At 43.8% G+C, this 144,179-nt stretch overlaps 2 protein-coding genes across 2 annotated transcripts; both read left to right on the forward strand.

Annotated features, from left to right (window-relative positions):
* The first annotated feature begins 39,477 nt into the window (after positions 1-39,477).
* OBI1 (ORC ubiquitin ligase 1) lies at positions 39,478-82,234 on the forward strand. Its single transcript, XM_029073941.2, has 6 exons — positions 39,478-39,741; positions 46,265-46,400; positions 50,104-50,195; positions 54,164-54,412; positions 59,954-60,042; positions 79,526-82,234. Exons 1-6 carry the CDS (start codon positions 39,670-39,672, stop codon positions 81,090-81,092), a joined length of 2,205 nt encoding a protein of 734 aa, XP_028929774.1. The 5' UTR covers positions 39,478-39,669; the 3' UTR covers positions 81,093-82,234.
* A 12,096-nt stretch (positions 82,235-94,330) lies between these two features.
* Positions 94,331-97,225, forward strand: POU4F1 (POU class 4 homeobox 1). The gene is made up of 3 exons (XM_029074045.2): positions 94,331-94,563; positions 95,858-96,266; positions 96,392-97,225. The coding sequence occupies exons 1-3, from the start codon at positions 94,441-94,443 to the stop codon at positions 97,219-97,221; spliced, it is 1,362 nt and encodes a 453-aa protein (XP_028929878.1). The 5' UTR covers positions 94,331-94,440; the 3' UTR covers positions 97,222-97,225.
* The last annotated feature ends 46,954 nt before the right edge of the window (positions 97,226-144,179 follow it).

Below are 144,179 nucleotides of genomic sequence, written 5' to 3' on the forward strand. Positions count from 1 at the left end.
CTCTGAGAGGGAGCGAGATACATGCACCAAAAATGTCTCCCATCCTCCTTGTTTTTTGGATCTAGCAATACGCCAAAAAAAAAAAGGTATCAACTCAAGTGGTGGTGGAGAGGAGAGGAGATGGGAAGGAAAAATTGAAAGGGATAAGAAGCAGCCTAAGAAGCGCTAAGACATGGTGACATTTAGACAAGTAGAGGGGAGGGGTGTGCCTACTCCACTTAACAACAGGTTAAGGCAAACAGGAAATATTTTACCAGTTGGCACTTAATTGCTTTCCCAATCTCCACTCTCCACCCCCAAACTTCATCAGGAAACCAACCCAAAGATCTTCTTCCAGTCGTAAGCTTTTATTTCTGAAACCTTTAGGAAAGATCATGGGCCTGGGAGTCAGAAGGTCATGGGATCTAATCCTGGTTCTGCCACATGTCTGCTGTGCGATCTTGGGCAAGTCACTTTACTTCTCTGTGCCTCAGTTACCTCATCTGTAAAATGGGAATTAAAACTGTAAACCTCATGTAGGACAGGGACTGTGTCCAACCCGATTTGCTTGTATCCACCCCATCGCTTAGTTCAGTGCTTGGCACATGGTGAGCACTTGACAACTATCACAATTATTATTATTATTATATTACTAAAGCTCATTGTAGGCAAGGATTGTTACTGTTTATTGTTGTACTTTCCCAAGCACTTAGTATATTGCTCTGCAAAGAGTAAGGGCTCAATGAATATGATTGAATGAGGAAACGAATGAATTATTACCTTTGCAAAGTGGAAAATCTCCCCTTTAAGTTAAGAAATTGTTTTCTCTCTTTGCTTTGGGGTTGCTTTCCATGACCAGCCTGGTGGCATTGAGTAACTTGTATCTATCCCAGAGCTTAGTAGAGCGCCTAGCACATATTAAGCACTTAACAAAACAAACAAAAAAAGAATACAATGTAGTACTGAGTAGCCGAGTTAGCGTTCTATATAAACATCAGTCAGCATATGAGCAAAGATAGTGATTAGCAGTAATTCACTTGTTGTGGGAAGGGATCATGTCTACCAACTGGTCTTATTCTATACTCTCCCATGTACTGGGTACTGTGCTCTGCACACAGTAAGCACTCAGTAAATACGACTGATCGACTGATAGATTGATTGATATACCAGACAGCCAACCATGTGCTGTCTCCCTTGTGGGTAAAGCAAGATGTAGATTAGCATCAACAATGTTATTCAGACAACAGTTCATGAATTTTTCTAATTACACCAAATTTCAGCAGGTCTTGATGTAATAAGACCCCCATGATATTTTTTTCTGCTCAAAAAGCAGAGAATGCAGCTGGAGGATGTTGATTTTATTTATTTACTAAGTAGGGTAAACATGCCCCCACAGGCCTCTGAAAACAAACACTAGAATAAACATCAGCATTAATAAACCAAACCCAGCACTCAAAAGATAGTAAAGCACCCAGCTAAATAGGAACTCTACCAAAAGAGGTATGCCTTCCACTGTGCCCTGATTATACAAAGCTTGACAATTCTTAAGCCCCAAAGAGCGATGAGAAGCCCAAACAACTAGGTCCATCTGAGGCAGAGGTGGGCAATAAACTCAGCCCAGAAGCCAGGCTGCTACATTTCTGCCAACCTTAAAGCCGCTGCCTTAGCACTGTGAAGCAGCATGGCCTAGTGGAAAAAGTACAGGCCTGGGAGTCAGAGGACCTGGATTCTTCCCCAGCTTCACCACTTTGTGGCTGTGTGATCTTGGGCAAATGGCTTCATTTCCTGTGCTTCAGCTTCCTCATCTGTAAAATGGGGATTAAATCCTACAGCCTACTGCTTAGACTGTGAGCCATATATGGGACAGGGATTAATTATCTTGCAACTACCTCGGTGTTTGGTACATAGTAAGCACTTTATAAATATCACAATTATTATCATGCTTCCCCACTCAGCACCTTCAGACAGGGAAGGAAAAGTTCAAGACAAATAAATAGCCCATTACCTCTGACCTGAAATCAATTTTTGCCTTCTGTTTGCCATATGCTTTCCAATTCATCATTCAAAAACTGAGGAAAAAAAAAAGAAAACAGAAAATGGTGTATTAGTCAATTATGGTGGGTCAGAAAGCTAAGGAACTGAGACAAATATCAATAAATCAGTCATTTATTGAATGCTTACTGTATGCACAGCACTGTCCTAATAAGATAAATTATTTTATGTCTACTCTAGCTCTTAATACAGTGTTTGTCACATAGTGAGCGTTTAACAAATACCACTATTACCTCTAGTTTGTAAGCTCGTTGTGGTCATGGGCATGGAACGTATCTACCAACTCTGTTATATTTTACTCTTCCAAGTGCTTAGTCCAGTGATCTGCTCACAGTAAGAGCACAATAGGTACCATTGATTACCTCCTCACCGTCCCTCGGTTTCACCTATCTCGCCGCCGACCCCTGGGCCACGTCCTCCCGCGGTCCTGGAATGCCCTCCCTCCTCACCTCCGCCAAACTAATTCTCTTCCCCTCTTCAAAACCCTATTTAAAACTCATCTCCTCCAAGAGGCCTTCCCAGACTGAGCTCCCCTTCTCCCTCTTCTCCCTCTACCACGCCCCTTCACCTCTCCGCAGCTAAACCCTCTTTTCCCCCCATTTCCCTCTGCTCCTCCCCCTCTCCCTTCCCATCCCCTCAGCACTGTACTCATCTGCTCAACTGCATATATTTTCATTACCCTTTTTTTTGTAAATGAAATGTACATCGCCTTGATTCTATTTAGTTGCCATTGTTTTTACGAGATGTTCTTCCCCTTTACTCTATTTATTGCCATTATTCTTGTCTGTCTGTCTCCCCCGATTAGACTGTAAGCCCATCAAACGGCAGGGACTGTCTCTATCTGTTGCCGACTTGTTCATTCCAAGCACTTAGTACAGTGCTCTGCACATAGTAAGCGCTCAATAAATACTATTGAATGAATGAATGAATGAATTGATTGACTGATGGATGAGAAGAGGTGGTGACACTTTTCATGGGCTAAGTCTTCCTCACCTAAGCAAGATATGAGGAGAAAACCAATGTTGGGACAAAGAGTGGGCAAGGAACATACTCTCCCAAGTGCTTAGTACAGTGCTCTGTACAAAGTAAATGCTCAATAAGTACCACTAAATAATTGAGAGGCTAAATTAGCAGTCAGGAAGCGAGTAAATTTGGTTTTAAGCACAAAAAGTAACCCCACTGCAATATTAAATAGATATTATTTCTTAACAATGGTGGATATCAAATGAGGGCAAAGCAGTGTCAGCTGCAGAGAACAGATATTTTTTCCTATGCTAAAGGACTAGACCCCATAGAAGCAATGAGGCCTAGGGGATAGAGCACCGACCTGAGAGTCAAAAGGACCTTGGTTCGAATTCTGGCAATGCCATCTGCTAGCTACATGACCTCGGGCAAGTCACTTCACTTCTCTGGGCCTTAGTTACCTTATCTGTAAAATGAGGATTAAGACTGTGAGCCCCTGGTGAAATAAGGACTGTGTCCAACCTGACTTGCTTAGTACAGTGTCTGGTACATAGTAAGCGCTTAACAAATAACACTATTATTATCATTATTATTATCCCAATCCACTGTCTTGCAGGCTATGATGTTGGCTCTGGAAGGGAGAGGATGAGTGGGTGTGGAAGACTCAACACAAACTGTCACCACCAGTGAAAAACAACTTGAGTGCATGTCCTCCTGGTGGTAGAAAGAAAGATAGCCTATTTGTATGTATGTGTGTTGGCGGGGGATGGGGAGGAATGAATTTGCACACTCCTGAGTTTGGGTACACTAAAAGAAGATGATCTTAGAAGACCGAGGACCTGGGTTCTACTTCCAGCTCCACCACTAGCCTGCTGTGTGACGTTGGGCAAGTCTCTTAACGCTGAGGCAGTGAATGTGTCTACCAACTCTGTTATATTGTACTTTTCCCAGGGTTTAGAACAATGTTCAGCACACAATAGCCCTCAGTGAATATGATTGATTGATTGATTGATCTTCGAGCCTTGATTTCCTCATCTGTAAAATCTGGATTCAATTTTTGTTCTCCCTCCTACTTAGATTATGGCCCCCATGTGGGGTAGGGACCATATCCAACCTGATTATCTTTGATCTACACCAGTGCTTAGTGGTATGACTGGCACATAGTAAGTACTTAACAAATACCAGATATAAATTAGAAAGCACCCTCATTTAGATATCTGAACCTGGAATTGAAGGTGAGGGAAATAATAAGGCTACTACCTAGAACTTCCTAAGCCCAAAATTTCCCAGAGTGTTGCAATAGTCTTTTGGGTGCCAAAAAGTTGAAGGAGACAGCCTCTTGGATGAAGTCCAAGAAGCAGGGTCGCCTAGTGGATAGACCACAGGTCTGGAAGTCAAAAGGACTTGGGTTCTAATCCTGGCTCTGCCACTTATCTGCTGTCTGACCTTGGGAAGTCACATAATTCTCTATGCCTCAATTAACTCATCTGTAAAATGGGGATTAAGACTGTGAGCCCCATGTGGAACCTGGACTGTGTCCAATTTGATTATCTTGTATCTACTCCACACTTAGTACAGTGCCTGGCACATACTGAGCACTTAATAAATACCATCATCATCATTATTGTTATTGTCATTATTAATAACAAATACCATTAAAAATCATTTACTACACTCCTCTATTCTCTTTTCCTTGCTGGATCTCACCTATCTCTGGTTTCTTCTGCCACATCTTTAAAGAATAGTTGCTCTTTCTTAAAAGTTTAAATTATGTGTCAAGTATTTTAGGAAAATGGTGTGCTTTAAATAGACAATAGGGTGGGCTATAGTAAGTATACACTGTAGAGAAAGTTCAAACAAAAAGAACTTAATGAGTACAAAATTGGGGTAATAAAAGTATATTTTCCAAGAGGTGGGGCAGATTAATTAACAAAAATAAAAACAAAGAAACAGTGAGCTTCCTCAACAAATGTAAATCTGAAGGCAGGTAACAATGACCTTGGTAGTCAGTTAGGAACAATATCCAGGATGGGGAGTTTAGGTGAGAAAGAGAAAACTGAATCTCTTGAAACAAAAGATTCCACTCACGTTAATATGGGGGGTAATAGAAAAAAGAGCCTGGAGTGGGTACAGAATTGATACCACCAGAAATATAGGATGGTGAATAAGTAATCCTTCTCCTTCAAATGCTCTAAGGAAAAAGGGAGGAAGCTTGCCCTAATTCTATAATAACTGTTTGTGTTGGAGTAATAGATCCTGATTACTTCCCTGTGAGAAGGAGGAGGACTGGAAGGAAGTATTAAGTATTAAGGACTGGGGAAGCAGTGTGCCCTATTGGAAAGAGCATGAGTCTGGAAGTTAGAGGACCTAGGTTGCAATCCCAGCACTGCCACTTATCTGCTGTGTGACCTTGGACAAGTCACTTCACTTCTCTTTAACCTTCTGCTACCTCATTTTTAAAATGAACATTAAGACTGCGAGCCCCATGTGGGACATGGACTGTGTCCAATCTGATTAACATGTCTCTACTCCAGTGCCTGGCACCTACTAAGCACTTATCAAATATCGTCACTGGAGAGAGAACAGATGAATCTGGCAGTTAGGGAGAGAAAGAAAGGAAGGGGCAAGTGCTTTGATAATGTGAAAGGATAGGGTCAGGTGCACAGGTGGAGGGGGTAAATTTTGAGAGAAGGTGGGAGAGCTCCTCTTGAGATACTGCAGGGAAGGATGGGAGAGTTGAAGAAGGGGCAGGAAGAGGGAGGGACTTGAGAGAAGCAGTGGAAATTTTAGGGAGATCGCACCTGATGGTTTCAATTTTCTCAGTAAAGTAGGTGGCCAGGTTATCAAGGGCAAGAGACTGGGGAGGCACAGGGAGGGGAGCAGGGGATTTGAGAAGGGAGTTAAATATCTGGAACAACTGATGAGGGCACTAAGCATGAGATTCAATAAAGGATGGAGAAATAGTTTCACCAGAAAGAGGAGAGAGCAGAGAACATACAAGGATGTACTTGAGTTAGACGAGGTTGACCTGATATCTGGATTTCTATCAGAAGTGCTTTGTGGCTCATGCACAGGAGGAAAGGAAGTGGACAGAGGAGGTGATCCAGGGCTGTGGGTTAGTGGTTCGAGATCAACAAAGAGAAGCAGTGTGGCGCGGTGGAAAGAGCAGGGGCTTTGGAGTCAGGGCTCATGAGTTTGAATCCCAGCTCTGCCACTTGTCAGCTGTGTGACTGTGGGCAAGTCACTTTACTTCTCTGTGCCTCAGTTCCCTCATCTGTAAAAAATGGGGATTAAGACTGTGAGCCCCACGTGGGACAACCTGATTCCCCTGTGTCTACCCCAGTGCTTAGAACAGTGCTCTGCACATAGTAAGCGCTTAACAAATACCAACATTATTATAAGGGAGTGATTTGAGTTCAGTAGAGAGGGTGGTATTGATGGTGTTAATTTGGTCATCAAGGGAAGGTAGTTTGGGTAGGGAGCCTAACTGGGGCATGATGACTTGAGAATATTGGTTGGGGTCAAAAGATCAGAGATCTCTGTGGGGGAACAGGACAGGTTTGCAGGGAGGAAGTGTTGGGAGTGTAGACAGGTGAGGAGGTTGTGGTCGGATAGAGGGTTTTCCATGTGGGTAAGGGTAGAGATTGTACAGTGACTAAAGAGGATGAGATCAGGTTGTGTGTCCAAGTTAGTGAGTGGGCAAACTAGGATGGAGCAGGAGGTCAGTGGAGTTGAAGAGTGATAGAAAGTGGGCAGCGGAAGGGTCTCCAGGAACGTATATGTGAATATTGAAGTCCCCAAGGATCAATGTAGTGATGGAAAAAGATAGAAGGAATGTGAGAAAGGAATAAAAAGAGTTCAAAAAGCTGAACCAGTTAACTCCAGCTCGAGCACTTGCCTGCTGTGTGATCTTGGGCAGCTCACTTAACTTCTCTGTGCCTCAGTTTCTTTATCTGTAAAATAGGGATTAAATCCTGCTCTCTCCAATTTAGTGGGACAGGAACTGGGTCCGACCTGATTATCTTGTATCTACCCAGTGCGTAGTAGAGTGCTTGGCACATAGGAAGTGTTTCATAATAGTAATTATAATAATAGTTATTATTATAATTATAATTATATAGTTATAATAATAGTTATTCTTATCATTATTGTTTTCATATTAAGATTGCCTGCATGCAAACATTTATTTCAAAAAGCTTCTATTCAAAGATCATTTTGCTTATTATATTTTATTTATTTTCATTCTACAGTTTAGATCCTTGAGATCCTGCCATGAAACCTGAATCTTTAAGAGTTCACATCTTCCTGCTGCTTTTTCCTCACCTCAAGGCAGCCTCCCATGTTGCAAAGGGCAAACCTTAATGAACAGAGCTACAACTGAGCATAAAAAAGGAGAGATGAAAAGACTTTAATGGAATGAACAAGAGGAATTTTAGGCAGAAGGTCAAGCAGCTTTGAAAGCCAAGATGCTGTCTGTAGCTCTGTTGTAATTACCCTCTCCTCTGCCTACTTGCTGAAATACCTGAGCTTCCTTCATCTACCAGCATGGCCTAGTACAACAAGCCTGTAGAAACCACTGAAATGAGATATCTAACTCTCACAGAGGAATTGTCATTCGGTCACTCTGTGTTGCAGCTATGCTTCTATCTGAGGGCAGGTCTTTGCCTGAAGCTGGGTCATTGACATCCATGCAAATTAGGTAGTTCCCCAGGAGCCAAGATTAACTTGTGGAAACTCTGTAGGCCTGGGTCTTTTTTCAGGCTAAAACAAAATCCCTAGCTCCTCCAGACCATGAGTTTGGGCCTCGGAACACAAGACTATGTGTTTAGTAAAGAGGATTTCCAACCAACCATTCTTTCTACTACAATTAACTTTCTTCGATTCTGAAAATGAAGGGAGGAAAAATAATACTAATGGCATCTAAGAAGCACTGACTGTGTTCCAAGAACTCAGTTAAATACTGAGATAGATAAAAGACGAACACAATTCTTCTCCCACATGGGGGTCCCAGTTTAAGGAAAGGCTCACTGTGGGCAGGGAATGTGTTTACCAACTCTGTTATATTGTGCTCTGCTCATAGCAAGTGCTCAATAAATATGATTCAATCAATCAATCAATTGTATTTATTGAGAGCTTACTAAAGAGAAATGGCTTCCTCTAACAGTCTAGAATAATGGCATCAGTAAGATAGTCACTCATGGTCTTCTCTTCATGTGCCCCACTATTGTGGGCAAGGAATGAGTCTGTTATATTGTTCTACTGTCCTCTCCCAAGTGCTTAGTACAGAGCTCTGCATGCAATGAATGCTCAATAAATACAATTGACTAACAATCAGTATCAATTTAATTGCTACTTCTGATGGTCTCTTGTTTTTAATCTTAAAAATAGGGTGCTCTCAACAGAGGGTACCTGCTGTAGAATCTCTTTTCTTGCATATTTTGACAAAGATATATTCTCTTGACCTTCGAGAGACAGTATAATAATACACTAAGGCCTTGTTCATTTGATAGTCGAGAGTCCAATACAGCTACACTAATTGGATTGGCCCAGAGGCTTTGTGCATTTTAAAAAATGAACCCCTGTGGACAAACAAAATTGAAAATATGATCCACAGCACTTATACTGTGTTTATTCAGACTCCTGATATTTGCTTATATCCGATGCATCTTTTCCATGACATTTTCAAATATGGGCTAGGGGCTATGATTGAGTGTGTGGACCTTGTGGTTTTTTAACCTACCTGGGAGACTGATTCAACATATAAGTTTGCATCATCAATAAGCTTCATATTCTTCAGCAGACAGCATTTATTTTAACACGGCTAATTCAAGATAACTGCAGTACTTCATATCTTAAACAAACCTGATACCATGAATGCAGAAAAAGATGTTTGATTACTTTGAGGTGACTTGAACCTCTACAAACCTGCTCTGAGTTACTTTGCTTTCTTGCTTACTCTTAGTACTAAGTCTAATCAAGCTAGATGTGGGTGGATTTACATTACAGCCAGTCTTTGGTGAGAGCTGATGAAAAACATCCAAATGACCATGTTGGCAAGGGAATTGCAAGGAAAGAAAGGAGGGGGCAAAAGGTGTTGACTTAGGATTTTTTGCAATACATAAGGGTAGGGTCCTGGGTGGAGCTTAGTCCAAATTCTCTTGGTAAACTAGAGAAAGGGCCATAGTGTCCTGTCGTTGCAGAGAAACATCATGGCCATGTGGCAAGAGCACGGGCTTGGGAGTCAGAGGACATGGGTTCTCATCCTGGCTCCATACTTTTCTGCTCTGTGTCCTTGGGCAAGTCACTTCACTTCTCTGTGCCTCAGTTACCTCATCTGTAAAATGGGGATTAAGACTGTGAGCCCCTCGAGGGACAACCTGATAACCTTGTATCAGCACTTAGAACAGTGCTTGGCACATAGTAAGCACTTAACAAATACCATAATTACTATTTATTATTATTATTCTGATTATTATTTGTTTTCCAGAGGCTGATCAATCTGGAGTCTTTTCTATCTATGCAGAACTGGTTTCAGGGGTAAGCCATATCATTCAATCAATCAGTCAATCATATTTACTGTGTACAGAGCACTGTACTAAGCACTTGGGAGAGTACACTATAACAGAGTTGGTAGGCACGTTCCCTGCCCCCTGTGAGCTTACAGTCTAGAGGTAAGCTCTAGACTGTATCTCGTAATAAGCTGATGGGAAAGTAGGCCAGAGAAGTGGGAGTTAATGATCAATTTTGGAGGTTTTCCATTGTAAATCTTAGTTTGTTGTTTTTGTCGATCCTTATTTGAATTTACTCTCTTACATTCTTCTTCATTGTATCGTCCATTAAAATATGATTTGTTCTCAGACATGATTAACTGGAGTTTTATAGTTTTTCAAAGTACTCATGCAGTGTCCCCCTTTGAGATTCTGAGCAGATTCCACATATCTTCTATTCCTGTTGAATGCCTGTTCTGAAGAAGGGCTGCTAAAGCCTCTCACTCTAGGCATTTTAGAATGGTGCTTCTTACTGAACATTAACTTTCAAAACACTATTGTTAAGAGTGGTAACAATGCTTTGTTACAGTGCCTGACCTCTTAGTTAATAGTCAATTTTGAGTGATGTCTTAAATGACAAATGAAAAATAGGATGACATTATGCATTTGTTTCAAAGGTTACATTTTTAGACACACCCAAATTTCAAATAGAAGGGATTTTACTGAAGTTGCAGTAGTAATAGTATCTAAAATTTGAATAAAACTTTTCTCCCTGGAAAGCATTTTGCAGTTTCTTCTTTAGTCTCACTACCACCCTTACAAATAGGAAACAGGAAAATGAAAGACTCGAGGTAAAGATAAGTGACTTGCCCAAAACTGGTACAACAGGAATCCAAACATTCTCCTGCTAGTGAAACCTTTCCCCATGTCATTCGACTTTACTGTCTCCAGAGTGTACAGCTTTAATTTTATTCCTGAACTGCTTCCTGGACAGGTTACAATTCAGGAACAGATGGGGCTATACATTGTAGGAATTACTAGAAGTCAAATTTAGATTTAAAAAGCCCATTTAGGTGTAACCATGATTCTTTACTCCGATGGCCCTGATTTCAGTTAGAAGCATACATTTGTTGTCTTAAAAGTAGTCTTAAATTTTTATTAGACTTCCGATTATGTATCTGTAATAGTAGTGATAGTATTTTTTGATTATCTACTGGGTATAAAGCATGGTTCCAAGCTCTGTGCAAAAAATACACTGATAAAAACAGAAGTTGCAAGTCCCAAGGGGCTCACAATCTAAGATTAAGGTGGAAAGAGGGAATTGGTGACAAAAGTGTAAGAAAAAAATAAACCACATAAATGATATGTACAAAAAATAAATCCCAAAAGAGCATTTGTATTCATAAGAGCTTTGTAAATTTGTAAATGTTAAAACTGGGAAGGCCTCTTGAATGAGCACCAGCTCTGAGTCATAGATGTGGTTTCAAAGTAAAGGGACTCTCCATAAAGATTTATCAAAATCACTTAAGAAGCCAAATGAAGAGGAAAAATTAAGATTGCGCTTCAAATTCATGACTCAAAATCTCAAAATTCTACGGTCAGAAATGTTTTTATAGCTAATCTAAATCCCTACTGTGACAATTTTAGCCCATGTCCTCCTATTCAGTTCTCAGTGGAAAAAGGGAACGGGTATATAACCTGAAGACATTTCTTTCCACCACAGTTACCTTTTCATCTCCAGGCTTATTGTATTTCACTTTAAGTATCTACTATTTGCCCTATTCCATTCATTCTAAAATGCAAAAAACATTGCTAAACCCTTACTTCTTGATATGCAAAAATAAGCTTATGTATGTATCTGTAGCTTTATCTACACTAGATAAAAATAGATAGACAAATATCTGTAATGTTCAAAGATCATCTACCCATGGTTGAAGTCCTATCCATATTGAAAAAGTGACTAAACAGCCTGATTCAGGACAGACAGTCCCTCTTACATTATTTTGCGTATAATCAATCAGTCCATTGGTCATACGAATTGAGCATTTATTGTTTGCAGAACACTGTACTAAACACTTGGGAGAGTACAACATAACAGAGTTGGTAGTCACAATCCCTACCCACAGTGAGCTTGCAGTCTATAAAACAGTCCATGTTCTTTTTAATACAGGGTCTGAAAGATAACCCCTTATTACAAGCTTTAGGTTCCCCTCCACCAAGTTAAAATCGTTTACTTTAGTTTTCGACATTGAGGAAGAGAATACATTTAGCTAGCACCATTAGTCCGTGGATTTTCCCCTACAATTTCTATCCTGAGAAACTCAAGGAAATATAATACGACCTTGCTCAGCAACCCCAGGGAAAAGCCACCCGGTCTTCTGTTTGAATGTATGCCTTGCCAGGCTGGACCCAGCAATCATCAATCAATGGTATTTATTGAGTACCTCCTTTGGACTGTAACCTCACTGTGGACAGGGAATGTATCTGTTTTTGTTATATTGTACTCTCCCAACTGCTTAGTACAGTGCTCTGCACAAGGTAAGCACTCAGTAAATATGATTGAGTAAATACTATGGGCAGTACTATGTATTAAGCACTCGAGAGAATGCAGTAGAATTAGTAGATGTGCTCCCTGCCTTCATGAAGCTTTCAATCTAGTATGGTAGACAGACACTAAAACAAATTAGAGTTAGAAGTAATACAGTATAACATCCAGCAGGCCACTGTTTTCCCCAACTTCAAAGTCCTTCTTAAATCATATTTCCTCCAGGATTCCTTCCTGGATTAATCTCCCATGTCACCACCTTGGATAAAGCCCGGGCCTGAAAGTCAGAAGGACCTGGGCTCTAATCCTGGTTCTGCCACTTGTCTGCTATGCGACCTTGGGTGAGTCACCTACCTTCTCTGTGACTCAGTTACCTCATCTCTTGAGACAGTGAGCCTCACCTGGAACAATCTGATTACCTTGCATCTACTCCAGTGCTTAGAATAGTGTTTGGCACATAGTAAGCGCTTATCAAATACTATAATTATTAAATACCATAATAATAATCATTTTTAAAAAGCCAACATTCAGAAGACATGTAACTACAGGACAAGGATAAAGTTTAACCCAATGCCTCCCACCCCCACCTTCCCAGAAAAATTTCAAGTTTCATCCTCCTTTGGATGAGCATTTTTCATATATTTTACAATATCTCTTTGGGGGAGACGATACTTAATAATGGGGCCAAATGGAGGCAAAGCATGTCTATTTTGCTTACAAGAAAAGTGAGTCGTTGATGTGGATTTTGGTGGAGTTTTTCTTAGCAGGTTCTTTCTACCTTGCAACCCATCTTGGAAAGGTCTTCTTATCATAGGAAAAAAAAATCTCCACTCCTGAGCATCATTCTTTCCACTAAATACCAGGATCTTTAAGGATGGATCCTTATAGCACAGCACTAGAATGCTTTGAATTCTCTCCTCTATCGATTCGTCCTGTACTGCAATCAGAAATGCCTGCTGAGAGACCCCAATAAAAAAAAAGTCTGGCATTCCCTTCATTTATAACTGAGGCTGAATCTGTCAATAAAGCTTTGAATGGAATGTGAATGTATTCACCACAATGCATTTTTACAAGTATTTACATGCTTTTCTCCTCCCCCACCAAAGGCCAATACCACCTTTGTTTGTTCAAAAATGAATAGGGGTGGGATGTGATTGGAAGGAAACAGGTTCAAAAAGGTACCTGCTCTTATAGGAATGCATCGTACACAATGGCAGCTTGACCCACTTCCTCTTCTACTGCAGCTCTTGTGATGTCCTCTAAAGGGATTTCTAAAATACAAACCTGGACCCCTTTCACTCCCCTACTTCTCCTGCTGTGTTTATTCTATCAGGCACTTTCATGTCTTCTTTTTTTTTAAACAAAGCCTGTGTATTGAGAAATTCTTGAGCTGAACCGCAGCAAAAAAATAAGAAATAAAAATCCATTGGGTTCCTGATTCTTCTGTTCCCATTCTTTAAACAAACCTGCACATATTCCCCTTTGCAGGATGGCAAACCAAAGAACCATCTAAGTGTCATTCCTATATTATTAGTCAGTCATTTTGTTTAAGTCATTGTTTTTCTATACACATATAACAACCTCATACTGAAAATGGAACATTTCTTCATTTGGAATGTTTACTCAATTCCACCTCAAAATTCAAGCAAATAAAGATTAATTGTAACTAGAGTAGGTAGATCATTTTTTAATTAACAGAGTCCACAGTGCTTTGAGAAACCCCTGATTAAATAGGACAACAAAATGGCTGATCTGTCACCAAATTTATATGTCCTCCCCCCCCCCCCCCAAAATTCAACCTAAAATGCCTTATTTTATTCATGTGAATAGTTCAGCTTTCTAATAAAAGACAAGAGGACTACTAATGTGACACAAAGCCCTATATCTTCAGTAGCATTAGCCAAAAGGAAGAAAAACATATCCTATTTTTAATTACATTCAAGCTGTCTACAAATTATACCTACACAAAAACATTCCATTTTTTGAAATATTTTTCATGCATTATAGTGAAATGAAGATCCCAATGACCATAAAGAAAAATCTACTGTAAGATTTTGGCAACTATCATATGTGGTAGTTTCCCAGGAAACAAGAGACCTGCAGATGTACAAACTGGAAAACAGAGGTGTATGTTTAGAAGACCACACTCGCGAATTTCATTACAGTATTTACCTGCCGTATGATCAGACACCCTGCAGTTATCAGTAAGGTTTGGCCAGAGATTCAGGGGATGATTTCATTTTTTCAGGTATTTTAGTTTTAAATTGATATCAGGATTTGGTTGGTCCCAGCATTCAATGCAAAATGCAAAGTACAGTGCTCTGCACACAGTAAACACTTGGTAAACACCATCAATTGACTGATCACCAACTAACTTCCTTCTTGGAACCTTTTATTTCTGGTCACTTAGTGACTTTTCTGCTGCATTGCACACTCCCAAGTCCTTAATACAGTGCTCTGCAGATAGGAAATGTTCAATAAATATGATTGATTGATGGACTGATTTTCTGAACAGCGCCAATCTCGACATGTTCAGCTGGCCAGTACTTGAACCAACTTCCCCCGAAAACACTAGTAACACTATGGTTTTATCAGAGGCAGTTCAAAATGTGTCATTTCTGTATCTTCAAGCACCAGGGTCAATCGGTGGCACTTATTGAGCTCTTACATGTACAGCACAGTACTCAGGACTTGGGAGAATACAACAGAGTTGGTAGGTACATTCCCTGCCCAAAGTAGCTTACAGTCTACACTGGGAGGCAGACACTAAAATAAAATACAGATATTTATGTAGGTGCTGTGGGGCTGAGGATGGGGTGAATATACATTGCTTAAAGGATACTTATCCAAATGCTAAGGCCACAGACGCAGAAGGGAGAGAGGATGGGAAATGAGGGCTTAGTCAGGGAAGGTCTCTTGGAGGAGATATAATTTTAGTAAGCCTTTAAAAACGGGGAGAGTGGTGATCTGTCCTAAATGTCGGAAAAGGGGAGGGAGTTCCAGGCCAGAGGGTGGACATGGGCAAGGGGTGGCAAGAGAGATGAAATCGAGGTTGAGTGAGTAACTTAGCATTAGAGGAGAGAAGAATGTAGGCTGGGTTGTAGTAGGAAATCTGGTTCACTTCTGTCCATCCATTTCTCCAGTTCAAGTTTATTAAGATGGGGAAAAAGATAAAGTCAGGTGTCATTCAAAAAAATTACAGTCCTACAGAGGATAGTTTAGAAGTTGCCATCCTGAGTCTCTCGCAGCTGCTCTCGGGACTTGTCATTAATAATCAGTAAATAAGATCTGCAGGTGGGCAGATGGGGCACCCTGAGCCAGGAAGCCGCATCAAGGGCGTCTGCTTGGAAGACTGGTGGCCGGGCTCATCTGTGCGACTCTGCTTCTGTCCCCCTCCGAGCCTGCCACCCCACTTAGCATAGCTTCAGGGAAGCTGCCTCAATTCAGGGAATGCTAATTACTGTAGCCAACTGGCAATGATGTATCCCAAATTAAATGGCCCGTGACTGAGCAGTGGAACAATTTTTATGGCCCTAAGATTGGGAAACCGGTGTGTTTCGTTAAATCATCTGACAGTCTCCCCGGTTGAGATGGGTGAGCTAAAGCCACTGAAAATAGGTTCAGGACCCTCTGCAGTCCTGGGAAGGAGGCAGACTGTATTTGCTACTTTCTGAACAGTGCCTCGGATTCTGTTTTGTGATTTTTATGGAATGGATATTTCACTTTTCAGGGCATCAGAAATGAATGAGATTAGATTTAAAAGTAAACCTTTAAAGCTCAGTGTGATAGAAAAGCTTTAGTCCTTTGATCAGCATTGATCAACTTCCAAAGTCAGCTTGCTTCATTCCTCCAGCACAGCAGAAATTACAAATGCACCCAATTCCTCAGATGAGTTCCTTGTTTCCTAATGAATACCGGAAAAAAACTGGAACCCCAAATTATCATCTCTAGATTCTTAACATGCTGCTACATTGTCAATTGCTCACCTTTTAATGTTTATTTTCCTTTCTAGCTTACTATTTACTGATTTTTCTCCCCATAGGTCAAATTAACTAGTGTACCCCAAAAATAATTAGTCACCAAAACCTTGAACGGCTTTTCCAAGAGTTACTGAGGACCAAAGCATCTAGAAAAGGATCAGTAGTGAGGGGGGTCATTTTCAATTTTGCCTAAAAGCTATCCAGGGTACCTGCATTCCTTTCAGAACTCTTGTTTTATCCCTGTGCCCTTTGGCCTGATTTTTATGGTATTTGTTTAATGTTTACTGAGTGCGAGGCACTGTAAGTGCTGGAGTAGATACAAGCTAATGAGAGTGGACACAGTCCACCTCCTACACGAGGTTCACAGTCTTAATCCCCATTTTACAGTTGAGGTAACTGAGGCACAGAGAAGTTAAGTGCCTTGCCCAAGGTCACACAGCAGACAAATGGCAGAGCAGGATTAGAACCCAGGTTTTCTGACTGCCAGGCCATGCTCATTCCACTAGGCCATACTGCTTTATGCTTATAGGTAGTCAAAGTAAGAAATTTGATAAACCTCCATAAGAAAATTTGGAAATGACCTCATCCTCCATCAAAACTTCACTTCAATCTCTTTGGCAGTTTGGGTAGGGTCAGGACCCGTGACCAATGGAGTCGCTAGAACTGCACATGTTTTTGAGGAGAGGAAACATCCCTGCTTAGGTTATCATGGATGGTAAATTCACTACAATTGTCCTATCCATTTAAAGACTCAGGAAATGACTTGTCGCAGACAAACCACAGAGATTCAGGAAGTGGCTTTGGCTCAATCAAATATTACTTCAGTAACTTACTGCAACTACCAGATAATAATAATGTTGGTATTTGTTAAGCACTTACTATGTGCCGAGCACTGTTCTAAGCGCTGGGGTAGACATAGGGGAATCAGGTTGTCCCACGTGGGGCTCACAGTCTTAATCCCCATTTTACAGATGAGGGAACTGAGGCACAGAGAAGTTAAGTGACTCGCCCACAGTCACACAACCGACAAGTGGCAGAGCTGGGATTCGAACTCATGAGCCCTGACTCCAAAGCCCATGCTCTTTCCACTGAGCCACGCTGCTTCTCCAAACCCTGGATACCACACCCATCTTGGGCTTTCTGTGCCCTATCCCTTTTAAGGATAATGTTGTTGGCAGCCAGTGGATATTGTGGGCAGGGAATGTAACTGTTTATTGTTGTATTGTACTCTCCCAAGTGCTTAGTACAGTGGTCTGCACACAGTGAACACTTAATAAATACTATTGAATGAATGAAAAGAACTCCTGACCAGAGTCTTTGCTCATCACCCTAGTTAGTTAACATTCTGCAACCCAATTCCTGCTAGGTCCAGTTTATGACTTGGGATTGTCAGACATTAACATAAAATAATAATAATAATAATAATAATATTTGTTAAGCACTTATGATGTGCCAAGCACTGGACTAAACACTGGAATAGATAGAAGATAATTGGGTTGGATACAGTCCCTGTCCCTCACAGGACTCACAGTCTTAATTCCCATTTTACAGATGAGGTAACTGAGGCAAAAAGATGTGAAGTGATTTGTCCAGGGTCACACCGCAGACAAGTGGCAGAGCCAGGAATAGAAACTATGTCCTTCTGACTCCCAGGCCTATGCTCTTCCCTCTAGGCCACACTGCTTCTCTAGGACTCAGCTGTGGACAAGGTATCTGGCAAAACTTGACGAGCCTTCCAACAACTTGGATTTCAAATCTCACCCAGCCTGACAATATTAATTGTGTGAAGGTGACTTACCATCCCAAAGCTTTCTGAATGAAAACTGTTTTGAGTTGCTTCCAAATCAATACTCAAGCTATTGAACAGATTTAGAGGTGCAGGGTGGCCTAGTGGAAAGATCACGGGCCTGGGAGTCAGAGGACCCAGGTTCTGATTCTGCCTCTGCCCCTTCCCCACTGCGTGTGATCTTGGGCAAGTCTCAACTTCTCTGGGCCTCAGTTTTCTCATCTGTAATATGGGGATTCAATAGCTGTTCTCCCTCCTACCTGGACTGTGAGCCCTCTCTGGGACAGGGACTGCATCAGACCTAATTAACTTAATGCTTAGAACAGTGCTTATCCCATAGTTAGTTCTTAACAAAAAACATCATCATTATTGTTATTAGAAATAGAAAAATGGAAATGGGGATTTGTATTGTTAAGCCAATGGCCTACCTAGCTAAGGCACCAGAAGGAGAGTGTTTTAAAACTCTGCATAGAAGCTACAAATTATGGGCAAGGGAGATGAGGAAAAGTAGCAACCCAAGTGTTGAAACACATTGAAAAAAGATATTTCAGATCACAACAGGACTTTGAGAGACACTTTAATATTGAATAAATGTAACCTTCTCATGAAATACAATCTGCACCTCAAGCAGGTATTCACTGAATGAATAAAGTTCATTCTCGTCCCCTTCCTCCATATCCTTGCTTCTTTCGCCCTAACCTCCCTTTCTTTCTCTTCTACATTGCCGTCATTTTCCCCCACAACCACAACATATTCTAAATAAAACATTTACAGTGGGAAAAAAAAGCTCTAGGCAGTAATTTTAAAATGTTCTATTTCACACGTGCTTTGAATCCCAGTCATTTTTACCTTAAAAAAGTTTACTTTACAAACTAAAGTGCTAAGCTTTTTGTAATCCATTCAAGGAAAAGAAGCTTACAGGGATAAATGAATGAGTAACTTTAACAGCATCAATGAATCCAAACTTTATTTTAAATGTTTCCTGACGTCTTTTAATATAATTGCATTTTGCGGTGACTTCTTAGGCATTATTTCCTTTTCCCCTATGCCTGCCTAATCATTATGACAGAGATTGATTTGTAATATCTTTTGAATAATGGAATGAGTGTGTCATCTAAAACCTACCATCTATTGATCATCACTGGATTTTAGGTATTTAAATGGCCTTCACCACCTCTGCCTCCAGACTCTTCCCCCTATAGTCTATACCTACACACTGCCCAAGGGATTATCTTTTTGAAGGGTCGCTCTGCACCCCTCTCTTCTCATCTCATTGCCCTTCAAAAGTTTGGTGTTTTTTTTCTCATTTCCCTCTGCATCAACTAAAAACTTCTCAGGAGATATTCTTTAAAGGTCAGCAACAACTCTCCCCATTTTAGAAGTCTGCCATCTTCACCCACTTCTCTTCTTCAGCTCTCTTTCTTTGTTCTTCCTAAGCCATCCTTCCAGCTGTACTTCCCCCTCAAATCTGCTGCCTCAATTCCCTCATTCACGCTGTTCTACCAACTTGGAATTCCTTCCTCACCCTAATCCAACAATCCATAACTACCCCCTCACCCCTACATTCAGAGCCCTTCTAAAATTCACCTCCTCCAACAAGCTCTGCCTGATTAACTCCTCACAGCCCAAGTCTTATTAACCTGTCAGCCACCACTAAAATGTATATAGTTATTATGTATATATGTATAATTACTTTTTCAGTTGATTTTTTCATTCTGATCACTCCGTTGGTAAATATTTTTGTTCCTGTTTCCCACCATTAGTATGTAAGCACAATGTGGGCAGGAAACGTGTCTGGACTTCTATTGTACTTTCTGAAACTCTTCATGCACTTAGCATTCAACAAAGACCTTTATTACTACTTCTATCATTACTATCTAAAGACAGTGTGGCTCAGTGGAAAGAGCTCGGGCTCGGGAGTCAGAGGTCATGGATTCGAATCCTAGATCTGCCACTTGTCAGCTGTGTGACTGTGGGCAAGTCACTTAACTTCTCTGTGCCTCAGTTACCTCATCTGTAAAATGGGGATTAAGACTGTGAGCCCCAACTGGGACCACCTGATGACCCTGTATCTCCCCCAGCGCTTAGAACAGTGCTCTGCATATAGTAAGTGCTTAACAAATACTAACATAATCATTATTATTATTATTATATAATCAATTGTACAATCAATTATTTCTTCTGATTAATTCTACTTGTAAACATTTTCATTTATATCTCCCCTGATAGAGTATAAGATCCCTGTAGGCAGGGAGCTAGTCCAGTGCTTCTTGTTAGAATTTGCCAATTGTTTAGTAAAGTGATTTGCATCCAGTGGTTGCTCAATGAATACCGTTCATTCATTCATTCATTCAATCATTCAATCATATTTATTTAATGTTTACTGTGTGCAGAGGACTGTACTAAGCACTTGGGAGAGTATAATACAACAATAAACAGTCACGTTCCCTGCCCACAGTGAGTACAATTATAACTACCTCCATCACCTAGAAATCAAATCTTGAGATTTTTCTGCAGACATCTGGAGTTTTCATTCTGTACTTCTATAAACATACAAATAATAATGTTGGTATTTGTTAAGCGCTTACTATGTGCCGAGCACTGTTCTAAGCGCTGGGGTAGACACAGGGGAATCAGGTTGTCCCACCTGGGGCTCACAGTTTTAATCCTCATTTTACAGATGAGGTAACTGAGGCACCGAGAAGTGAAGTGACTTGCCCAAAGTCACACAGCTGACAAGTGGCTGAGCCGGGAATCGAACTCATGACCTCTGACTCCAAACCCCGTGCTCTTTCCACTGAGCCACGCTGCTTCTCTAAAGGAAATTCATACTTTAGACCCAGTAAATGATAATAGACTGTGAGACTGTACTAGACCATAAGCTCGCTGTGGGCAAGGAACTGTCATATTGTACTCTCTCAAGTGCTTAGTACAGTGTGCTGTAATCCATAATTACCACTGGTTGATTAATTGATACTAATAACAAATGTTTAGGTAGCATGGTAAGTCTGAAGTGGCTGTTGTGAATATAAAATGGGGAGATTAGAGTTTAATCGGGGTTGGCCTCCTGAAGGAGAGGTGATTACTAGAGAAGCAGCATGGCTCAGTGGAAAGAGCCCGGGCTTAGAGGTCATGGGTTCGAATCCCACCTCTGCCACTTGTCAGCTGTGTGACTGTGGGCAAGTCACTTAACTTCTCTGTGCCTCAGTTACATCATCTGTAAAATGGGGATTAACTGTGAGCCTCACATGGGACAACCTGATTACCCTGTATCTACCCCAGCGCTTAGAACAGTGGTCTGCACATACTAAGCACTCAACAAATACCAACATTATTATTATTATTACAGAAGAGCTTAAAAGATGAGAGTTGTGGTCTTTTAGCTATAAAATGGGGAAAGAGTTGAAGGCAAGTGGGAGGGGGTAAGCAAGAAGTCTGCAATGGGAAAGAAAAGAATGAGAAGTAAGATTATCTTGAAAGGAAAGAAGAGAGTGAGCTGGAGTAGAGTGGGAGAAAACAGAGGATAGGAAGGAGAGAGAGAGCCAATGGCCAGGAGTTTCTTCTTGATGGGGAGAAAAATAAGCAATTTTGGAGGTTTCTGAGGAAAGGTAAAATGTGTGCAGAGTGACATTTTAGAAAAATGATCCAGGCAGCTGAGTGAAGTATTAACTGAGAAGAGAGAGGTTGGAGGCAGGGAGATCAGCAACATGACTGATGTGGTATTTAAGCCAGGTTATAACAAATGCCTTGATGAATATGGTAGCCATTTGGATGAAAGGGAAGAGGTGGATCTTGGAAAGGTTGTGAAGGAAGAACTGACAGGATTCGAAAACAGCATATGAGAGCTGAAAGAGAGGGAAGAGGAAAGGAAATGGCAAGACTAAGGGAATGAGAGAGGGGAGATTGGAATTGAACTCCCTCATTCCCTTGTCCCTCCATCCATCTCCTCAACCCACTGCTCTGGATCACATCCCCAGAACACTTTTTTCTAAAAACAGATCATTTTTTCTGAAAACACACTCAGTCCCCATCTCCCCACTCCTCAAGAACCTCCAGTGGATGCCCACCCACCTCTTCATCAAACAGAAAATTCTTACCATCAGCTTTAAGACACTCTATCAGCTCTCTCCATCCTGATCTTATTTTGAGGCTCTACTACTACAATCAAATCCACCCACTTTCCTCCTCATATGAATCTTTATAAAAGGGCACATCCAAAGATGAGCAAACCTGCCAGGAGCTTTGGAACTGCAGATAGGCTTGCCTATAAGGGAATACCACTGGAGCTGAGAGATCTCTGGCAGAGAGATAACTAGAATGGCAGTCTCTGATGATTCTGCTTTTGAATGTGGCACAGGCCAGATGTGAGGCAGCTTCCGTGGACAGGCAGAGAAGCAATTTAGGAAGTCTGAATTTCTCTCCATTTTTCTGGGTAGAGGACACACATGTGCTCCCAAGAAAGAATTAGGCTCATTAGAATTACTATAATTCAAGATAGATTTTCAATCAATCAATCAATCAGTGGTATTTACTGAGTCTTCACTGTAAACAGACCACCGTATTGAACCCTTGGGAGAGTACAATATAACAGAGTTAGTGGACACGATCCCTGTCCACAAGAAGCTGACAGTCTAAAGGGAGAAACAGACATAAAAATAAATGATAGAATCTTGAAGTACAGAAAAACATCCTTGAGGGATGTCATTTGCCTATTCATTAAGTGGTAACAGTCGTCCAATCTGCCAGCTGATCTCAGAATGCTTCAGTGTTCAGAACACCGTAGGTGTGACCTGACTCTGAGAAAGGAAGTCAAGGAGGGCAAACTTCAAGCTTTCTTTGCTGATTTTGTCAGTCTCCTGAAGCCAAACAACTCCACTTGTCTAAGAATAAACTGGATCCAGGGAAGGCTCTAGTCTGCAAAAAATCCCAGTTCCTGGAGATTGTTAATTCAATTTATTTGGGGCTAGAGTTCCCACTCCAATTTCTGAATTGCAAAACGTGTCTGTTTATTGGGATGTTGTACTCTTCCAAGAACTTAGTTCAGTACTTTGCACACAGTAAGTCCTCGATAAATACGACTGAATGAATGAAAAACGTGGCATCGGGCATGGTGACCACACTGGGCTGGCTCTTCCAATTAATTTTTAATCAGACTTTTATGAGAATTTTGTGTTAACCACAATGTAGGTGGGTGAGTGTAAATTAAACAAAATAGACGGTCCTTCAGGAATGAAAAATAAATGCAATCGGAGATCAATATTTATGAAGTTGTGATTAATTGACTGATGACCGAACGATTACAAAACGTCTGTCTGAAACATCTACTCAAATTTATTAGCTTTGACCAAAAAATTAAAAAACAATCTGGAATGGGTCAATGAAAGAATAATGCATTTCTAATCAATTTTTAATAGCACTTAAGATTTTAAATTTTTTTAACTTGCTTTTAAATTATTCAACATAAAAATGAATCTGATTTAAACAAAGGGGTAAAAGGTCTTCTATAACTGAATGATGATTTTCTTAGCAAAGAAATTCAACTAGGATGGGCTTTCTATTAGCAATCTTTTATTACCAATTTATTTATTCATATTTATTAACAAAACTACATCTGGTCTCCACACAAAGAATTTTGGTCAAGGATGTCAAAGCACTTAAGATAGTATATATGAAGCCTATTTCCCCTTGGGCTCATAACCTTACTTTTTAGTTCATCTGATCATGAATACCCTGTGAAGCCATGTGGAAGTTCCAAGAATTTAGGGATCAGATGAGAAATGAGCCCACTTATCCCTTTTATTGTTGGGAGAGACTGAAACATCACTCACTTTGATCAAATTCAGTTTAAAGAGCCTCATGAATCTCCCATACTGTGGGACCAGTGCGTGACTGAATGTATATAGCCACAGTGTCATGGATCAAGATTGGCCCCAAAGAGGCCATTTATCTGCTCTATGACTTTTGGCAAGTTGCTTCACTTCTCTGTGCCTCAGTTCCCTCATCTGTAAAATGGGGATTAAGATTATGAGCCCAATGGGGGTCAAGCCTGATTAGCTTGTATCTGCCCCAGGGCTTGGCACATAATAAAAGCTTAATAAATACCATTTTAAAAAATCTTTCTGACTCCAAAAGATCGTGATCCAACTCCGGGAATAAGCTGTAAACACCTGCTAACCTTCACTTTCTCTACTCAAATTGCCTGTTTCGATCCAGTACAATATGGCTTCCACCCCTTTCCTTTCACGGAAGCTACACTCTCCGGTATCACTAATGACTTCTTCCTTGTCATATCTAAAAATCTCTTTTCTATCCTAATCCTCAGCATCTTGGCCATTATCAATACTGTTGAATATTCCCTTTCTCAGGAAATGCTATCCAATTTTGGTTTTACTATTATAGTTCTTTCCTAGTTCTCCTACTACTTCTCTGACTGCTTCTTCTCAGTCTCACAGACACCTCTTCTGCCTTTCACACTTCTTCCTGTCAAAGGCTCTGTTCTCTTTTCACTTTATACTCACTCTGTTGGGGGGCTCTTCTGCTCATGTGGCTTCAGGTATGACCATTGTGAGGCTCTCCCTGATCTCTCTCCTCCTCTGAAATATGGCAATTCCCCTTGCCTCCAGGATATCTCGTCATGGATATCCTGCCAGAATCTCAAGTTCAATATGGCTAAAACTCAACTTCTCATCTTCTCTTCTAAATCCTCTCCTCCACCTACCTTTCTCATTAGGGTCAACCAAACCTGCCCCAAAAGCTGGCCCCCTTGATAACATCCTCAGTTCTTCACTCTCTTTCTCACATTTAGTCTGTCACTAAATTCTGCCAATTTTCCCTCATTTTGCCCCAAAAGCTGGCCCCCTTGATAACATCCTCAGTTCTTCACTCTCTTTCTCACATTTAGTCTGTCACTAAATTCTGCCAATTTTCCAATCACACCCCAAATCTATTTCTTCCTGTCTAGGCAAAGAGTGACTCTATTCTCATCACCTAGTGGGTTAGGTTTCTCTGTCAGCCTCTTCACTGATTTACCTGTTTCTCTCCTTTCCTTTATGGAAGGAGTATGGGTCTTGGAGTCAGAGGACCTGAGTGCTAATCCCAGCTTTGCCACTTGTCTGCTCTGTGACTTCGAGCAAGTCACTTAATTTCTGTGTTTCAGTTTCCTCAACTGTAAAATGGGGTGTTCCCCCTCCCTCCTTCTTAAACTGTGAGCCCCATGTGGGACAGGGACTGTGTCCAACCTGATTAACTTGTCTTTACCCCAGTGCCTAATAAATATTGTGTTTGGCACAGAGTAAACACTTAACAAATAATGTAATTATTATTATTATTATCATTATTCTCCTTTCCGCAATTGACTGTGCTGCCCAGCTCATTTTACTAGGATGTCTTTCTGCCCCTAACTCCCCACACCTCAAAAACCTTCAGGGATTACCCATTCCTCTGAGCACCAAGGAGGAACCACTGACCATTAATTTTAAGGCACTCCTTCACCTCTTTCCCCTCTTATTTATCAGCTCTCTTTTCCCACTACACCCCAGCTTGCACTTTTCACTATTTCTAAGCAAACCTTGTCACTAGGCCTCACTCTCGACTCCCTCCTACCTTCAACCCCTCATTCTCACCCCACCATCTGTTCTTCAAATCCACAAGATCATAGTTCTTTTTTTATGGTATTTATTAAGCAGTTACTATGTGCCAAGCACTGTGCTAAGTTCTGTGGTAGATACATGCTAATCAAGTTGAACACAATCCATGTCCCACGTGGGACTCTCAGTCTGATCTCCATTTTACAGATGAGGTAATTTAGGAATGGAGAAGTTAAGTGACGTGCCCAAGGTCACACAGAAGACAAGTGTAGGAGCTGGAATTAGAACCCAGGTCCTCTGACACCCAGGCCCATGCTCTTTCCATTAGGCCATGCTGCTCTTCTCATCTCCAAAGCCCTTCTGAATCAAACAATCCATCTATAGCATTTATTGAGCATATGATGAACGTTAGGCACTGTACTAAACTCTTGGATGCCTACAAGTCACAACATCGCCAAAATCTGCTCTTTCCTCTCCATCCAAACTGCTACCATGTTAATACAGTCATTCATCCTAACCCGCCTGGAGTACGGCATTTCTGACTCCCGGCCTCCTGTCTCTCCCTTCTCCAGTCCATACTTCACTCTGCTGCCCTGATCATTTTTCTACAAAAACGCTCAGAACATGTTTCCCCACTCCTCAAGAAACTCCAGTCGTTGCCCATCCACCTCCGCATCAAACAAAAACTCCTCATCCTTGGCTTCATAGCACTCGATTACCTTGCCCCCTCTTTCCTCACCTCAATACTCTCCTACTTCGACCCAGCCCACACACTTCGCTCCTCTAATGCTAACTTTCTCACTGTACCTTGATCTCATTTATCTCACTGCCGACCCCTCGCCCACATCCTGCCTCTGGCCTGAAACGCCTTCTCTCCTCAAATCTAAGACAACAACTCTCCCCCACTTCAAAGCCTTATTGAGGGCACATCTCCTCCAGGAGGTCTTCCCTGGCTAAACTCCTCTTTCATCTTCTCCCACTTCCTTCTATATCACCCTGATTTGCTCCTCTGTTCATCCCCACTCCCAGTCCCAGAGCACTTAAGAATATATCTGTGATTTATTTGTTTATATTAATGTCTGCCTCCCACCTCTAGATGGTAAGCTCACTGTGGGTAGGGAATGTGTCAGTTTATTGTTGTACTATACTCTCCCAAGTGCTTAGTACAATACTCTGCAGAAAGAACTCAATAAATACAATTGAATTAATTAATGAATACAGCAGTAGCAAAATACTCTGCCCTCAAGTGTTCATAATGTCACGGAGGGACAGTAAACAGCAGAGTATGAAGCTGGAAGTAGCATAAATGCATCAGGATGAAGCAGCTGAACTAATATTACATATATAAAATCATAATAAAAATACATAAATGAAAATATACATCTGGGCTAAGAATAGGATTAAAGTTTGCAAGTGCTAAAGAGAATAATAATAATAATGTTGGTATTTGTTAAGCACTTACTATGTGCTGAGCTCTGTTCTAAGCGCTGGGGTAGACACAGGGGAATCAGGATGTCCCACATTGGGCTCACAGTCTTAATCCCTATTTTACAGATGAGGTAACTGAGGCACAGAGAAGTTAAGTGATTTGCCCACAGTCACACAGCTGACAAGTGGCAGAGCTGGGATTCAAACTCATGACCTCTGACTCCAAAGCCCGGGCTCTTCCCACTGAGCCATGCTGCTTCTCCAAAGATGGGTACTGGGTCATCGTGAATCGTTTGGCGAAGGTGGAATTTTAGTAGGCTTTGAAGGTGGGAAGATCTACTGTCTGATGGACTGGGGAGTAAAGTAGTTACTGGCTGGGAGAACAGCATGAGCTATTAAATTCCATCCTCCCAGGCCACATCCAACCAAAGGTTACCCAATAAGAGAAGTAGTGTGGCTTAGTGGAAAAGAGAACGGGCTTGGGAGTCAGAGGTCTTGGATTCTAATTCCAGCTCCTCCACTTGTCACTGTGTGATTTTGAGCTAGTCACTTCACTTCTCAGTGCCTCAGTTACCTCATATGTAAAATGGGGATTAAGACTGTGAGCCCTACCTGGGACAACGTGATAACCTTGTATCTCCCCCAGTGCTTAGAACAGTGCTTAGCACATAGTGAGCGCTTAACAAATATCATTATTACTATTATTATTATTATTCTCACTTATTCACATTCTCAACTTACATTAACTCAGACATCTGGATTTATCAATTCAACCTTCCAGAATTTTTCTATCAATAACTGAAGCATTTTGAGAATGGCTTGTGTCTGTGAATCTCTCCCGTTAGATTGCAAACTCCTGTCTCAGTTATAAACTCACTGTGACCAGTGAATGCATCTATCTACTCTGTTATAGTGTACTCTCCCAAATGCTTAGTATGGTTCTCTGCACACATAAGCACTCAATAAATATGATTGATTGATTGTATATTCTCCCAAGTGCTTAGTTCAGTGTTCTGCACCCAGCAGGCACTTAAAAAATTATTACTGTCAATATTATCATTATTATTAATATTATAGTTATTATGGCTATGGGTCACACTTTTATGTGCTGGACACTTAAAAATTATTGCTATGAATATTATTATTATTATTATTACTGTTATGTATCACACACTGTTTTACATGCTGGAGTAGATATGTTACTCAGTTCGGACATAGTGCTTGTCCTACAGGGGACTCACAGTCTAATCAGGTGGGAGATCAGGCATTATACAGATGAGAAAATTGAGGCACAGAGAAGTTAAGTGACTTGCCCAAAATCACATAGTAGAACACTGACAAAGCCAATTTTAGAACACAGGTCCTCTGACTCCCAGACCCATGCTCTTTTCCACTAGGGCACACTGCTCCACAACTAAACACTACTGATTGATTGATTGATTGATTAATTCAGGTCAAGATTTTGAAGACCATTTTCTCATTTCCCTTTCTCTCTATCTGAGAATCTAAGGGATTTCAAAATAGCCTTGGTCAAGCAGCATTAATGAAGGGAAAATGATGCTGGACAAAATGAACATGAGTGGACAAAATTTGCCTTGGAAAGGATGGTTCCCATTCTTTTTTTTGAGGGTATTAGTTAAGCACTTACTATGTGCCAGGCACTGAACTAAGCAGTGAGGTAGATACAAGGCAATCATGTGGGATACAGCCCCTGTCCTACATGGGGCTCGCAGCTTAATCCCCATTTTTCTGACCAGGTAACTGAGGCACAGAGAAGTTTAGTGACTTACCTAAGATCACACACCAGATATGTGGCAGAGGTGGGATTAGAACCCACATCCTCTGACACCCAGATCTGTGCTCTTTCCACTAAGCAACACTACTTTCTCTGCTCTGGGCTCATCAAAAGCTAAGGTGGCTCTGTCCTTCTCTCCTCTTAGCAAAAGAATATGAATTATTTATTAGCGACAAAGAAAATTAGACAAAATTGGTCTGTGCCTTCCTATTTCTTCCCCAAATTTCCTCACAGGCTGGTACACTTTTAATTAATATTCTGTATTTATTTCATTTAAAGATAATGATTATTTAAGCTCTAAGTGCCTTGCTAAAATAGGCTGACAAATATGCGCAGCACATGTGAATTAAAAGGTGTTGAAAAATTTAACAATATTTAATGGAAAGAATATTTGTCCATACAATTATTTAGCATGTATGTATTGTCTTTTCATTAGAAGATACTTTCTTTAACAGCTTTGTTTGAAATAGACTTTCCATAGTCCTCGATTACCATACATAAAGCCTTACAATGCTCTCATCCATCACTGCTGCTATTTCTTCCTTCCTGGAAATAGATGCATGTTAATTCACTCTATCCCAATTTCAAATGAAAGGTGTTTAGTCAGTAAGTTATGGTAATTCTGTGCCAAGCACTATGTTAAACGCTGGGGAAATGCAGGATAATGAAATTAGATCAAGCCCTGTCCCACATGGGGCACAACATGTAAGTGGAATTAGACAGATGTATAGAAAAGTAAGAGTGAAATTATGAACAACAATAATTACAAATTCAAACAAACAAAGCAATTCTAAATTAAATAGTAAAACAATACAGTGTAGGCCTTGCTGCCAGAAAGTGACATTTTGGAGTGCAATTTGAATAAAATATGATGGAAAGAAACAGGAACGCTGTGCTATAATGTGGGTGTGAATTGGTTATAACATGATCTGCTAACGGAAATGTTTGTTTCAAAAGTTGTTTCAGGTGAAGGATTACTCAGCAGTGTGCTTACAGTATCTCACTAGTATTGCACAGGGAACCGATTGTGATGTTTTAACCACTTTGAAACTGAACCTTCTAAGCTGTTGCAAATTGGTTTGTGGGGCTGAGCTAATGAAATAGATAAAACACCTACTTGTACTAAATTAATTTCTGCACCAACAGTACGTTGCCAGAACTCACCGCTCAGACAGCAGTGAGACTTATGGCCAGCCAGTCTGTCAGTCAGATGAATTTTTTGAGCCCATACTGTGTGCAGAGCACTGTACTAAGCACTTGGGAGAGTACAATATAACAATACAGCAGACACATTACCTGCTCACTACAAGCTTACAGTCTAGAGGGGGAGACAGTCATTAATATAAATAAAATTACAGAGATGTGCAGAAGTGCTGTGGGTCTGGGGAAGGAGATGACTAAAGGGAAGTCAAGGTGATAGAGAAAATTGGGAGAAGAGGAAAGGAGGACTTCATCAGGGAAGGACTCTTGGAGGAGATGTGCTTCAATAATGCTTTAAAGGAGGGGAGAGTAATTGTCTGTCGAACATGAAGAGGAAGGGAGCTCCGGGCCAGAGGCAGGATGTGGGTGAGAGGCTGGTGAGATAGAAGACATCGAGATATAGTGAGAAGGTTCACATTAGAGGAGCGAGGTGTACGGGCTGGGTTTTAGTAGGAGAGTAGCAAGATTAAGGAGGAGGGGGCAAGGTGATTGAGTGCTTTAAAGCCCATGGTAAGGAGTTTCTGTTTGATGCAGAAGTGGATGGGGGTTCTTGAGGAGTGGGGAAATGTGGCCTGAACATTTGTGAAGAAAAATGATCCAGGCAGCAGAGCAATGTACCGACTGGAGTGGGAAGAGACAAGAGGCAGGGAGGTCAGCAAGAAGGCTGGTACAGTCTGGTACTGGTACAGTGAGAAGCAGCATAGCTTAGTGGAAAGAGCACGGGCTTGGGAGTAGGAGGTCGTGGGTTCTAACCCCAGCTCCACCACTTATCTGCTGTGTACCATGGGCAAGTCACTTCACTTCTCTGTGCCTCAGTTACCTCGTCTGTAAAATGAGGATTGGAATGGTGAACCCCACATGGGACAGGGACAGTGTCCAACCCAATTGTCTTGTATCCTCCCCAGCACTTAGTACAGTGCCTTGCACATAGTAAGCACTTAATAAATACCATAATCATCATCATTATTATTACAGTAATCAAAGAAGGATTAACATAGTTACAATTTGGATGGATAGGAAAGGATGGATTTTAGCGATGTTCTGAAGGTCGAACCGACAGGATTTTCTGATGGATTGAATATGTGGAAACTCTCATTGTGATACACAAATCAAAGCAAGCTTCGTTCCACATCTCTCCTCTCCTCAAAACCCTCCATTGGCTCCCTGAGCTTCTTTGCATTAAAAACTCCTCACGTGGTTTTGTCTCTCTAAGGCTCAAGACTCTGTACTATTTGGGCCCACTTCAGCTATCTCCTCTCTTCACCTGCTATTCTCAGCAGTGAAGAAGCATGGTAGTCTAGTGGAAAGAGCACGGGTCTGGGAGTCTAAGGACCTGGGTTCTTGTCCCGGCTCTGCCATGCAGCTCCTGTATGGCCTTGGACAAGTCATTTACCTGCTCTGTGCTTCAGTTACCTCATTCGTAAAATGGGGATTCAATCATACTCCCTCCTATTTAGACTGTTAGCCCCATGTGGAACAGGGACTGTGTCCAACCTGATTGACATATCTACCCCATTGCTTAGAACAGTGCTTGGCACATAGTAAGCTCTTAACAAGTACCATAATTATTCCCCAGTTAGTGGTCTTCATTCCTTCCAATCCAACCTCCTAGCTGTTCCTTGCTCTTAACTCTCCCATCTCCATACCCTCAGAGATGCACACAGTAAGCACTCAATAAATCCTTGATTGATTGATCTGTTAATTTGCCAATCAATCCACCAATCATCGGTATATAATGAGCACTTACTGTTTACTGAGTACACTTGGGAGACTACAACAGAGTTGGTAGACATGTTGTCTGCCCATAAGAACCTTACAGTCTAGAGGAAGAGAAGGATAATAAAATAAAGAATATGTACATATGTGTTGTGGGCTGAAGGTGGAAAGAAAATCAAGTGCTTAAAGGACAGAGATCAAAGTCCATAGATGACAGCAAAAGGAGAAAGAGCTGGGGAAATGAGGGTTTAATCAGGGAAGGCCTCTTGGAGGAGATGCCATTTTAATAAGTCTATGAAGATGGGAAGGGGTGGTCCACCATATATGAAGGGAGAGGGAGTTCCAGGCCAGAGGCAGGATGCAAATGAGATGTCAATGTCAAGATAGACGAGGTCGAGGTACAGTAAGTAGGTTGGCTTTAGGAGGAGTAAAGTGTGTGGGCTGGGTTGCAATGGGAAATCAGTGAGGTAAAACAGGAGAATGTGAACTGATTGAGAGCTTTAAAGCTGATGGTGAGGGGTTTCTATTCGATGAGGAGATGGATGGGCTGTCACTGGAAGCATTGTACTACTCTCTGAGATAGTTATAAATTAACCCCTGAGATAGTTATAAATTAATCAGGTCAGACGTGAGGCACTAGGCCAGATGTTCTGAACTGGGAGGGATGATCACGCCTAGTGACCCCCCCGGTTCAACACCCAGCAGATGTTTGGGAGGCAGGCACACACACCCTCTTTTCCTTTTCCTGAGATGTCAGTGATGAGGTAGATGAGATAGAGGTACAGTGAGTAGATTGGCGTTAAAGGAGTGAAGTGTGTGGGCTGGGTTGTAGTAGAAGAGAATTGAGGTGAGGTAGGAAGTGGCAAGGTGATTGAGTGTTTTAAAGTGTTTTAACACCGTAAGGCATTTCTGTTTGATGCGGAGGTGGATGGGTAACCACTGGATGTTCTTGAGGAGTGAAGAAACATAAACTGTGTGGCAGGAACTAGGGTAGGTACAAGATAATCATATTGGCACTTGACAACAATAATAATAATAATAGTAAACTAAAGGACAGCAATTAGCTTAGTATTTTTGATTAACAAAATGATAAAATCTGCTCCTATGTATGTCAGGTGTATCTTTCATTCTCTCTCATTTTTCTGGCTTCTTCCTGCCTCTTCCTCCTCTATTCTCCCATGATTCCTCCCTGCAACCATCCCTCAACCCAAGTTTGGGTATTGACATTGACTCCAGCACTTCTTCATTTGGTCAAGAATCACTTTGGGAGTGAATGAATGCTCTTGTTTTGGAAGCCTCTCCTACACTAGTAGCCATATCTGTCCTCAGAACTAGAACTATTCCCCACATTATTTTCTAGCAGAAAATTTCATGAGCTGGATTCCAAGCTCAAACAAAACAACAGCGGCAATAATAATGGTAATAATAAATTGTGGTACTTTTTAAGTGCTTACTATGTGCCAGAAGCAGTACTAAGCACTGGGGTTTGGACAGGGAATGTGTCTGTTTACTGTTGTATTGTACCCTCCCAAGCACTTAGTACAGTGCTCTGCACACAGTAAGTGCTCAATAAATACAACTGAATGAACGATGAATGGGAAGATACAAGATATCCAGGTACCATATTTACCACATAGGGCTCACAATCTAAGTAGGAAGGAGAACAGGTATCGAATCCCCATTTTGCAGATGAGGGAACTGAAGCCAGAGAAGTTAAATGACTTGTCTGAGGTCGAGCCAGAATTAGAACACTGGTCCTTTTACTTCCAGGCCCGTAGTCTTTCCACTAGTCCATGCTGATAAGAGTATTTGTTAAGCACTGTGCCAAGCACTGAACTAAATACTGGAATATACACCAGATAATCTTATTGGACACAGTCCCTCTCCCACGTGAGGATCACATTCTATGGGGCAGGGAGAAAGGTATTAGAATCCCCATTTTACAGATGAGGAAACAGGAACAGAGAAGTTAAGTGACTTGCCCAAGATCACACAGCATGCAAGTGGCAGAGCTGGTATTAAAACCCAGCCATATTACTTTTGAAAGCTTGGACCCTCTCTCTGATTGTGAAAACACCTTAACCAGTCAGGGGAATGCCTGAAGATACATGCACCACAGACTTTCTGTCTTGTCTTCTCAAACTCAGAGTGTCATTAACAAGACAGCACTTAGTACAGTGCTCTGCACACAGTGAGCGCTTAATAAATACTATTACTTCTATTACTGCTCCTAGCTGATGAGTTCTGTTTGCAAGACATTCCATGCCAATTCCTTGTGCTTTGGGTTGAAAACAAGTCTGGAATTACAGTGACTGTTAAGCAACAGGAGCTACTTTTTTTTTTTTTTTTTTGATAACTGCCTGCTGTTCACCTGGTGTTCCCAAGACTATTCCTCTGCTTTTGCACATCTGGGCATATATTGCTACTATACCAGAGGCTTCTGGCAGTCTGGCTTCCAAGACCCATGCAGTCAAGGGCCACCGAGGAAATGGGAAGGAAGGCACAAAATGCCAAATCTAGTCTCCAAGGCACAACTGCTTTGAGAAAGTGTTATCACCAGTTCACCAGCAAGGAGCTGGACCTGGTTGCTGTTTGATTCGGTCAAGAAATTGACCAGAAGAAACAAAGCGCCCTCTAAAAATGATTATATCGGCATGCCAAATATCAAATCTTAAAAAAAATATATCAAAAGTGAGGTGGCGAAATCGTAGTGGCTATACAGAGTAGCAAAAAGGAGTAATTTAAGGTGGGTTTAATCTGACCGTTCTGTATTTTCCTCAGTGCTTGGTACATAGCATGGGCTTAGTAATAAATACATGAATGAAAGCATATACTCGGCACATTCTGAACAATGCAAAGGGTTATTGTGAACTCCTTGTGGGCGAAGGACCAGGTGTAATTCCAATCCATGTATTTATTGCCCATTTTCTACTTCGGTATTTGGTTGAAAAGAGGTGTTTAAGCAAATATTAATTCTACTACTACTTCTGCTACTGATATGTTACTCTTACCACTGCTACTATCAATCAGTCGATCGATTAATGACATTTATTGAGCAATTACTGTGTGTAGAGCATCATACAAAGAGGTTGGGAGAGCATAATGTAACATAACGAGCTTACAGTCTAGAGGGGACTTTGCTACCTCTGCTATTTCATTCATTCATTCAACTGTATTTATTGAGCTCTTACTGTGTGCAGAGTGCTGTACTAATCTCTTGGAAAGTACAATGCAGCAATAAAGAGAGACAATCGCTGCCCACCACGGGCTTACAGTCTGGGGGGGGGGGGGGGGTGGAGACAGACATCAAAATAAGTAAACAGGCATCGGTATAAATAGAATTATAGATATATACATATATACGTAAGTGCAGTGGGGCGGGGAGAGTGGGGAAGAGCAAAGGGTTTGAGTCAAGGTGACGCGGAAGGGAGGAGGAGCTGAGGAAAAGGGGTCTTAGTCTGGGCCTCTTGGAGGAGGTGCACTTTCAGTAAATAAATGAATTGTGGTATCTGCTAAGCGCTTATCCTATGTGCAAAGCACTGTTCTAAGCGCTGGGGGATACAAGGTGATCAGGTTGTTCCACTTGGGGCTCACAGTTTTTTTAATCCCCATTTGACAGATGAGGTAACTGAGGCACAGAGAAGTTAAGTGACTTGCCCAAGGTCACACAGCTGACTAGCGGCGGAGTCAGGATTAGAACCCGTGACCTCTGACTCCCAAGCCTGCGCTCTTTCCACTTAGCCACGCTGCTTCTCAAGGGGGAAAGAGTGATAGTTTGGCAGATTTGAGGTGGGAGGGCTTTTCAGGCCAGAGGTAGGAAGTGGGCCAGGGGTTGGCAGCTGGACAGGTGAGAACGAGGCGCAGGGAGAAGGTTAGCACCAGAGGGACAGAGTGTGCGGGATGGGATGTAGAGGAGAGAAGGGAGGTGAGGTAGGAAGGGGCAAGGTGATGGAGAGTTTTAAAACCAATAGTGAGGAGTTTTTATGTGATGCAGAGGTAGAAAGGCAGCCCCTGGAGATTTTTGAGGAGGGGGGTGACATGTCCTGAACGTTTCTGTAAAGATAATCGGGGCAGCGGAGAGAAATATGGACTGAAGTGGGGAGAGGCAAGAGGTTGTGAGGTCAGAAAGGAGGCTGATGCAGTAATCCAGTCGGGATAGGATGAGTGACTGTACTAAAGTGGTGGCGATCTGGATGGAGAGGAAAGGGTGGATCATGGCGACGTTGTGAGCAGTAGTTGTGAGCAGTAGTTGTGAGCAGTACTGCTATTAGTACTATTATTACTTAATTCTGGTATTTGTTAAGCGCTTACTATGTTGATGATGTTGGCATTTGTTAAGCGCTTACTATGTGCAGAGCACTGTTCTAAACGCTGGGGGATACAAGGTGATCAGGTTGTCACACGTGGGGCTCACAGTTTTAATCCCCATTTCACAGATGAGGTAACTGAGGCACTGAGAAGCGAAGTGACTTGCCCAAAGTCACAGAGCTGGCAAGCAGCAGAACCAGAATTAGAACCCATGACCTCTGACTCCCAAGCCCGGGCTTCTTCCACTGAGCCATGCTGCTTCTACTACTATCAATCCATCATATTTATTAAGTGCTTACAGTGTGCAGAGCACTGTACTAAGAACTTGGGAGAGTACCACAGAATTAGTAGAAATGCCCCCTGCCCATAATGAGCTTACAGTCTAGAGGGGACTGTGATACTGCTATTACTATCAATCGATCAATTTTATTGAGTGTTTACTGCATGCTGAGCACTATACTAAGAACTTGGGAGAGTACAATATAACAGAATTAGTAGACACGTTCCCTGCCCACAAGGAGTTTGTTTATTCATTCATTCAGTTGCATTTATTGAGTGCTTACAGGAGGCAGAGCACTTACTAAGCGCTTGGGAGGATACAATATTACAATAAACAGATATTCAGCCTGCCCACAACAAGCTTACAGTCTAGAGAGGGAGAAAGACATAAATCAATGAATTACAGATATGTACAGAAGTGCTGTGGGGGTGGGAGGGGAATGGATACAGAAAGTACAGAGAGGAGTCATTACCCTATTTATTTTGTCATTACCCTATTTATTTTGTTAATGAGATGTACATCACCCTGATTCTATTTATTTGCTATTGTTTTAATGAGATGTTCTTCCCCTTGATTCTATTTATTGCCATTGTTCTTGTCTGTCTGTCTCCCCTGATTAGACTGTAAGCCCGTCAAACGGCAGGGACTGTCTCTGTTACCGATTTGTCCATTCCAAGCGCTTAGTACAGTGCTCTGCACATAGTAAGCGCTCAATAAATACTATTGATTGAATGAAAGGAGTGGAAGAAAAGGAAAAGAGGGGTGAGTCAGGGAAGGCCTCTTGGAGGAGAGGTGCCTTCATTAAGGTTCTGAAGCTGCGGAGAGCAATTGACAGCTGGATTTGAGGAGGGAGGGAGCTCCAGGCCAGAGGAAGGACGTGGGTGAGGTGTCGGCGGCGAAACAGCCCAAATGGAGGTAGGGTGAGAAGGATGGTGTTAGAGAAACGAAGTGTGAGGGCTGGGCTGTAGTAGAAGACTGGAGAGATGAAGTAGGAGGGGGCAAGGTGATTGAGCGCTTTAAAGCCAAGGGTGAGATTTTGTTTGATGTGGAGGTGGGTGGGCAACCACTGGAGTTTCTTGAGGAGTGGGGAAACATGGCTTGAGCGTTTCTGTAGAAAAATGATTCGAGCAGCAGAGTGCAGTATGGACTGAAGTGGGGAGAGACAGGAGGCTGGGAGGTCAGCTAGGAGGTTGATAGAGTCTACAGGGGACTGTGCTACCTCTACTAGTATTACTACTACTAATAATAATAATAATGTTAGTATTTGTTAAGCGCTCACTATGTGCCGAGCACTGTTCTAAGCGCTGGGGTAGACACAGGGGAATCAGGTTGTCCCATGTGGGGCTCACAGTCTTAATCCCCATTTTACAGATGAGGTAACTGAGGCACCGAGAAGTTAAGTGACTTGCCCAGAGTCACACAACTGACAAGTGGCCGAGCCCGGAATCGAACCCATGACCTCTGACTCCAAAGCCCATGCTCTTTCCACTGAGCCACGCTACTACTACCAATCAATCATATTTATTGAGCGCTTACAGTATGTCGAGCGTTTGGGAGAGTGCCACATGGCAATTCATTCATTCAATCGTATTTATTGAGCGCTTAGTGTGTGCAGAGCAGTGAACTAAGCGCTTGGGAAGTACAATTCGGCAACAGATAGTGGCCATCCCTGCCCGACAATGGGCTCACAGTCTAGAATAAAACTTCTCACTCTAGGCTTCAAGGCTCTCCATCACCTCGCCCCTTCCTACCTCTCCTCCCTTCTCTCTTTCTACCGCCCACCCCGCAGGCTCCGCTCCTCCGCCGCCCACCTCCTCACCGTCCCTCGGTCTCGCCCATCCCGCCGTCGACCCCTGGGCCACGTCCTCCCGCGGTCCTGGAACGCCCTCCCTCCCCACCTCCGCCAAACTCATTCTCTTCCCCTCTGAAAACCCTACTTAAAGCTCACCTCCTCCAAGAGGCCTTCCCAGACTGAGCCCCCCTTCTCCCTCTACTCCCTCTACCGCCCCCCCTTCACCTCTTCGGGGCTTAACCCTCTTTTCCCCCCATTTCCCTCTGCTCCTCCCCCTCTCCCTTCCCATCCTCTCAGCACTGTACTCGTCCGCTCAACTGTATATATCTTCATTACCCTATTTATTTTGTTAATGAGATGTACAGCACCTTGATTCTATTTATTTGCTATTTTTTTTAATGAGATGTTCTTCCCCTTGATTCTATTTATTGCCATTGTTCTTGTCTGTCTGTCTCCCCCGATTAGACTGTCAGCCCGTCAAAGGGCAGGGACTGTATCTGTTACCGATTTGTATACTCCAAGCGCTTGGTACAGTGCTCTGCACATAGTAGGCGCTCAATAAATACTATTGAATGAATAATAATAATAATAATAATAATAATGTTGGTATTTGTTAAGCGCTTACTATGTGCAGAGCACTGTTCTGAGTGCCGGGGTAGATACAGGGTAATCAGGTTGTCCCACGTGAGGCTCACAGTTAATCCCATTTTACAGATGAGGTAACTGAGGCATAGGGAAGTGAAGTGACTTGCCCACCGTCACACAGCTGACAAGTGGCAGAGTCGGGATTCGAACCCATGACCTCTGAGTCTCGAGCCCGGGCTCTTTCCACTGAGCCACGTAGAATACAACTGGATAGATAGATAGATAGATAGATAGATAGATAGATATAGATGTAGATATAGATATATAACTATATACAATATAACTAACCAGCTTGGCACATAGTAAGCGCTCAACGACTTCCATCATTATTATTATTATTATTACTACTACTATTACTACTACAGAAAGCAGCGTGGCTCATTGGAAAGAGCCAGGGCTTTGGAGTCAGAGGTCATGGGTTCGAATCCCAACTCGGCCACTGTCAGCTGTGTGACTGTGGGCCAGTCACTTCACTTCTCTGTGCCTCAGTTCCCTCATCTGTAAAATGGGGGTGAAGACTGTGAGCCCCAACTGGGACCACCCGATGACCCTGTATCTCCCCCCAGCGCTTAGAACAGTGCTCTGCACAGAGTAAGCGCTTAACAAATACCAACATTATTATTATTCCTAAGAAATGCTGCGCAATGACTATTTTTCAATGAAAGGCAGGCCCCCGCCCGCTGATTGGCTGATGGGCTGATTGACAGGTCCCACAGCCATTCACCCTTCAGACAGGCGGCGCTCGCTGTCCCACCGCCCTCCCGGCCCTCCCCGACCTCCCCCCTCTAGAGTCCCACGCTTTTTCCTCCTTTTCGCCCCTCAAGGGTCGCCGACCCGCCCGCCCGCCATCCCCGTGTTTTGGGCGGGCCGGGGGCGGCTGCCGATTTCGGCGGGGAAGGCTCCGTTTCGCCCGCCGCCGCCTTTCCGGGGCGCGTTTTCGGCCTCGGGGAGGTTCTTGGCCCCTTCGGCTCGCCGTAGCCCCGGACCTGCCGCCTCCCCCCCCTCCTCGTCATTGGAACGGTCGGCCCGGCCGGGCGTCCCCGTCGCCGCCGCTACCACTGCGCCGCCGGCGGGGGGGGCCGCGCGAGCGCGCGCTTCCGTGTTGGCGGGATTCGAAAACGCTACAATGGCTCAGAACGTTCAGAACGTTACGTTGTCGCTCACTCTGCCCATCACGTGCCACATTTGCCTGGGGAAGGTAAGGGGCCGGGCGGGGCCGGCCACCGCGCTCTCCCCCACCCTCCGCAAGGCGCTCTGCACGCCGGAGCCGCCCGCTCGGTGCCCTGTGTGCAGCGCTGGCCGTGGGCCGGACGCTGCGCTAAACGCTCGGCCCAGGCGGTGCAAAGGCGGGCGGCCCCGAGGGGGGCTGGAGGAGGAGGAGGAGGAGGAGGAGGTTGCGGTGGGGGGATGTGAGCCCGTCAAAGGGCAGGGGCTGTCTCTATCTGTGGCCCATTTGTCCATTCCAAGCGCTTAGTACAGGGCTCTGCACAGAGTAAGCGCTCAATAAATACTATTGAATGAATGAATGAATGTCCCTGCTAGGAGGGGGAGCCCAGCCTGGGTTGCACAGGTTGCGTGGCTCTGAATCATTTATTTGTGCCCGTTAATGCCCGCCTCCCCCTCGGGTCTGGGAGCTCGTTGGGGGCAGGGAATGTGTCCGTTCAGTGTTCATAGCCTACTCTCCCGAGGGCTCAGCACAGTGCTGCGCACACAGTGAGCGCCCGCGCGATCCCGAGTGGTGGTATGGAGAGGATGCCTGCCTGGAGAGCAGTTGCAACATTTTTGAGCCTCCCCTCCCCCCCCCCCCCGTGCAGCCCCGTCTGGCTCCAGGTGATGATGGTGTTTGTGAAGCGCTTACTACGTGCCAAGCGCTGTACGAAGCGCTGGGCTGGATGCAAGCAAATCGGGTCGGACCCAACCCCTGGCCCACCTAGGTCTCACAGTCCCAGTCTCCATTTCAATAATAACGATGGCATTTGTTAAGCGCTTACTATGTGCAAAGCACTGTTCCAAGCGTTGTCCCACATGGGGCTCACAGTCGTAATCCCCGTTTTACAGATGAGGTAACCGAGGCCCGGAGAAGGTAAGTGACTTGCCCAAGGTCACACAGCTGACAAGTGGCGGAGCTGGGATTAATAATGGTGATATTTAAGCGCTTACTATGTGCGAAGCACTGTTCTAAGCGCAGGGGGAGATACAAGGTGATCAGGTTGTCCTACGTGGGGCTCACAGTCTTAATCCCCATTTTACAGATGAGGTAACAGAGGCCCGGAGAAGTTAAGGGACTTGCCCAAGGTCACACAGCTGACAAGTGGCGGAGCTGGGATTAATAATGGTGATATTTAAGCACTTACTATGTGCAAAGCACTGTTCTGAGCGCTGGGGGAGATACAAGGTGATCAGGTTGTCCTATGTGGGGCGCTCAGTCTTAATCCCCATTTTACAGATGAGGTAACAGAGGCCCGGAGAAGTTAAGGGACTTGCCCAGGGTCACACAGCTAAGTGGTGGAGCTGGGATCAGAACCCATGACCTCTGACTCCCAAGCCTTGAGTCTTTTCACCGAGCCACGTATTATACAGATGAGTTAACTGAGGCCCAAAGAAGCGAAATGACTTACCCAAGGTCACACAGCAGACAAGTGGCGGAGCTGGGATTAATAATGGTGGTATTTGTTAAGCGCTTACTATTGTGCAAAGCATTGTTGGAAGCGCTGGAGGAGATACAAGGTGATCAGGTTGTCCCACGTGGGGCTCACAGTCTTAATCCCCATTTTACAGATGAGGGAACTGAGGCTCAGAGAAGTTAAGTGACCTGCCCAAAGTCACACAGCTGACAAGTGGGAGAGCTGGAATTAGAACCCATGACCTCTGACTCCCAAGTCCGGGTTCTTTCCACCGAGCCACGCATTTTACAGATGAGTTAACTGAGGCCCAGAGAAGCGAAATGACTTGCCCAAGGTCACACAGCAGACAAGTGGTGGAGCCTGGATTAGAGTAGATCAGACATGTGAAGAGGGCAGGAGAGCCAAGATAGCAGACTCTCTCCCTGGGTGTGGGGAAGATTTAAAGCCCGGCCCTCTCTATGTATGGGCCACTGCATATTCTTGGTGGGTTAACGGAGTTGTTCTTATGCCAAATCTAGGAGTGGAGTGGTGGTTGGCTCTGGCCCTCTATGCCCCCCCTTAATGTGGGGGGGACTTCTTCAAAGAAGCCTTTGGCTGAGGACTTTGGTCCAAATCATGAACGGTTAGCGCCTGCCCCTCAAGAGGGATTTGGGGTTGTCTTCAATGGATTGTGTCTTTTTGCATCGTATTCCATTTGATTCATTCCATCAATCGCATTTATTGAGCGCTTACTGTGGGCAAAGCACTGTACTAAGAAAGGAGTAGGCAAATAGGGAGGAATTTAGATGCCTTTGCCCCTTCCGTTTTAGCCCCGTGAAAGCAAGGTCTCTCAGTAGCAGCATTTAAGCCGTTACTCTGTGCCAGGCACTGTTCTGAGCACTGGGGTACGTACAAGGTAATCAGGTTGGACACAGTCCAGGTCCCTTATGGGGCCTCAGTCTCCATCCCCATTTTACAGATGAGGTAAGTATCCATAAAAATGTATATTAACAGAACACGTTCTGCAGTGTGACTCTGTTATATTGTACTCTTCCACATGCTTATTAGTACAATGCTCTGCAGAGCAGTGTGTGCTTAATAAAAGTGATTTATTAATCCAGTTTGACTTAAAATTGAGAGTGTTGTGTTTTCTCAATCAATCGATGGTTTTTGAGTGCTTACTGCTATTACTAATAGTGATGATAATGGTATTGGTGATGTACTTACTATGTGTCAAACACTGTTCTAAGCGCCGGGGCAGATACAAGATAATCAGGTGAGACACAGTCGCTGTCCCACACAGGGTTCACAGTCTAAGTAGGATGGAAAACAGGTATTGGATCCCCATTTTACAAATGAGGTAACTGAGGCTCGGAGAAGTGACGTGATTTGCCCAAGGTCACACAACAGGGACATGGCAGAGCTGGGATTAAAAGTCAGGTCCTCTGACTCCCAAGTCGTTGATCTTTCCTCTAGGCCACGCCGCTCCTCCTTACTCCGTGCAGTAAGCGCTCAATAAATACGGTCGACCGACTGATTGGGTATATGAGACTGTGGCCTTTGGGACACTTGGCTACAATGCTGGGCAAACGTTTTTCATGAAGCTCACTGTGGGCAGGAAATGTGTCTATTATAATGTACTCTTCCAAGCGCTTAGTACAATGCTGTCCGCAAAGTAATCGCTCAGTAGGATTGATTGATCAGTCAACTTTTCTCTCCCTTTCTCTCCTTCCCTCCTCTCTTTCCTCCGTCCTCTCTGTGCCCTCAGTGACACACCTCCCTGCCCTTCTGTAAATGTATTCCAGTCCTCTGGGTAGGTGGGGAAATCAGTCATATTTAGTGAGCCCGTACTATGTGCGGAGCACTGTACTAAACACTTGGGAGAGTGCAATAGAAGAGAGTTGGTAGACACATTCCCCATGCCCACAGTGAGCTTACAGCCTGGAGGTGGAGGTGGACATTAAGTTTTACGGATATGTTCAAAAGTGCTGTGGGGCAGAGGGAGGGGTGAATAGAAAGAGCAAATCCAAGTGCAAGAGAAGGGAGTGGGAGAAGAAGAAATGAGGGCTTAGGCAAGGAAGGCCTCTTGAAGGAAATCACCCAGTGATATTTGTTAGGCACTTACTGTATCCAGAGCAAGTGCTTAGAAGACATCAGCCCTAGGAATGTGAGTTGTTCTTTTTTTTCCATGCCTATTCAGCCCTTTAGAAACCTAACCAGAATCATGAATATAGTGGCAGAGCACTATGTAATGTCATTCTTGATAAAGTTTTATTTTGCAGCATTCCAAGGGAATATAAGAAAATTCCTTATCAGGGCTACTAGTTTGTTTTAACATTGGTCGACACAACCCTTATGCTAGGAACTTTTGCTGATGCTTTTTATGTCTCTTTTTTCTCTTCCAAAATTGAAGACCAGTTTAAGTAGTCGCCTGGGAAATATCTTCTCCCTTATAATCAACAATACTTGAATGTTTGCTCTGTCCAGCCCTCAGTGCGGAATCAGGGGCATTACAGAATGGTTTGTTCGATGACTCTGAGGCTACTTTTTAATGCCACTTCCTCTTATAATGCCTGCTTTGGGCATATAAATGTCAGAGATTGGAGATTCTGAATGTTTCTCTCATTGAGAAGTGGTGTGGCCTAATGGAAAAAGCCTGGATCCGGGAGTCAGAGGACTTGGGTTCTAACCCCAACTTCCACCACTTGTGACCTTGGATAAGTCACTCAACTTCTCTGGGCCTCAATTTCCTCATCTGTAAAATGGGGATTAACTGTGAGCCCCACGTGGGACAACCTGATTCCCCTATGTCTACCCCAGTGCTTAGAACAGTGCTCTGCACATAGTAAGCGCTTAACAAATACCAACATTATTATTATTAAAATGGGGATTCCTCATTCATTCGGTCATATTTAGTGAGCACTTAACTATGCGCAGAGCACTGTACTAAGCACTTGAAAGGGTACAGTTCAACAATAAACGGACACATTCCCTACCCACAACAAGCTTAGTGTCTAGAGGGAGGGAGTCGGACATTAATATAAATAAAATTAGATATATATGTAAGTGCTGTGGAGCCAGGAAGGGGGAAGAACAAAGGGAGTCACGCAGAAGGGAGTGGGAGAAGAGGCAAAGGGGGTCCAAACTGATTATCTTGTATCTATCCGAGGCTTAGTTCATTACTTGGTGCATGCTAAATGTTTAAGTATCACAGTTATAACAGTAATAATTATTATTATTCTTATTCCCGGGTCTGTGACTGTGATGAACAGCTGTTTCCCTTGGGGCAGTGGGCCCTCGTTCAGAGTTTGGAGCTAAATTACTAAACTTGCTCATCCCCAGCCTCTGCCAGTCAATCAGTGGCGTTTATAGAGCGCTTTATGTGTGCAGAACACCTTACTGAACGTTTGGGAGAGAACGACTGTAAACTCCCCTCTACTCTGTAAGCTCGTTGTGGGCTGGGAATGTATCTCCTATATTGTTATATTGTACTCTCCCAAATGTTTAGAATAGTGCTCCGCACATAGTGCTCAACAGATACGATTGACTGAATAATGCAAGAGTAAGACTATAAGCTTGGAAGGGAGCGTGTCTGCTAATTGTACTCTCCCAAGTGCTTAGTACGATGCTCTGCACATTGTAAGTGTTCAGTAAATACAAGTGATTGATTCAACAGAGTCGGTAGGGCACATTCCCTGCCCTCAACGAACTCACAGCCTGACAATGTTAAGCATTTACTGTAAGCTCCCCGTCTAAACTGTAAACTTGTCGTGGGCGGGGAAAGTTTTTACCAACTCTACCAGAGAAGAAGCCTGGCCTAGTCGATAGAGCATGGGCCTGGGGATCAAAGGGTAATAGGTTCTAATTCCGGCTCTGCCACTTGTCTGCTGGGTGACCTTGGGCAAGTCACTCCATTCCTTTATGCCTCAGTTTCCTCTTCTGTAAAATGGGGATTAAGCCTGGAAGCCCCATGTGGGACAGGGACTGTGTCCAGCCTAATTTGCTTGTATTCCCCCCAGCACTAATTCAGTGTCTGGCACATAGTGAGCACTTAACAAATGTCACAATATTATTATTATTAACTCCATTATAAAATACTCTCCCAAGCACTCAGTACAGTGCTCTGCACATGGTAAGCTCTCAATAAATGCTACTGATTGATTGCCAAGAACTGAACTAAGCTCTAGGGTAGATAGAAGAGAAGCAGACTGGGCACAGTCCTTGTCCCACCTAGGGCTCAAAGTCTAAATCAGAAAGAGGAGGATTTAGTCCCCATTTTACAGATAAGGGAAATGAGGCACAGAGAAGTTATGTGATTTGCCCAGACTCACACAGCAAACAAGTGTCAGAGCTGGGATAAGAACACAGGACCTCTGACTCCTAGGCTTATCCTCTTTATGGTAGGACACAGTTTATCAAAACACTCCTGCCTACATCCAGCTGAAACCCCTCCTGCCATACTCACCTCCCCTCCCCTCATTTTCCTAGACCTGGAAAACAATTAAATTCGCTATATCATAACACCACATTTAATTTGCATACCCTTCAGCAACTGGGGTTCTTTTTCACCCACCCATCATCATCCCCAACTCAGCCCCAGTGGCTCTAGAAAAACAGGGTGGGGGAAGAGGACTGGATGGGAGGGTCTTTGATTTCCCGAGTGTGGAACAAGGCTGGTGTTCCCTACAACCCAGCCCTCACATTTCGCTCCTCTAATGCTGATCTTCTCACTGTGCCTCGATCTTGTCTATCTCGCCGTCGACCTCTCGCCCACGTCCCACCTCTGGCATGGAACGCCCTCCCTCCTCAAATCTGACAGACAATTATTGTCCTCCCTTCAAAGCCTTATTGAAGGCACATCTTAGGCCTTCCCTAAGCCCTCTTTTCCTGTTCTTACTGGGCAAATCTCTTAACTTTTCTCTTCCTCAGTTTTCTCCTACCTGCTCTCGCAACGTTTTAGACCATGAGTCCAGTGTGGGCGGGGTCTGTGTCTTGCAAGCCGGTTTTCTTGAATCGTCCAGAGTGCCTGGTGCAATGTTTGCCCCAGTGTTAGCACTTAATAAATGGCATAGGAAGTATTTTCGGAGAAAGTAAAGTAGCGTTTCTGATTTTCACAAGGTTCGTCAGCCTGTTATCTGCATCAACAACCACGTGTTCTGCTCCGTGTGCATTGATGTGTGGTTGAAGAACAACAACCAATGTCCAGCTTGCCGCGTGGCCATCACCCCTGAAAATCCCTGCAAAGAGATTATTGGTAAGGATGTGTTTTTCTCTTTATCACTGGCACAACAGCATGTTATTCAAGGACCACCCTATTGGAGAAGTAATACCATTCTAGTAAGACTGTGGTGCTGTCATAACTAGCATTTAGAGTCTATCCAAAGGGGCCATAATGCGTGGCCCCTTACCACATACGTGTCTCCGTTATTTCTGTTAATGTCTGTCTCCCCTTCTAGGTTTTAAATTCTATCCAAAGGGGTCACAACACTTGTGTACATATAATAATAATAATGTTGGTATTTGTTAAGCGCTTACTATGTGCCGAGCACTGTTCTAAGCGCTGGGGTAGACACAGGGGAATCAGGTTGTCCCACGTGGGGCTCACAGTCTTAATCCCCATTTTACAGATGAGGTAACTGAGGCACTGAGAAGTTAAGTGACTTGCCCAAAGTCCCACAGCTGACAGTGGCCGAGTTGGGATTCGAACCCATGACCTCTGACTCCAAAGCCTGGGCTCTTTCCACTGAGCCACGCTGCTTCTCTGTATATTATATTGATGTCTGTCTCCCCTTTTAGACTATAAACTCGCAGTGGGCAGAAAACGTGTCTACCAACTCTACCAACTCTATTGTATTGTACTCTCCCGAGCACTTAGCTCAGAGCTCTGCACACCATAAGCACTCAGTAAATACCAGTGATTGATTGGTTGGGTGATCTGTTTGATTGAGATTCCCCACTTAGTTTGTAAAGTCCTTGAGGACAGGGATCCTGCCTTTGTAAACTCATTGTGCACAGAGAACATGTCTACCAACTCTGTTGCATTGTACTCTTCCAAGGTCATTCATTCAATCATATTTATTAAACGCTTACTGTGTGGAAAGCACAGTACTACACTCTTGGAAGGGTGCAATATAACAAAAAAAACCAGGCACATTCTGCCCACAACGAGCTTACAGTCCAGAATTGTACTCTCCCAAGCGCGTAGTACAGTGCTCTGCACTCAATAAATATTGGTTGGATGTTCTGTTTGATTGAGGCCCCCTACTAGATCATAAACTCTTTGAGGACAGGGATCCTGTCTTTGTAAGCTTGTTGTGGGCAGGGAATGTGTCTACCAACTCTGTTATATTGTACTCCTCCAAGCTCCTAATATAGTGCTCTGCACATAGTTAAGTGCTCAATAAATATGATTAATTACCAACTGTATTGCATTGTAATCTCTCAAGCTCTCTGTACAGTGATTCCCTTGTGGGACCTGATTACCTTAAATCTACCCCAGTATTTAGTAAGCGCTTAAATACCACAGTCTTTACAACAGTGTTCTGCACACAAAGTAAGAGCTCAATAAATCCCACTGATTGGTCAAGAAACAGAGTCATTACTTTACCTAGATCAATAAACTGCCCATTGCTTCTTGCAGAGAATTCCTCAGTGGCAAGGGTTTCACTTTCCAAACAAATCAGGATGCTACCTCAACAGAGCGTGAGAACCAGTGTGGTCTAGTGGATAGAGCATGGACCTGGGAATCAAAGACTGCTCTATCCACTACTCCATTCTGCTTCCCACTACTCCATGCACTTGAGTTTATCGAGCACTTACTATGTGCCGAGCACTGTGCTAAGCACTTGAGAAAGTGCAGTACCATCGAGTTGGTAAATTCGATCCCTGCCCTTGAGGAGGTTACTCTCTAGGGATCTGTAATTTTTTGTGACTGTGTATCCAGAAGTAATCAATCCTGTTGGATAGACAAGGAATCGTTCCTTAGTAACTAGAACCTGGGTTCTAATCCTGACCCTGCCAATTGCCTGCAGTGTGACCTTAGGCAAGTCCCTTCACTACTCTGTGCTTCAGTTATCTCATCTGTAAAATAAGGATTAAGTCTTCGAGCCCCATGTGGGACAGGGACTGTGTCCAACCTAATTAGCTTGCATCTATCCCAGTGCTTAGTACAGTGTATGGTACATAATAGGTGCTTAGCGAATACCATAAAAACAAAAACTAAGGGAGCCAAGGCCAGAGTTCTTCTCTTTTTATATCCAGAGAGTAGGGCTCTAGGTGCTACTAAGAAACAGCTCCAGAAAATCTTGCTCTTATATCCTCCTGATCAAACAATCAGTGATATTTACGAAGCGCTTACTGTGTGCAGAGCTCTGTACTAAGCGCTTGGGAAAGTACAATGCAACAGAGCTGTTAGACACATTTCCTTACCACTAAGCGCTGCCTGCTGTGTGACCTTGGGCAAGCCTCTTAACTTCACTGTGCCTCAGTTATCTCCTCTGTAAAATGTGGGTAAAGACTCTGAGCCCCATGTGGAACAGGGACTGCGTCCAACCTGATTAGCTTGTATCTACCCCAGTGCTTAATAAAATGCCTGACTTATAGTGAGCACTTAGCAAATACCTTGAAAACAAATATCCAAAAATAAACAAGCTTATGATCTGTCTTTGGGAGCTTTCTGATAGCCTGCTGCTGAAATAGCAGGACCTTATAAAAAAGCAGACAGGTAAATCAGTCAGTCATTCGTATTTACTGAACACTTACTGTGTGTGAACACTATACTAAGTGCTGGGGAGAGTACACTACAGCAATAAACAGACACATTCCTTGTCCTCACACAGTTATATTTATAGTAAAAATCAAAGTAGACCTCTGAGTCAGTGCTCTGACTTTCAATCCATTGCTATAGGTTGGATAACAACCTGAATGGAAAAGAGAGCTCATCAGCTGAAATACAAATAGCCAAGTAAGGTTAAGCGATGACTTTGATTAGTAATATTATATTTAATAAAAGCCCACAGTGGGTCATGTACTCTATTTTTAATGAAGGCACGGTTAAGTTCTAAATAAAGGATGCATGTGAAGGTGTTTTGCTGGGTATTTTTACTGTTGATTTCAGTTATCTGTCTTTCCTATGCCTCCACCCTAGTATAGTAATGAGAGGAGAGACATTATGGAGAGGGATGAGAGTGTTCCAGGAGTTGGGGAAACATATAAAAGAGGAAACCAAGACTAGCTGGTTCTTTGTTTTCATTGTAAACACGTCAGCTGTTTCCACTGAGGTAAAAAAATATTAGGAAGAGGCTAGTGGTCCCTAGAACTCTATCTCTAGGATGTTCCAGCCTTGGTCCTGAGTGACAGCGAAGATCTCCTTCATCTCTCGCCTGTTCCAACAGTCCCTGTGGCTACCAAAGTGGACGTGGCTACCAAAGTAGACTCAGGTCTGACTAGGGTTGAGCATCTGAACTTGTCACGTCTTTCCCCCTCCCCACCCCCTTGCCTCTACCAAAGGTCTGTTTTGGGTTTTCCTTTTCCCCCCACTAGCCAGAGGTAACTGAGAGTTTCAAAATGGATATGAGTAAGGACAGGAAGGACTCAGCAAGGTCATTCCCCTCCCCTCCCACCCCAGGCATCCAGGATGGTCAAGACTTCAGGGTAAGGAGTCTGGAATTGGGGTGGGTGATCCCAAGATTGTGGAGCAAGTGCTCAAGACTGTAAGATCGTCCTCTCATTGTGGGCAGGGACTGTGTCTGTTCATTGTTATATTGTACTCTCCAAAGCACTTAGTACAATGCTGTGGACTCAGTAAGCGCTCACTAAATACAATTGATTGATTGATTGGCATGAGAGCCGGACCTGATGACTTCTAGCAACATGGTCACTCAGAGCAATCACGGGGGACATGGGAGCCCCAACTTCTTAAGTGTTGTACCTTGACATCTTCTTCGTCTCTGTTGCAGGAGGAACAAGTGAAAGCGAACCCATGCTTAACCACACAGTCAGGAAACACCTCCGGAAAACTAGACTTGAACTGCTCCACAAAGAATATGAGGTAACCGAGACCACAAGCAGGGCTCCACCGAAGTGCTCCTCAGTGATGAATGAAAACACCGAGGTTGACGTCCAGGCTGGTCCCATATTGAGATGGATAACTAGCTCATCCAGTAGTGGAACAAACATATGAGCCAAACAAAAGCGAGCTTCCGGAGTGGTGGTCATATTTTCTTAGCTGAACCAATGTATGTTGAGCCTGGCGTGACAGGCTGAGGTATAATCAGCCGTTTAACCACTTTTTCCTTTGAGCTGCAAATAATTTTGTGTCTTTCTCCCCCATTTAAGTGTAAGCAGCTCCAGGGCCAGGATCAAGTCTTCTGCTTCTACTGTATTCTTCCCCAGCTACAGTATAGTTCTCTGCACAAAATTGATGCTCAGTAAACACTCCGGGTGAATAAACTGTTCGCACCAGTTGTGTTTAGGGCACCACGGATCTGAAACTTACAGTGGAGTAGACCTAATGTCCTAACGCCCATCTCACATGATCAATGACTTCTTTCCTCTCTGATTGCTCTAGATGAGTCCTTGCTTTTTTAAAAAAATAGTTTCTCACTTGAAGTGCAAATTAAAACCAATTTTCCTCAAATGGGGCCTTCCCGATTATTTCCCTTTACCCCTTTCAACTCATTCGTCGTAAAGTGAAAAGATGGATGTGAGGGATCTGCCCCAGTCAGTCAGAGAGCCCAAACAAGACCAGCCCTTCGAATCTTACCAATCACGTTCTTTCCCCTCCCTGTCTCAAACCGATGAGATCCTTTCCTCTCCCCTCCAGCACTCTGTACCTTTCCAGGCAATCATTCATTTGTATTTATGGAACGCCCACTCTGTGCAGAGTGCTCTGGAGACTACAATGGTGTTAATAAGACATGATCCCTGCCCTTGAGGAACTTACGGTCTTTTGGGGAAAGACACTCTGGATCTGCGACCTTTGGACATTTGATAATCACCTCACCCTCAGCCCCACAACAATTATGTACATGTTATAAATCATTTATATTAATGGCCGTCTTCCCCTCTGTTGTAGGCAGGGAATGTATCTGCCAACTCTGTTGTATTGTACCTTTCCAAGGTCTGCACACAGTAAGCGCATAATAAATACCGTTAATGATGATAATGATGATGATGCTTAAAATAAATTACTGATAAAGGGAACTAACAACTGTGGTTTTGTTAGTAATATTCTACTTAACTAATCTAATCTGTGAGGAGCAGCATGGTCTAGTGGAAAGGGCATGGGCCTGGGAACCAGAGGACCTGGGTTCTCATCCTGGCTCCGCCACTTGCCTGCTGTGTGACCTTGGGCAAGACAGTTGAATTCTTTGAGTCTCCGTTTCCTCATCTGAAAAATGGGGCTAGCTGTTCTCCATTTTACTGAGACTGTGACCACCCCCATATGGGACCTGATTATCTTGTATCTACCCCAGCAGTTAGTACACATTACAGATACTGCAGTTATTTATTATTACTGAAGGCAGAGGGAAAGGAACCATCAGAGAGAGAGGGGTTGAAGATGGCGGTCAGGGAGTGAGATGAGTGGATACAAGGGTTTTCCACCTCCCCCTCCCCCCACACACCTAGCCAATGAGATTGCTACCCTTTCCATCACCTACCAGCTCCCTCTCCCTAGCAAGTGAAATCCGTTACTCACCTAGCCATTTGTTCTTAGCCAGTGAGATGATGATAATGATAATAATAATTGTGGTTTGTGTTAAGCCAAGCACTTTGGTAGATACTGGATAGGTTAGACAAAGCCCCGGTCCCACATGAGGCTCACAGTTGGAGAGAAGGAGAGCAGGAATTGAATCCCCATTTTACTGATGAGGAAACTGAGGCCCAGAGAAATGAAGTGGTGGTCCAAGGTCATGCACCAGGCAAGTATCAAGGCCGGGATTAAAACCCATGTCCTCTGACTCTCGGGCCCATACTCCTTCCAAAAGGCTACCCTGCCAGCTCAAAATGGGGGAGGGTGGTCCATACATCACCAGCCATCCCAGGTGGCATCTCCTCCAGAGCATGTTCTCGTGGGGGAATATGTTTCTTACCTATGGAATGTCTGTGATGTCCCCTCATGATTAAGGGATCAGGGAAGCAGAGTGGCCTCGTGGAAAAGCACAGGCCTGGCAGCCAGATCACCCGAGTTGTGATCCCAGCCCTGCTGCTGTGTGACCTTGGGCAAGTTACTTAATGTCTCTGCCTTAGTTCCCTCATCTGTAAAATGGGGATTCAGCACCTGTTTTCCCTCCTACTTAGACTGTGAGCCCCATGTGGGACCGGATTAAGCACTGAATAAATAGCACTATTACTAACATCATTATTATTATGTTTACTGTATCTCCAGTAAAACTAAGGCTTACTGCAATGCAGTTGATGTGCATGTGCTTAGTAATTCATTAATAAAATGTGACACATAAGTGGTAGAATCTGATTGAAAATGAAGCTATTTCAGATGATTCCATGGATATGCTTTTCTAAGTAAATCTAGAAAAATCAAAATTTGTAGTTTTTCTCACCACTGTCCCCCACCCTCACAGCTTTATTAAAATTGCATCACCTCCAAGAAGCCTTCCCGATTAAACCCTCATTTCCCCTACTCCTTCTCCCTTCTGCACCTCCCTTGCACTTGGATATGTATCCTTGAAGCACTTATTCCCACCCTCAGCCCCGCAGCACTTAAGTACATATCCGTAATTTGTTTATATCAATGTCTTTCTCCCCATCTACACTTTGCCTTGTGGTCAAGAGAAAGTGTCTACTTACACTCTATTGTGTTGGACTCTCCTAAGTGCTTAGTACAGTTCTCTGCACACAGTACATTCTCAATAAGTGCGATTGATTTATTTTTCAAGATAGTAATTTTTAATGCAGTTTCTGTTGTTTGGTCATTGAATTATTTTGGTTTGTTCTGCACATTCTAAACTGTATAAATTAGTTCCACTGTGCTGTAACATTTTTCAGTACCTCTAATTAAGAATAATAATAGCAACAATCATAATAATTATGGTCTTTGTTAAGTTCTTTGTATTTGCCAAACTCTGTGCTAAGCTCTGGGGTAGATAAAATACTAGATCAACTCAGTGCCTGTCTCGCCATTTAATTTAATTCCCATTCTTCAGATAAGGCAAGTGAGGCACAGAAATGTTAAGTAACTTGCCCCAGTATTCTACAGGAAGCGTGTGGCGGAGCTGGGATTAGAACCCTAGTCTCTTGAGATGAAATGTGATGTGGTGGAAGAATCTTCTGTTCTAATACCCGGTTAGATTCGTTCATTCATTCAGTCATATGCCTGTCCTTCAGATTTCAGATGTCGGTTATCCAGTTAACCCTTTGTGGGAGCAGGGCACAGGGAGCATTTCATGAAGGTTTTTCCCTTTATATGAAGTTCTGTGATAGTACTTGTACACACTTGGTAGAGTTTTTATTTCTGATGTCCTCAAACCTCAGTTGAGACAAAGTGAATAATGTACTCCTTCAATTTAATGTGAATTGCTCCTTAAAAACAAAGATATCCTGGCCAAAGGATGCATAAATGAATCTTCAGCAGCAGTTTATCCCCCCTGAATTCTCTACTCCTTAATTGCAGGGCCAAAGCATGTGGGGAATTTTTTTTTAGCTCCTTAGAAAAATTAACTTATATTGCTTTGTATGTGAAAATAAGGACTGTGGGAAGGTAGTGGAAGCCACAACACTGTTGCAGATCATGTGACCTTCAGGTCGTAGATATCACCTTAAGTGAAATCAAAGATTAGAAATTCCCTTTAGAAGTCTTAATCTGTAATTGGATACGCACCCTAAATGCTAGTCTGTGGCCACACATTGAAGAGTTCAGACCATTTTGGGGCTTCTAAGTAATGGAACAATTCTGATGCCCAGAAGCCTTTTGTTTGAGACTAGAGTCCAAAGATAAATCACTGTACCCATCACTGTTTTAATGTACTTCTGCATAATGGACGTTCAATCCTCTTTCAGGATGAAATTGAGTGTCTGCAGAAAGAAGTCGAAGAGCTCAGAGGTCAAAACCTCAGTTTGGAGTCACATCTGAAAACTGTTCTCAGTAATTTTCCCTTGACCCCAGGCAACCAGAGTGAAGGAAGGGACCAGATTCCAGAGGAAAAGAGTAAAGTTAACCCAGAAACGGTGGCGGAATGGAAAAAAGAACTCAGAACTGCTAATGACATATATGAAAAAGTGAAAGATGATGTGGAAAAGCTGAAGGAGGTAAGCTAAGCGTGTATTGTAAGCTTCTTGAGGACAGGGATTGTGTTTTCCAGCCGTATTGTATTCTGCCAAGGGCCTAGTGTAGGGCCCTGCTCACTGTAAGTGTTCAATAAATATCATCGATTGTCTATCTAATTCCTTTATAGAATAGGCACCTTTAGTGATAGCATAATCAAAATCATCCTGAATCACGATCAGGCTATTTGATAGACTGAGAAACATCCCATAAAAAGTTTAAGTGCAAGAAAGGAATTTGTTTAGCGAAACGCAGTGAAAAGGGGAGTTCATGAGTTATAATTTCCAGTCAACCTGTAGCATTATGTGGTTCCGTAAAGAATTCACTGTCTACTGTAGTCCCCGCCTCTGTAGTATGAGGAGATACGTGTCAGGTAGGGCTGAGTCTGTTTTGACTATACGTCTTGGTTGGAATGTTGTTAGGAAATTAGCATGTGTCCATCTGGCAACTTGAGCCTGTTTGGATCCAGAGGTCCGCCATGCTGGACGGAATCTTTGTGCTCGTGCATGTGTGTTGAAAGATAAGCTCGTCTCTAGACTGTCAGGTCCTTGTGGGCTAGTTGTGTATCTGTTTATTGGTATTTTACTCTCCCAAATGCTTAGTACAGTGCTCTGCATTCAGCGCTCAATAAATACGATTGAATGAATGGTAAATTATTACAGTGTCGGTTTTCCTTAACACCATTTTTTGCAGGAACATAGTCTCCGTATTTTTGGAGAGTTGGGTGTACCTTACTATTCTTTTTCACAGAGTTATGGGGAGAGTAAACAGCACTTACGTATATATCTGTAATTTATTTATACTATCACCTCTCTTCCCCCTAGACTGTAAGCTCGTTGTGGGCAGGGAATGTATCCGTTTATTGTTATAGTGGTACTTTCCAAAGCCCTTAGTACAGTGCTCTGCACACAGTAGGCACTCAATATATATGACTGAATGAATGAACTACTAGAAACATTTGTAATGAGAGACTAATAGCTATTTGGAAATAAGTCCAGGACGGGGAGGGGAGGAGAGATATTGTTATTATTGTGTTACCATTGCTTAATGGTTCTTACTTAAGACAGCCTTGATGGGAAGTACTCTTGTTCCACTTTTCAGATAAGAAAGCTTAAGCCTAAGTAAATTCAAGGTCAAGTGGGAAATCAATGGCAAAACTCAAAGCTTGGTGCCCCTGAGGTGGCGTCTTGATTGCTGAGCAGTGTTTTTTCATACCTCAGTGAGAGAGACTGAAATGAAAAAAAGATTACCGTCGTTAAATCGCCCTCTGATTTGCCCACTCAAAACAACACTTTCCTAACCTTTGTTCCCACAGGGATTTACCTTATTAGTCATTATCAATGGTATTGGTTGAGCGCTGTGTGCAGAGCACTGTACTAAGGTCTTGACTAGCATCTGTTGGACCGTTTAGCCTATTCTTACTCCAGAGAGAGGTTTTGTTTTTGTTTTTTTAATGGCCATAAGGATTCTTTGCATAGAATAATCTTTTGGATAGATTGCCTTCAGTTTATTAGCAGTAGTAGTATTTATGAAACAGCCACTTGGTGGAGTGCATTATATGAGAAACCTGGGAAGTACAGACTCAAAACCTGCCCACAAGAAGCTTTATTTTTTGTAGAGGAGAAAAACATAAATATTTATGACTAGTGTAGCCAGAATAAATATTGACTGTTCACTTGAATAAATGGAATGCAAATTCATATACAAAATTGTCCAGGCTAGGTAAGGTCAGAAGTGCTAGGAGATTAATCCCTCTCCGGGGAAGCAGTGTGGTCTAATGGAAGGAGCCTGGGCCTGGGAGTCAGAGGTCCTGGGTTCTAATCCTGGCTCTGCCACGTGCTAGCTGTGTGACCTTGGGCAAGTCACTTCCATGTGCCTCATTTTCCTCATCTGTAAAATGGGGATTCAATACCAGTTCTCCCTCCCACTTAGGACTGTGAGCCCCATGCAGGGCAGGGACTGTGTCTGAACTAATTGACTTGTACCTACCCCAGCACTTAGAACAGTGTTTGACATAGAGTAAGTGCTTAAAAGTACTGTCAAGCAAACAACCAAACAGTTGTCTCAGGCCATCATGCCCCACAGCGTGGCCGAGTGGATAGAACCCAGGCCTGGGAGCCAGAGGACCTGGTTTCTAATCCCGGCTCCACCTCTGTCTGCTTAATGACCTTGGACAAATTTTTTCTCTTCTTTGGGCCTACGGTAACTCATCTGTAAAATGGGGATTAAGACTGTGACTGTGGGACATGGACTGTGTCCCACCTGATTACCTTCTATCTTCCCCAGTGCTTAGTACAGTTTTAATCCCCATTTTCCAGATGAGATAACTCAGGCCCAGAGCAGTGAAGTGACTTGCCCGAGGTCACCCAGCAGACAAGTGGCAGAGACAGGACTAGAACCCAGGTCCTTCTGACTCCCAGACCCAGGCTCTATCCACTAGGTTACGCACTTGCCCCTTCCCTTCTTCCTCCCTGACTGCCACCTTTAACTGCTCACTCTTCAATGGCTCCTTCCTCTCTGCAGCCAAACACACCCACGGATCTCTTTAACTGAAAAGAAAAATTCACTCGACCCCATTGCACCCTCCAGTTATCACCCCATCTCTCTCCTTCATTCCTTTCCACCAAAGAGTTTTTTACACACAATGCCTCTCCTCCATCTCCTTCCTCAGACCCCTCAATCTGGCTTCCACCCCGCCATCCCCACGCCACCAAAATTGCTTTCTCCAAGGTCACCAAAGACCTCCTTCTTGCCAAATATGATGGCCTTTACTCCACCCTAACCCTCCTCAACCTCTCAGCTACCTTAAGCACTGAAGACCACCCCCTCCTCCTAGAAACTTCCTGGTTTCAGTGAAACTGTCCTCTCCTGATTCTCCTGCTGCCTCTCTGGCCGCTCCTTCTCAGTCTCTTTTGCTGGTTCCTCCTCTCCCTCTCAATCTATAACAGTGGGGTTTCCTCAAGGCACAGTTTTGGGTCTCCTCTTCTCCATCTACACCCACTTTCTTGGAGAACTCATTTGCTCCCATGGCTTCAACTGCCACCTCTAAGCAAATGATTCCCAAATTGACCTCTCCAGCCCTGATCTCTGTCCCTCTCTACAGTCTCACATTTCTTCCTGCCTTCAGGACATCTTTATTTGAATGTCCCACCAGGACCTCAAATTTAATTTGTCCAAAACAGAATTCCTCATCTTCACACCCAAACCCTCTCCTCCCCATTATTTTTCTTTCACTGTCGACTAAATCACCCCCACCCATCTTCATGTCAGAAGCCCGTAATCTTAGCATTTTCCTTTTTTCTCATTTTGTACAAGGAAAACTATCCCTTTTTCATTATCCTTGCTCTAAAGCATGAATCTTAACCCATTTAGGAACACGTCGTGTTCTGGGTAAAGCCACAGTTGTATGTTTGGTTATGGGTGAAGAGAAATAAATGGGAAAGAAGCAGTACCAAGTAGGCCTAAAGATCGTCATGGCAAAAGGCATGATCATTCTTCCCTTTACCGATGAGAGTACAGGATGATTCTAGATTGTCATGAAGTCAGAATGGCGTATTGCAAAATTTCACATTTTTCCCAAGAAATCAGCTGGATGTAATTACACGCCATAGACCAACTTCTCAAAACTAAAGTGCAGTTTCTCATCCATTTTGTTCTTCTTAGAATGCCAGTATGGGATACATAGACCCGTTAGATACTCCATAAATCCTAATTATCTTAGCTATATAGAGAATTAACCTTCACTTTGGAAGATGATTTCATTGATGGTGAAGTTGACCTATGGGTATGATCTGTTTTTTCCTGTGCTGACCCCACTCTGTTCACACACAGACTGTCACTTGTGCTAATATAATAGTAATAATTATGGTATTTAGGAAGCATTTACAATGAATTCAGGCACTGGGGTAGGTACAAGATAATCAGATGGGACACAGTCCATGTCCCACTTGGGGCTCACAGGGTAAGTAGGAGGATGATCAGGTAGTGTGTTTCCTGTTTCTGACTCATTGTCTCATGATTGTCTGGAAAGTTGGTGTTGGATTCTTGACTTGAACTGCATTGTTACCTTCCACTGTGGGTTTTTTGTTTTTTGGGGGGTTTTTATGGTATTTGTTAAACATTTACAGTGTGCCAGACACTGTATTAACCACTGGGATAGGTACAAGTTAATCATGTTGGAAACAATCCCTGTCCTACATGGGGCTCACAATCTTAAGCCCCATTTTATGGATGAGGTAACTAAGGCCCAGAGAAGTTAAGCGACTTGCCCTAGGTTGCACAGCAGACAGGTGGCAGAGATGATTTGGCATGTTCCTAGAACCCCACAGCTATGTTCGGTACCAGGAACCTGTAGTCCAGATCAGGTTGGACTAGCTTGACCATGTGCAAAATTCTATCTTTACATCTAAGGATAACTCTTCATGCAGTATTTGTTAAGTACTGATATATGTCAAGCACAGTACTAAGAGCTGAAGTAGGTAAAGGATAATCAGGTCACACATGGGACTTATAGTCTAAGTGGGAGGGAGAACAGGTATTGAATCCCCATTTTGCAGATGAGGGAACTGAGGTACAGAGAAATGAAGTGACTTGCCCGAGTAACACAGCAGCAAATGGTAGAGCTGGAATTAGAAACCCAGCTCCTCTGACTCCCAGGCCCTCGCTCTTTTCCACTAAGCCATGCTGCTATTCAGAAAATTCTAGACTGTGAGCCCGTTGTTGGGTAGGGATTGTCTCTGTTGCCAAATTGTACTTTCCAAGCACTTAGTGCAGTGCTCTGCACACAGTAAGTGCTCAATAAATACGATTGAATGAATGAATAATTCAGGCCCTGAAAACAGATTTCAGTATATATCAGGTCAAAATAAAAAAAATTATACCTTAAAAATCTGGGTAATTCTGATAAAAATAATTTTAAACCTCAGTTATCTGATAATTTGCTTCTCTGGGCTCAGGCCAAATTCAACAGAATACCATTTGACCTCATTCAGAAGGAAATAAAAGTTGTGTAGAAAGAATCAGGATGGTGTATTGGGACTGTCTTCGAGAAGGAAACAGCACATAAAGTTCCACCAAACATATTTACCGTCATCAGACAACTGATTCAGAAAATAAACCATCTTACCACCTTTTGCTATTCAACGCTAGATTTGCTGAAGCCTGCATATTGTAATGTTCCCTTGCTTAAAAGACTTAGTCGTATGGAAAAAACATGGGTTTGCCATTAGAACACTCCCTTAATGACTTTCTCTGCTAACTAACATTTCTCTGTTTATTTCCCTAGGTAGGAGACTTGCGATGGATTTGGGGAATATGAATAAAAAATGTTTATTCTTTATTCACAGTTTTGTAAGCCATTCCCAATGGTACTTTTTATAATGATGGCCCAAGTATGTGAAGAATATATCCCAGTTTACAGTTTTCTGAAACTACTCCTTCAAGAAAGAACAAATGGTTCATGTTTATAAATATTACCAATCTATTTACTTTTACCTCGCATAATTATTTTTCCCTCATTGTTTTAGGCAAATAAGAAACTGAAATTGGAAAATGGCAGCCTGGTGAGGGAGAATTTGCGACTTAAGGCTGAAGTTGATAATAGATCTCCCCAAAAGTAAGTTAATATTTTTACAAGCAAATTTCTTTCTGTATGGAATATTTTTAAACTAATTTAGATGCTTAGTTAGCATTGCCACAAGTGTTGGGACCTGCTTTGTAGATATTTTTCTTGTTGAATAGAACTAGGGGTCTAGCATAATATGTCTCTGAATATTGTCTAATAGCTAATATGCACACTCACGTTAGTTAATTCAGTAGAAAGTCAATGAATCAAACAGTTGTTACCTGAAACAATCAATTAGTTGTACCTATGTTTGCCTGATCATATCTTCGTTTAGATTGTGAGCCCATTATTGGGCAGGGATTGTCTCTATCTGTTGCCGAATTGTACATTCCAAGCACTTAGTACAGTGCTCTGCACATAGTAAGCGCTCAATAAATACTATTGAATGAATGAGTGAATCTTTGTGAAAAACAGGCATGATAGTAACACGTGTAGAGAAGCAGTGTGGCCTCGTGCAAAGAGCATGAGCCTGAAGTCAGAGGACTTGGGTTTTTCATCCTGGCTCTGCCACTTGTCTGCTCTATACTGTAAGCTCATTGTGGACAGGGAATGTGCCTGTTTTATTTTACTCTTCCAAGCTCTTAGTACAGTGCTCTGCACACAGTAAGTGCTCAATAAATATGATTGACTGACCGTATGACGGTGGACAAGTCACTTAACTTCTCCGTGCCTCATTTTTCTCATCTGCAAAATGAGGATTAAGATTGTGAGGCCCATGAAGGACATGGACTGTGTCTAACCTGATTATCTCATGTCTACCCCAGCGCTTAGTACAATTCCTGGAAGAGTAGCGTGTTTAACAACTACCATTTAAAAAAAATTAATAAATGTGTAGCTTGGATCGGTATGCATATTCAGTGCCCCAGGTCAATCAGTGGTGCTTTGAGAAGAAAAGTGTCCAAGATAAAGTGACAGGTAAAAAGAATGAGGTTAACAACAGAATAGGAGTCCGTTAAAGACCCCAGATCATTAAGTCCTCTTCCAACCAATGCCTTCTTTAGCCATCTCCCCAAAAGGGCTCAAGAGGTTTGGGGAGATTATTTGAACATCCTACATAAGCTGTAAATTCCTTGAGGAAGTTGGATTGAAAGTTGGATTGGAAGTTATATCCAAACTGCCACTATGCTGACCCAAACACTTATCCTGTCCCGTCTTGACTACTGCATCTGCCTCCTGTCTCTCACCACTCTAATCCATACTGCACTCTGCTGCCCAGATCATTTTTCTAAAAAACTGTTCAGTCCATGTCTTCCCACTCCTCAGGAACCTCCAGTGGTTTCCCATCCACCTTCATATCAAACAGAGACTTCTTACCGTCGACTTGAAAACACTCAATCAACTTACCCCCTCCTACCTTACATCAGTGGTCTCCCGCTGCAGCCCACTTCGCTCCTCTAGCGCAAGCTTACTCACTGTGCCTCGATATCGTCTATCTCACCGCCGACCCTTTCCCGTGTCCTTCCTCTGGCCTGGAACTTCCTTCTCTCCATTTTTGCCAGATCACTACTCTCCCCACCTTCAAAACCTTATTAAGGTCACATCTCCAAGAGACCTTCCCCAGTTAAGCCCTCCTTTCGCCAAGTCCCTCTCCTTTCTGCATCATTTTAGGTCTGTTCCCTTTGGGCATTTGGCATTCGCCCCATGCTCAGCCCCACAGCATTTATATGCATATCTACAAATTATATATTTATAATAATGTCTGTCTCCCCTTCTAGATTATAAAATGAGTGTGGATAGGTGTGTCTAACAACTGTATTGTAGTATATTTCCCAAACTTGTAATAAATACAGTAGAGAATCAGCATGGCCTACTGGATAGAACATGGGCCTGTGAGTCAGAAAGTCATGGGTTCTAATACCAGCTCTGCCACTAGTCTGCTGTGTGATCTTGGGCAAATCACTAAACTTCTCTGTGCCTCAGTCCCCTCACCTATAAAATGAGGATTAAGACTACAGGGGACTGTGTCCAACCTGATTGTCTCTTATCTATCCCAGCACTTAGAACATTGCCAGGCACATGGTAAGCACTTAAATACCATCATTACTATCATTATTATCATTACAGTGCTCCTCACACAGTATGTGCTCAGTAAATTCCATTGATTGATTTGCTGGACAAGCACTTTCATAGGTGTCTACTAATTCTGTTGTATTTTACTGTCCCAAGCACTTAGTACAGTATTGTGCACACAGTGAGTGCTGAATAAATGCCACTGAAGATGAACAGGCTTCAGATTTGTCACCATAAATCTGGGTAGCACAGATAGTTGTGTAGTTTAGGGAACAGAGGAACCAGTAAGAGGTGACCACTTTTTTTTTCCCCATGATATTTGTTTAGCTCTTACTATGCGCTGGGGAAGATACAAGTCAATCAGGTTGAATGCAGTTCATGTCCCACATGGGGCTACAGTCTTAATCCCTCATCTCACAGATGAGGTTACTGAGGCACAGAGAAGTTGACTGACTTGCTCAAGGTCACACAACAGACAGTTGGTGGAGCTGGGATTAGAACCCAGGTCCTCTGACTCCCAGGCCTATGCTCTTCCACTAGGTAATGCTGTTTCTCTTGGTTTGAACTTTACCTACTGGGATGAATTAAATGAAGATCTGTAAGAGATGGAAGACTTTGATGGGAGCAATTAGAAAATGATTGTTTTGGAAGACCCTAGTGGAAGGGAAGAGAGCAAGCAGCCAGTTAAAGAGAAAGGACTTTAAGAAAGTAAATCTGAAAGGGCTTGGGGCACTAGTAAGAGGGACCTAGTGAAAAGAGATCTTAAGAGGCAAGGAATACGTGGAAAAACTGGCTACTCTTCAGGAAAGCAGTTTGGCCGTCTTGGGCTTAAAACTACCAGCACAGAAGGATGCAGAGGATATCAAGACGCCAGGTGGATTGAGCCAAGGACTTGTCAGAGATCTAAAAGGCGAAAGTGGAAGCTAGGCTTAATCACTAAAGAAGAATCAAAATAAATAACAGTTCTTCAGGGACAAGGTAAGAGAAGTGGAAGCTGCATTTAGCACAGTGCATAAGAGGTAACAGATTGACATTATTTAATTATACTGTGCCAAGACTTGTCTCTGATAGGATGGGGGGGGGAGAGGGAGTTGCTGAGAGAGGCAGTTTGAGACTGTCTTCCCTTCCCCCTGCTCCATCTTCTCTCCCAACCACTGCTGCTGCGTGTCCTTGACCCCTTCCCTGGAAGGCAAGGGAAGTAGGAACTGTTTAAAAAATATGGTAAAAAAAATAAAATGGGCAAGTTGGAGATGTGGGGATCGAGGGAACGGCATAGGAAAGTCACGGGCAGTGAAGCTGGAAGGAGACAGATCTGAGATGGTACAGCTTGACAGGAGAGAGATCATATCTTATGTGCTTTTGCTTGACAATGCAGTGGAGTCCACTATTTGCTGATGCAGCTCCCCTGACTTGTCCAAGATAGCCCTACTGGGTTTCGCTAGAATGTAGAATTTTCGGGGAACTGTTTGCAGTTTGACTTGACCGGTCTCCTCCCCACTACCCAGGGCAGGTATTAAAGTCCAGATTTGGTGAAGGTAAACTCAGAAATGTCCCCGCTGATTTAAATTCCTTCTGACTCCCAGTCCTGTGCTCCACCCACTAGGCAACACTGCTTCTCTGATTTGGATTGGGGTGGGCACGAGGATGAGAACATAACTTGGCTCAGACACTCTCCCAATCACATCCAAACTGCTCTCCCTCATTCTCCCACCCCCTGCATCCCAGTTTCCACTTGGGCTTCAGAAAGAGCACAGGCCTGGAGAAGCAGCGTGACTTAGTGGATAGAGCATGGGCCTGGGCGTCAGGACCTGGGTGCTAATCCCTACTCTGCCACTTGTCTGCTGTGTGACCTTGGGCAAGTCACTTCACTTCTCTGTGTGTCAGTTACCACATCTGCAAAACGCGGATTAAGATTGTGAGTCCCATGTGGGACAGGGACCGTGTCCAACGTGATGTACTTACCCCAGTGCTTAGAACAGTGCTTGGCACATAGTAAGCACTTACCAAGTGCCTTAATTATTATTATTATGATTATTATAGTCAGGAGATCTGGGAGTGTCTGCTGCCATGAAAAGCAAGACAGTACCCACAATACTTACCCTGCTCTGTTCAAAACCAGAGGAGATTGCATCACTGGTACAGGGGATTTAACCGGCAGAATTTCCCACCCATCAGATCCTGCCTCGAGGAAGCAATCAGAGGAGGAACATGAGGGGCAGATCATAAGACAGTGTTTCAAATCTGAACAATAAAAGTTTTCCCAGAAGCCTTTTATATGTCATGGGAGTTGTAGATTGACAAGCCACAGACCTATCATGTATCCAGATACATATAGGAAGGAAGAAACAACAGTATTTTAAGGTGTGTGCTTAGGTGCTACAGGGTAGTGACTGTTCAATACCTATTCTACCCCCTACTTAAGCTGTGAGCCCCATGTGGGACTTGATTATCTTGGATATACCCCAGTGCTTGGTACTGTGCTTGGCATATAGTAAGCGCTTACCAAATACAATTATAAGTAAGGAAAAAACTTGATTGAATGCCTTAAAGCCAATAGTCAGAGTTTCTGCTTGATTCTGAGAGCATCTTGATTCCGAGAGCATGAGCAACCATTGGAGGATTTTGAGGAGTGGGGAGTTGTGAAAAACGTTTTAGAAGAACGATCCGGGCAACAATGTGAAGAGTGTAAGGGGGAGAGCCTGGAGAGAGGGAAGCTGATGCAGTCATCGAGATGACAGATGACAAGTGCTTGGATTAGGGGAGTAGTGCTTTGGATGGAGAAGAAGGGGTGAATTCTGGAGATATTTTGAAGAACCAGAGGAATTTGGGTCTGACTAAATAAGAGGGTTAAAATAGAGAAGCCAAGGGTAATTAAAGCCAAGGCTTAAGGCTTGAGGCTTGAGAGGTGGGGAACATGGTGACAGTGTCAACTGTAATGGGCAAATTAAGAGAAAGTGGATTGGGAGGAGAGATGAGGAGTTCAATTTCGGATGTGTTGACAGCCATGTAGAGACGTCCTGAAGCCAGGAGGAGATGTGAGATTGTAGAGAAGTGCTTAGTACAGTGCCCTGCACATAGTAAGTGCTCAATAAATACAACTGAATTAATAAATGAGAAGGAGAGAGGTTGGAGCTAGTGAGATTCTTCACTAGCCCACCAGCCTCTTGCTCACACACCCCTGCCTCTTGACTCTCCCCACTTCAGTCCGTGCTTTACTCTGCTGCCTGAATTATTTTTCCAAAAAGACATCATTTCACCTCTCCCCACTCTTCAGAAATCTCCAGTGGTTGCCCGCCCACCTCTATATCAAACAGAAACTCCTTACTGTTGGCTTTAAGGCACTCAATCACCTTGCCCCCTCCTACCTTACCTCACTTATTTCCTACTACACCAACTTACTCACTGCGCCTTGACCTCTCTATCTCACTTTCAACCCCTAGCCCCTGTCTTGCCTCTGACCTGGAACTCCCTTCCCTTCATATGTGACAGACCACCACTCTCCCTACCTTCAAATCACATCTCCTCCAAGAGGCCTTCCCCGACTAAGTCTTCATTATCCCTACTCCCTCTCCCTTTTGCTTGTATGTTTTAAGCACTTGACCCCATTCTCTACATGACAGCACGTATCCATAATTTATTTTAGTATTTGCCCACCCCCTGCCCCCCATACTGTGAGATTCTGGTAGGCTAGGAACATGTCTACCACCTCTGTTGTAGTAATAAGAATAATAGCTATGGTATTCAATAAGCCCTTAGTATGTGCCAAGCCCTCTGGTAAGCGCTGGGGTAGATACAAGATACAATGGGTCTCACAGTCTAAGTGGGGTGGCAGGGGAAAACAGACATTGAATACCTGTTAGGCACATGAGAGGACTGAGCTTGAGAAGTGACTTGCCCAAGGTCACATAGCAGACAAGAAGCAGAGCCAGGATTAGAACCCAGGTCCTCCGACTCCCAGGCCCTTGCTTGTCCCAGTAGGCCTTGTTGCTTCTCAGGGGCTTCAGGACAGCAACAAGAAGTTGAATGAATGAAGAGGTTTGGAGAGATAATTTGAATGTCTCACATAGATTTTAAATTTCTTGAGGATCTACCAGCCTTACTGTAGTGTACTCTCCCAAGTGCTTAGTATGGTATTCCTCAAGCAATAAGCACTCAAGCACCATCGATTATTCCATTGATCTGCTGGAAAAACAGTTCAGTGGGTTGCAGATTTGTCATCATAAGATTTGGATGGCATTGGGCACAGCTGTGTAGTGCATGAATTGGAGAAATCAGAAAGAGTTAATCCTTCTTAGTACCAACAGGAAAGAATTAGATGAAGATCCATAAAATGAGGAAGACTTTGATGGGAGCAGTTAGGAGGTGGCTTTGTTGGATGATCCTAGGGATAAGGAAGAGGGAAATTAGCAAAGTAAAGGAAAAGGACTTTAAGAAAGTAAATTTGAAGACTTTCTTAGTATGTGAGAATCCCCCTCTAGACTGTAAGTAAGCTCATTGGAGGCTGTAAAGATTGTGTTGTACTCTCCCAGTGCTTAGTATAGTGCTCTGCTCATGGAAAGCGCTCAGTAAATACCACTGATTTGATTGACAGACTGATCAGAACCTGCAAGAATCAGAGTAGCCTTGGGTGAAAAGCTCAGGCCTAGGAATCATCTCTACCTGCTTTGATCCTTCTTGGGCACTGGCAGCAAAACTTGAGGCTGCAGCGACTGTGTCTTCCAACTCTATTGTACTGCTCAGGACAGTGCTCTGCATACAGTAAGCACTTAGTAAACACCATGGACAGATGGGTTGGTCCTATAATAAGCTAACATTCTGGTTTTGTACCAGCTCTTTTATATCGTTCTCTCCCAAGCACTTAGTATAGTGCTCTGCACACAGTAAGTGCTCAGTAAATGCAATTGATTGACTTTGTCTTTCTAATTGTTGGATCGTATTGCAGATCTTTGCTCACCAGCATTAACATTCCTTTGATAGTTATTTTTAGGCAGAATTTGGAAGGGAATGATGTCAATTCAAAGTGTGAATTTTGAACTGAAGGGTTAAATCAGTCGGTGGAATTTGTTGAACGCTTACTGTGTGCAGAGCCCTGAACTAAGCGCTTGGGAAAGTACAATACGATAGCATTGGTAGACGTGATCCTTGCCTACAAGGAGCTTACAGTATACAGGGGGAGGCAGGCATTGATTAGAAACTCCTAACCCTTAGCTTTAAAGCACTCAGTCAGCTTGCCCTATCCAACCTCAGCCTCACTAATCTTCTATAAGCCAGCCCACACACTCGGCTTCTCTAGCACCAGCTTAATCACTGTGCCTTGATCTCATCAATCTCACCGCCAACCCCTTCCCCACATTCTCCCCCTAGCCTGGAACTCCCTCCCCCTTCATATATGCCAGACCACCACCCTCCCCACCTTCAAAGAATTATTAAGGTTACATCTTCTCCAAGAGGCCTTCCCCAGTGAATATCTCTTTTCCCCGGCTCTCTCTCCTTTCTGAACCATCTTTGCACTTGGATCTGTGACCTTTGGACAATTGGTATTCGCTCCACCCCCAACCTCATAACACTTAGGTACTTATCTATAAATTGTATATTATAAATTATTCATATTCACAGTCTGTCCCCCGCTCTAGACTGTATGCTCATTATGGGCAAGGAACATATCTACTAATTCTGTTATGCTCTCCCAAGCGCTTAGTTCTGTCATCTGCACATAGTAAGCGTTCAGTAAATAGGATTGACTGATTAAAATAAATCATGGATAAGGGAAATACTAGAGTACTGTGGGAGTGGGGTGAGTATCAGAGTGCTCAAGGCATGAACAGCCAAGTGCATAGTTGACACAGAGGAGAGGCTGGATAGGGGAAATCACAGCTTAGTCAAGGAAGGCGTCTTGGAGGAGATGTGATTTTAGGAGGGTTTTGAAGGTGGCCAGAGTGATGGACGTTAGATCTCTGCTCCTCCACTTGCCTCCTGTGTGACCTTGGGCAAGTCATCTGCTTCTCTGTGCCTCAGTTACCTCATCTATAAAATGGGGATTAAGACTGTGAGCTCCTTGTGGGACATGAACTGTGTCCCAAACTGATTAGTTTGTATCACCCAGGCTTAGTATAGTGCCTAGTACCTACAAAATACCATATTTAAAAGAAGGTGGAAGAGGAGGGAGTCGAAGACCCGAGGGAGGATGTGGGCAAGAGGTAAACAGTAAGATAGACGGGATCAAAGTCTAGACAGTAAATTGAACCAATCAATGGTACTTACTGAGGGCTTACTATGTGCAGAGAACTGTACTATGTGCATGGGAGAGAACAGTACAGAATCAGTAGAATTAGATTGGAGTATGCTCACTTGATGTAGGTGTCAAACTCTACAAGATGGCATGAAGTGTGGCAAATGTATGTCAGCCTATCTGACTCCTCTTTTATTTCTCCTTCCTTAATTGCTGGTGCTCTTAGGGCTCTGTTCTGTTTCCCCTGCTTTTGTGTTCTACACGCATTGGTAAGAAGTAAACAAGAATGCAGAATGCTTAAGCATTAATGCCAGCCTACTCACTGTATCTCAGTCTCATCTATGTCACTGCCGACCTCTTACCCCCATCCCGCCTCTGGCCTGGAACACCCTCCCTCTTCATATCCGAGAGACAATTTCTCTCCCCACCTTCAAAGTCTTATTGAAGGCACATCTCTTCCAAGAGGCCATCCCCGACTAAGCCCTCATTTCCTTTTCTCACACTCCTTTTTGTGTCTCCCTGATTTGCTCCCTTTATTCACTGCCCGCCATCCACATCCTCAGTGCCACAGCACTTATGTTTTTATCTGTAATCCATTTATTTATATTAATATCTGTCCTCTAGATTGTAAACTCATGTGGGCAGAAATTTTATTTGTTATATTTTGTTGTACTCTCCCAAGCACTTAGTACAGTACTCTGCACACAGTAAGCACTCTATACATATGACTGATTAATTAAGGAAGTAAGGACTCTAGTCTCCGGAGGGTTGTACTTGAGAGGTATTTGGGCATTTTCCCGGTGGTGTGTAGAGCCGACAGCATTTATCGCACTTTTTCCAGAAATAGAGTAGGGCTCCCTTTGACCCGGTTGTGTCAGGTAATTTTCTGGTAGATCCTGGAGGTTTCCACCCGCTGGCCTGCTGATTGGATGTCCCATCCTAGTTCCAAGAGAAACACAGAGACTGAATGCCTTTTCTGAGGGAAAACATCAAGTCAAAGCTCCGGGCTTTAATCTTTAACACTCAGGTTTCAATTCCCTCCCCCATATCAGGAAAACTAACACAGGAGATGGTGAGATGAGGGAAACATAGTCTAGTCTAGATAATACTACGTCTGGTAAAGCTAGACCTTCAACAGTTTCTGGGTAAGAACCTTCCTTGACTAAATCAATCAGTTGTATTTATTGAATTTACTGCATGCAGAACACTCTACTGAGAGCTTAGGAGAATACAATAAAACAGAGTTGGTTGACATGTTCCCTGCTCACAAGAAGCTTACAGTCTAGAGGGTGAGGCAGGCATTAATATAAATGAATAAATTACATAATTGGTGTGGGAAGGGGTGAATGAAGGATGCCAAATCCTAGTGCAAAGGCCACAGAGGAGGGAGTGGTAGAAGAGGAAATAAGGGTTTTGGGTGGGGAAGACCTCTTGGAGGAGATGTGCTTTTAATAAGGCTAAATGTGGCCTGGTTTGAATTTTTGTCCAACTCAGTCTTTGGGAAGCTTCCCTCTTTCTGTCACAATATCACTATCCATTAGCCTCTTCGCACAAGGCACTAACTGGAATCAAAGCTATTTTGTAGCTTTCATTTCTTGAAAAGTTGCCCAGCAGATAATTCAGGTTATTATCAGTCAATTGAATTTTTGCTTTTGCCGTTCTTCAAATATCTCTGTCTACAGCTTGCCAGATTACCAAAAGGCAACCTTATGTGGAAGAAATCTAGTTTTGTCTCAGTTGAATCCATTATCCATACATTTGAAATAAGTTTATCATTAGAATGTGGGCAGGGAATGTGTCTGCCAACTCTGTTCCATTCTCTGTAAAATGCTCTGCCCACAGTAAGAGCTCAACACCAGTTTGTTTTCTCCTATCTCTGTGCTAAAGTCACATTTTCATTGGAAACAGAGTTTCGGCCTGTCAGAAATTGCCCATCAGCGGGCAGTGCATTGAGTTATCGGGTGCCTTGTGTTTGATTTATCATCCTGTTTACATTGCAACAGAAAATCCGAGCAAGACTCGGGAGAGAAGTGGTGCAGAGAAGTAGCTGACCATGACTAAAAATATCCAGGTGTGGGTTATCTGAGGAGAGTTTCTGTCTTACCCAATCAGATTATTGCTACCTCTCTAGAATGGTTTTGCTTTTGAAAATAAACTGCTAAATCTCAAATCATTCACTTAGCATCTCTTCGCTATTTTTCTACGCACCTTCCTGCTATGCTTTGTTTTACTTAACCCTGCTTATTTAGCCTGTCACAAACTTCCTAACGGAAGAGCTTCAGAAACTCCAAATAGAATTTTGAGAGGGAATGGTGAAAGAGGTCAAATTTGGTCTGAGCTCCTAAAGTTGGAGATCAGGAGGTCAAGAGGCCTTTGCCTCTCTGAGACCACAGGCCGAGGCTGTCTCTTTGAAGAAGTTGGGCTGAAGAAAGCTAAATGTCAAGATTCGATGAGCGTTCTTTGACCCACTCTACATGCACACACCTACTACCTGACTGTCACCAGGGGAAGGGAGAGGAGTGGGGAATTTGCCTTGAAGAGGCAGAAGTGTGTACATGTTGCTGGGATCTGGAGTCTTTTACAGGCAGGGCAGAATTAGTGCAGGGGCTATTGAGGCCTGCCCCTGCCCCTTCAGATAGTAATCCCGTGCATCCTGACCCTACCAAGATTGCCACCGCTTGGGACATTCTCAAAACTAGACCGTACTCAAATGGCTGCCATGCCATGTCAGAGGGGGCGAGAGGACACTGACGCTCACCTGTATTCCTCCTTTTCACTCCATCCTGCTGCTGCTGCTGCTGTGCATCAGTCAATCAGGTCCACTTTTTGATCGCTTAATCTGTGCAGCGCACTGCCCTGAGCAGCTTGAAGATATTTTATGACAATAAGATGGCTACTGCTCAACCGAAATTGGACAGAATTTTTCACTAAAGTTGAAAACCCCCACCTCAGCAGAACAAGATTCCACTTTTGCAGCCTCCTGTACAGGTTCATAATAACAGTTCAGTTCCTAATTTAGTTAATATTGTGATTGTTGTTCTCTGCATTACTTTAATAAAAATTAGTTAGTCTACCGCTACTTAATGTAATAGTATTGAAGTAGACTACTGTTCATCTTTGGTAAAGTAATAAAGAAGCACATTGAGAAATTTCATATCTTTTGAGAGGTTGTGTAATGGGTCCCAATGTTTATACCATGTAAATCTATGGGGTAAAACCTACCCCATGATACAGCCGCATTTTTAAGGAACTAAATTCTGCTGAATAGCGAGGTACCAGATCATTATAGTCATTTTTTTAAATTTACAGTCATTTTTATAAATAAAATCAGTCAGTGGTATTTATTCAGCACTTACAAGGTGCAGAGCACTGTACTAAGCACTTGGAAGAGTGCAGTCCAACAAAGTTCGTAAACCCGTTCCCTGCCCACAATCAGCTTGCAGTCTAAAGGGGGAGATAGACATTAATATAAATGGGACAGGTCAAAAATTCTGTGTAGTTGATCCTTGATTAGAAATCTCCATCGCGCCCTCCTTCCCGACTTCACTGCTTTGGGCCTCATCCTCCTGTTGGGAGAAGAGGGGAGGAGGAAAAGGAGAATAAACCTCAGAACAGTCACAGATCCTCAGTGTTTGAGCACCCTCTTCCTTCCTGCTGTCCTCACCCAGCCACTTTCCCTTCAGATCTGCACCTGTGCCCTTTGCCTCGGCTCTTCCCTTTCCAGTCTCTCATCCACTTCAGATGTTCGTCGTCTTGCTGCAGCCCGTCTTGGATATCCATCAGGATATCCACCGCATGGCAGGCCCTGGATACGCTTACACCCTCTGCTCCCTAAAGTAGAGAACAGTCTGTGGAGCATAAAATAAAAGCTTTGCAGCATCAGGAGGTTGTAAATGACCTGCCCAAAGAGGGAACAGTGGCATAGAGGCAGAAGATGAAAGAGTTGCAGAAGGTAAAGTCTTTCTTGCAGGGATTTGCCAAGGGGGAGAGGGGAAGTCGACTATACTGCTAGCAGTTGCTTAACAAAAAATTATAAATGGTCCTTTTATTCTTCTGGGTTGCAAGTATTCAAAGATGTCACGTGGTTTTGCAGCAGAGCAATAATAAGAATCGTGATGCTAATGCTAACATTCTCACTGTACTTCAATCTCACCTATATGGCCACCAACCTCACACCCACGTCCTGCCTCTGGTCTGGTTCGCCCTCCCTCCCTCATATGCCACAGACAGTTGCTCTCCCCCAACTCCAAAGCCTAATTGAAGGCACATTGCCTCAAGAAATCTTCCCTTACTAAGCCCTCCTTTCCTTTCTCCCACTCCTTTCTGCATCGCCTTGACTTGCTGCCTTTATTCATCCCCCTCCCAGCCCCGCAGCACTTAGGTACATATCTGTAATTTATATATTTATATGAATATCTGTCTCTCCCTCTAAGCTGAAAGCTTGTTGTGGGCAGGGAATGTGTCCCAAGTGCTTAGTACAATGTGGTGCACACAGGAGGTGCTCAATAAATACTATTGACTGACTGGTACTTGCTTGCTTTAGGCCGAGAACGACGCTAAGCATGGGAATAGACAAGATAATCAGGTCGGATGCTGTCCCTGTTTCACGGGGGCTCACAGTCTAAGGGGGACAGAGTACAGGTCCCTGTTGACTCCCCGTTTTTCATCTGAGAGAACTGAGGCACTGAGAAAGTCACACGACAGTCAAGTGGCAGAGTTGGGATTAGAACCAGGTCCTCTGACATTCAGGCCTGAGCTCTTTCCACTAGGCCACACTGCTTCACAGTGTAGTTTTATAAGGATGCAGAAACTGCCATGTCACCCAACTGTTGAGTGCCAGAGAGGGGCCCAAGTTAATTTATGGCTGAGAGAATCCTATTCCGGGCCCTTAACCTTTCAGTGGCTCCCAGGACCACCACCAGCGCCACCCCCCCGCCAACCCTAAGGACACCAACTTGCCCTTGAACTTTGGAACATTACCAGTCCTGTCCACCAGGCTCCAAAGGTCAAGAATATGTGGTGACTTCAAGGGGCATTTCTCTCTGTGCAGGGATTATTTATGTACCATGCAGTGAGAAATATCTCCTCAGTCCCAGGGGAAGAGAAGATAGGGGATGAAGTGGGGGGAGGGTATATGCACCAGCTTAGGGGAAGGAGGAGGGAGAAGGGAGAAAGAGAGAGTTGGGGAGAGGGAGAGATCACGGGGAAAGTAAATCAGGACAAGCTAGAATGTGGCTCCGGTAAAACAAGCACCAAATAATGATGGTATTTGTTCAGTGTTTACTATGTGTCAATTACTGTTCTAAGTGCTGGAACAGATATAAGCTAGTCAGGTTGGACACAGTCCTCTGTCCCACATGGAGCTGACGGTCTTAATCCCCATCTTCCAGATGAGGGAACTGAGGCACGCCGAAGTGATTCTTGCCCAAGGTGACACAGAAGACAAGTGACAGATCCAGAATTAGAACCCAGTTCCTTCTGACTCCCAGACCTGTACTCCGCTAAACCATGCTATTTCCCAGATCTGAATTAAGGGGTGAATGATTTGGAAACACTTGAGCCTCCTCTGCCACGACCTCCCGCCTCCTAGATCTGCAGACTAAGCCCCTCCTTTCCCAGACTAAACCCCCCGTTTCCTCAGCTCCCCCCCACCCACCCATCGCCCCAACTTGCTCATTTTGCTCTGCCCCCTTCCCCACCCCACAGCACTTGTGTATATATGTACATATCTCCAACTCTATTTACATTAGTGCCTGTTTACTTGTTTTGATATGTATATATAATTCAATAGGGAATCAATAAATACCTTGATGTTGATGATAACAATGATGAAATTCAAAGAGGGGAATATAAAACAAGGTGAAAACATTCCTTGGTGTTTTACTTCTCATAACAATGATCCCTTATAGGAGTAGGATCTTACATTCAGTGTTGTGTCTAAAAATTTAGTGTCTCACTCTCTGTCTCTATCCACTCTCATTTTGGGTATGGGAAGAATTCTCTTTTTAGAAGGTACAAGAATGCGTTAAAAGGCAGAAGCAAGGAGACATTGAGTTTTACACAAATCTGGGTTTAACAATAACTTTGTATTTGTGAATCACTTACTGTGTGCAGAGCACTGTACTAAGCAGTGAGAAGCAGTGTTGCCTAATGGCTAGAGCATGGGCCTGGGAGTCAGAAGGACCTGGCTTCTAATCCCAGCTTCCGCCTGTCTGCTCTGTGACCTGGGGCAAGTCACTTAACCTCTCTGTGCCTCAGTTACTTCGTCTGTAAATTGAGGATTAAGTCTGTGATCCCCATGTGGGACATGGACTATGTCCAACCTGATTTGAGTGCAGCTACCCCAGTGCTTAATACAGTGCTTGGCACAAAGCACTTAATACCATAAAAAGAAGCAGTTTAGTAAGTGCAGTGGTAGGTACAAGATAATCAGGTGAAACACAGTCCTTGTCCCATATGGGGCGCACAGTCTAAGTAAGAGAGAGAGCAAGTATGAGGAAACAGAGGCACACAGAAGTGAAGTCACTTGTCCAAGGTCACACAGCAGGCGAGTGGCAGAGGCAGGGTTAGAATCCCCATCCTCTGACTCCCAGACCCCTCGTCTTTCCACAAGGTCACACTGCTTGGTCACACAGCAGACAAGTGGCAGATTACTTATAAAATCAACCTTCCTGACAAAAATTAGCTTTTAATATCTCAGAAATGTTACATACCTGCTCATTAGGATTTTAGTTCCTTTTGAAATAATTTCCTTTAAAAAAAAAAAGGTATTTATTAAGCACTTACTATGTTCCAGGCACTGTACTAAGTGTTGAGGTAGATTCAAGATAATCAGGTTGGACACAGCCCATGTCCATATGGGGCTCAAAGTCTTAATCCCCATTTTCCAGATGAGGTAACTGAGGCACAGAGAGGTTAAGTGACTTGCCCAAGATGATACAGCAGACAAATAAATGAGTCGGGATTAGAATCCAGGTGCTCTGACTCCCAGACCCGTGCTCTTTCCACAAGGCCACGCTGCTTCTTTGATCTCAGTGAACCTGAAAGTGATGCCTCTGCAAGTAATTTAGCCAAATTGGTAAAAAGGGTTGTTGCTTGTACCTTCAAAGCCCATCAAGGTCCCTGCATTTGATTTTGTAGATCTTTAAATTCTGTTGTTTGAATCAATATTTGCTCCAGCCAAAATGAAATCCGTCAAATTAGGAATATAGCCTCTCCTAGTAAGCATGGCAGTATGGCCTCCTGGAAGGAGCACGGGCCTGGTAGTCAGAGGATCTGGGTTCTGATCCAGGCTATGCCAGTTGCTTGCTGGGCCAAGTCGCTTAACTTCTCTGTGCTACAGTTTCCTCAGCTGTAAAATGGGGGTTCAATTCCGGTTCCTTCTCCAACTTAGAATGTGAGCTCCATGTGGGACACGGACTATGTCCAACCTCATTAACTTATATCCACCCCAGCGCTTAGAACACATAATAAGGACATAAACACAATAACAATGATACAATAAAAATAAAATAATCAATTGTTAAAAGGCCTTTCGGACATTATTTCAAACATTCCAGTTTCTGCAGACCCTAAAATTGCCTAAGCATCTCTGCTGACTGACTGAGAAGCCAGCGAGAACTGCTAAGCTCTTCCAGTGAGAATAACACACTTACTTGTAGTTGGTGTAATATTTCCTAGCTCTGACGGTCCCAAATGCATCCCTCTACAGCAGTTGACATATTCCGTATTAGTGCCACTTGGTTTTGACCAGTTTTATTTTTCACCTGAGGACACTTGCTATACTAATTTCACTGGAGAATACATAGCTTTCTCTTGGTAAGCAAATTTGAAGTTGTCACTAATGTTGTTGCATTAAATAAATATATTACATAGTTCTTCCATTTAAAACTTGCTCAGGTATGTGTGTGTGTGTGTGTGTGTGTGTGTGTGTGTGTGTCTTGTAACTGTGAAGTCTGAGTTAGAATATCTGTTGGGGGACTTTTTTTCTGTTTGCCGCGTGTTCCAAAGGAACTTATTTTGCTCAATGATTCAGACTTGGCTTTTCAAAATTAACTAGTTTTAAAATTGGAAAAAATAAACCGTAGCACATATTGATTTAATTGAAACATGCCATCTAACTGACTTTATCTCTTGACCCAAAGTCCCACACTACTCTCTTGTAACTTACTGAATAGACTTTTGTGTAGGTCACTTCCTTTCATGGGAAAGTAGCCTAGATGTGTCTTCTTAGGTCCTGATGAATTGCTACTGGAAGAGCCCTATACAATCAATCAGTGGTATTTATTGAGTACTTACTGTGTGCAGAGCATAGTACCTCAGTACCTTGCCCAGTAGGAGGGATGGAGGAATTTCGTTCACTGCAAACTTCTTATCATTGGCTTTAAAGCAATCACCTTGACCCCCCTCCTACCTTGCCTCACTGATCTCCTACTATAGCCCAGCCCACAAGCTTTGCTCCTTCAGCACCAGTTTGCAGCCTCTGTCTCACCTCCAACCCCCTTTCTCACGTCCTTTTCAGAAAAATGTTTCTGCACAGCGACTGGTCTGAGATCTGGAGAGAGGCCTGGAGTTTCCCACCCCTTCATATACTCTAGACCACCACTCTCCTCACCTTCAAAGCCTGATTAAGGTCACATCGCCAAGAGGCCTTTGCCGATTAAGCTTTCCTTTCCCCAGTTCCCTCTCCCTTCTGAGTCATCTGGGCATTCGGAACTGAATCCTTTAAGCACTTGATATTCACCCCACCTTCAGTCCCACAGTACTTATGAACATATCTATAACTTATATTAATGCCTGGCCCCTTCTCCAAACTGTAAGCTCATTAGTATGATGAACTGCACATAGTAAGAACTCAATAATTGATTGATGGATTGATTGCTAAATCAGGCTTCATCAGAGGAAGAAGATGGAGATATTCATTCATTCATTTGATTGTATTTATTGCGCGCTTACTGTTTGCAGAGCACTGTACTAAGCATTTGGAAGAGCAATAAACAGTCACTTTCCCTGCCCGCAGTGGGCTTACGGTCTTTATCTTTGGGAGTGACAGTATTTCAGGTTTTCAAATACTGCAGAAGCAGGAGGAAGTACAAAGTTGTAAGGATTCAGCACTCTCACCACCGTGGCCCGGGTTCAATTCCTGGCCAGGGAAGTTTAATTTTTTTTGCAGCGCTTAGTATAGGGCCTGGCACATAGTAAATGCTTAACAAATACCACAATTATTATTTAAGGAGAATCAATCAATCAATCAGTGCTTACTGTGTGCAGGAAAACATCATCAATAAGCTCAGCGAGACCAGAGAGATCTGGAGAGAGGAAGTCATCTCTTGTGATCTGACACCACTTGAATTAATATGAAGAGGGGGAGGTGGACTTAGTATCAAAGACTCCCAGGAGCCTGACACCCAAAAACGGTGGCTTTGAATCCCTTTGAATCCCTCCTAAGGAGGGCAAGCATCACTCCTGCAGAGAAAGTCAACTATCGACTGGATGGCGAGCACCTTCTGCTAGATTGAAAGCTAGATTGAAAGCATGACTACTCACTCTGTCGTCCTCTCCCAAGCTCTAACGACAGTACTCCGCTACTTTAGGTTGGTTGATTGATTGAGGTCATATGTATTCTACAAAGAATTATCTCCTCCAAGAGGCCTTCCCTGACTAAGTCTTCCTTTGGTCTTCTCCCACTCTCCTCTGCATCTCCCTGAGTTGCTCCCTTTATTCATACCCCCTCCCAGCCCCACAGCACTTATGTACGTATCTGTAATTTATTTACTCGTACTAATGTCTGTCTCTCCTCCTAGACTGTAAGCTCATTGGGGGAAGTGAGTGTGTATGTTTATTGTTATAGTGTACTTTCCCAAGTGCTTAGTACAGTGCTCTGCACACAGTAAGTGCTCAGTAAATATGAGCAACTGATAAAGAGCAAAAAGGAGCAGCGATTTTGTAAGAATTCAAGAATCTGGTCTGTTTGAGCCCAAGAACGGTCACCTGCCAACAGGATTTGGGGTTTGTTTATGCCTCCTTGTCCACGGACAGGTTGAACTAAAGCAGACAGTTGACTCCATTACCAGCCCTGAGGGGAGGGTAGAAGAGTGATCAAAATTGAGCTAGGAACTCTCAGCACATTCCTAGGCATAGTGTGAAAATGTGTTTATGGGTAATGACTCTGAACCATAAAGCCGGATTCCACATTTCAAAAGTTGGGAGGAAAAAAAAGACTGACATCTCTCACCATAGTGAAATGCCAAAAATTTTGAGATGATGATGATGATGAGCTCTGAAATGTGTTAGGGCACAGTGCTTATCAACACAAGGTAAAAGCTGTACATAGAAGATGGTTGTAATTGAAAGGGGTAAGGTAAGTATTTAAAACCACCCTTCCAAGGACCAACCGATAGAGAGTTCTGAATTTCATTTTGGCATTTTATATCTGACAAGGTGACATTGCGAAAGAAAGGCCTTGTAAAACACTGCTATGCAGTAGGAAAATGATTGAATGTAAATATTTCAACATGTGGACCACTGTTCAAATGTTATCATAAATCTCTGCCATTGTTTTAGAGGATGCATGAGTGAGATGAATTGTTAGAGCTTGCATGGGTGATCTTCATATAATTTCTGCATTATTGAGACCAGCGACCTGATTTTGATTGGCAGACGATATGGTTATCGGTTCACCACCATTACTGAATAGATGCAAATGATTATGATTATGATTGATATTGATTATTATCAATCGATCGATCATATTTCTTGAGTGTTTACTGTGTACAGACCATTGTACTAAGTGCTTGGGAGAGTACGCTATAACAGAGTTGATAGGCATGTTCCCTGCCACAACGAGCTTACAATCTAGAGGGGGAGACAGACATGAATATACATTAATTACAGATGCGTACGTAAGTGCTGTTCGGCTGAGGGGGAGGTGACTAAAGATTTCAAATCCAACTGCAAGGGCCAGGCAGGAGAGAGTGGAAGAAGAGGAAATGAGGGCCTAGTCGGGGAAGGCCTCTTGGAGGAGATGGGCCTTCAGTAAAGCTTTGAAGGTGGGGAGAGTGATCGTCTGTTGGCTATGTCTTGATCATTTTGCTGGGCGCTTGTGTTCCAGACTCTAGAAGTGCCCATGCAGAACTGAAAGAGTAGAATTTTTCATACTTTTAATCGTAAAGGGAACGAAAAAAGCGAATGAGAGACCCTGTTTGGGAGAATTAACTGTGCTTACATTTGTTGCAGGTTTGGCAGGTTTACGGTTGCTGCCCTTCAGTCTAAAGTGGAACAGTATGAACGCGAAACGAGTCGCCTCAAGAAAGCTCTGGAGCGCAGCGATAAATATATCGAGGAACTAGAATCTCAAGTCTTACAGCTGAAAAACCCCAGTGAGGAGATGGAAAGCTCCAGCTCCATTAGCCAAAGAGCGCCCCCTATGGGAGGCACCGGCGACGAGGGCAGTAAGGAAGCTGCTGCGGCCCCGGGAAGCCCGGGAGAAACCCTAGGGGAGCTGCCTGTGCCTTCCAGCCAGAGTCCTCCACCCCCGGCCCAAGCTGTGGGGAGCGGCCAGTCGGAGGGGAGTGGAGTTTGTGTCAGCCTGACGAGCCCAGAGAGCTCAAACGAGGCCGAGCCGAACTGCGATAAAAGCAAAGAACTCTTCCCGGACCGTGAAGGACAACCAGCGGGTGTTGCCGACCCCAGGATCGAGTCTTGCTTGGAAAGACAGTGGGGCAACAAATCCGATGATGGGGCATCCTACAAAGATGAAGAACTCTATGATCTTCCAGCTCCTTCTACTCCCTCTCTGTCCCTCAGCTGTCTTCAGCTGAACACCCCAGACAACCAGGAGGGTTCCCTGGTGAAAGCCGAGGGCATAAGGAAACACGCAAACCATCTGAGGAAGCTGGTGTTCGATGATTTCTGTGGACCCCCTGGCGACTGTGTCAAAGATCCCCCCGAACTGGGGTCAAGCAGCGGGGAAAATGGGAGGAAGTCAGAGTGCTTCAATCCTGAAAAGTCGGTGTTTTGGGATTGTTGCCCGACCAACTACTCCCCAAGCTTAGATTTTGAAAGTTCAGAGCCGGATCCAGGAGCGAATCCCCCGGGGGAACTAGCTATGAAAGCCAACGAGAAGACAAGCTCTTGCCTCTCGAAAAGGTTACATTCCATCCGCTCTTTTGAGATCAATCGCACGAGAACATCCAGTGAAGCGTCGATGGATGCCGCTTACCTGGATAAGATTTCCGAGCTGGACTCCATGATGTCCGAGTCTGACAACAGCAAGAGCCCCTACAACAACAGTTTTAAGTCCGTGGACTTGGATACGCCGACCAAAGCGGCTCAGTGTAGTGAATTCCTGGAGGAAGTGGATAAGAAGCTGGAAGAGAGAACCAAATCGGGTGTCGTCCGATGTTCCCTACTGAATGATCAGTCGGGAAGTAAGAGTGAGTGGAAACCGGCCTCTTTTTTCATCCTGTCTCCTACCGACCAGGAGGTCAATGAGAACTTCCCCCTGTTTGGGGCTCCCAATTCGGGAACGAGTGAATTCAAGCCCCAGAACTGTTTGTTTCAGCGGGAGTTTTCCCAGGGCTTTTTACTCAGCAACTCGCCACGGTTATTTGAAGATCAGAAGTTGGGGTCGTCCTTTTTAAAGGTGTCCTCGGAGTTGCATAGTCTTCATAATCCCCTGCAGTCTCCTTGGGCTGCTTCCTTTATCCCCGAGAAGAGGAGTAAGAGTGTGAATCAGTCAGCCAAAAGAAAAATCCAGAACAGCCTTTCCAGTGCCAGCCCATCAAAAGCTACTAAAAACTGACTCTGTACCCTTTAACTGAGGGGGTTTGCCCTCGTCCCATAAAATGAAAATGGGAGTTTCCAAGCGGTGTGTGTTTTTTTTTTCCTGAGATTTGGTTCCCATTGACCGAGTAAGAGGGGACAAGGATTCAAACGAGTCTTTTGTCCCACGCCTTTCTTACCCACCTGTAAATCAGTCCTCTGTGAGTTGTGGGGTTTTGCTAGGAATTTTTTTTTAAATTCTGTGTGTCTGGGAAGATGAGTAATTGAATGCTTCAGTTCTTCGTTTGGAAAGTTTGAGGAGCCGTTGGCATTTGGGAGCAGCGATAGTTTGACTTGGACATTGTCAATTCCCTGTCTTTTGTCTTTAAAGGGCGTCTTTATAATGGCTGTGTCTCCACTGGCTATACAGCACTTCGTTTTCCTGGTGGTTTTCCGGCTTGGGGAGAATGGCTTACTCCCTCCATGCCCTTGGCGGGATTCCAAACTGGTGAAACAGCATCGAACTGAAGGCTGCATTTCTGTGTAGTTTCCTTTACGTTGTCTTTTCCTTTTAGCCAGGGTGGGCACAGCCCAGATGCGGGGAAGAAACCGCCTCGTGTTTGATTTGAAAAAGGTTATTTTGTGTCAGGCCCACTACCCCTTCTGGTCGTGCAGAGCCTAGAATTCAGCATCTGATAAGAGGAGGAAATGATAGTTTCATCCATCTGGGGTAGAGTGTACCATACATTCTCCACACATCAGTCCTGTTCCCAGAATTGTGCTACCTATAAGGGGCTGTTTTCCTTGCTTGCATGGCACTGTTCTTTCCTGAGGCCATAGTTCATGTGCATGGTGACATTTTAGATCATGCTGTGTTCTGTGATTAACAAAAGTTAAGTTTCAGTTAGATGGTAGAGTGTCTCTTATTTAGGGCAGGATGTTCTCTGTTTTTGAGGGAGGGTTGGGGAAGAGCTAAGCACAATTTTTAATTTAAGCTCTGAAAAGCGTTGTTATTCCTAACATGTTCAGTGGGCCTGTGCAGGCCTTTAAAAATGGGTTTGTATGCTAATGACTTGTTTACCTAATGTGCACTGAACATTTTACATTAATACTGTACTGTTTTACATTAATACAGCATGTTTTTTCTATGTGAATTGAATAAAGGATGTCATAAGCACAGTAGTCCTTGATGCTGTCACAAAGATTAAATCGGCACAGTAATACGGGGAAGCTTGGATTTTTAGAATTTCCAAATCGATTGGAAAGACCAAAGAAATATGTTTTAATTTCTCTCCTGTTTTGGAAAATCTTGCAGTCCTAGGTGTTTTTTGATTCCTCAAAACAAGATGTTGGCATCAAATTCAAAAAAAAAGTTCATTTGAAGACCCCCTTTCCCACAGCTCTTATCGATGACTGACTCTTAGGTTGAGTCTCAAAACAAATGAGCACTAGGCCCAGGAGGAGAAGTATAATTATCTTTTCAGTTCCGATGACACTGGTGGAAACTTACTGGAACGTTCTGAAATTGTCCCAGGGTATATTTCGACTTCGTTAATCTATTTCTGTTAATGTTTAAATGGAATAGCTTTTAATTCTTGACCAAAAACAAGACTTTATTTTGTAAATGTGGAGTTGGAGCGATTAGTAGTGATTATCATTAGTAGTGATACTAATAATAGTAGTATTAGTAGCAGCAGGAGCAGCATCTATTAAGAGCCCACTGTGTGCAGAACACTGGGGAAGAAATGCACAATGAGAATTAGCATCACTGGTCCCCAAGGAGCTCACATTTATTTTTTTTTAATGGTATCTGTGAAGCGCTACTATCTTTCAAATACTGTTTTAAGCACTTGGGTAGAACAAGTGAATTAGGTTGGACACAGTCCCTAATTTTTTTTTTTTTAATGGTATTTGTTAAGCACTTACTGTGTGCCAGGCACTGCGCTGGATACAAACTAATCTGGTTGGGCACAGCCCTCATGGGGTTTCCGATCGAAGTAGGAGGGAGAACAGGAGAAGTGAGCTATTGAGAAGTTAAGGTCATAAAGCAAGAAATTGGCAGAGCCGGGTTTTTCGAAAACAGTGAGAACAGAATATGACTGAAACCTCCAGCCTCAGAGCCCTACAACCATAACTGCTACCAAAGCCTTTGCAGCATTCTTTTTTTTTATGGTATCTGATGAGCGCTTACTACATACCAGGCACTGTACTAAACGCTGGGTTAGATACAAGCCGAGTAGGTTGGACACAGTCCCTTTCCCACAGCAGGCTCACAGTCTTAATCCCCATTTTACAGATGAAGGAACCGAGACACAGAGAAGCTAAGTGATTTGCCCAAGGTCACACAGCAGACAAGTGGTGGAACTGGGGTTAGAACCCAGGTCCTTCTAACTCCCAGGCCCGTGGTTGTCTAAGCCCTTCTAAAGGTTGAGAAGAAATTTTACTGATCCTGATTCACCAAGTTAATTTGTCAACCCCAGGAACAGGGTCTGATGGGAAGCCCCAGTTTCACTGGAGCTGGACGACCACTGTACACTACAATTTTTTTTTTTATGGTATTTGCTAAGCACTTACCATCAGCCAGGCACTGCCGTAGATGCTAGCTAATCAGGTTGGGCACAGGCCATGACCAACTTGGGGTTCACCGTCTTAATCCCCATTTTTCAGTTGAAGTAATTGAGGTACAGAGAAGTGAAGTGACTTGCCCAAGGTCACAGAGCAGTCAGGAGCAGAGTCAGGATTAGAACCCAGGTCCTTCTGACTCTCAGGCCCTTGCTCTATCCATGAGTCCACGCTGTTTCTCCTCCTTAAGAGCCAAAAGTGGAGGGTTCTCAGTGCCTTGCCAGAAATGGGGGCTTGAGAGCCTTTAAATGGGCTGAAACACGTCCTCTCACCTCTCTCCACCATCTAAGGTTTTTATGTCTTTTGAAACTATTTTCATCCTCTGAAACGTGCACTCCCACAAATATTAGTTTAATTAGAACAGCGTAATTCACAATGTGGGCGAACAATCTACTCGGAGCATGATTTAATATCCTACTTCTCATTTTTACTGATGGCTTCCTTAAATCAAGGAGCGATCTCCATACTAGGATTTGGCTTTTTTATCGGCTTATGAAACAGGCAAATGTTTAAACGATTGTATAATGGATAAAATGGATAGAGAGGATATTTCCCAAGATCTATTTTTAAATCAGCATTGATTTTATTTGAGCATTTTTCTTAAGCAGGTCAGGTTTACAATGCCTTTTCGGACATAGGAGACTTTTAAAAGAAAAGATTTTTTTAACCACATGTATTAGGTAAGGCACAAGAGAAGTCCTAGACTTTTCTGAAGGCCATTTTCTAACATCAATAAATATTTGCCCTAATAATGAGAGATTTGGTTGCATCAAATTTTCCTACTTTCCCCTTCAGTAGCTGGCAAGTAATTTTGGTGCACCGAAGGCTTCATTGAACTCTAGCTTTAGTTAGAAAATTATTTGTCGTGAGCTCCATGGGAGGTAAAGTTGTGTCTGATCATCATCTTTATCATGGTATTTATGGAGCACTTCCTGTGTGCAGAGCCCTGAACAAAGCGTTTGGTAGACACGTTCCCAGCCCGCAACAAGCTTCCAGTCTAGAGGGAGAGACAGACATTAATATAAATATAAGTAAATAATTCCATCCAGTTAACATAGATATCTCTCCCAAATGTTGGCTCATATATGCTGATTAAATGCCATTATTACATTTCGAAATTGCTGAGTGTTTTTGTTTTCAACGAAGATGGCTGCCTCTGCTGCTTTCCTCCTGAAACTCCAGAACAAAACATTTGATTTGAATTTGACAATAAACACAATCTTCTTTAGAACCAAAGATTTGGGACCAAGGTACTTGTCAACAAGAGTTCAATAAAATGATAGACAATTTTGCAACTCTCAATCAGATAAAGGAAACTGTCACCAGAGGAGTTGTTAGTGCTCATTTTTACCACAGCCAGCGGCTCCTTTTGATTAAAAAGAATCAATCAATCATATTCATTGAACGCTTACTTTGTGCAAAGCACTGTAGTAAGCACTTGGGAGAGTACAAAATTACAGACTCGGTAAACACCTTCCCTGCCCACAAAGAGCTTAGAGTCTAGAAGGGGAGAGAGAGATTTATATTGTTAAATTATGGATATGTACATAAGTGCTGAGGGGGTGAATAAAGGGTATAAATCCAAGTGAAAGAGTGGAACAGAAAAGAATGAATGGGAGAAGAGGAAATGAGGGTTTAGAAATTTCACTTCAAGTAGGGGCCAGGGAAGTCCTTTGAACTTGTTGGCTTGGTCTACTCCGATTATACCTCCTGTTATATGAATTCCTCCCTTTCAAAGACCAAACTTGTTCACTCATATTCACACTCGTAAACATGTCACAGAAGACACTAGACCTTTGACCAGTCCCAGCGATTCACTGAAGCCGTTTCCTCATTCTTTTCAAAACTTCACAGGTAAGCACTCCCTTTATTTTCTTGGGTCTCCCCCAAGTTACACACTACTATTATGGTATTTGTTAAGTGCTTACTATTTGTCAAGCACTTGTTCTAAGTGCTGGGGTAATAATAATGCTGGTATTTGTTAAGTGCTTACTATGGGCAGAGCACTGTTCTAAGCCCTGAGGTAGATACAGGGTAATCAAGTTGTCCCACGTGAGGCTCACAGTTAATCCCCATTTTACAGATGAGGGAACTTAGGCCCAGAGAAGTTAAGTGACTTGCCCACAGTCACACAGCTGACAAGTGGTGGAGCCGGGATTCGAACCCATGACCTTTGACTCCCAAGCTCGGGCTCTTTCCACTGAGCCACACTGCTTCCCGTGGAGACAAGTTAATTAGGTTGGGTACAGTCTAACTTTTGGTCAGCAACATTTCTGAGTGCCATATCCCTTAATGAAAACTAGTTTGTTGAAACTGTAACTTCAAGCTGTTTTCGTAGTACCATCATTCACTTTAGCAAGCGTACCAGTATATTGTCCGCTATTTGCATGATTCTGGGAGAGCGTACCTTAAAGAAAGTGGATGTTTTAGAAGGATTAAGGGAGTCTAAGCGTACCTTAAAGAAAGTGGATGTTTTAGAAGGATTAAGGGAGTCTACAACACAGAAGTGAACACGAGAAAAGGTGATGGAAAAACTTGGTTTTAGGTTTAAACTATATTAACATTCAGTAGCGGGCTACCTTTGCAGTGAAGGAAAAAAACCCCAGAGATTTCAATTAGTGGTATTTATTGAGTGCTTACTGTGTGCAGAGCACTGTACTAAGTGCTTGGGAGAATACGGCATAAGAGTTGGTAGACACATTCCCTGCCCACAAGGAGCTTACAGTCTAGAGATTTCGTAGTTTTACAGTTGAATAAAGTAGTAATTACCCTAAGACACTTAAATAGCTACTGAGGTGCGACTGCAGCTCCTGTTGTGGTATCTGATATACTATAGCACCACAAGACATTTAACTCTTCTTCTGAGGCCTTTGAAAGACCCAAGCACTCCTAGGTCTAAATGAATTTGTTGTTGGGGTAGCTCTAGGGATATATACCTCTGCTGTTCAGACTCCAAGGGATCTCGAACCCTCACCTGAAGGGCTGGGCTCTCTACCTCTCCTGTGAATTCTTCAACTCATCCTTCTTCCGTTATGCTGAAACTCTATCATTTAATAATACTTGGCAGATAGAGTGCCTTTTAGTCAGTGATCTCAAAGACACTGGAAGCCTTGATGCCTGCTTCTCGGAATCCTGCTCTGACCCAGGAGACTAGAATTATCTGGACCTTGCAGAATCGCTCTCCTTTTTGTGCTCTCTCTCGCTTTCTCTCCCTCCCTCCTCTCTCTTTGTCCTTCCCCTCCCCTCCTTCTTCTCCTCCTCTCCCTTTCCTCTTCCTTCCTCCTCTTCTTTCTGCCTCCTCTCCCTCCTCTTCCTTCCTCCTCTTCCTTCCTCCCTCTTCCTTCCTCCCTCCTCTCTTCCCTCTTCCTTCCTCCTCTCGTCCCTCTTCCTCCCTCCTCTTCCTTCTCTCTCTCTCCCTCTCCACCTTCTCTCTCTCCTGCTTCATCTTCGTCCCCAAACCATGTCAAAAGTGCATCTGGCAGCTTCCGAGCTTCCTATCCCACATCTCCAATGTTCCCTCTGGAAGTCCCAGCCACGTGGTGGGAGACTCGAGCTTTAAGTTGGGGAAGATGCAGATGGAGGGTACTCCTGCCCCTCTCCCTGCTCTGGCAACCAAAGTGCCTCTTTCCCAGCCTGGACAGAGCTCTCTTCCTCCTGCTTACCCACCAAAGGTCATGACCTATCCTGTCTGACAGTCCCGGCTGGGGTGAATACTCAACTGGAGGACGAGAAGACAGTTCTGGAGCAAAAGGGATCCTTTGGAGTGGAAGAGTAAAGGGCAGGAAGGGTTCTGGCTGAAAATCTCCCCTGTCCTCCAGGGTGAAGGCCTTGTCGCCGAAAATTGGTGCAGCCTGGTCAGTGAGCGGGTGGCTTCCCGCAGCTCTGACTGGGCCCGGGCAAATCCCCGGCACCCTCAAGCAGCAGGTGAGAGATGGTTCGTGGAGGATGTCAGGCAACCTTACAGTCAGAGCACTGTACTAAATGCTTGGGAGAGGACAATATAACTACAGACACAGTCCCTGCCCACAAGGACCTTGCAGTCTAGAGGGGGAGACAGACAAGAATATCAATAAATAAATTACAGATAGGTACTTAAGTGCTGTGAGGCTGGGAGAGGGAGGGGAATGAATAAAATGATGTAGTGAACCCTGTAGGCGCCACCCTAGACTGAGAGGGTCCTTTACTCGAGTGGGTGGAGATACTCCCCGGACTGGGCAGCTTGACCTATCCCTGAAGACACTGACTCCTTTCCCCCTTCCTCCTTCCTTTTTTTCCCCTCTACAGCCTCCTCCTCCTGCCCTCCTCCCCTCTTCTCCCCTCTCCCCTTCTTCCTCCCCCCTTTACCTCCCCCCGCCCCCCATTATCTCTCCCCCTGGCTTCTGTCTCTACCTCCCCTCTCCCTGCACTGTCCCCCAGACCCACCATCTTCGTCTCCACCGGGGAAGGAAAACTTTGTCCCTCTCTTCCCAGCTGGGTTTTCACCCCATCCCAGGAACGATTCTCTCTCCCCAGTCTCCTCCCGCAGAAACCCCCCTCTGAGCTGTTTTATTTTAATGCTTTTAACTGTTAACCCAACCTGGTGATTAAGACGCGAAACTCACCGAGTTTTCCTTCCACCTTAACCTTGCACACAATCCTTTAACAAATTAATTAATCCTAATGAATTAACACTTCATTTATTTAAACGCGCTACAGTCCGTGAATTAAATTTTCATGCAGTGATTAAAGGCTGTTAAAATATGCATGATTTCGTTAAAATTTTATAATAAATCAGGGCAATGTGTTACATGACAAGGCGACTATTTCCCAGCCCCTCCGAACGCGCTTTGATTTGTGCGGGAGGGGAGGAGGGGAGGACTGGCGCTCGCTGGAGAAGGAAGATAGCCCACTTCGCTCGCTGCTCGCCCCACTCTCTCGGGGACTTCTCCTGCCCCGTCTCTGGCTCGCTGCTTTCTTGGGGAGAGGGTTTGACCGAGCACAGTGGGACGAGGTGGGGAGATAATCCCAAGAGAAACCCCTCAGGCTTGGCCTGGATGTTGAGCTAGTAGCAAAGAGCTCACACCTTGACCCAGTCGGTTGGAATCTCTCCGGGATCCATGGACTTTTGGGAAAGGGGAGAGAGAAAGAAAGAAAAAAGATGTCCGGGATCGCAAAAGGCTTTTCCCTTTCCCTCGGGCATAGCAAGTCGCTCTTCCAGCCTCTTCGCTCCTCCTTCTTCGAAGGTGGAGGCTGGGGTGGGGGGAATGGGCGCTGGAAAAAGTGGGGTCGCGGGGAGGGGGAGGAGGAGGAGGAGAATGGCTGGAAAATCGTGGGACCTAAATCACAATCAAGGATTTCAATTTTTAATATGACAGCATCCTCCACTTTGGCTGAAAAAGCAATTATAGCAGCGTGTTCATCGGTAATGAGCAGGCCTTTGCTGATGTCAGGAAAGTCCTCATTAAGACATGGAAATAGTTTTTGCTCATTCACCCATAGGGCTTTCAGGAGGTAAGTTGGTTTTGTTATCTGCAGTCAGAATAGATATCGAGAGGTATTTGTGTGTATTAAAGATACACGTGAAAATACACTCTGGGCCTCTGTCCATTTCTCTATCTCTGTCTCTGTCTCTCTCTTTCTCTCCCTCTCCCCCACCCCCATGTAGGTGATATTGGCTGTTAGTAAACTCTACCGGCTAACACATATGCTGTACATTTCTTGTGGCAGAACTTTTAATAATATTTAGAGTGACTGGGGTAGGGAAAACAGCACTAAAAGTTGTTTTTGAATAAAATGGCAACTGGAGAAGAAAACAATAGCGGCTTATTCCTATAGATTCCAGACGAATCCCCAAATCGCTCCTTTCTTTTTTTGTCTGCGTGTGGCAAAGTCTGGTATGAGGTGTTAGTATTTAATATTCTAATCTGTAATGTATTCGTCTTTGGGGAACCTTAAAAAAGGAAATCAAATGCAATGGGTTACAATAACAAATAAATCCTTATGCTTTGGGATTAGAGCGTGTTGCTGGTGACAGGCAGGTAAAGTCCAGTAGGGAAATAGGCAGCTGAAATCTGAAACAGACCCAAACTAGCGGGAAAGAGGGCGTCTTATTGTAGCCCATCTCATCCTTCTCTTTCTGGAGTCGTGGAGACAGAAGAGAGTTAGAGTCCAGGAGCTTCCCTAATGAACAAGACCCTCAGAGCATCGGATTTCCTGCTTGGCAGACTGACTCCTCCAGGCAATGAAACGTGGCCCGGCAGAAAAAGATGACCGGCGAGTTTTGAAGTGGCTTTAAAAAATGCGCCAGAGGGGAGGGTCAGCTTGAGTCAAGTTGGGGATAGAAAAGCCATGGAATAATCCACCACAGGAGGCAAAAAAGCAACCTCCTCAGCCTCCCCCCCGACCACCACCACCAAACCCCCAACATCTCCCTAGCCCTCCTGTTTCCACAGAACAGGAAAGTGTCTAATCATCTGAGAAAAGAAACTGAGCTGAGACAAAAGCACCTCCATCCTGTTCTAAACGACACGAAGGCAGGGACCATCAGCTACGGTTATACCTGGCACAGAGTTCTAGAAAAGCAAAAAATAAATAATAAACTTCCCTAGACAACCAGCCTCTTAACTTCATTTTCCGGTTGCCTCTTTTACTTTTGGCCGACGTCGCGCAGGGTGCGGGAATTCGCGAGGTGGTTTTGACTGCGCGTTCAGTTGGAGCCCTGGGCTGGGGGGTCTCTGAACAGCATGGGAAAGCCCCAGGGAGGAAATACTTTCGGAAAAGAGAGCGGGCGGCGATTCTGCCGCCAGTGCAGGACAGAGGAAGAGTGGCAGGGTCTTCAGTCCTCCCCAGGTTTTGGGGGGAGTTTTTTTGGTTTGGGTTTTTTTTTTCCTTGCCGTTTCTGCCCCGTCGCGATCGGCAGCACCGGGGATCTGTCCGGGGAAGTGGGTGCTGAAGACCCTTGGCCGCGGAGTCCGAAAGTTTTTCTGAGGTTCCCATTTCTTGGAGCGCTTATAAAGTTATAAAGGCGGTCATCGATTTCGGCCTTTACCTGGAGGGAGGCAGGAGAATAGACCAGATGACCTCTGGAGGTCCTTTCCCGTTCGCCGATCCTAGGATATTTGTGACGTCAGAGATCCTAATGCTTCTCCTGGATGGGGCAAAGACGAAGAGAGAGGGAGAGATGGAGGAAGGAAAGAGAGAGAGAGAGAAAGATGAGGGGAAAGGGGGTAGCAAGTTAGAGAAGAAGTACGAGAGGGTGAGAGAGATTGGCTAGGCGCCTGATGGGGGTGAGATAGGAGAGCCAGGACAAGATGACGCTTCAAAACTTTCCATCTCTCCTTCCCACCCTAAACCGATCATTTTTCTCAACGGGAGAGGAGCTGAGAGAGAGGGAACGTGGAGCTTGACCCGCTGAGGGGGGAGAAAATGAATTCATGAAGCGTGTCTCTGTTCCATCTGATAAATTCACCGCCTATTTGAGGCAGAAATTCCTCAGAAACCAATAGCTGGTGAACTTCAGTTCCCCTTCTTGATAGAGCCAGGGCTAGGAACCTGGATTTATTGGCAAACCAGGACCTCGCGCATTACACGCGTGGCCAGTGGCCCCTAGACCACTGGTCCATGGCCGTTTCACAGGGGGAAGAACAGATCCTTACCATCCTCGGGCCTAATATCCTTTCCAGCTTCCCCCTCTCACTCCTCGTCTGTTTCCTTCCTCCCCAGACAGGCTCCCGAGAAAGGGACGTCAGGAATTAGCCCCTGGGTCCGTCTGGTCACTCCCAAGGCCTGCCTCAACTGCCCAGGGTGTCAATTCATGACTTCCAAGACCGAGGGCCGAGAAGGGAAAAGAAGTTCCTGACCCCGTCTTCCTCTTCCTTCCGCCTCTCCTCTCCAAATAACCTGTTTAGCATTCGACAGAGCCAGAGCCAGATGGAGCCACCAGCTTGATCGAGACCCATAAGGGCATTCCGTTTGTGCGGTTGCCTAAACCAAAGGGAAGAAGGGAGAGGAGGGAAAGGGCACGGATGGTAAGCCATCTCGTGTCCTTTTCAGTCCCAACAACTTTCGCCTCCCTTTCTCCCATCTTCCTACTGACTTGTCCCAGAGTTGCCCCCCCCCTCCTCCCCCTCACCAGGAGTGAATGGACGTATTTTTCCAGGGGCCGGACTGGCTGGCTGAACTCCTTTTCTCAAGCTCCAGACCTAAATACTTTTCTGAGTCTTAATTCACCTCAGCTCCCAGAAGTTTCTGTCGCTCTGGTTCTCTGTCTTCAGACGCCAAACCTTTTCCTAGGCTCCATACCACCCTCGGCCTGCCGTGCTGATTGGCTTCCGTCGACGGCGGAACGGAGGTCCTAATCTGCCGCTTTCCAAACGTTTTGCTCATTTCTCCTTAGCATACCCCTTTCAAGTGTCCTTTCTCCAGACGGGAGGTTTCAAAGGATGCCAGCATAGGATGAAACCGACAGCTCCGCAGTCACCGTGTCAGGGAAGATTTGGTGAATTCCATGCCCTCATTTCCCCCAGCCTGACTCCAAGCCACAAATGTTCCTCTCTAGTGCATGCCCCGCCGAGATAAAGTTGCATTCATCGATCCCAGGGGGAACCGTAATGGATGGAGACCGGGCTCCCTCTCGCACGACTAATTGAACATCCTTCTCCCTTCCCGCGCGGGCTGGAGGGAGAGCAGAGGAGAAGACACAGGATGACAAATGTGGGCATTTCTTGAGATTTGCGCGTGTGAGTGAATGCGTGTTGCCGAGAACAGGTGTCTATGTGTGTGTGCAAAGATGAGGGAGAAAGCTCACTCCGATCACAAGTATTTGGAGAGGAATAGAAAGGCATATGGCAGAGAAGGAGAGGGAGAGGGAGAGCGAAGGAGAGTGAGAGAGAGAGAGAGAGAGCAATTTCACTATTATTTTAGAAGGGACATCAGGAGATTCATTATCAGATGACTGCCTCTCATAAACATCCTGGCTCCTGATCTAGTGCTTTCTTGAGCCTCTGTGACGCAGATGTGATAATATCTGAGTTATTATCACCCGGGAAAGCGTTTGCGTCCCCCAGGGACTCTAGTTTCCGCATCGGCTCTCCGGGGACACAGTTGATCCGCCTATCACGTAAGCTACAAATGCTCAGATGGACTCGTCGAAAGACTTTTTTTCGTCGTCTTTAGTTTTCTCGTAAAAACAGAAGGAAAATAAAAAGGACAAGGCCAGGGCCTGCCTTGCTCCTTTCCAAACGGTTCTCAAGCAGTAGGGTGAGCGTTGCCGGCCCGTAACTTTCTCTTAAAAGGAAAAAAACAAAAACAAAAAAGTGAAGCATAAGGAGAATAGACGGTCGGGGCAAACCTCTGGAGGGGAGGTAAAAGGTCACCGCCACCTTGCGCTCTCGTTTTGCCAGGGCTGAACGCACTTTTTGGAATTTCCTATTCAAAAAGAAAAGAAGAAGAAGAAGAAAGTGGAGGGAGAAGGGGACTCGAAAATGAACCCTGTCAAGTTCTTTCCTTTTGATTGATTGTCTGCTGCGGATCACACCGAGGTCGTTTGAAACGTGGGTCTGTACACGGGTAAAGGAAGCAAATTATAAGGGAAACGTCCAATTTCCTCTCAAGGGCTTTTCTCCCGAGTCCAAAGGCACACAGTCGTTGTGGCTCCTAAGTGGCTGTCACTAGCGGTGCCTGACACCATAATATTCTCAACCGAAGTATGTGGAGGAAATTAAATTCTATGGAAATCAATAGGGCCTGACTACTTCAAACAAACGCCTGTCACTATGATTATTCTCAAGGAGCCTATTTATAATTCTTAAAAGTAACAAGTTTCGCGTGGAGGAGACATCGCTCTCTGCACTTGGGCGTTGTTATTTCAAAGACAGGGAAAGGCGCGGGCATGTTTTACCATCGAAAGGCAGCCTCTACGCATTGTAGCCCACGCAGATCTCCTCCCGGGCACCGATGTGTGCATCTCTATTCATGACTAGACATAACACGCGGAAATGTGAGCATGCATCTGTTGCGCCGATGGTGTAAAACGATACCTACATTGATGTAGCATCTAGCTGGTCTCCCCCGACGTGTCTGAGCTTTCGTGGTGGGGGGGGGGGAGGGGGGAAGGGGTGGGGAGGGGGCAAGGGGTGGGGGGGTATCTGTGGGGGAAAGGTGAGGTGTGTTGTGCGCATGCCCTGCAGCTACAGGTGCGACACCTGCACTGCCCTTCCTGGTGGTCATTATAAGAGCGGCAGCCACGCTTCGGCACCCGTTAGACGAGCAAGCGCGCAAGGAGATGCAACAAGGCACAGGGAGGGAGAGGGAGGGAGGGAGTGGGCGAGTGTGCGTGTGAGTGCGTGTGTGTGTGTGTGTGTGACAGCTGATGTCTATCAAAGCGGTGGAGCAACAAGCTCTCGCGAGAGATTCCCTGGCTCCAGCCACGAGATGTGGGGCTCAGGTGTAAGGAGAGCGCATCTCATCCCAGACCTAGGATAGAGCAGACAGATAAGTGGGACGGAGAGGCTGGAGGGAGGCACACTGTGTGGTCATAGGGAGCTCCGACTCGCAGCGGCGGCCGCAGCAGCAGCACCAGCAGCAGCCGCGGCAGCAATAGCAGCAGCAATAGCAGCCACAGCAGCAGCCACAGCAGCAGCCACAGCAGCAGCCACAGCAGCAGCCACAGCCGCCCCCACTGCCCCCCCACCAGCAGGAGCAGCTGCTGCCTCGCCCCGAGGAGAGCATCGCCGGGACCTTCCCCTTCCTTTAGGAGTGCGTTTGGATTTACATGCAAAGCCTTCAAGATGATGTCCATGAACAGCAAGCAGCCTCACTTTGCCATGCATCCCACCCTACCTGAGCACAAGTACCCCTCCCTGCACTCCAGCTCGGAAGCAATAAGGAGAGCCTGCCTGCCAACTCCACCGGTAAGGGACCCTCGGCTTCTGCCGCCGCCGCCGCCGCCGCCGCCTCCTCCTCCTCCTCCTCCTCCTCCTCCTCCGCCTCCACCTCCGCCTCCTCCGCCGCCGCCGCCGCCTCCTCCTCCGCTAACCGCTGCAGCCCCTTCCCGGGTCTCTCTTTCCGTCTCTCACTTTCGGGCGCGCTGTCCGGTGTGTTGCCTGTGCGGATGAGTCTGTGTCTGTCCGTCCGTCCGTCCGTCCGTCCGACTCTGTGTCTGTGTGTGCGGGCGTGTGCTTGTAGGGAGGCGTGCGAGCGTGTGTCTGTGTGTGTCTGTGTGCGTGTGAGCGCGTTAATAAAAAAAACCGCTGCGAGGCACCTTTCGACAAGCGGCTCTTAATGTTTTTTTCATGTCCTCCCCTGCTCCATCATCTGAGCGCCTGTGATCTTTTTCTCAAAGCGGCGTTCGCCACGAGCCCCCGACTCCACCCGCCCCCTGTTATTAATTTGTCTGCCTGGGCCTCGGAAAGGGATGTTTCTGTAGCTTGCTCTGGTGTTGGACGGTTCCCTCAGCTGAGACTTTCATGTCCATCTCTTCTTCTTCTTCTTCTTCTTCTTCTTCTTCTTCTTTTCCCCCCTTTCCTTCTGTCTCTCCCCCTCCCCTTCCCTCCCTCCCCTGGCCCCGTGGCCCTTTCTTTTGGCCCTTTATTTGTCGTTTTCCGTGACCTTCTCCCCTCACCCGCCCCCGCCCCCACCCCCCGCCTCGCCCACCTTTCCGTTATCTTTGGGAACCCCGGCCCGGTCCCGTTCCCGTTCCCGGCCCTCCCGCCCGCTTCCTTTTCCTTTGCCTCCTTTGGCGGTGTTTTACTTTTGCTCCCCGTGCCCTTTCCTCTCCCGGCCGGCCGGCCGGCCCCCTGCTACTTTTCGGCGATGCCGCCCGCGGGCCCCCCGGCCCCCTTTCCCCTCTCGTTGCCCGCCGTCGCTTCGGTTGGTCCTTCGGTTTCCGTGCGGCCTTTGCTTTTGGTTTTCGGTTGGGTTGTTTTCGGGGGGTGGGGGTGGGGGTTGTTTTTGGTTTTTTTGGGGGTGCGGCTCCCCCCCCCCCCCCGTCCTCCGCCGTCCTCCGCCGTCCTCCCCCGTCCTCCGCCGTCCTCCCCCGTCCTCCCCCGTCCTCTCCCCGTCCCGTCCCGTCCCGTCCCGTCCCGTCCCGTCCCGTCCCGTCCCGTCCCGTCCCTTCCCGTCCCGTCCCGTCCCGTCCCGTCCCGTCCCGTCCGTCCCCGTGTTCCCGCCTTTGGTTTCGGTTGGTTTGGTTTATGTGGCTTGCAGCTGCAGAGCAACATCTTCGCCAGCCTGGACGAGACGCTGCTGGCGCGGGCCGAGGCGCTGGCGGCGGTGGACATGGCGGTGTCCCAGGGCAAGAGCCACCCCTTCAAGCCGGACGCCACCTACCACACCATGAACAGCGTGCCCTGCTCGTCCACGTCCACGGTGCCGCTGGCCCACCACCACCACCACCACCACCACCACCACCACCAGCCGCTGGAGCCGGCCGACCTGCTGGACCACCTGGGCTCCCCGCCGCTGGCCCTGGGGGGCGGGGCCGGTCCTGGGGGGGGCGGCGGCGGAGCCGGAGCCGGGGCCGGACCCGGCGGAGGCGCCGGCGGAGGCGGCGGCGGAGGCGCAGGGGCGGGCGGGCCCGGCGGCCACGACGGCGGCGGGGCCGGTCCTGGGGGGGCGGCGGCGGCGGCGGCCCGGGCCCCGGCCCCGGCCCCGGCCCCGGGCCCGGCCCCGGCCCCGGCCCCGGGCCCGGCCCCCTGGGCGGGCCGGGGCACGGTCCCCCGCACGGCCACGGCCCCGGGCCCGGTCACGGCCCCGGCCACGGCCCCGGCCACGGCCCCGGCCCCCCGCACGGCCACGGCCCCGGGCCCGGGCACCTGCACGGGCTGGGCCCCCTGTCGCACCCGGCGGCGGCGGCGGCGGCGGCGGCGGCGGCGGCGATGAACATGCCGTCGGGCCTGTCGCACCCGGGGCTGGTGGCGGCGGCGGCGGCGGCGCACCACGGGGCGGCCGTGTCGGCGGCGGCCGTGTCGGCGGCGGCGGCGGCGGCCGTGTCGGCGGGCCAGGCGGCGGCCGTGTCGGCGGCCGTGTCGGCGGCGGCGGCGGCGGCGGCGGCGGCGGGGCAGGCGGCCGGCCTGGCCTCGCTGTGCGACTCGGACACGGACCCGCGGGAGCTGGAGGCCTTCGCCGAGCGGTTCAAGCAGCGGCGCATCAAGCTGGGGGTGACCCAGGCCGACGTGGGCTCGGCGCTGGCCAGCCTGAAGATCCCCGGCGTGGGCTCGCTCAGCCAGAGCACCATCTGCCGCTTCGAGTCCCTGACCCTCAGCCACAACAACATGATCGCCCTCAAGCCCATCCTGCAGGCCTGGCTGGAGGAGGCCGAGGGCGCCCAGCGCGACAAGCTGGCCAAGCCCGACCTCTTCAGCGGCGCCGAGAAGAAGCGCAAGCGGACTTCCATCGCGGCGCCGGAGAAGCGCTCCCTCGAGGCCTACTTCGCCGTCCAGCCGCGCCCCTCCTCCGAGAAGATCGCCGCCATCGCCGAGAAACTGGACCTCAAAAAGAACGTGGTGCGGGTGTGGTTTTGCAACCAGAGACAGAAGCAGAAACGGATGAAGTTCTCCGCCACCTACTGAGCCGGGAGACGGGGGGAGGGGTGGGGGGCCCCGGGGCGGGGGGGAGGGACGGCGGAGGGGGGGGGGGGGAGGGAGGTCCTGGGGTCGGGGGTCGGTGGGGATGGGGGGTCGGGAAGGGAGGGAGGGAGGGAGGGAGGAAGGGAGGGAGGGAGGGAGGGAAGAGGGATCCGGTCGTGGCTCGGGGGAAGGGGGAGGACACGGGGAAGGGGGGGTGGACCTGCTGGGGGGGGGGAGGGACAAGGGGGTCCCCGTGGGGGGGAGAGGGGAGGGGGTCGGTCCTCCGTCCCTTGGGGCTCCCCCGTCCCTTGGGGCCTCCTCCGTCCCTTGGGGCTCCTCCGGCCCCTGAGGCTCCTCCGTCCCCTGAGGCTCCTCCGTCCCTTGGGGCTCCTCCGTCCCTTGGGGCTCCTCTTTTTTTTTGGGTCCTTTCTCTAGACGACCCCCCCCCCACCCCCTTATCTTCTCCCACCGGGGTTGGGGGCGGGGGGTTTCCGAGGGTGCGCGGATCAGCCGCAAGTGGGGACGGCGGGGGCGGGGAGGGGGCAGTTGGGGGCGAGAGAGGGGAGACGGACGGAAAAGGACTCGCCCTAGACATTTGGCCAAACATCCCGGGCACCTTGGAGCCGTGGACAACAACAAAAAAAAAAGACCAACCTCAACCCAGCCGCCCCACCGGGAAAAAAGAAAAAAAAAACCCAAACCCAACTGTCAAATAAAGAGAAACGCAAGCATAAAAAGTCACGAACGGGCTTTGGGACCTTTCACCCTGGGGATCCGCCCTCTGCAGTTCCCCTTCAGCTCCCCTCCTCCTACCACGCCCCTCCCCGCCCCCCGGCCCCCTACCCCCTTACTCCCCCATCCCACCCCCATCCCACCCCCCAAAGAACCCAGTCAACGATTCCCAAAGGGAGACGAGCCCGGAAGGTGAATTCACGGTGGCCGGGCTAATTGAGTGTGGATTTGACTTTTCCCCCCCGGCTCCCCTCACCCGCCCCCTTCTCCCATTTTCGGCGGTGTGGATTGATTCCTCCTTTTTTCTTTTCCTTTTTTTTTCCATGAGACTTTGCGAAGGATCTTTTCTCTGAGTCGTGGGAAGGCGGGGCGGGGGAGGCTGGCGGAGGAGACGGGATGGAAGTTTGCCTCCCCCCCCCGCCCTCCGCGAGATTCTACTCTCTCCCAACGCGTCTTCCCCTCGAGCCGGTCCTTTCACGCCCTCCCGGCAAGGAAACGGGACCCTCGTCCCAGTACGTCCCTCGAAGCGAAAGTTACCTCATCGTCGCCCTACCCTGGTTTCTTTCGTGGGTGTGGTTTGCTTAAAAATATCTATTTTTTCTAGCTGGTGGAAGATACCCGCTGCAACCGTTCACGGTAGAGGGAGGACAGGGCCAGACGCGCTGACCCCTTCTTTGCCGCGGAGGCACCAAGGGCCTTCTGCTCCCCTAGTTCCTTGCCTGCCCATTTGCCCCAGAGGTTTCAGAGCGTGTTGTCGTCTTCAAAGTTCCCGTCTCGGTTCCACTTAGCGGATTTCCAGGTCGCACCGAGACACCTAACGAATCATCCCTCCCAAACAGGCGATCTTTGAAGCGGCGGCTGGTTTCTGCGGGGTTGGAAAAAAAAAAACAAAAACAATCGAGTTTCTTTTTTATCGTTATTGTCGGTAATAAAAACTGGGTAGAGGAAACGGTTTTTTTCCCCCTGTGATGATGATGATGATGATTGTTTGCACTATCAGTCTCCTGAACTGAAGGGGGGGGGGGGCGGGGGGAAGACCACGTCCGTCCTTTTCTCAAAATAACTAAGGTACGTGGTGAACCGCGGATGGGGGGAAAAAAAATCAAGTCAGAGACGATTAAAGGTGTTTAGGTAAGATGCCAGCTTGGCGCCCAAGATACTTACTGGGTCTCGTGTTTTGTTGATTGTAATTATTATTTGCCATCCTTCAGGAACAAGAAATTTCTGAAAAGAGGAAAAAACAAGAAAAAAAGCGCCACAAAACACCCGTCATTTCATAAGACTGAAATCACGCGTGACCCGAGAGGCACAGAAAGGGCCGTGATTAGATCTCACTAGTATCACTTATTATTTATTTATTTGAAGGTATCGTTGTTGGCGGCGCAAACATTCTATGCATTTGAAACGGAGCACTCAATAGACGTAGCTTCTGGTAGATCTTTCGTGGATGGTGTGATCTCACGGTTTACTGCCTGCCTGTTTTCACCGGAAACACAACATTCTCGTCTCCTTCTTGTCTTGAGAGAAAAAAAAAGGAAGGTTGTTGTAAATATTTTCTTTCATGCATAAGAAAAAAGTTACAAACTGCAGCCACGTGTAGATTCTCAAATGTCTCACTGATTTATCCCACTGTCCATGGATGTTTGCTGAGCGTTCTCCTTGGTTGTGACTTTGCTCTGTTACCTTTGATTTCTCTCAGAAATATTTCTGTATGCCAAAATACAACAGGGAGATGTGTCCCAGCACACTTACGAATAAAACAAAACTGGAAACGGAAGAGCTTTCCTATGATCGGGTGCGTTTTTGTTTCTGACTCACGGCTGGAAAAGTCCAGGTACAGCCGTTCAACAAATGAGATATTCTACCAAAAAGAGGAAGGGAGGAAAAAACAAAACAAAACAAAAAAAGAACGGAGGAAAAAGGAAAAAAAGGTGAGAAAGATGTATTTTTCTGCTGAATCAAAATGCATTGCTTTTGAGAGCTCTGTTGTGAAAAGCGGTGCTCTGAATAAAATGGACTCTATATTAGCTGCGTGTGTTTCTTGAAGTTTATTCAAACTGCAGAAACTCTAGGTCAAACGAACTAATCAATCCGTAGGATTCCTGAAGTTCTTTTCGGGGTATCAGGAAGGGGATAAATGCTCCTACGGGGGTGGGGCGGGGAGGAGGGAGGGAGGAAAACACAACAAAACAAAACAAAAAACCAACAAACCTGTGCTAAGAAGCCGAGCTTCGGTGGTTGGAGGTTTATCTGTGTCGTTCTGACTGGCCTAATTGCACTTCTACTGATAACGTAACAAGATGCTTTATATTTTATTTTGAAGTTAATTAATATTGTTCGAAAAATCATCAACGGATGGGGTCCTGATACGTTGTAAAACGCAGCGGCTCATTTAGAACGTATAGGATGCCACCTACTGCTTCAAGTGATCCAAGACCCTCTTCTATTTGCTGATGTCCTCTAACTAGATCAGATGCCAAATGTACAAAGTTTCTTAAGAGCTGGGATTATTTCTTCTGAAGACATCCTATTTTAGCTAAATCTTTTTAATTTCGCCGGCAAATCTGTGAATCCAGGCACTTGATGTTCAGAAAAGAATAATACAGAAAAAGCTGTGATTTTAAACAATTGTCGATGTGAAGAAAAAAAGCACTAAAGGTATTTTTAAAATAGATCTCGTCCATCGGAAATTGATTTATTTCTGTTGTTATTGACTTGAAATGTCATCAGAGTTTTTAATAAAATGCATTTGTAAGAAAATATTATTTTATAGAAGACTATTAACGGATTTCATTTTTGGAGAGCCAGGAATGAACAAATAAAGAAGAATGACAAAAGTGGGTTTTTTTTTTAATCGGTCCCAAACGGAAATGTTGCAGGCCAATTCATTCGTGGTAGACGATAATGACCAATGTATGTATGGAAAACTGAAGAAATGTGTTTGGTATCAAGTACAATCCTTACCAATTACAAAGAAAAGACTATCTTAATAAAAACAGATGTTGAAAGTACACGCTTTGCAGAGTTCCCTATTATACTCGAGTAGGAAACTGTGCAAAACGGGGGCTGCCTTGCATATTGTCGAATGAACCTGAATAGGGCATCGTAGAATGCCATGGTCGGCACTTGATGCGACTTTTCCAAGGCCGGCCGTTGGAAAAAAAAAATTACCGCAGGAAATTGTGCCCATCACCCGAGGGTGGCTCTGTCCCTTAGAATTTGCGGGGCTGAGAGGAAATTCATACAATGCATTGCCAGGATGGAGCCTAGAGGCCGGCTCTCGATAGAGGTGGAAGTCGCATTTGCCGAGGAGAGGAGAGGCTTAGTTTTAAAAATTAGTGACCCAGGGTAAGGAAGGGAAGTGATCGCATATTTTATGGTCTCTTGATTTCCATTTCTTTCTTCCTACCTTGGGCTTCCATACCCACGAGTGAGCGCGCGCTCGCGCACACACACACACACACACATAACACATACACACACATTTCACATACATGACACACATATTCTACATGCACGACACACACACATTCCACATAAACAATGCACACACATTCCACATACACAACACACACATTCCACATACACAACATTCAGACATCCAGACATTCACACATTACACATACACACACATTCCACATATAGACTCCTTTCCCCCTCTCCCTCCGCATCCCTTTTTTGCTAAAGGCGATTTAAATCCTTTCCTGGGGGAAGATTCCTAAACGAACAGCTTCTGCTAAGGCGTCACCCTTACTCACTTCCGGAATTTCTGTTTAACACTTGTTCCCCAAACTGCTTTCACCTTAGATTAGACCGTCATAAATGAATAATAGACACCCACTGCCATGGCAGTATTGATTTTTACTCTCCTGTGATATTAAGGCTAATACGGTCCTGTTTCAACAAGCTCAAGGCTTCCCGACAGGAGAAGGAAGCGTCCTTCCGAAGAGGTTTTATTGCTCTCAGCTCCTCCCTCCTCCCCACCCCCGCCTCTGCGAACCGGCAGATTTGTTGAACAATCTTTACTTTCGCTCTGATTGGTTTATGGACTTGATCGTGAGGTTGAAGTGGTCTCTTCGGTCCACTCTTCCGAAGACTACCAGCTTCTGTCTCCAGGAGCAGGTCCTGAAAACGAGAGTTCCGTTAACGCGATTCGGCCCTTGAATATTGCCATTTCCAGACTTCGGGCCAGACCGGACCGTGTTCTTTAAACTGTCTCGGTTGCGACAAAAAAAAAAAAGGGTGGGGAGTAGGGGTGGGGCTTAATTGATTTTTAAAATAGCAGTCCTCGAGTTCCAATTCGCAAGGGACCCCTTTCCACCTGCGAGACCAGCCTAGTTTCTGTCATTACGTTGCAGATATTTGATCAGATAGTGGCTCTCGCTACCGTCTCCGCCCTCTCCTCTCCTTCGGCGCGAAGGGGCCCGTCCCAGAAGATCCAGGGAGTTTGTCCGTCAGCTGGTCTACAAAAGAGGAGGTTGCCACTCCCGAGCCGCCTTTAAATAATTCATGGTTTGAGGTCTGGAAAATTAATAAAATGAATGATAACAAGAGGTTAATAAAAAACTTTGGCCATTTGTGTCAAGTCCGTCTGACGCAGGGAGTACAGGGGGTACGATCCCATTTGGGGGAGGAGGGGGGCGGCGGTAGGGGGCGAGTGGGATTAGGGGCTGGGGGGGACGACAGGGGAAAGGGCGTGTTGAAGAAAATTCCAAGCCACACCCTCAGTGCCTGTAACCCAGTCTCTCCCCGAGTTTTGAGCCATTCAGTAGAAACTTCACTCGGTTATTATTTTTTCCTTTTTACGGGCAGGGAAATTCCGCCCTGAACCAGAAAACACACACACACACACACCAGTCATTCACCCACATGCACCCACGCTCACGCTCATTGTGCGGACGCTCTCAAGTACATTCACACACAACCAAGCAGCGCGGCTTCTAGGAAAGAACATGGGTTTGGGAGTCAGACGACGTGGATTCTAATCCCAGCTCTGCCACTTGTCTGCTGGGTGATCTCGGGCAAATTACTTCACTTTTCTGGGCCTCAGTTACCTCATCTGGAAAATGGGGATTAATACTGCGACCCCCACGTGGGACAACCTCATTACCTTGTATCTACCCCAGCGTTAAGAACAGTGCTTGGAGCGTAGTAAGCGCTTAACAAATACCATAATTATTATTATTAATCACACCCACACGCACACGCACATATGCCCGAAACCGAAGCAGGTAAACTGGGGGCTCCAACTGCCAAATCTTCAATCCGCATGAAGGATTTGCTCTCCCTACTGCTCTCCCTACTGCTCTCCCCGCTCATTCATTCATTTCATTCAGTCGTAGTTATTGAGCGCTTACTGTGTGCAGAGCACTGTAGTAAGTGCTTGGAAAGTATAATTCGGCAACCAATAGAGACAATCCCTACCCAACAAGGAGCTCAAAGTCTCGAAGACTGCCCTTTCCCCCTTCCCAGTTCCAGGCTCATCCATCTCCTCTCCCTGGCCCTCGAACCTTGCAGACTCCGTGTCCAGAACCTAGAGGGACTGTTAGACTGGGGCGGGTGTGAGTAGAGGGGATAGAGAAGAAAAAGAGAAAGAGAAAGAGAAGTCTCCCGCCATCTGCTCCGCCCAGGGATAAGGCGAAGGGCCCAGGCCTGGGCGCTGCCAAGGGCCCTATTTCTGTTGGGACCAGAGCCTGACCCTTCCGGCCCTGTCCACAGGACCCACTTCGGGGATCCACCGACATCCGCTCCGCAGGGTCCCGGCTGGGGAGGAGGATGGAGCCCGGGCCCCCCTGCTGTGGAGATGCCCCGGGCGAGGCTTCCCGGGGCACCGCTGTGAGCGGTGCCAACAACTCCATCAGCGTGCACAGAAGCCGGTTCTGGGAAGAGACAAGCCATTTGCTCTATTCGGATCCATGCGTACAAAATTTTGTGTACATTATGCTGTATTGAAGCCAGGCCGGAGATTTAGCGTCATAATTAGAGTTACAAAACAAACTTTTGGTTTGTATTCCAGTTTACATTATGACCATAATGAAGAGAGAAGCTACAAATAAGAAAATGAATCGATCTCTCTCAATGTCTCCCTCCCTTTCTCTCTCTCCTCCTTCTCTCTCTCCTTCTCTCTCTTTTTCTTTCTCTTTCTTTCTCCCTCTCCCTCTCTCTCTCTTTCTTTCTCCCTCCATTTTATCTCCCTTTTTTTTTCTGGCTCCATCTGACTCCTCCTTGCCAAAGGATCCACCTCCAGGAACTCTCGGCCTCCCCAGTAGACTATCATCGGCCTGGGCTAAAGGCGCCTTCCTATTTCCCACTTTTTGAGTTGACTTGGGATTGCAGAAGTATGCAAGGCCCCCAAACCCAAGAAGTTCGTCTGTTTTGTTATCGAATCACCACGCAGATGGGGGCCACAGTGGAGCTTGTGTCGTGAGTTTGAGTTTCGTAGTGAAGTTCCTCAACTCTAGAGGGGGCAGCAGGAGGCACAACGCCGGCATAAATGCCGGTCCTGTCCTCATCCAAGCTCCTCACCTCTTTTCTCAGTATCCATCGCCACCCCACCTCTGACTGGAGGCTTTACGATTAGGCTCTGCTCCCCTGCTCCCCTGTGATTCCACTTCGGATCCTCGGATCCCTGCGAACCCCTCCTTTGATCTCAGGAGTCATTGCTATTCTCTCCTCTCATCCAAATCATACTGGCAAGTCCAGGCAGACCTCAGGCCGGAGAGGCCGATCACTGTAAGAGTCAGGTAGAGCCAGAAAAAAGAAAGGGAAGGAAGAGAGAGAAAGAGAGAGAGAGAGAAAGAGAGAGAGATTGATTCATTTTCTATGTAACTTCTTCCTTCATTAAGGTCATTATGTAAACTGGATTTCAAACAAAAGTTTGTTTTGTAACTCTAATTACGACGCTAAATCTCCGGCCTGGCTTCAGTACAGCATAACGTATACAAACTTTTGTACACATGGATCAGAATAAAGCAAAGTGTTGACAGTATCTAGCCATGGAAATTCACTTACACCAGGCTTTTTTTTCCCCCTTTCACTGAAGTGTTGACAATAAACATTTAATGAAGGCAGAGACTTGGGTGTCTCCAGACAGTGTCAAGAATACTTTAAACAGACCATTAGCATGGCTTCTTCGACTTCAAACACCGCACACTATGCCATAACACTATAAAAATACAAAGTATGAAACAAATAATCTGTTTATACACATATTTTAAATGCTTTGCACGGGCTCTGACATCCCTTGTATTTAGTTACAAAAACTTACTCATTTCAGATTACTCGCGCTTAAAAATGTTAAATACAGTTAATGCAATATTAATCGCCCTTTGGTGATATAAAACGCAATATTTTCAGGCAGCTATCGAGCTTTTCTAGGGAAGAGCCGATGAAAAGAGTCACAGCTGAATAGTGGAGAGAAAAAAAGCTCGGTATTTATTGCTTTTGTTTGGCTTTTGGCTACAGAGACAGGAACGTTCTAATGGGGTAAGGACATTTATTTTATCTGCAATCTATTGCTGCTAGAGCAGGAGTGGCAGATGGGGTTTGGTGTTATATTCACGGAGTAATTTAGAGCAAATCCTAATAACTAATAATGATTTATGTTAATTCTGATCACTATGTGACTTTATTAAAGCAGCGTTATAAAACAAAAAGACCCGGCGATTCAGGGATCAAGGGATCTGGTCGGCAAAAGAGAACCGTGGTGGACTTTGCAAAATCTAAACTGTCTTGTTTTTAAGTGACAACCTAAGTCGTTTAAATGCGGGGAGAGCCCATTCGAGAATGAACAGACAGCTTTCCTCCTTAGGCTTGGCGCCGTCTAAAAATACATTTGCTTACAGTGGACTCGGAAACCTTCGAGGATGGCGGCTTCCATCTGACTTGGGGAAGAAAACACAGTTTTCACTGTGGGAAATGCTCGAATCCTGCAAAGCGCTTATGGGCCCGGGTTATTATTATTACTATTATGACTACTACTACTACTAATTTCTTTATCCCTTCTTCACGGCGGTGCTTAATTGTAGCCAGAGATTCTGCACCATCTCTGGGTTAAGCGGGAAAAACTGTAGCTTTCCCCCAAACTAGGCAAAGCCATATGCGAAAGTTTAATTACTGGCTGCCTTAAATGTGTTATCTCGGCTTGTTTCTGCGGATTTCCAGCCTGCAAATTACGTGCAGGACTAATTCCTTCCGATTTCCCCGAGGATTTCCCCAAGGATAACAGGCAGCGCACATCCGGAACGAGCAACTTAAATGTCCCTGCTCTTTTCGGTCCCGTTCAAAAGAGGAAGCGATTCAGATACTGCCGATTTGATGAATTCCCGAAGAAGGACAAACAACGGCGAAGAGGGGGAGCGCAGATTAATGCGGAATAGGAACATTTCCATTATTGTGGAAGGGAGGGCGCTCTTTCCTTCCAGCCATTTACTTTTCCTGTTCCTTTTTATGCGGTTTTTTTTTAACCGCCTGCAGGCTATACAGTCTGAAAATGAAACAACATCAAAGCTCCTGATTAATACTTTTTCGAGAAATCAGGAGATGAATCTACCTTAAAGGTTTCACCGGGCGAAACCACATCTGTTTTCCAAGCAAACGGTCAGAATCGAGTTCAAAAGAGATAGCGCGGTGATCTGAGGGAGACGGGAGGGAGAGGACCTTGGGGATCGCGATTTTTTAAGCGACCATCCAAGTGCTGAAATGGATGAAATAAATAGCGAATGGGGCGTATCCTCTGATTTTAGAGTAGATGCATCTCTCTCTCTCTCTCTCTCTCTCTCTCACACACACACACACACACACACACACACACAGAGCATTTCTGCTCCTCTTTTGAAAGTTGCCGTCCGTAAATCTCTGTCTTCTTAGGACTTGTCGAAACTTTTAGGAGATCTCGAGTGAGGTTTCATTTTCGCTGTTTCGGTCGAGACTGAAACGCGCCTTTGGGTCGCAGGTCAATGGCGCTTTTTTTGTTTCCCCTTGGAGACTTTATTTATAGGAACATGTTTTCATAGAAACAAACAGAAGAGAACCTCGAAAAGGTGTCTCACGTTAAAGTCGGTTTTTGATGTTTCTTTTCAGGGTCTGTCTTGGAAAACTTTATCCTTACCTCTGTCCCTGTCCCACCTGTAAATTATGAACAGTACAGTGCTGGTTTTTTCTTTTTTCTTTTCAGAGTGTTCAGGGCTAGCTGGAGCGCGTTATGTGTCTGGATGTTTATCTGTGGAAACCCCCCTACACGCATACATACAAACATACACACACATATTCATACACCCACACACTTTACTTTATGGAACTGATTTTTGTTTCCAAACTTTGTCAGGGTTCGGCCCCAATCTTTGAGCCCCGACAGAATGATATATTATTGAAAGACTATATCAAACAGCTCTGGGTGCGCTTTCCGTGCTGGGCTAGATGAAGTCTGACTGTCTGACTGCACATAAGCCTCTAATATGTTAATGGCCGTAGGGGATGCCTAAGGTACCATCTCAAGCTGCTTCGCACACCATATGTCAGGCCGTTAGCCACATGGATCTATTAATCAAAAAGAGGGGAGGGGGGAAGAGTCACAGAGAGATGGGAGGGGAGGAAGAGTCAGGGAGAGAGAGAGAGAGAGAGGGAGGAGGGAGATGATGTGTTCCTTTTTTAATATACCACCTTCATTTCTGTTCTTTCATTGACAGAGGTGTGACTCTGAAAACCCGAAAGCTACCATAGAATCACTCCCCACCTTTAAACATCTCCTTTCTTTCGGAAGATCGCATTTCCCTACTTTCACAAAAGCAACTAGACTAAGTCTGGGTCTGATACCGTCGGAGTATCACCTCGGAGGGACTCGTTTAATGCTGAATTTTTTCTCGCTCAAACAAAGTTCGCTTGTGGGAAGCCGTCTTGGGAGCAGGAAGGGGAGGGAGGTGGGAAGGGAGGGAGGACAAAGGAGATGAAGTGGAGGGAGAAAAAGGGGCGGGGGGGAGGGAACAGAGAAGAAATGAGTGTGGGTGCGTGTGCCTAGGTTTGTATATGACATACGGAAAGTTTGAAACAGCAGCCTAGTTCCTAACTCCTTTAAAATAATTTCACCCAAATCGTAGCGTTTTGATCTCATCCCGTCTTTCAGATGCTAAACGTATTATGGTCATGATGTTTTTCCTCCGTTTAAATTGATTCTGCAATGAATGAAACCCTGGATCACCGGAAAGTACTGTATTCTCTTGGGACCGTGTACACAGCAACCCTCCAGGACCTGCGTACATGGTTTTCCAAAAAGTGCATATCCCTGGCCCATGGGGGCTATAAACGTCTCCCAACTTCAGTTATTGGGACAGGCTTTCACCTTGAGGGGATAAGTAGAACAACAGCTGTGTACGAAAGTTTAACTAAACATCGGCTTTCCAGAGAAGGCGAATGTGTTTGCACTTCAGATTTTCCGAGGAAAGCAAAGGAACCTGCAGATTTAGAAGTTTCCGACAATGACCAGAGTCATACTAGGAAAACAAAACAAAAACTAATATGACCCCCTAGTGCTGCACAGATAAAAGGCACGAGCTAGAGTTTAATATGACAGAGATGAACGTATTAAAGCTAGTGCCATAACATGACAGTGGGAGAGAAAGAGCACTAAAAGAGTGGGATTCCACATGTAATCGGACCTATAGCTGATTATAGATTGCTATAATGGAACCTCATCCTAAAAGAGTTTAAAAATATAACGTTGTATTGATTGATGTGAACTCCATAAGGTAATTGATAGAAGATTAAATTAAAAATAGTTTCAGCAATAAAACAACTAACAAAACTTCTCTGAGCAAGAGTGGGTATACATGCAAACTGCATGACCATCACAATTGCCTAATTTATTATCTATAATCAAGATACACCTATATTGCTCTTTCCTAGCCCTCAAATACATAATAAGCACAGAAAAGGAAAAAAAAGAGGGAATCTCTTACATGTACAGAAAAATATGAGAATAATTGAAATAAATAATTATGCTCATGTACAAGAAATGGCAGAGTAGTGTATAAAATCTATTTGACATGTAAAGAAATGCCAAAACATTTACTTATTTTCTGGCGTTCAAAAATTGTGGTTAATAGTTTTTTTGTTTTAATTTTCCAGAGGCATTGATCTACTTTTCAGGTCTCGATACGATTGCAGCATTAAGTTTGCCTAAATATCTTTTAAATTCAAATTTAAAAATCCAATCTAAATATATATCTCGTGTGACAGAAATACACTCTTCTGACCTCTTTTAAGAATGTATAATTTTTAAATCCAGAATTTTATTAAACCCGCAGAGACATAGACCACATATCAGAAGCTCCCGATGCAGTACATTACAGGAAGACGGAGATAAATATATGCGCTAAAATGTAATCATCCTGCATTTCAAGAATATCCGGGGATGGCAAAGCACTTACTACCTTTAAATTTTGGTGCCTGCCACCAACCATCATTTTCCCTCCCCTTAGTTAAAAGCGAGCCCATATATCTGTCGCTTTAGGTTTCCAAAGACTCGTAACTTAATTCCTTCAGGCTATTCATCAGCACAGTAATTAAACTAGCAAATGGATGTAAATAAAGTGAAATTGGTTTCATGACAGATGAGCCGAAGAGGCCTCTGACATGAAACAAGGCAGGACAATAATGATTTCTACATCAGGCTCTATAAGGAACTCCATCTGGATTTATTAGGTGCTGCAAGTGATTTGCTGGAAGCGGGCAAGACAGAGGAACTCACTTTAATTTGACAGAAATTTTGCATCCTAAAGAGGCTCCCGAAATATAAATCCTAGAAATAAGTTGAGCTGAAATGAAAACGTCTGCTCTGCTCGAGTGAAGGGAGTACTCGTTGTGAAAATGGGGTGATGAAATTTATTGACTTACTAGAAACGCGGTAATTAAACAACTTATTTTTCAAATGCCAGGCGGCAAGTTAATTATGAATTCCTAGCTTTAGGTCTTTGTGACGTTGATAGCTGCTCCCGGTCCCTCATTTGCAGATCTCAGATTCATTGATTGAAAATGCTTATTTGCAGATAAGGATCACTACACAAAAATAGGTAGCGGCAAAGTGAAAACAACTCCGAGGGGCGCGTGCGCGTATGTGTGTGTGTGTGTGTGTGTGTGTGTGTGAAGGATGACGACCAGGAGGGAAACGGGGTTACTACTCTAATTAATACAGGTACTTCTGCATGAAACCCCATAAAATCAAAATCTAGGGGTGAGAACTGGTAGCAGCCCACTGCTCCCTGCTTAGCGATGCTCTGTTGCCTTGGAAGAACGTTTCTCCCTTCAAACAGATAGACCACGGAGTCCTCATTCATGCAAACACAGTTGAAGCCAAAATGCAAATTTGTTTTTGTAGAAGAGATGGAGCCATAAACTAGGAAATCCATGGTGCAGAATTCGGGTTGGAGGGGTCGGAGGAAGAGACGGTGCCCGGCTCCAACTAGGCTCAGAGGCAGTTCGAGTCAACAGATCTACGATGCGGTGGAAGTAATCTACAGAATGAATGAAAAGTGTGCATGTGTGTGTGTGTGTGTTTGTATGTGTGTGTGTGTGTGTTTGCGTGTGTGTGTGTGTTGGGGGAGGGGGGAGAGGGGGTCCCCTGGAGAGTCAGCTGAGGCCCTTTCTCTCCGAAAAGATGAAAAAGGGGTTTTATGTCTAAACTTACTCTCAATTATTTAAATACTCCGTGATTATCAAGTGAAAATAAGGAGCCAAAGCCCTGGAAAAATAAAGCAACCCCCCATCCCCCCCCCCCACAAACCATATATAAATCCCCAGTTTCCCTCACCCTTACAGGGGAGCTTCAATACCTCGGCTAGCGCCTTAGCCCACTTCCCTCTCCGGATCCCTATCAGGATCGGGGGGTGGGGGGTGGGGGGGCTAGAGCAGGAGTTGAAGGAGAGTGAGAACTTGCTCAACGGCCCCCTGAAATTTCTCAGCTTCGGAAGTTCGATCCCAGAAGGATCGAGTCTTGAGAGCGAGGGAGAGAGGGAAGAGACGACAGGATCTATTGGGAATGACTCTATTTATACGACAGCTTCTCAGACCTTGTGCACTCTGAGGAAAAGATGCTTTCTTTAAAGGTGGTGGAGGGATGGAGATATAAAGGCGAGCAAAGACACAGAAAACGGGATCCTAATTTATTGAAGGTATAATCTCACTGATAACGGATAATGTTCTCCCATAAAATAAAACACACTCGCGGGGTGTTTCCACGTGAGGGGAAAACTTCAGGGCATCGAAGAGATCCCAGTGGAAATTCAATTGGCTTCCTCGCTTGAGCTTCTCTCCTTTACCGAAAAAAAAAATACGCCTAATTATTTAGAAGTTCTTTTCCAATCATAAGGCCCAGCCAAGTCCCTTAATTGGAATACAGTATGAATAGGGGTAGCATATGGAGAAGCATGTCAAGAAGAGGGTGCCAGGGCAGATCCAAGGAAATCTGTATTCATCTCTGCCTCCTATTTGTTCAGTAATCTCTACCATCATAACTAAATCTTGGAGCACTGATGTAGTTCGAGTTGTTGTTGACTCAACGTCAAAATTCAATCACTGGGGGTTTTGCATCAGCCAGGCTACTTATTTGTCTAATAAATCCGTCATTTTGTAAGAAAAATATTTGAGCAGCCGCACTTGACCTCTTGGTATCCACAAGTCACATTTATTTCTACCAGTTTACAAATGCAAAAATCGAGATGATCATCTAATGCCTGGAGGAACTGTGTTGATTTCTGATTGGATTTTAGATGGAAATGTCTATTTTAAATACCTTGTGATTAAATTGTACATATAATAGAATTCATGCATTTCAAGCGGATTCCTGCTTGGAAACTTAAAGGGCTGGCTGCTCCTCATGTCTCCTTGGTCTCGTGCTTAAGATAATTAGATCCCACAATTCTTTATTGCTAAATTCATTCTTTTCCGGAAATATTCTTTTCACTGGCCATTATCAAACGGTTTCGGATTTTGTAGCCCATTTTCAAGACCAGAAAAAAAGGGAGCATTCACTGCTGGCATTTTGGAATCCCTTCATACAATGCGGGACACATTGCAGAATCGCGATGAAAAATCTTCCCAGATCAACAAGCCAATGGCTGGATGAATGGCTTATGCTCCACTTTGTACCTTGTGGATGGGCAAGGGATTCGGCCTCTGTTTCGAAACCAGTGCCTTTGTTCTGGCCTCTTCACCAAAAGATAATCTCCAAATCCGAAATCCTATACGTGACTTTGGATTGAATTGTTCATGAAAGAGCTAATCGAGTTGGTGGTCAAGAGGCTGAGACCCAAGGATATTCATATTCTTGGTGCATTCAAAACACAGTACTGCTACGCCGGGCTGGAAAGGGCAAAATCCGGTTGGACTGAGCTGTGTGACAGACAGCGTCTTCCATCCTCAGGATCCCCAGGACTGCTCAAAATCTCAGGATCCCCACTAAGAATCCCCAGGACCCCAAGAATCCTCAGGACCTCCAAGGCCCTCAGGACTCCCATTAAGTGCCTTCAGTACCCCCAAGACCCTCAGGACCCCCACTAAGAATTCCCAGGATCCTCGGGACCTCCAGGACCCTCAGGACCCCCACTAAGCATGCCCAGGACCCCCAATAATAATAATAAAAATGGTACTTCTTAAGCGCTTACTGTGAGCCAAGCGGTGTTCTAAGCACTGGGATAGATAGAAGTTAATTAGGTTGGACACAGTCCCTGTCCCATCTGGGGCTCACAGTCTCAATCCCCATTTGACCTGCCTGAGGCCCAGAGAAGTGAAGTGACTTGTCCAAGGTCACACAAGTGACAAGTGGCAGAGTCGGGATTAGAACCCATGACCTTCTACCAGACCTGTACTCTCTCCACTATGCCACACTCTCGGGACTCCCCTACACCCCCCAGGCACCTCAGAACCCTCACTAAGGATCTCCCTCCAAGACCCCCTGATTCTTCAGGACCCCCAAGGCCTCCAGTACCCTCAGGGGTTCCCCAGGATCAAGCCCCCCAGGGCCTCTAAATCTTTCAGGACCCCCCCCCAAGACTGTCCAGGATCCCCAGGATGTGGTCTCGGGAACCTAGCTTTGTCAGTGGTAAGAGCATGGGCCCAGGAGTTAGAGGACCTGAGTTCTAATCCTGAATCCACCATTTGTCTGCTGTGTGACCTTAGGCAAGTCGCTTAACATCTCTGTGACCCAGTTGCCTTATCTATGAAATGGGAGCTAAAGTTGTGAGCCTCATTTGGGACATAGACTGTCCAACCTGATTATCCTGAATCTACCCCAGCGCTTAGTACACTGCCTGGCATATCCTAAGCTCTTAGCAAATGCCATTAAAAAAAAAAAAACAACAAACCCGACAGGAAAAGTGGTGTTGAAGGGGCCTTTCCCTGCTGCTCCTAGCTCCCTTCTCTTCCAGCCTCTCCATCCCACCTCGAAAGAGTCCTTGGAATTTTCGGATTTGTAGGGGATGAAGCCGGCTCGGCTGGGATGATAATGGCATTTGTTAAGCGCCTACTACGTGCGAAGCACTGTTCTAAGCACTGTCTCAAACAGGGATCTCAAACGGGGAAGCCAGGGTGCGGGGCTCTGCACGCGTGTTCTTTTTCCGCTTCTAGAGTGAGTTGCGGACTGAAACCCAAACTCCAAGGAATGTTGAAGGATGGGGAAACGCTCCCCGAGTCCCGCTCATACTTCTCTCTCCTGCCCGTCCCATTCCCCTTCCCGGATCCCCTCGGATTCCCCGAGGCTGTGAGTGTGCAGTGCTCCGTGTCAGTGGACCAAAGAATCCTCACCCCCTCCCAGGGACCCCTTCCTCCTCTTGGAAAGAGGCAGCAGGGAAACAGCGGGGCCAAAGTGGATAAAGCCTGGGAGACAGAAGCGACTGCGTTCTGATCCCCACTCTGCCACTTGTCTGCTGTGTGACCTTAGGCGAGTCACTTCACTTCTCTGGGCCTCAGTTATCTCATCTGGAAAATGGGGATTAAGACTGTAGACCTCGTGTGGGACATGGACTGGGTTCAACCTGATTACTTTGTTTCTACCCCATGGCTTAGACCAGTGCCCGTGACATACTATTACTACTACTACTACTAATAATAATCGTGGTGTTTGTTAAGCACTTACTAGGTGCTAAGCACTGTTCTAAGCGCTGGGGTAGATACAGGGTTGTCCCACGTCGGGCTCACACTTTTGATCCCAGCTCTGCCACTTGTCAGCTGTGTGACTGTGGGCAAGTCACTTAACTTCTCTGTGCCTCAGTTCCCTCATCTGTAAAATGGGGATGAAGACTGTGAGCCCCACGTGGGACAACCTGATTCCCCTGTGTCTACCCCAGCGCTTAGAACAGTGCTCTGCACATAGTAAGCGCTTAACAAATACCAACATTATTATTTTGATCCCCATTTTACAGATGAGGTAACTGAGGCACAGAGAAGTTAAGTGACTTGCCCAAGGCCACACAGCAGTAAGTGCCTAATAAAGACCAAAAAAACAAAAAACCAACTGTGGTAGGGAATGTCATGCCAGATTTTTATGGAGCTCTCAGAAAGCAGAGTTTATTGCCAGGACTGAAGGCAATGAGAGGTTTACAGAGATAGCATTTTCCCCACCCACAGTAACCTGCACCAGGAGACCACCCTGCACCCACAGCTCATCTACTCATAACCCCTTGTGCCCACAGATCATTCATTTATTCAATCGTATTTATTGAGCACTTACTGTGTGCAGAACACCGTACTAAGCGCTTGGAATGTACAATACTACAATAAAGAGTGGCAATCCCTGCCCACCACCCATCTGAACCCATTCAGTGGTATTTCTTTTGGGGTTACTGAGAAAAAAACCATTTACTAAGTGTTCAGGAAAATGTAAGACACCCCCCCCCATGCCCTCAAGGAATTTTCAATCTCATGGATCCACTGATGCAACCTGGTACCCTAACCTGTCGATAAAATTTACTCACCTAATCCGAACCCCAATTTTGCTGCTGATATATGCGGGTAGCTTCACCTGATTATCTCTGAGTCAGCCTGGTTATACCAGGGTTTCAGCATGGTCTAGTGGGTAGAGAAAGGGCCTGGGAGCCAGAAGGACCTGAGTTCTAATGCAAGCTTTGCCACCTGTCTTGCTGTGTGGCCTCGGGCAAGTCTCTGTGCCTTAGTTACCTCATCTGTAAAATGGGGATTAAGACTGTGAGTCCCATGTGGGACAGGGGCTGTGTCCAACCCGATTATCTTGTATCTACCTCGGTGCTTAGTACAGTGCTTGACACCATAGTAAGCCCTTAACAAATGCCACCGTTATTATTAATATTCTACACAGGACAGTTGGAAGTGGGATTGGGAGTGGGGAAGGAATAGGAGAACAAAAGGGATAGGGCCTCAGAACTGGGTGAGGAGAGGTCCCTGCTAATACCTACACTCTGATGACAGGGGTGGCTGCATAATGAATTGCAGCACCAGTGGACCTTATCAATCAGTCAGTGATCTTTATTCATTCTGTTAAACGCTTACTATGTGTCAAACACTGTACGAAGCACTGGGGTAAATTCAAGGTAATCAGGTTGTCCCAGGAAAGTAGCGTGGCTTAGTGGAAAGATCACGACCTTGGAAGGCAGAGGTCGTGGGTTCTAATCCCGGTTCTGCCCCTTGTCTGCTAGGTTACCTTGGACAAGTCAGTCCCTTCTCTGTGTCTTGTATCTACCCCAGGGCTTAGAATATACTGTTTGACACATATTTAGTGGTTAACATGTAGCACACCTAACACACCCTGGGTGGACCGTTTGTCTCACCTGTTCCTTTAGGACTTCTGTGATATGATGGATTCTGGAATTACCCAGCTTGGAGAACCAGCGTGGCATAGTGGATAGAACACAGGCCTCGGAGTCAGAAGGACCTTGGTTTTAATCCCGATTCCACCACTTGTCTGCAGCGTGACCTTGGGCAAAATAATTTAACTTTTCTGTTAAAAGTTAACAGAAAAATGGGGATAAAGACTGTAATCCTCCTGTGGGACATGGACTGGGTTCAACCTGATTACTTTGTTTCTACCCCATGGCTTAGACCAGTGCCCATGACATACTACTACTACTACTACTACTACTACTAATAATAATAATAGTGGTGCTTGTTAAGCACTTACTATGTGCTAAGCACTGTTCTAAGCGCTGGGGTAGATACAGGGTAATCAGGTTGTCCCACGTGGGGCTCACACTTTTAATCCCCATTTTATGGATGAGGTAACTGAGGCACAGAGAAGTTAAATGACTTGCCCAAGGCCACACAGCAGTAAGTCCATTGTATTGTGGCATTGGTTTTTACATAAGTACCACAATTATGTCGACAAGGATAGAAACTGGTTCCTTTTCAGAAGGATAACAGGTTTCGCCCGTAGATCAACTGAGGAAGACCTATCATCTTATTAGGGTTGTTAGGCTTAGTTACCTCCTTTATATAATGGGAATTAAGACTGTGAGCCTCATGTGGGACAGGGACTGCATCCAAACCAATTTGCTTGCTTCCACCCCAGCACTAAGTTTAGTGCCTGACACAAAGTAAGCGAATGACAAATACCACAATTATCATTATCATTTATTATTATTATTATTATCTTCAATTTGACTTCTCTCTATTAATTCCTCCCTAAACCCAGGGTGACGATGCAGTTACATTTTTCTCCAACTTTAATTACTTATTTACTCACATTAATTCCTGTCCCTCCCTCTGAATGGTAAACTCTTTATAAGCAGGGATCAGGTCTGCTATTTCTGTTGTATCATACTCACCCAAATGCTTAGTACAGTGCTCTGCACATAGTAATTGATTGATTTACTCATTGCCTTCATCTCTGAGTTTTGTCATTGGATGTGGCCCAGTTGAGATGCATCTTCCATCATACGCAGTCTTCCTTTTCCTCCTTTTAGTGAGCTATACCCATCAACATCTTTAGATTATTGATTTCTAAGATGGGGATCCAATACCTGTTTTCCTTCCTACTTAGACTGTGAGTCCCTGTAGGACAGCACCTTCAGAGCACATGATTAACTTGTGACCCCACAGCACTTATGCAAATATACATAACTTATTTTAATGTCTGTCTCCCCCTCTAGACTGTAGACTATTGTGGGCAGGGATTGTGTCTACCAGATCTGTTGTACGGTGCTCTGCCCACAGTAAATGCTCGATCAATAGGATCTATTGTTTGTTCCACCCCAGAACTTAGAACAGTCCTTGACACTTAGTAAGCTCTTGGAAAATACTATTATTATTGTTATTATTATTATTACTGTTGGCACTCACTACTAGATAAAGTTAACCAGGCTGGCTCTGTGGAGAAATTTTAGAGGTAGGGCAGCAATTTAACTGGAAAACTACTCTGCCACTCAGCAGCAATGCTCAGTAAGGAGAATCCTCACACTTATGATAGTCTTGGCTCCTGGATGTCACTTTGTGAGTTGAAGCTCATTTCACCCCAGGATCAATGTTATAAATTGGAGTTACGCTCCTGACCCATAGGCCAGAGAATATATTTTTTACAAAAATGACAAAAACTCTGTAACCAGAGCTGCTGGAAATGAGGGACTATGTTGAGGGAGCTTGATTGCACATATGCTCTGCATTCCAAGGGCTGTACTACTGTGGAATAGTCAGAGCTGAGCCTGAACATAAGACTGTGGCAATTTCTGGGAACTGTAAATCTAAGTGTCATTCTTTGAGGAGTACTTGAGTTTAATTTTTCCCTGCTAATCCTTGGTTCTTAAGGAGTTTTCAGTGACGGGAGTGATGGAAAGGGAACAGATCTTGGCTCCTCTTTGGAGGATCTCATGGGGTGTCTTTGTGAACTAAAACAGGCTGACACTCCACACCCAGGGCATGGAAAGGCTATATTTTAGGTGTTTTTCAGAGTGCATTATTTAGATTTCCTTTTATGATATTAGCTTGTAATTTCCCCATTAGAACCTAAACACTCTGAGGGCAGGGATCATGACTACCCACTCTATTGTATTGTGCTCTCCCAAATGTTTAGTAGAGTGCTGTGCACACAGTAACCACTCAATAAAGACCACTGATTCATTTACTGATTGGTTGCCCACGTGAGGAAGGAGTAATGTCGGGCTGGCAAAACGACTCATTGCAGTGAGTCATGCTTTTTTGGGCATTTGATATTCACCCCACCCTCAACCCCACAGTACTTATGTATATGTCTTTAAATTATATATTATAAATTACTCATTTACATAAATGTCTGCCTTCCCCTCTCGTTGAGAGAAGGAAATGTGTCTGCTAACTCTGTCATACTCTTCCAAATACTTAGTACAGTGTTCTGCACAGAGTAAGCACTCAATTAATACCACTGATTAATTGATCCATGGCTCTCTCTACTGCACTGTATTCTTCCAAGTGCTTAGTATAGTGCTCTGCCCGGGGCTCTGTAAATGCCACCGATTGATTTATTGATCATCTAAAGTTAGCTTTGAGCTGGTTCAGAGTTCACCAAATGTGAACTTTTTAAAAGAAGAGAACAATAACAGGAAGAAAGGCAAGTGAATATTGAAAATATTAATGGTAGCTTGTATAAATAGATGTATTAACAACTTATAAAAGCTTAAATCAACACCCATTAATTTAATTATAATTTGTAATTGCATTATGCATGATCAATTTGAAACACTACATTAAAGATAATTAAAACTGGGTGTCACTCATCGCTTCCCTGATACTTTAATGAAAAGGAATGCCATGTATTACCTTTGGATGGAACTGGAAAATTAGGATAAATGCTTATTTTCCAATGGAAAACCATAGTAGAACAACTGTATCTTCAATAGACATTTTTCTGATTGCATTGTAAATTTGTATTGGATTTTCATTTTCTTCTTATTATTTTTCCAAGGACTTAGTTAAGTATTTATTAGGGTAGATTAATCTGCTGGAGTGTTTCAGGATCAAACCTTGAGGATTAGAATTAAGACTAACTTTTATGTAAAAATATCATGCTGTCCTCGGGAGCCTGTGCCAAGAGGTCACTGCAGATGGAAGTCCTAACTTAGCATAATGGGTTTAACATTTCCATGACATCATCAGGGAATCTGAAAAGGAGTCTAAGGATAATCAGAGTGGTCATTCAGAAGAAGAGTAAATATTTTATGAGGGTATATAGAAGACAGGAAAGAAGATGGTCAGAAAGGTGAAGTTATATTGCTTAGTGCTCTGTGAAGCTTTTCAGTTGCTACTAGATTTGATCGAGCTTCTGTAACTCCCATGTTAGGAAAACAGTCTGATTTCCTGAACAAGAAGAAAATTCATTTTTGGCTAATATAGAAACCTATTTTCCCAAATCCCCCATATTTTAATGTGAGTCTTTTTTCCTGGTTTGTTTCTGTAATATACATTTACCAGGGAGCTACACTGTACACCTGCACAGTCCAAATTTGAATGTGTCGATAGCACAATAGTTCCGAGTTTAGCAATAAAAGTCCATTGTATTGTGGCATCGGTTTTTACATAAGTACCACAATTATGTCGACAATAGATAGAAACTGGTTCCTTTTCAGAAGGGTAACAGGTTTTTACCGTAGATCAATTGAGGAAGACCTATGAGTTTATTAGGGCTCTTTTCTCACCCTGTGATGAAAAATTAAATTAATTACAATAATATGTCTTGGTTATCCATCACATTTTAAAAATAACATCACCATTCCAAAGTTTTGAAATCTCCATTTTCTAACTGATGAGGAATGAATTTGGTGAAATTTGTTTTTATAGAAAAAGGCAAGCTATATGATCTTTTCCATATTAAACAAAATAGCCAGGCTTTCTTTTAACAAAATATAGTTTTGAAAAAAATCTGCAAAAATCTTATTAGTTTTATGGTTCCAAAGTTTAATTTGTTTCAAGGTTTGCAAGATGCTGTTTCCTTCATCAGACCTTGCTATAAGATACGATAATTGCATTTCCTATGAGCAGATTGGAATGTAACTTAGCCATTAACTTTTATTTATTTTAGAACAACTCTGTTTAACTTTTTATTAATTCCAGAAAAAAAATGCCAGTGCAGACTCTAAAATTTGAACTTCAGAATAGACATTAATTCATCAGAACATACAACATATGTCTGAGGAACAGAATGCTAAGAAGGTTAAGGAAATGTTTGGGAATTTACTCCATGCATAGTTGGTTTATTTTTTCATTCTTATTCAAAACAAACAGAAAATAGCAATGCATTTCTCTTTTAAGTAATTTTGTTTTAATGCTGTCTATTTCATGGCGGGGGAGTAAATTGCTACACTGATTCAGCAAAGCTTATTTATTCACAACTTTATATAGCATTTTATTTTATAACTGGGGAATTTTATCAGACTTCATAGGTGGTATTTTCCTATTTTCCTTCTTGTTCTTTCTCTTCTTTTCTGTGGGATTTCATAATACTATTAACAATAATTGTGGTATTTGCTAAGCACTTACTATGTGTCTGGCACCGTACTAAGTGTTGGGGTAGAAACAAGTTAATCAGGTTGGACTCAGTCTCTGTCCCACATGGGGCTCACAGTCTTTTGGATTTTTATGTTATTATATTTCTACATTATATTCTTAAGGCTATAGCATTGGTTTCTAGAGTCATTTTTCTGAGTCTATTTCTCTAAAATAGAATTCTCAATTTCTTCCGTTATCAATTCTGCTTTCCCTTTAAAAAAATCCACTATTCCTTCTTCAGGTTTTTCTATACTCTTTCAATTCTCACTCCTCTACTTGTCTCCTAATCTTGATTCTTTCTGGGTTTTCCTAGGACATGTCACTGTTAAACCCGTGTACCTTTTTCCTGCTTTCCTTTTCTCTGTGCCTGATCTGGATACAGTTTGCACCAGAGATGGCCAAAAAGAAAAATTGAGATAAAAATTTCTAAGGTTGATTCTGTACTTTCTTCTTGGGCAATGAAAATCCAAAATTGATGAAAAGGTAGACAGGAGGGATTTCCAGCTCAGACTCACATGATCTTGGTCTGCCTTGATCCTGGAGGAAAGAGTTTCTTGGTCCGCTCTACCATTTGTCCTTTATACAAGAGAGAGCCACACTCACTGCAGTTCCTCATCAGTCTAAAACAATGACAGGGTGATAGTGTAGCCTAATGGAGTTAGAGGAGCTAGGTTATAAAACTGGCTCTGCTGCTTGTCTCCTTGTGACCCCGGGAAAATAATTTAACTACACTGTACCTCATGTGTAAAAGGAGAATAGAATACACTTTTTCTTCTTCTGTCAAGCTTTGAGCCCCACGTGGGCTGTATCTGATCTGCTTATCTTATATCTTCTCCAGGGCTTAGTACCATATCTTAACACATAGAAAGTACTTAAGAATTTATTATTATCATTACAGGTGTGCTTGGTCTAGACTGAAGAGAGCCCTACAAGTCTTCATGACTGAGTTCTGCTGCTTGTTGACTTTGAACAAAGATCATGTGTTATTCTAAGTTGACTATTTCAATCATATTTATTGAGCACTTATTGTGTGCAACACACTGTACTAAGCACTTAGGAGAGTACAGTACAACAATAAATAGATACTTTCCCTGCCCACAGTGAGCTAGACTTGGACTTCTCTGAAAGGTATCCTATTTATGGTGTTCATACTACTTTTATATATGTAGATTATGTTATTTCATTTAACATACTCTCAGAGTTTAATCTGGTATTTTAAATCCCTCAACGGATTTTTTTCCTTTCCTGAAACAGAACATGAACGACTAAGTCATGCCATTACCATTAGATTATTGATGAATCTCATAACCAAGAACCACATTCACATCGTGCAGAAAAAAGTCCATTTTGTGCTAAGGAGAGACCAAAGTGCACTCCTTTGCCCTTTTATGAATGTTTCCATCTAAAGTTTGGAGTGAACCATTGCTGGGTTATAACCTGAAACATCTCCTGTTTGATTTACCCTTTTCCCCCCTGGGAACAGTCATTGAATATTACAGTGTAATGATTTCTGGCAAGTGAACTAGTCAAAAGGCAAATAAATCATTTTTTTATAAGATGCAAAGCGTAGAGTGCCAGGATGGTAATAGGCTTCGGCACATTTTGCTTTCTGACACATTTCATCACCTTTCAGAGCATGTACTTGCAAATGATTATCTAACCACACCCCATTTGGTCCTAGGAGAGTAAAATTATAAAAAATGTCTTAGTGGAACAGACCCATTTTCCTCTTTCCTTTGATATGGGTGTCAATTTATAAACTTAACTTTTTCCTGTTAATTTACCATTCTGCTCCTCTAGACTGTGAGATCCTCCTCTAGATTGCAAACTCCTACTGGGCACGGTGACTACCAATTCAGTCATACTGACTTCTTCCAGATGCTTAGTACAGTGCTTTACATAAAGCAAGTAGTCAATGCTTATGATTATGGGCCTCTTTGTCATGAATTTATAATCATTATAATCATTATAATCATGGTATTTGTTAAGCACTTACTATGTGCTAGGCACTGTACTAAATCCCTTGGAACCTATTGGTATTATATCTTCCCAAGCACTTTGTAAGTGCTCATTAAATACGATTGGATGAATGAATGAATGAATGAATATTTTCCACCCATCCACTTCCTCCGACAATGATTTTGACTGCTTTTTTTACCTTCTCCAGGTCTATTACAACCTTCTTAGGGTGCAGTCACCAGAAGTGCACACAGTATTTGGGGGTGCAATATGATTTTATACAATGACACAACTATGGTTTCTATCCCATCTTCTCTATCTTGCCTGATAGGTCTCAGAATAAATAAATTCATGGATGAGACATCCGTAATGGATAGTTAGCTGATGTTTTGAGGGTTCAATAAACAATGACTCCAAGATCTGTAAACTAGTTGTGGGAAGGGAAATTGTCTACCAACTCTAGTGTATGGTACTCTCCCAAGAGTTTAGTACAGAGCTCTATAATCATTCATTCAGTAGTATTTATTGACCGCTTACTATGTGCAGAGCACTGTACTAAGTGCTTGGAATGTACAATTCGGCAACAGATAGAGACAATCCCTGCCCAGTGACGTGCTCACAGTCTAAACGAGGGACACAGACAGCAAAGCAAAACAGAACGAAACAAAAACAAGACAACATCATCAATATAAATAGAATCAAGGAGATGTACACCTCTTTAACAAAATAAATAGGGTACACAGAGCAAGCATTCTGTAAATACTACTGATTGACTGATCGATTGATTTCCCTCTTTATAATTGATAGCTCAAAGCTATGGTTGTATGTTTACCTATGTGTACTTCCTTGCAAACACTCTACCCCAGTACTTGGTAAGGTGCCTTGAACATAGAACTTAACAAATACCACAATTATTATGAGAGTTATTATTCGCATTACAGTTTATCTGTCTCCTTCCACCTCTTACACAGACTGTGAGCCCCATGTGGGAAAGGGCCTGTGCCCGACCTCATTACCTGGTATATAGACCAGCACTTAGAACAACTGCTTTAGAAGTAGCATGGCCTAGTGATAAGACATGGGCCTGGGAGACAGAGGACCTGGGTCCTAATCCCAGCTCCACCATTGTCAGCTGTGTGACCTTGGGCAAGTCACTTCACTTCTCTGTGCCCATCTCATTTGTAAAATTAGGATCAAGACTGTGAGCCCCATGTTGGACAGGAACTAAGTCCAACCTGATTAGCTTGTATCTATCCCAGTGCTTAGAACAGTGTTTGACAAATATTAAGTGCTTAACAAACAGTACTATTATTATTGTAATACAATGACCTATATTTCCATATTCTCTAGACTTTCAGCTTATTGGGGACAGGGAACATTCATTCATTCATTCATTCATTCATTCATTCAAACAATCATATTTATTGAGCACTTACTATGTGCAGAGCACTCTACTAGGCACTTGGAATGTACAATTCAGCAACAGATAGAGACAATCCCTGCCCAACAATGGGTGCACAGTCTAAACAGGGAGACAGACAACAAAACAAGACAAATAGTCTGGTGTAAATATCATCAAGATAAATAGAATCAGAGATATGTACACATTATTAACAAAATAGAATAATAAATAATATATACAAATATGCATAGTGCTGTGGGGAGGGGAAGAGGGAAGATCCGAGAGCACTAGAAGGGGGAATGGGGAGGAGAGGAACATGGCTACCAACTCTTTGTATTTTCCCAAGCACTTAGTACAGTGCTCTGCAAACAGTTAAACACCACTGTTTGACTGATTATATTTGAACTCTGTTTCATTGTACTCTCCCAAGTGCATAACACAGTGCTCTGCACAAGGCAAATGTTCAGTTAATGCCACTGACTAATTATATTCTTTGAAAATGTGGTTATCATGGGGCACATTTTTCCTCATATTTGTATGTTAGAAATTAGGATCCAGTCCAGAACCTCTGGAAAAGTAATATGAAATTCCTTTATGTACTATATGCTGTAATGATAAATGTCCCTAAACTATCATTTAATCTTTATTAAATTCATCCAAACATAATAGCACTAAATGAGTGAGAAGTTATAATAAGAATATGAATCTTTGCAGGAGACTGTAGAAGTAGAAACTTATTTTACTATGATGGTGGCATTTTTTCACTTTTAGTGAAGAATTTTCCCAGCTGTAAGCTCCTTGTGGTCAATGATCACAACTGCCAAATCTGTGGTAATGTTTTTTCCCAAGCGTTTAGTAGAGAAAGCATTTGGGAAAATAAGCACTTGAGAAAATAAATGGCACTTATTAAGTACATAGTAAGCACTTAATAAATGCCACTGACTGGTTGATTGAATTTAGATTGGAGAGAAACCTCCTTTTTTATCTCATCATCCACCATGTAGCACGTTAACTCCTGAATACCTATGTGCACTTTGAACTCCTCTCTATTAGTGTCTTCTTCTTTTTCAGCTGTATTTATAGTCACCCACTTTCTTGAAAATTAATGGAAGACTTTTTAAATCTAAGATTTTAGCCGATGGTGAAGAAATCCAAACTTTTTCCTCTGATGACTGCAGTTTGATGAGGTCCTTATTGGAAAATGATTCCCTTAATGAGCTGCAGTTAACTCATCAACAATTGCATCCCATTTCTTAATTAAGTTGACTCTAAAGTTCAAAAGTTTCTTTGGTTAACTGTCCGGGAATCTCCTGAATGCCTTGAAAACTTACTTTCTTGCGGGCAAAGCTTCTCCTAAAATACATTTCTTTTGTGTGTCTGTTTAATTTCACCCAAAGGAAAGGAGATGGGGAAGATATACTTGCCTGCAGTGCTTGGCTAGAACACGGGGACTGATTTGGAGTATACACGGTATTAAGGTATCAAACAATGAATATTTATCTCCAAGGTGATAAATCTGGGTATCTTGGTGGTTGTAACCAAGGTGTGCTTATGTTGGGTAGGATGGGCAATTGATCTGATGTTATTAGTGGCATTGCTTTTCCAACGTTATCATAATCTCCAAGCCCATTATAATAATAATAATAATAATGATGGTATTTGTTAAGTACTTACTATGTGCCAAGCATTGTTCTAAAAACTGGGGTAGATACAAGGTAATCAGGTTGTCCCTCGTGGGGTTCACAGTCTTAATCCCCATTTTACAGATGAGGTACCTGGGACACAGAGAAGTTAAGTGATTTGCCCAAAGTCACACAACTGACTAGTGGTGGAGCCGGGATTACAACCTATAACTTCTGATTCCCAAGCCTGTGCTCTTTCCACTAAGTCATGCTGCTTCTATAGTTTTCCTATAACGCAGCAATTGAAACCTTGAAGAACTGTGCACAGACAACTCATATTATAATATATACCTCTTGTGGAATAATGTTTTCTAATCCCACAGAAGCAAAATGTGTAGAGCAAAATATGTGTGGTAGAGGAGAACTGAAGGTATAAGCCTCTGGTATGGGAACTTTATCAAAGCTTGTTAGAATTTTAAAGAATTAACTCTACTAGCTCCCCTCTCTTCATAAACTTTTCCCTCTTAAAAAACTTTAGTAGATTAATGAGATATTATTTCTCCTTAGAAACCATGAGGCTCCCTCCCCTCCACCAAACTGTACTTTTTTAGGTGTTAACTAGAGCTAAACTTGATTATATATTTGAATCTTTGATAGGAACAGAAATGAGATTATTCTGGGGATGCCCTTACAAAAAATCTGACAGTTATGCAGGAGAGTGATTATTTGTAATGACTGGGTACATGCTCTTGCTAATAATTTGGCAATTTCCCCTGTGAGTTCCTCCAAAACTCCCAGGTGGATGTCATCTGGCCCTGATCAGTTTAGATCTATTTTTTAAAATCAATTTTATTTAAACTATCCTGTGCTTGGCACAGTTTGATCCTCAGTGTTACCAACAAAGAAATTTTATGCAAATGGCTTGTGATTGCAACTGAAAAAATATTTGAGTATTTGGAAGTATTCATATGATAATATTTTATCATCAGCAGTACAATGACTAGTACTACTAGTACTAGTACGACACTTCTAGGGCTTGAATAAAGAAAGGGGCAGTAATACCTCTGGCTAAGGGAGAAGAACGCCTTGCTTGTTTCCAAGTACAATTAAACTAATCAGTCAATCAATCATATTTGTCAAGTGCTTTCTGTGTGCAGGGCACTGTACTAAGCCCTTGGGAGAGTACCATTTAACAGAGTTAGTAGACATGTTCCCTGCCCACAAGGAACTTAAAGCCTCCTCCTTCTCCTCCTCCTCCTTCTCCTCTTCCTTCTCTTTCTCCTCCTTTTCCTCTCTCCATCTCCTCCTCTTACTTTTTCTTCTCCTTCCCCCTCCAAATAATAACAATAATAATAATACATAATAAAGGCAATAAAGGTAAGCACTTGCTATATGCCAAGCACTGTACATTACAAGCTGGGGAAGATATAAGATAATCATATCATATAGTGTCTCTGTCCCACACGGGGCTGCACCATGCTTGTTTACATTCTGAAACACAAATATCTCTCAGTTTGGATTTGAAAACCCTGGTCAGATTGTTCTCCAAGTTCTCCAATCACTGCACTTAGAATTCATTTCTGCTGTTCTGAGTTTCCTTTTGTTTACATGTGATATGGATGCCAAATTGCTCTCATGTTAAATAAATAGATATCTTTAATTTATTCAATCAAAATTCAGATTTGTTCATTCTGATCTGGACTGTGCACTGTACTTCACATAAGCAGCCAAACACAGAGAGGGCAGGAACTCTAAGACCTTTACTGCCTTGATAAAAATGAAGAAACATTAAAAAAATAAATTGGATTAGGAAATAGATGAATATAATGATCTCCTTACTCTCCATCATATGCTGCCAGCTAAATGTTTGAGTCTGAAAAATTGCACTAATGAAGCTATTTGAAGGCTTTTGTGGACAACTGCTTCCTCTTTGAAGATTAAATGAATGATGTTCATGTGATTAATCTTAGTACAGGGAGTGATGCAGCAGCCAGAAAATACCTTGCTGATTTTCATAATTAAACTGAATCAACATTTCAAAGAAATGCCAGTGTTATCACTTGTATATTAGAATTACATTCATTAGACAGAAGAAACAAATAATTTGAGCAAACAAGATTTTCTTTTTCATGTACTGAGACTTCTGTCATGTCTCAAAATATCTTACAATAAATAATCATTACTGTTTAATTTTAGCCTTTGCTTTTTAGTCTTTTTTCTTAATATTGTTAATGATTCATGGCTGCTGTCTTCTTCCGTACTTATTTTCACTCTGTTTTCTTTCATTCTTTCTCAGTCCTCAGTTTCAAGTTGTTTCTCTGATTTCTTTTGGATAACATCTCTCTTCATTGTTTTTAAAAAGCCACCCTAAAAGAAATACACTTTGATTCATTATACTGAGGGTGATTTTAGTTGTCTGATTAAAGATAGATAATACAAATGTTGGTGATTTCATTTAGATTTAAAAACACATATACACATGGACCATGTCAGAATTCTGCCTATTAATAGCAATGTAGTTAATAATTTCCTTTCTCTTTATTTTGGGCGGAGTGGTCTAAATGGAAAGAACACAGGGCTTGGAATCAGGAGATCTTGCTCCTCTATTTGCCTGCTGTGTGACCGCGGGCAAGTGACTTAACTTCTCTGTAAAAAGGGGGTTGAATACATGTTCTCCCTCCCACCTAAACTGGGGGCTTCATGTGGGACAGGGACTGTGTCAGATCTGATTGTGTTGTATCTACGGCAGTACTTGGCTCATAATAAGGATTTAGCATATACCACAATTATTATTCATCTTAACAGGGAGCAGAGGGTCAAATTCTCAGAGCATGCTATAGGTCAGTGAATACAAAGAAAGCATCACAGTTCTCCTATTGCCCCATGGCAAAATCCCAGCTTTGCCGCTTGTCAGCTGTGTGACTGTGGGCAAGGCACTTCACTTCTCTGTGCCTCAGTTACCTCATCTATAAAATGGGGATTGAGCCTCATGTGGGACAATCTGATTACCCTGTATACCCCAGCGCTTAGAACAGTGCTCTGCACATAGTAAGCGCTTAACAAAAACAAATACAAATACCAAAAATACAAAATAACAGGAAATTGCTTCCGTCGATTGACTGGAATCCAAACCCTACCACCTTCTTAATTAATTCATTCATTCTTTCATTCATTCAATAGTATTTATTGAGCGCTTACTATGTGCAGAGCACTGTACTAAGCGCTTGGAATGTAGAAATCGGCAACAGATAGAGACAGTCCCTGCCCTTTGACGGGCTTACAGTCTAATCGGGTGAGACAGACAGACAAGAACAATGGCAATAAATAGAGTCAAGGGGAAGAACATCTTAATGCAAGTACAAGTCAATCAATCCAACATCTCACATTTATCGAGTACTTACTCTTTGCAGAGCACTGTGCTAAGTACTAGGGAGAGTACAACACAACAGAATTGGGAGAAACGTTTCCTGCCCTCAGGGAACTTGCAGTCTAGAGGGAGAGACCAACATTAAAATAAATTATGGATCTGTACATAAGTGCTGTCTGTGGGGCTGAGAATGGGGTGAGTAAAGAGTACAAATCCAAGTGAAAGGGCAAAACAGAAGGGAGAGGGAGTAGGGGAAAAAAGGACTCAGTCGGGGGAGGGTTGTGATTTTAATAAAACCTTGAAGGGGAAGAGAGTGGTGGTCTGTCAGATATGAAGGGGGAGGGAGTTACAGGTCAGAAGCAGGACTTCGGTGAGAGGTCAGTGGTGAGGGAGAGGAGATCAAGATACAGCGAGTAGGTTGGTGTAAGAGGAAAGTGAGTAGCTAGGGTTAATGTTCGCAGCATCAAGAGAAAATCAGTGTATTACTGGTTCTATCAAGACTTTAAATTTTTTTAAGGTTTCTGAGTGAATTTAGGGAAAACCGATATCTACAGTTCTCTTCCAGCTATTATATAATCTTTTGTTATTGGATGTTCAATGAAAAAGAAATAAAAGAAACAAATTCTTTAACTTAGTGGATAAAAACAAGCCTTCCCCCCTCAGGGACTCTGATTTTAGCTTATCTGGAGCTCTCGATGAAATTAGTTTGCTAGCCTTCCAAAGGGTGGCAGAAACAGTGACGAAGAAAAGCAGCAGCAGCAGTAAAGAGAAGCAGTGTGGCTTAGAGGAAAGCGAAAGGGATTGGAAATCAGAGGATGTGGGTTCTAAACACGGCTCTGCCACTTGTCTGCTGTGTGACCTTGGCCAAGTCACTTAACTTCTCTATGCCTCAGTTACCTCATCTATAAAATGGGGATTAAGACTGTGAGCCCCACATGGGATAACCTGATTACTTTGTACCTACTCCAGTGCTTAGAACAGTGCTTGGCATATAGTAAGTGCTTAACAAGTACCGTAATTATTATTATCATTAGAAAACTTTGTCTCTATAACCTTCGATACATTGAATTTAAGGAGAAGGAAACTCAAAATGATGACAGAGAAATTCTGAATGATCAGATTTCCTCATGACCAACCTCACTGGAGCAGTATCACTTCACTTTTTTCATGCTTCGTGTAGGTTGATGTAGTCAGAAAAGCAGTGTATTATGTATTGCATGCAGAATATAGCATGAAATACTTTTTCATGGTAGTTGTTAAGCACTTACTATGAGTCAAGGACTGCTCCAAGCTCTGGGATAGATACAAATCAACCAGATTGGACACAGTCTCTTGTCCCATAATGGGCTCACAGTTTAAGCAGGTGGGAGAATGAATAAGAGAAGTGCTTTTTTTAAAAAAAATGATATTTGTTAAGTGATTATTATGTGCCAAGCACTGTTCTAAGCACTGGGGTAGATACAAGGTAATCAAGGTGGACGCAGTTCACGTCCCATATGGGGCTCACAGTATTAAGCCCCATTTTACAGATGATTAACCTGAGGCACAAAGAAATTAAGTGACTTGCCTAAGACCACACAGTAGACAAGTGGTGGACTGGTGATTAGAACCCAGGTCCTTCTGACTGAAAGGCCTGTACTCTATTCCCTAGGCCACCCTGCTTCTCAACTTGGGTTGGTGGTTGGGACAGTATAGTACAATAGAGTTGCTGGACACAATCACTGCCCAAAACCCAGCACTTAGTACAGTGCTTGGCACATAGATAAGCACTTAATAAATATCATTATTATTATTAAGGAGCTTATTGTCTATAGGGAAAGAGGCTGTTTGACACCAGGATGAGCAATTTTCCACATCTTGACAATTGTGTGGCTTGGGTCAGAATGCCCCTGAAATCTCCCCTCTGTACCCAAGAGGGGACTTAGCTGTAACCAAAGGAGAAAATAGAGACCAAAAAAATAACTTCAAATGCAAATTATTCTTGTCATGTGAAAAAGATGAAAATGTTACTCTTTTTTTCTAAAAAAACCTGACCTTGAAAAAAAGAAGGTGGTTGGCCCATTTGAAAATTCTCCCATTTGTGCAGTAATATTAGCAATTTGAAGCCTTATTAGGGTACTGACTTAATCTCATAGCTTTTATGTATCATAGAGCAAAAGAGAATGCATATGCATTGATTGGCAGAGTCATATCCTGAGAGATTTTTGTTTCATAGACCCTTTAAAACAAGTTCCATTTTTGGTTCTACTGAGTTTACTCATTCACCACCACACCAAACAGAAACTCCTTACGATTGGCTTTAAAACAGTCACCTTGCCTCGTCCTACCTTAACTCCCTGATTTCCTTTTACAGCCTGCATGCTTCACTCTTCTAATGCCAACCTCTAGACTGTAAGTTCGTTGGGGGCAGGGAAAGTGTCTGTTTATTGTTATATATTGTACTATCCAAAGTGCTTAGTACTGTGCTTTGCACACAGTAAGCTCTAAAGATAAATAACATGGTGTAGTGGATAGAACATGGGCCTGGGAGTCAGAAGGTCATGGGTTCAAATCCTGGCTCTGCTATGTGTGACCTTGGTCAAGTCACTTTACTTCTCTGTGCCTCAGGGAACTCATCTGTAAAATGGGGATTGAGACTGTGAGCTCTACGTGGGACAGGAATTGTGTCCAACGTGATTAACTTGTATCTACCCCAGTGCTTAGTAAGGTGCCCGGTACATAGTAAGCACTTAACAAATGCCATATATTATTATTACAATTGAATGAATAAGTACGATTACTTGTCAGACATGAAGAGGTCAGTCAATCAATCACTCTCCCCACCTTCAAAACCTTGTTGAAGACCCATCTCCTCCAGGAGGTCTTCTCTGATTAAGCCTTTATTTCTTCTTCGACTCCCTTCAGCATCACCCTGGCATTTTGACGTGTTTCCTTTAATCACCACTCCCTCAGCCCTACAGAACTTTAGTGCATATCTGTAATTTATGTATATTAATCAATCAATAAATGAATCAATTGTTTTTATTAAGCGCTTACTATGTGGAGAGTGCTGTACTAAGCACTTGGGAGAGTACAATGCAACAGAATTAGCAGGCAGGTTCCCTGCCCATAACAAGTTTACGGTCCAGAAGAGGAGACAGACATTAATACAAGTAATCTGTAATATATAATTCAAAGATATGTACATGTCTACCAGCTCTGTGTTACTGTACTCTTCCAAGCACTTAGTGCAGTTATCACACAGTAAGTGCTCAATAAATATGATTGATTTATTGATTTATTTGGTCACTAATAGAAATCAGGCCCTTGAAAATGTACCTCGATTGGCACATCTTCATTCAGTTGCATAGTTTCCAGCCCAATTTCAGGCAGACCTAGATTTTCCACTGCCGCAGTTTAGAACCTTACCGTCTCTTTTTTTTTTTAATGGAAAACAATTATAAGCTATTGAAGCTGCTTCTAGGGTTCAAAAGAGCACATTTATGTAGTTCCCCTACATAACTTTATTCCCTGACCTTAATGCATTTCTGTTAGATTTTAGGATTCATACAAATGCCTACAACCTCTGCAGAATCCCTCTGAGGCTCAGTTTTGCTTTTTGTGGTATCTCTCTAACCCCAGTGGGAACATGAACACATTCTGATTCCATACGGTCTCTAAGCGTGGTCCAGATTGTATCGGTACAGGGGACACCTTGTTCATTTTCATTACCACTTGTCTAGGACATTCAGAAGAGGAAATGTCATCATCATCAAATACCACTGAGACATTTCCAAACCACAGCGATTCTTTGGACATATTTTCTCCAGAAGGTCCTATCTCCTGCCATATCTGTAGTCATTCTGGTATGACTATCCATACAGCTTTCTTGGTAAAAAATACAGAAGTGGTTTAACATTGCCTTCTTCCGAGAGTGAATGTAAGGACTATGACATTGTGATACTGACAGAGCCACGTGGATTACATCAAGATGAATGTTTCCTATCTCTCCGTGGATAATCAAGTAGTGTTACAAATATTGACAACAGAAATCAACAACCTCTGGATGTATTGCTAATTAGTTGTCACAACTGTTGAATATGTGTGTGTGTGAGTGTGAGGAAGTCAAGCCATGTGACCTTGGACAAGTCATTTAACTTCTCTATATCTCAGTTTCCTCATTTGTAAATAGGGATTCAATACCTGTGCTCTGTCCCACTTGGACTGTGAGCCCCTGTGGGACAAGTGCATCTGGCCTGATCCATCTCAATTCAACCACAGAACTTAGTATAGTGCTTTGCATGTAATAATCACCTAAAAATACCACAATCAATTAATTATTTTGAAAGATGTATAGGGTGTAATAAAGAACAGCACACCATCTCTTCTCCTCATTGCATATAGAGTAGGCTGGGACAGGGGGTGCATTTGGGTGCAAGGTTGGACAGAAGGGAGGAGAATGACACTGGATCTTTCTTCTTTATCTTCCATGTTGTGCTGTCAAAATGGAACTCCAAGCCACAAGCACTGAATGAGGAGTGGTCAAGGTCTGGAGAGTGTGAGATCACCCAGGATTTCCCCTGCTTTAAAAAAAAAACATGGAATTTTTAAAGCACTTACTATGTGGCTGACATTGTATTAAGCACTGGGAGATATACAAGATAATCAGGGTGGACAGTCTTTATTCCCATTTGACAGGTGAGGTAATTTAGGCACAGAAAAGTGAAGTGACTTACCCAAGGCCACACAGCAGACAACTAACAGGGCTGGGATTAGAACCCAGGTCCTCTCATTTCCAGGTCTGTGCTATTTCCACTAGACCATGCTGGTTCTCCCTCAATCAATCAATCAATCAATCAATGTTCTCCTACTGTCCCCTGAAATAAATATTGAAAGAGCAAGAAACACTTGATGTAGCTTTTTGGTGATTTTCTCAAAATGCATGCTAAAACTAATACTTTTGGGAATGGGAATGGGAAAGAGAAGGAATCAATAAGGATACACTTAGGGAAAGAGTGAGGGCAGCAGAAAAACTGATTGGGGAAGAGCATAAAGATTTATAAGTGTAGTATATAGTGAGAAAGCAGGAGGTATTTGAGGTTACTACTTAAGGAGTTTCATTAAGCTAATCATTCTAAAAGGGGTGTCTCTTGAGGTTCAGAAAATACATCAAAATCCAAAAGAGCTGTGTGGTCTATCAGACAGGTCTGGGAGTCAGTAGGACCTGGGTTCTAATCCTGACTCCACAACTTGTCTGCTGTGTGACCTTGGGCTAGACTCTTAACTTCTCTATGCCTCAGTTATCTCACCTGCAAAATTATTTCATTCGTATTTATTGAGTACTTACTGTGTGCAGAGCACTGAACTAAGCGCTTGGAATGCACAATTCAGCAACAGATAGAGGCAATCCCTGCCCAACAACGATCCTGTGAGCCCCATGTGGGACATGGACTGTGTCTGCCCCTGTGCGTCCTGCAGTGCCTGGCACATAATAACTTACCTAATATCACAGATAATCTAATCCATCACTACTTGTCCATATGACATAGGAAAGAAAACTTTTATGACCTAGTTTCTCTAAATCACAATGGGACATTCTGTGTTTACTTCTCTAAGATGCTAAAGGGAGTGTTGACCAGATTTGCATAGTCCTTTGAGTTTCTTGGAAGAAAACTGCTCTTTGAATGAAATGTATCAGTTTGAGCAGTTGTTTTTAGAATAAACAAAGAAATAGGTCATTTTGAAATAAGGAAGGCCTTGAAACAAATAACTGAGAACAAAAAGCAGAGGGAAAGAGTTAATCATTGAATGGGCCCTACTTGAATGACAATTACTATTAAAATAACAAAATGTAGTTCATCTTGGGGAAAATGAAAATGGATCCATCAAAGGCAAATATTTTATGGCTCGGGTTAACCATCGCGCTGATATTTATTTCCTTTAATCTTTCATCTGAAATAAATCTCTCTATTTCTTCAGTCATTTTTTCAATTATTCTCTGGGTAATCTTTAGTCCATATTCATCTTCCTAGTATGAAGTGTTCAGTAAAAAAAAAAGCTTCAGCAAATTTCCCTGTAGTATTTTAGTTCTATTTTCCTTCTAATTTTTTTTTGGAGGGGATTAGAGAACCAAAGGCTACGACTACATGAAGACAAACCAATATTCATTTTTGAATATAATCTCATTCACATGGTACTTATTGATACTGATAAAATAATAAGAAACCTAGCTTTCGACTAAATAAAAGGGAGATTTTCAATCACTTTTTTGTTCTAAATTATACACATCAGCTGAAAATCATTTTTTTTTTTCTTTCCTGTAAATTCATGCCCTCCATTGTCTTCTAGTTGGGCTGGAAGTAGCCTTGATTCACCCTATTGTCCTGAGGTGCTAATTCTTCTTTGTCTGCTCTTACTGCCTATCTACCACTGTACTAGTTCTTATCAGTTCAGTTTCACCTCTAGGCTGTGAACTCTTTGTGGGCAGGGAATGTGTCTGTTTATTGTTGATTTGCACTCTCCCAAGTGTTTAGTACACTGCTCTGCACACACTAAGTGCTCAATAAATACGACTGAATTAAATTGAATATCTGCTAATTTGGGCACCAGCCACATTGGTACGAACCTGGTCTGTAGCCCATTTTATTTTCTTAAGAGAATACTCTTTTTTCCTCCCCTCTGGGCACAGAGAAGCAGCGTGGCTCAGTGGAAAGAGCACGGGCTTTGGAGTCAGAGGTCATTGGTTCGAATGCCGGCTCTGCCACTTGTCAGCTGTGTGACTGTGGGCACTTAACTTCTCTGTGCCTCAGTTACCTCATCTGTAAAATGGGGATTAAGACCGTGAGCCCCACGTGGGACAACCTGATTCCCTTGTGTCTACCCCAGAGCTTAGAACAGTGCTGTGCACATAGTAAGCGCTTAACAAATACCAACATTATTAATTAATCTTCCCTACTGTGATTTAGTTATCTGCGCAATATCTCTAGACTCTGCCCTTTCCTCTCCATTTGAACTATCATTCTCGTTGAACCACTTGTCATATATCATCTGCCTCAGGCTCCTTGCTGACCTCCCTGACTCTAGACTCTTCCCACTCCAGTCCATATTTCACTTCTCTGTGCCTCAGTTACCTCATCTGTAAAATGGGGATTGCGACTGTGAGTCCCACATGGGACAAGGACTGTGTCCAACTCGATTTGCTTGTATTCAACCCTGCGCTTAGTACAGTGCCTTGCACATAGTAAGATCTTAACAAATACCATCGTTATTATTACCCTGCTGCCTGGACAACATGTGTAAAAAATAATTTGGTGTACATCTCCCCACTCCTGAAGAACCCCTGATTATTGCCCTCCATTTCCACATCAAACAAAAACTCTTTACCACTGGATTTAAGGCACTTAAGCAGCTCTTGGACTCCCTACTTAGTCCCCCGCATCTCCAACTACAACACATAATAATAATAATAATAATAATGTTGGTGTTTGTTAAGCGCTTACTATGTGCTGAGCACTGTTCTAAGCGCTGGGGTAGACACAAGGGAATCAGGTTGTCCCACGTGGGGCTCACAGTCTTAATCCCCATTTTACAGATGAGGTAACTGAGGCACCGAGAAGTTAAGTGACTTGCCCAAAGTCACACAGCTGACGAGTGGCCGAGCTGGGATTCGAACCCATGACCTCTGACTCCAAAGCCCATGCTCTTTCCACTGAGCCACGCTGCTTCTCTATCCTGCACATGTTACTCTTTTAATGTCAACCTACTTCCCAGACCTCCATCTTGTTTCTCTCCTTATCAACCCCTTGATGATGACCTCCTTCCTGCCTGGAACTCAGTTCCTCCTCATATCTCACAGACAACCACTTTCCCTACTTCCAGGGCCTCAATCTTGTTTCTCTCACTGTCAGACCCTTGATTCCTCTCCGTATCTGACAGAGCATCAGTCTCCCATCTCCAAAGCTCTGCTAAAATAATATCTTCTCTAGGAAACCTTCCCTGACTGAGATGTAAAATCTCTCATATTTTCCCTCTCTTCTGCATCATCTATGCACTTAAATCTAAACCCACAAAGCACTTTTGATACTCACCCGTCCGGCAGCACTTATGGACATTTTTCCTATACTCCCTTGCTTCCTCTACCTGAAATTTACTCTAATGTCTGCCTCCCCCGCTATACTATAAGCTTCTTGAAGGCAGGGATCATGTCTAGTTACTTTATTGTACTCTTCCAAGCACTTAGTATTGTGCTCTCCACATGGTAAGTGCTCAATGAACACCACTGATTGACTGGTTCGTGTGCTAGTCAGAGGTGGGCAAGCAGGTATCTTCTATTGTAAATGAGGTAGTGTGGTGTAGTAGAACATTAGTCTGGAAGTTCAAGCTCTGTTACCAGCCTGTAGTGTGACCATGGGCAAGTTGTTTAAACTCTCAGATCCTGTTTCTCATCTTCAAAATAAGGATAATAATACCTACCTTTCTACCTTCCTCACAGCACTGTTGGGAAAGCATAAATAAAATAGGTAATATGAGAGTGGTTTGGGAATAAAACTGATATCAATCAATCAATGGTATTTATTGAGTGTTTATCATGGGCAGAGCACTGTATTAAGAGATGGGAGAGTACAATACAACATAATTAGCAAACACATTCGCTGCCCAGAGTGGCCCCAAGATATCATTATGAGACGCTGCGAAGTGGAGCTGGCTTCTAATCCTGGCTCTGCCACATTCCTGCTCTGTGGCCTTGCATAAGTCACTTAACTTTTCTCTGCCTAAGTTTCCTCATTTGTAAAATGGGGATAAAATACCTGTTTTCCCTTCCTGATAGACTGTAAGCTCCGTGTGGGAAGGGGATTGTGTGTCTGACCTGATTATCTTATTCCTACTCCACCGCTTAAAACAGTGTTCGGCTCATGACAAGCACTTAAATAACACAACTGTTATTAATAAGGTTGCAAACAAAACAACTCATCCTGTATTTCTGCTTTCCTATATTAGCAATTTGATGGGTTTTTAGTTTCTCAAAACTTTTCAATGTGGCAGCAGGAAAATGCAATGGGATAAGGAACAGGAGATAAAATCAAGAAATTTTCTCTTTTGGTTGGTTGAAATCAAGATATCTGGGCTGGAAGTGGGATATAGGGTCTGAGTTTTAATAGTATAATAATGTGGGGATGATCTCAAACGTGCCTAGAACCAGAGGTTCATTTTTCTTCATGCAGATTCTGATAAAAAAGGAATATTTTCCTTGAAAATATCCTCTCAAAACCTAATAGACACTGGTGTAAAAATTTAAAAATAAAAAAATGCAAAAGACGTGACATTTGTTCTTTAGGAGTTTAAAATCTAATTGTAAAATGCAGATGAGAAAATAATTAGGATAAGCGTATGAGTGTTTAATTGTCTACAAGTATACAAACAAAACATTATTCTACACAGTGTAAGAATATAAGCTCATGGTGGGCAAGCAGAATGCCTCATGAATCTGTTGTACTCTTCTAAGGGTGTGTAGTATTGTACCCAATGGGTACTCAACAAATGTCATTATTATAAATATCATTACTAGAAGAGCCAAGCCCAGCCCCTTTACTGTTGAAGATAAAGCTCATTATTCAATCTCCCTTGGGGACACTTTGGTGGAATTGTTATTCTGTTTTCCCATTTAGATTCTTTTGAATCGTGGTGGCCAATTCTGAGCATTATGTGCAGCAGCAAGGTACTTGAACAGAGAATTAGATGGGAGCAGGAAAGACAACTCCTAGCTGTGAACTGAAGAAGCTATGAGCAAATTAGGGATTAGTGAGTTTTACTGGGAAAGAGCGAGGGCATGGGAGTTAGAGGATCTGGGTTCTAATCCTGCTCTGCCACTTGTCTTGCTGTATGACCTTGGGCAAGTCACTTAACTTCTCTTTGCCTTAGTTGCCTCATCTTTTAAATGGGGATTAAGACTGTGAACTCTACTCTTATTTCAGTGACTGGCACATAGTAAGCACTTAACAAATACCATTAAAAAAAGGAGATACTGAGAATAACTCACTCTCTTGCTATACACACTGTGCCTCTATGTGATTCAGCCATCTGTTTAAATCTTTCACTTTGTAGAATGTGACTGAGTATGAAACACCAAGGTTAATGTGTTGATTAAAATTATAATTTGCCATTTACATTTTCAAAGTACTTTATAATTGCTAATGAGCTCTCCCTCATAGCAGGTTTGCAAGGAAAGTCAGTATTTCTGTCTTCATTATACAAATGAGGAAACTGAGACACAGAGATGTTAATTGTGTTTGTCCCAGATTTCACAGCAAGCCAATAGGAAAGCCGAGGTCAGAATGTCAAAGTTGGTCTTAAAACTCTGGGCAAAGTTGTGGCTATGTTACCCAACTATGTGTTGATGTTGTTTGTATTATCTTTCCATACAGTAACTTCCAGGAAATATATCCAAAAGGAAATATATCCAAAAGGTATAAAAGACATCTCCATATGGATTTACCACCAGCTCCTTCAGCTCAGTATGATTAAATATCCCCTCCCAAATCCTCTTTTCCACCTAAATTTCCCATCATCCTCCCTGCCTTTGAATCCTTCAACCTAGGTATTATCCTTGACTCCTTTCTCTGTTTCAACTCACACTTTCAGTCTGTGGTTAAATCCTGTTGTTTTTTTCTTCACGATATTCCCTGGATCTGTCCGTTCCTCTCCATTTAGGTGGCCATAATGTTGGTCCAGGCACTTTTCATATCTTGACTGGACTACTACATCAGCCTTCTAATTTATTTCCTAACATCAGTCTCTCCCTCCTCTAGTCCATAGGCCAGTTTGCGGCCTCAATCGCTTATCAGAAATGTCCTGCACATGACGCCCCACTTTTCAGAAACTTTAAGGGGTTACCCATATCTCTCCAGGTCAAGCAGAAACTCCTGATCATAGGCTTTAAGGCACTCCATCAGTTCTCTCCCTCTTACTTATCCACTCTCTTCTCCTATTATACCCTAGCTAGCACTCTTTATTCATCTCTAGCTAACCTATTCACTGAGCCTTATTCTCCTCTCTCCTGACTCTGCCCCTTGCTTCATTCATTCACTCACTCAATCATATTTATTGAACCCTAAATGTGCAGAGCACTGTACTAAGCACTTGGGAGAATACAATTGGACAATAAGCAGACACATTCCCTGCCCTCAATGAACTTACAGTCTACTCATACCCTTCTTCCTGTCTAAAACTCTCCCTTAAAATCTGACAGACGAAAGCTCCTACCATCTTCAAAGCCCTGCTGATACCCCACCTCCTCCAGGAAGTATTTCTCCCTAGCTACAGCTCAGCACTTTCATGCCAGCTGTGTACTTACACACTCACAATGGCCTGTGGTACTTCTGTACATAGTGTGTTATGCAATCTACTATTTAAGTACGTTCACACCCACATTACAGCTAGGCAGAAGAAGAAAATGAAAAGAAGGCAGTCTTCTTTTCATTTTCTTCTTCTGCCCTTTTGTAATGTACATGTCATCTATTCCCCTGGCTTGATTGTCAGTTCCTTGAAGATTGAGATCTCTTGTACTCTCCACTCACTTGCGCAGTTCTCTACATACAATAGGTGCTCAATAATTGCTATAGATTGATTTAAAGCAATCTGTGACTGATTTCTTACACCTCGTTGTATAATAACCAGGAAAAAACTATACATTTCTTAATGGTGGATTGAATAGGTGGGAACATAAGTGAGAAGCAGCATAGCCTACTGGACAGAGAATGGGCCTGGAAGTCAGAGGACCTGGGTTCTAATTCTGTCTCTGCCACTCTCTGCAAGTCACTTCACTTTGCTATGCTTCAATTACCTCATCTGTCAAATGGAGATGAAGACTGTGAGCCCCATGTAGGACAGAGACTGTGTCCAACCCAATTTGCTAACATCCATCCCTGGACTTAGTACAGTGCCAGGCACATAGTAAGCACTTAACAAATGCCACTATAATTATCATTATATATTGTTACATTTAGGGAACTAAACTTGGATTGCACTTCTTCTGGTTTTCAAACAGGGTGTTTGGAGTACAATTTGACTGATAGTTTGAAGATTAAAGTCCCTTGCAGTGGAGAAAGTTGGGAAATACTATTAGATCTGATGTGAGATGGAAAAATCAAAGTTAAAGGCCATGGTTAGAGGAGCTCTGACAGTAAAAATCAAGAGGTGTTCTTCTTAGTGTTATCGTTATCATTATCATCATCACCAAATCCACCACCACCTCCACCACCGCCATCATTATGATCATCGCAAAAAATCATTTTTTAGCAGCTGAGTGATAATGGAGTCTCTCCGACAATGGCAGGCAAGCCTGTCTTGTTACGATGGTTTTCAAATGATACAAAGAAATACCTGACTTAGGTGATGTGCTAGATTGTCCTCTTAAAGCTTACATTTTTAAGACAGGCTTCACTGTTACAAGCTGACAACTGCATAAAGGCCATTCAGATTACTGGACAAACTGAACAAAAGCATAGATAAAAATACCAAATAACAGAATACAAAAGAAAAGCAGTATGTCTACCTAAGACATTTGTCTTCCTGTTGTTCTTATAAAGGTTTTAGGGTATTAAAACTAGTTCAGTGAATTCTGAGCAGTTTTGCTAGTATTGCCAGTACCTGCTGCTTATACAAAAATAGATGAATACAGTGACTTAGTTGTTGCAACAAGTGAGCAGATTTTTACTGAGAAGTCCATCTGTTTGTTTTTGCTGACATACCTCATACATGCTTTTAGCCTAGTTAGAGATGTCAACAACTTTGTCACAGTTCTTTAACTTTCAGAACCTGCATCAGAAATAACAGTGTATTTTTTTTAATTGCCTAGGATTATGAATAATTGCAGTATTTAAGACACATGAATATTTGATGACTAACTTTGTTTAAGAGCTAAATTACCTCAGTTCACAACACAAATTCAGGCAATGAAGAAATATCTCAGGCAAAACACAGACTCACATCCTAGCAGAAATAACTTATAATGTTGCTTTTACACTACATAATGCAAATCTAATCTAGTTAAATAATCTAAGATTTTAAAAAAATCAATAAACATTTGGAATTCAGGGAAAATTTTAATCTGCCTTTTAATGCTGTAGGGAAATGTGAAATCTAATTAATATACTCCACCATTTCCAGTAATTCCTATCCTGTACTCTCATTACCCAGAAGGAGTTAGGCCATTCTAACCTCGATTGGTGGGCCATTTTGGAAAATAGCCTTTAGCTTTCAGTTGTCATGTGCTTTTCCCCCCCCACACCCCTCACATTTCTCTGTCATGGCTAGATAAAAAGGATCAATCAGGAATACACCATCTTGTATTGTCTTCCGGGTACTGAAACTCTGGGCTCCTTTTCCGATAACAATTTGGGGGGTTATTGACTTTTGCAATATATATATTTCCAGGAGATTCTTTGACACAATTAGTAATTACCATTAGGTTGAGTCACCTGCCATGGTTTCTGATAATAATAATGATGGTATTTGTTAAGTGCTTACAATGTACCAACCACTGTTCTAAGTGTTGGGGTAGTTTCAAGGTAATCAGGTTGTCCCACGTGGGGCTCACAGTCTTAATCTCCATTTTACAGTTGAGGTAACTGAGGCACAGAGAAGTAAAGTGGCTTGCCCCAAGTCACACAACTGGCAAGTGGCAGAGGTGGTATTAGAACACAGGACCTCCGACTCTCAAGCCCCTGCTCTTTCCACTAAGCCATGGGAGTTCCCTCTGGCCGGAACTCAGCAGAGTTTGGGGCCAGACTGCCTACACCCTTTAGTTTTTAAAAGATAATTTGCATGGCCTGTCACATTAAAGATGGGCCAACCCCTAGTGTATAGAGTCCTTCTCCTAGCTACCCTCAATTCTAGCAATGTGAAAGTAGCATTCAAAGGAAACATTTAATGCTGGCTTAGATCTTCTTTGATCTGGTTCTATCTTTCATGATATCTTTTCCTGTTGAGGATGGGTTTCCTGAGCCTGTGCCTTACCTTGCCCAAAGCAATCTTAGAATCATTGAGTTGGAAGCAACACTAAAGCGATCCCAAGAGCTTGGTACAGTGCTCTGCCCACAGTAAGCACTCAATAAATACAACTGATTGATTGATTGATTGATCCTTTGGGCCAGCCTCTCTGATTCCCACAGTGCATGTGAATGTCTCCTCATTTCTGAAAGCCCTGTAGGAATGAAGACTGTAAGTTCCTTGTGGACAGACATCATGTCTATCAACCCTATTGTACTTCCCCAAATCTTAGTACAGTACTCTGTTCACAGTAAAATGTGCCATAATTACTATCGATTGATTGATTAATTGGTGGAATCACCTCAGCTACCTTTGGAAGCCTGTCCCAATGCATTATTGCCTTGAGGGTCAATGAACTTGGTCTTAACCTTCTAAATTGAAATATCATGTCTGATTTTTACACTCTATGTGCGAGGTAATCTCTAAAAAGCAGTTTATCTCCAGTGTCCTAGAAGACTCATGGTTGTTATGGGGGCCTTTCAGTTGGCAGCACTGGTAGAGAGAAGATGTACATGCATTCAGATGGGATTTATACTTTTTTTTCCTGGGGTGGAAAAAAAGGGAAATTGCATAACCCACTGGAGCTGTTCAAAAGAGATTTGACCATGCTCAGGCCATTTCTTCTAGGTTGGGTTTGCTCCTGCTGGGCTCTTAATGCAAATTCCTCACTGTGGGCAGGGAATGTATCTGTTTGTTGTTATATTGTACCCGCCCAAGCACTTAGTACAGTGCTTTGCACACAGTAAACATTCAATAAATACATTTGAATGAATGAATGAAAAAGATCCCCGCTTTCCTTAAGAGAAAGGTATTTTTACAGCGCTCCAGTTTCGGGTACTAGTTAGGATTTGCTGTTCAGGGTTAGAGTAGTATGGGATGATGCAGTTGGTTCTGCACTGAACAGTGCCATAAAAAGTGCCAGGCTCTTGTAAATTGCTTTTTGGTGAATAATATTTAAGGCGCTTTGGGGAATTGAATACACCCTGCTTTTATTTGCTTTATCTAAACCTGCAAACTCCATACTCCACTTTTTATACCTAACCTCATGCTTTTCTGTGTCTAGTAGTCTTAGGTGAAATTTTAACAGCATGATAAGATTCTGTTAGAACTTTATGCCAAATTCTGTCCAGGCAAATGTAAGATTTTTATATCTTACTGTGTAAGAAGAGAATCAGCTCTCTTGTGCAAGATATCATTGTGAAACTTGTGATGAGGTATCCTAGTAACATTACTCAAAGGGACCATTCATAAATGATTAATGATGAGCATAAATGGTTCCTTTAGATGTTACCAGTAGTTAAGATTGTTATTATTTTTACCAAGCAAATTATCAAGTTCCTTCCATGATAGAAACAACAGGTGTATATCTTGGCAAGGATTCTGC

The sequence above is a fragment of the Ornithorhynchus anatinus genome, chromosome 10 (genome assembly GCF_004115215.2).
Source record: "Ornithorhynchus anatinus isolate Pmale09 chromosome 10, mOrnAna1.pri.v4, whole genome shotgun sequence".
Classification (NCBI taxonomy): Eukaryota; Metazoa; Chordata; class Mammalia; order Monotremata; family Ornithorhynchidae; genus Ornithorhynchus; species Ornithorhynchus anatinus.

What these genes read in the sequence shown, in the direction of transcription:
- OBI1 (XM_029073941.2), top strand. Translation starts at nt 39,670, where the DNA reads ATGGCTCAGAACGTTCAGAACGTTACGTTGTCGCTCACTCTGCCCATC. An exon ending in GCCACATTTGCCTGGGGAAG is followed by an intron (nt 39,742 to 46,264) that starts GTAAGGGGCCGG and finishes GATTTTCACAAG; the next exon opens with GTTCGTCAGCCTGTTATCTG. An exon ending in ATGTGGAAAAGCTGAAGGAG is followed by an intron (nt 54,413 to 59,953) that starts GTAAGCTAAGCG and finishes TCATTGTTTTAG; the next exon opens with GCAAATAAGAAACTGAAATT.
- POU4F1 (XM_029074045.2), top strand. Translation starts at nt 94,441, where the DNA reads ATGATGTCCATGAACAGCAAGCAGCCTCACTTTGCCATGCATCCCACC. An exon ending in CCTGCCTGCCAACTCCACCG is followed by an intron (nt 94,564 to 95,857) that starts GTAAGGGACCCT and finishes TGTGGCTTGCAG; the next exon opens with CTGCAGAGCAACATCTTCGC. An exon ending in CGGGGCCGGTCCTGGGGGGG is followed by an intron (nt 96,267 to 96,391) that starts CGGCGGCGGCGG and finishes ACGGCCCCGGGC; the next exon opens with CCGGTCACGGCCCCGGCCAC.